The 112,847-nt window shown below is 36.8% G+C and overlaps 5 protein-coding genes and 3 long non-coding RNA genes across 16 annotated transcripts; 1 reads left to right on the top strand and 7 right to left on the bottom strand.

Annotated features, from left to right (window-relative positions):
• The first annotated feature begins 20,163 nt into the window (after positions 1 to 20,163).
• Positions 20,164 to 22,410, top strand: LOC113309363. Its single transcript, XR_003340550.1, has 3 exons — positions 20,164 to 20,374; positions 21,552 to 21,625; positions 22,125 to 22,410. It is a non-coding gene; the product is annotated as an uncharacterized LOC113309363 (long non-coding RNA).
• Positions 22,411 to 29,796: 7,386 nt separating this feature from the next.
• On the bottom strand, positions 29,797 to 30,324 carry LOC113311483. Its single transcript, XM_026560316.1, has one exon. It carries the CDS (start codon positions 30,322 to 30,324, stop codon positions 29,797 to 29,799), a length of 528 nt encoding a protein of 175 aa, XP_026416101.1.
• A 6,066-nt stretch (positions 30,325 to 36,390) lies between these two features.
• LOC113308266 lies at positions 36,391 to 41,431 on the bottom strand. Its single transcript, XM_026556752.1, has 2 exons — positions 40,143 to 41,431; positions 36,391 to 38,192 (listed from the first exon to the last, which is right to left on the bottom strand). The coding sequence occupies exon 1, from the start codon at positions 41,073 to 41,075 to the stop codon at positions 40,173 to 40,175; it is 903 nt and encodes a 300-aa protein (XP_026412537.1). The 5' UTR covers positions 41,076 to 41,431; the 3' UTR covers positions 36,391 to 38,192; positions 40,143 to 40,172.
• On the bottom strand, positions 36,890 to 37,384 carry LOC113311484. The gene has a single exon (XM_026560317.1). It carries the CDS (start codon positions 37,382 to 37,384, stop codon positions 36,890 to 36,892), a length of 495 nt encoding a protein of 164 aa, XP_026416102.1.
• Positions 41,432 to 46,137: 4,706 nt separating the features above from the next.
• On the bottom strand, positions 46,138 to 54,270 carry LOC113309009. Of its 8 annotated transcripts, none has more exons than XR_003340264.1 (4): positions 51,926 to 54,270; positions 51,594 to 51,837; positions 48,645 to 51,159; positions 46,138 to 46,714 (listed from the first exon to the last, which is right to left on the bottom strand). XR_003340264.1 is itself a non-coding variant. In XM_026557444.1 (3 exons), exons 1-2 carry the CDS (start codon positions 53,692 to 53,694, stop codon positions 51,803 to 51,805), a joined length of 738 nt encoding a protein of 245 aa, XP_026413229.1. In that variant the 5' UTR covers positions 53,695 to 54,270; the 3' UTR covers positions 47,612 to 51,159; positions 51,594 to 51,802. The 8 variants fall into 8 exon arrangements, 1 of the variants encoding a protein (XP_026413229.1); XR_003340263.1 differs by having other exon boundaries at positions 48,579 to 51,159; XR_003340261.1 differs by having other exon boundaries at positions 47,036 to 51,159.
• A 2,207-nt stretch (positions 54,271 to 56,477) lies between these two features.
• LOC113308825 lies at positions 56,478 to 57,854 on the bottom strand. The gene is made up of 3 exons (XR_003340110.1): positions 57,778 to 57,854; positions 57,034 to 57,292; positions 56,478 to 56,775 (listed from the first exon to the last, which is right to left on the bottom strand). It is a non-coding gene; the product is annotated as an uncharacterized LOC113308825 (long non-coding RNA).
• A 4,600-nt stretch (positions 57,855 to 62,454) lies between these two features.
• On the bottom strand, positions 62,455 to 63,969 carry LOC113311485. Its single transcript, XM_026560318.1, has 3 exons — positions 63,960 to 63,969; positions 62,943 to 63,823; positions 62,455 to 62,466 (listed from the first exon to the last, which is right to left on the bottom strand). Exons 1-3 carry the CDS (start codon positions 63,967 to 63,969, stop codon positions 62,455 to 62,457), a joined length of 903 nt encoding a protein of 300 aa, XP_026416103.1.
• A 7,421-nt stretch (positions 63,970 to 71,390) lies between these two features.
• On the bottom strand, positions 71,391 to 74,813 carry LOC113308797. 2 transcript variants are annotated; one of them, XR_003340083.1, is made up of 3 exons: positions 73,548 to 74,813; positions 72,351 to 72,606; positions 71,391 to 71,996 (listed from the first exon to the last, which is right to left on the bottom strand). It is a non-coding gene; the product is annotated as an uncharacterized LOC113308797 (long non-coding RNA). The 2 variants fall into 2 exon arrangements; XR_003340084.1 differs by having other exon boundaries at positions 72,351 to 73,197.
• Between the last annotated feature and the right edge of the window lie 38,034 nt (positions 74,814 to 112,847).

Raw genomic sequence — 112,847 nt, forward strand, 5'->3', positions numbered from 1 at the left:
ATTATTGAGGTTATTTCCCTCAACGATGGCATGCTTCTTAGACTCATATCTAGATGGCAGCGATCTGAGAATTTTCATCACAATGTCCTTTTCAGGAATAGTCTTACCCAATGCAAAAGATGCATTAACAATTTCAGACACTTTGTAATTAAACTCATCAAATGTTTATTCATATGCCATACGAAGGTTCTCCCAATCGGGATTATTAAGGTTTTGAATCCTAGCTTCCTTTTCAATGGAGTTTCCTTCAAATACGATTTCTAAGATATCCCAAGCATCTTTAGACCTAGTGCAATTAGACACATGGCATGTATGATAGCATTTAACCCTTCAGAATTCTACTTTGAAGCAAGAATCTCGGCAACATTATATTCACCAATATTCTTGGGAACATTTTCGTCTCCAGATGCAACAACGGGCACGTCATAACCATTCACCACATATACCCATGATTCAAAATCACGCGATTGAAGAAAAGCTCACATAGAAATTTTCCACCATAAGTAATTGGAGCCATCGAAGACTGGTGGTACGTTAATAGAGATAGCACCTCTGTCCATAGAGTCAGATCGCTACAAACACAGACTGATGATGTCTTAAACGTGTTTGCCATCTCTGATACCAATTGAAATAGCGGGAGTCTGACAACACCACCCAATATTTCGCTTTGAAATCTGTATGGACTAACTCCGAAATACTTTGCTAGAGAATCAACTAGACAGTCAGATTCAATCTAGATAAAAGTATCTCAAGGAGTTAATATCTCTCTCTTGATTTGATTTTTACTTAAGCTAAAACAATAGCGAGTCTTTATCAAATACAAGGAATACTTGAAAGGTACCAAAGACCAATGTCCAAGGATCAATCATATCAATCAACAACCAAAGGTTGGATTTCCAATTGATGATCACGAACGCACAACCTGTATTATTTCAATTATACAAAATATAATGCGGAAAAGAAATAACACAGACACCAGAAATTTGTTAACGAGGAAACCGCAAATGCAGAAGAATCCTGGGACCTAGTCCAGATTGAATACACACTGTATTAAGCCGCTAAAGACACTAGCCTACTGCAAACTAACTTCGGACTGGACTATAGTTGAACCCCAATCAGTCTCCCACCGATCCAATGTACAGTTGTACTCCTACTCCTCTGATCCCAGCAGGATACTGCGCACTTGATTCCCTTAGCTGATCTCACCCACAACCAAGAGTTGTTGTAACCCATAATCACAGACCTGATAATAAACAGATCTATCTCACACAAAAAAGTCTATAAAAGGATAAATATGTCTCCCACAGATAAACCCTAGGTTTTGTCCCGTCTTATGATATAAAATCAAGGTGAACAGGAACCAATTGATAATACGGTCTTATATTCCCGAAGAACAACCTAGATTAATCAATCACCTCTCTACAATCCTTCCTGACTACATAGGCGGTTTGTCGAGGAATCACAAACAGTGAGACGAAGATGTTTGTGACTTATTTATCTTTCCTATCGGAGAACTCTCACGATCGCAAGCCAATCAATCGATTGTACTCGTACGATAGAAGACGCAAGATCAGATCACACAACTATGATAAAGTAGTATCGGTCTGGCTTCACAATCCCAATGAAGTCTTTAAGTCGTTAACCTGATTTTAGAGAAGAAAATCAAAGATTAATGGAGATCGACTCTAGCGGGCGCACTAGTAGCACACAGACGTGTGGGGATTAGTTTTGCACAATGCTAGATGTCTCCTTTATATATCCTTCAAATCAGAGTTTTGCCTTAGATGAAAACCTGATTTAGATTCAAGTTAATATTTCTCAACCGTTAGATCGAAAACTTAGCTTGTCACACACACTTGTGTAGACGTTTACCGGGTTAGTGAAAACCATGCCCAAACGTGTACGTGTATGTTGGTTCAACATAGTAACCCAAAAGTTTAACCATATGAGCGTTTCATATTAACCTTGTTCTTCTTCACCATAACTATTTCAATTGACTCAAATGAACTAGTTAAAGAGTTTTTCAATTACTATGAGATCTTATGTAACTACACAAGACACAATTGAAACAAAGATGATTCGATTGAATCGGCTCATGAAAATTATATCCACGGTTTGCATAAAGCAACCCTTAGTAATTTAATGTTTCATGTTCAGAGAACATCTTTAGATCATAACCTCTTAAGTTCACAAACAAGTTCGTGGACTTAAGTTAATCGGTTAAGTTTTCCAAACTCAGCAGAAATTCTCGAAAAGAGAACTTCCACCAGTTCGCGGACTGGGTTCACGGTCTAAGCACACAAACGAGTTTCGGAAAATCCCAACAAAAATTCTCGGTCGAGAACTTCTGACAGTTCGCGGACATGGCAAGCCAATTCCACAATCCTCCCGATTTCTCTTGATCAACAAAGTTCGAAAACTTCGGTTCAAGGAATACATGGTTATGTAACCTAAACTCTTATTTCAATCATTGAGACATTCTCAGGGGACGCTATGTAGATGTTATTCAAAGACCGATTCACGTTAGAGCAATTCTCAAAGTGATTGAAACTTTTCATGACTTTCGTCACTAGGTGAAGATAAACTGGAACAAAGCGAAACGCTTTACCAACACATAATTTCGAGATAAAAGATAAGCAATGAATGCTCATCTCGAAATTTCAAATGTGTATGATCTAGTCTATATAGCATACGACTTTTGTCTCATAAGAAGTAGGAGATAGAAGAGATAGACTTTTGAGTGATAGATAAGTTCAAGTCTCCACATACCTTTTTGTTGATGAAGTTCCACGGTTCCTTGTATAGATCTTCGTCGTTGTATGATGAATCTCCATGAAGTCCTTGAGCTCAACTACACTTTTCTATCCTAGTCTGAGACTTAGCTATGTAGGCTAGAAATCAAGAAATATAGTTTTGATCACTAACATTGACAAACATGCTTGAGATAGCAACGCATGCGAGGTTGACCGAGCTATGCTCTAACAATCTCCCCCTTTGTCAATTTCAGTGACAAAACTATTAATACGTATGGAATACAAAAAAGATAAACTTTAGTGGCTCCTATTCCATAGTCTAATCTTCAACGTTCCTTGAAATCTTCGTCCTTCCAAGTACTCCAATGATCCCAAAGGTTGTAAGTTTAGCACCATCGTTGTTGAAGATCCGTAGCTATAACAATGAGAGAAATCAAGATTCTAGATCATTATTATACAGTGTCATAGTATTATTATATAACATCAAAGTCCAATTGTATCACGACTTTAACAATAATACTACAGTGATATGTATCACTCCCCTTAGTCAATACTCCCCCTTAGGCGCGTTTTACTGATTTCCATTCTACCCAACACCCTTTCGACATAAAAAAACAGAGGGGGAATAAGCGCGTTTTACCCACGCCCACCCCACCCAACACCCTTTCGAAATAAAAAGAGGGGGAGTAGGCGCGTTTTACCCATGCCCACCCCATCCAATACCCTGTTAAAAAAAAGGAGAGTAATCACAAAAGCGCTCCACCAACGCCCACTTCACCTAACTCCCCTCGCAAAAAAAAGGGGGTGAGGGTGGGGGGGAGAAGAGAAGGTAGACGTAGCATAGCTAGTTGTTCAAATAAATACAGTAGAATATCCCAATAAATAAAATCCGATTCATATCATGTTCCAAACGGATAGGGAAAAAAAACAACAAAAACAACAACAGAACCCCTGCTAAAAAGACACAAAGCGTAGTCAGCCATTAATGCTCGACAGCAAGCAATCTCTGCATCCAAGGCTTCCAACATCAAATGCCCGTCATCACACTGCGCGGTGGATAAATGAAGATCCTGATCGGACTCATGTACTAACTTGTGAATATCCCAAATAATTTTTCCTTCGGCCTCCGCTCCCTGAGAGAGTGCAAGAGTATCTTCATGCTCATCGTACTCCTTACACGCCTTGTCCTGATCGATCAACCTGAGCGTCCATAACATGCCCGCTTCTTCTCTCAAAACCAACAGACGCGCCAACTCATCCTAAAGATAGGGATGAATCACAAGCAAAGACGTGGCGGACAAGGTCAGAATATGCCCCAGAAGTGGTGGGACTGCTTGGCCAGAAATCCACAAACGACAGTCGGAAATGATGCGATAAACAGTAGCCATCATTATTGAAGAATTCGCGAACAGGCGCTCAGTCGCGTCACGAGCAGTGACGACTTCATCTAACGCGTGTTGGATCTCCAACGGCACGCGTCCCGATAAGTCAGCTCCCTGAGTGGCCCGATACGCCTCATCTCGCTCTCTGAATTTAGCACGCATAACATTCTTGTTCGCCACCCTTTGCTCTTCAAGCGCTTCAATTTCAGCCTTCACGAGCAACAAATGCTTTAGTTCATCATGGTTAAACATCGCCGATGCCAACATAGGAACAGGCGCTAGGGACAACACATACCCGTGAAGATAACTAGACATGCTTACGGCTTATTGGTCAAAAAAAAAGAAGGGAAAGACGGTGAAGTTGAAAAGAAAATAGTAACCAAGATTAAGAAATGAGAACCATATATAAAGGGGGAATGACGTGGTTTACGATGCAATGCACCCCCTACGTTTTTTTGTGCATGCCATGACACGTGGAAATTCGTAGGAACGCAAGAGGTAATGATTCCCAAGAAGGTTTAGGATACCCCAAAGAAGAAAGCCTCTGATATAAACGTCGGGGACTCGGAGACTAAGACACAAGGCCAGCATAGCGACACCCGTATAAGACAAAAATAAGAAAAGAACTAAGTAAATCTACAACCCAAAAATAAAAAAGACAAACAAAAAACAACATCACACAAAGAAAATAGGTATATAAACCTAACAAGGAGAAATGTCTTTCTTCGCTGGGCGATAAGAAAATGAAGACGTTCTCGAAATCGTACGCAACCTAGTCAGACAACAGCGCACGACAATGGGCAATATCCATATCCACAGCTTCCGCCATGAGCCTACTCTCATCACACTGAACGTTGGCTTGAGATATCCCCCAATGGACATCACTTATCAACTTGTGGATGTCCAGAATGATCTTTCCCTTGGCCTTCGCTCTCTGAGCGAGTGGAAGAGTGCTTTCGTGCTCATCACGATCTTGACGAGCTTTATCCCGACGGACTTTCATGAGATTCCACAATACATCTATCTACTCCCTCAACACCAAGAAACACACAAGTTCGTCTTTAGGGTAGGACGAGATTACAAGCGCGGAAGCGGAAGTCAAAGATAGGGTGTTTCAGAGAAGACGTGGAGATGCATGACCAGAGATATGCGAGTGACAATCAGCGACGACGTATTCAATGGTCGCCCTCATCGTTGAGGATTCGGTGAGTAACGAAATAGCAGCATGTCGAGCTGTAAAAATATCATCCAAAGCATGCTGGATTGCAGACGTTAATCGTACGGCCTCCTCGGAGGCTTGGCGCGCTTCGTAATGCTCTGCAAACTGAGCGCACATATAATCTATATTGTCCAACCTATGTTCGCAAAGCGCCTCAATTTCGGCCTCTACTAGTAGAAAGCGCGCCAGTTCCAGCTTTTTGAACATTGAGACCAACGCGGGGACTGGCGCTACAGTCAATACGTATCCGTGAAGGGAATAAGCCATCTGAGTAAAGTATTCGATAGAGAAGTGAGGGAATGGAAATGAAAACTCGAAACTGATGATCGTATTGGAAGCCGATGTTGCTATATAAGGGAAGGAGCACCATAAATGATGCGGCAGCCGCCCCACTCCCAGCAACACGTGGCGCATAAAGATGTAAAATAATTTGACTATTGGATCATCTGATAATTGACCCAATAGTCAGGGGAATAATGTTGGTACATGAAAAAATATCCCTTAACGGGCTTGGGGTGCCCCTAAGAATGGAGATGAGTTTGGCATAAGGTATGGGGACTTGGGGACTGAACCCAAGCCCAAATGTAAAATACCCATGAAGAAGGAAGTACAGAGAAGGAATTAATAAAAAAGAAGGAGATTAAACTAAGGAATGGCACTAAGAGTAATTAAGAGAGGTTAAGACATGTGTCATGATGTATTAAATAGAAGATCTTTTAGGAAAACCTATATAAGAAGGGACAAGGTACAATAGAAAGACAACTCTCTCCCTTACTATTCTTGGTATTGTGAGATCATTTGGTGTGGCTAGGACGGGTAGAACCTAAACAAGAATTCACCCTTCAACACATAACAAACCAACATGCTGTCGAAAATCAAAGAGTTGCTAATCGTGGCAATGTGCAAAATCGAATTAGGAGGCGATTACCAAAATTTACTATTGAGGAAAATGAATGTATTTGCAGGAATTATGTTTTTTACGCTGAGACTATATTCTGAGAAGCATCCCACCACCAAATATTTTGGGAAAACATATTTAGAACATTTCAAGAACAAACAATAAACCGCTACAATCGTGATGTTTCAGGGTTTACTAAGTATCTTATTTTACTTCAGCAAAAAGGTCCAAACATGAGGGATGGTAAAACCATGATGGAACTTGAACAAAGTTGTCATATGGAATATCGTCGCATCTACGGAAAGACTTCCAATTTGGAAGTTGTTTCAAGATTTTAAGAGGGTTGCCAAAATATAATCCAATATTTATGTTTTAATTTCTTAATTGTCAACTTAAGTTTTAATATTTATCCTACTTTAGTTTAAATTAAAATGTAAGATTGGATTAAAAATAAAATAACTAAGCTTAATTTTCAACAATACGAGTCAAATTTTCAAATTTCATTTAACTTCAAATTATTCATTTTACAAGAAAGTAATAATTTGAAAAATAAAAATAAATAGACTTTAAAAATAAAAATTTGGGACAATGTACTTCATCTTGATTATCTTCTTCATCTCGCATAACTTCCGATTAATGCGCTCGTGAACGGAGTTTCCTTTGTTTATCTTTTTCTTTGTCTTCAAAATTGTTTTGTCTTGGTTTTCCTTTCCTTGAACTTTTCTTTTCCTTTTCTTAATTGCATTTTTTGACTTGATTAATATCCATAACTTGAAGACTTCTTTATTTTGTACCAATTTCTTTATAACTATCACATTTACATATCTTCTTAACAACACCTTCAAGCGTTACTCCAGAAAAATCAAGTTGCGTTCCGAATCAAGTTGGGTTTGAATTATGTCATCTGGGGAAAATTGAAAAAATAAATTAGATTGAGAAAGAGAGAAAAGAAAATTTTTACACAAAAATTTTGGTGTAAGTTTTGAGTTTGAAAATTACCTATTTATAGGCGATAAAGAACTACTCGTTGGCGCTAGACTTAATATCGAGCGATATTCATGGTAACGCTGGAGATAAAGACGTCATCGCTGGCGATATTAACAATATCGTTTGCTCGAATTTTTCTCACTCTGTGGTTTTCCCAAAGTGACGAAGTTCATTTAATTTGCCATGTCACCTGGTATGTCAAACAATTTTTTTTAACCTTGTGCGTAGGAATAGGCCTTAGTGCACTAAATTTTTATCTCACACTGACTCCAAAATATTTAACAAAAAATCAAAATCATTCCATGACAGATTTGCATGTGATGTCATGAGGGCTATATTAGCTGTCATCCACTATCCAGCGAGGTAGTTCTAATTCATAAGAAAAGTGTGAACGTGTTCGAAGTAAATTATGAGTTGTCACCCATTATGTAAATGACTATATAAGAGGCAAGAGAACCATGTAAAGGGGTTGATAAGTTACAATTTAGTCTGAGAGATATCTTGTGTAAGTTGAGTAAATTGTGAATTAAGGTTTGTATACTTACAGTTCCTTAATCATAATACTAGTATCATTATCTTAAGTGAACAAAGTGATACAAAAATCATGGTTTTAGTTATTTATAATATTGATTTTTCATAGTTTTAGCTTACCATTTGTGTGTACTGTAGGATTTCATGCAGTTACATTTTGGCGCTAGAACAGTTTGAAGAGAGTAAGAGGATTCATTCTCACCTGCAGATTTGTTCTTGAAAATCATGGTTTGAATCATAGTTTCCTCTCTTATTCTTTTCGTAGTTATATTTTAAGTTTTCTATCATCTTTTTTACATGAAAGTCTAGATTTATTCATATCTTCACTTCTAAATCTTCTCTCATCTTTTTGATCTTTTATCATTATCAATTTTGGATCTAGAATACATTAAAATTGTCATCAAGTTTTTGAACTTTCTCTCATATCGATTTTTTCATCTAATATTAGTTTTTGAGATATTCGTTATTTGTTAAGTTTTTCAAACCCTTATTAACTTACAAGAACGTGTGATTTCCATTTACAATAAACTATTGTTTGAATCTTCAAGTTTTTATGTGTTTTTGACCATCCTCAAAATCATTGTTCTAAAGTTCTTTTGGACCTATCGAAGCAGTCATTGGTTAACAATTGTTTATTTCTGAGTTTTCTGAAGTTTCTATGTTAACTCAGTAAGCCGTACGATTTAAAGTTGGTAGCATAATTCTTAATAACTTGATAAAGTAACATCTAAAGTTATGAATGGCAAGGGTAGCATCATGAGCTCCACTTCCGATAGCACAACGAAGGAGTGAGAGAGTTGAAGACATGAGGAGAAGGCAACCCTACACGGAGCACCCACCGAGATGACGAGGAAGAGATGAGCAACCAACTGAAGAAAGAGATGACCAGTCAACTCGTAACGACCATGAAGAACCTGTTGATGACGGAAGCATGATTATTGAGGAGTTGAGGGTAGACAAAAACGGGTTGGAAATAGTAAATTCAATAACCCCTTAACCAAATATTTTTGATAATGGAAAATTTACCCTTTTTGTATTAGTGTTAATAATAATGAATAATTTTGATTATTGTTTAATGTGAATGATTAGTGATTAAGATAATTAAACTATAAAAGTTTGTGTTGATGATAATTTTCAGGAAGAAAAAAAAAGTTAGGTTTTTTGGAGAAGAAGGGGAAGTGAGGAAAAACTTGTATTTGTATGAGCCAAATGGAGAAGATGAATACAATGATGAGAAACCCAATGCTAACAATGCATAAGTATATTTCCAGATTTTGTTTAATTTCATTTATGTAGGTTGAAATCATTAAAAAATTGATATTTTTTTCACCCAAGTTCGGCGAACCAGAGATAGGTTCGAATTGAAATTATCAGCCAAACCTAACTTGTATACTACAGAAGATGAACAGTTCGGATTACTCGAAATACAATAGTTATTGGCGAACTTATTATAGTTTGTAACTTCCGACCTACTTACTATTTAAATGTTCGGCTAATAAGAAATTTTCATCACAAGTCGAACCTTATCTTAAGAGTTAGGTGCGGTTTTCACTCTAAATATCGTATCATCTGAACCATATATTTTTCCAAGTTCGGCTCATATTCAAAAAATCATATCAGCTGAACATGTTACTGATTTTCCATAAATCACTTAAATTCATACACATTTAGGGGTTAGGATTTTTATTACGTATGTTTTCTATTGTGCATACTTTTCATAGGATGAATCAAACAAAAAAGGTGGAAATTACTAAAAGTGTTAAAATCAAGGAGATATTATCTTCAACTTCAAGAGAATCAAAAGACAAACACAACGCAAAAATAATGAGATCATTCCGACATCGGACGAAAAAGTTATGGAGAAAATAATATCAAAAGACTTGAGTCTGCAGAGAGAAGGTTCGGCTGATAACTCATCAGCACAAGCTAGCCGAACCTAGAACCTGCAAATTAATATTTTAAAAGTGTTTACAGAGAAATGTTCGGCTTGAAAGTGATCTAATCGAGTCAGCCGAACCTGAAAACCACCTGGTGTAAATTTCACTTCTCAGGTTCAGCCGGGAAAGGTTGGCATGGTATTAGCCGAATCTGACACTGTTTTGGGACATATTTGGACACCAAATTGGCTTTTATCTCAAGGAAATACGATCCCAAAAGGATTATAAATACTAACTTTTATAGATTTATATAAGAAGATATCCAAATCCCTAAGAAGAGATCTTTCAATCTTTATCATCTCACTACACCACATTCTATCATTTATATTATCTTCCACATCATAAAGAAGACATTCAAAGCCTAAAACGACAAACATCAATTTTGAGAAGAAAAATCAAGTTAGAGGTTTGACCTATAAAACAAATAAAGAACTAGCTGAACCATTTTAAATTATAAGTTCGGCTTATAAAAAAACTATTGAATCAGCTGAACCTAACTTATTTGTAAAACCTGGAGAAATAGTGTCAGGTTCGGCTAAAAATTCAACTTTCGAATCAGCCGAACTTTACAACTTCAATGATTTATATATAAATACTAGAAATTCGTCTATCATTTAGAAATGAATTATCACCCGAACTATTCATAAGCACTTTCAGACCGAAGAACATGAACAGTTCAGCTGATAATTCGTCTCTCTAATAAGCCGAACTTCATTCTGTGACCGCAAAAAACTCTAGTTTTTTATGAATTAATCATATTCTATCAATAAAAAAACAGTAAAAATAATAAATGGTTTTTAGAAAATATATTTATATCCAAATTTGAGGAGTTGGTTCTTCATTTGGCTGAATTTTTGCTTCCAATAATTGAACTTCTTCTTGTTCTTCAATTGGAGGATTAGAAGAAGATTTTAGAATGACTACTGGAAAAGCGGGGGTCTAACAACCACACTCAATATTTCGCTTAGCAATCTGTATGGACAAACTCCAATATAATTCCAAGAGAATTAACTAGACAGTCAAACTCAATCAATGGAAATATATCCAAGAGTTGTATCTCAATTTGTCAATTCAATCTGCAATCAAACAAATAGGATTTTGCGAGCCCGATTGAATATAAGAAATAACTTGGACGGTATCAAAAACCAATATCCAAGTGTCAATCAATTTAATCAACAACCAAAGGTTGGATTCACAATTGATTGAACTTACGCACAACCTGTGATATTTCAATTATGTAAACAAATATAATGCGGAAAAGAAATAACATAGACATCAGAAGCTTTGTTAACGAGGAAACCAAAAATGCAGGAAAACCCCGGAACCTAGTCCAGATTTGAACACCACATTGTATTAAGCTGCTACAGACACTAGCCTACTCCAAGTTAACTTCAGACTAGAATGTAGTTGATCTCTAACCAATCTCACACTGATCAAGGTACAGTCGCGTTCCTTACGTTTATGAATCTCAGCAGGACCCTGCGGACTTCATTCCCTTAGATGATGTCACCCACAACTAAGAGTTGCTACGACCCAAAGTCGGAGACTTGATAAACCAATTTGTCTCACACAGAAAAGTCTATTGAATAGATAAATCTGTCACCCACAGAAATACCTAAGAGTTTTTGTTCCGTCTTTTGATAAATCAAGGTGAACATGAACCAATTGATACACTGGTCTTATATTCCCAAAGAACATCCTAGTAATATCAATCACCTCACAATAATCTTAATAGTATGGTAGAGAAACAATATATTGTGGAATCACAAACGATGAGACGAAGATGTTTGTGACTACTTTATATCTTGCCTATCGGAGATTAAATCTCGAGCAAATCTTAGAGAATATAGTACTCAATCACGATAGAAAAAAGCAAGATCAAAACACGCAACTACAGAGAAAATAGTTGGGTCTGGCTTCACAATCCCAATGAAATCTTCAGGTCGTTAACCTACATGGTTTTGGAAAAACCTAAGGTTAAAGGAGAATCGAATCTAGTCGCAACTACTATCATGCATGAGGTGTGGAGATTAGGTTTCCCAGTTACCAGAGTTCTCCCTTATATAGTATTCAAATCATGGTTTGCAATCGATGCTACCTTGGTAACAAAGCATTCAATATTCACCGTTAGATGAAAACTTTATTAGGCTCAAGATAATATCTTTCAACCGTTAGATCGAACTTAGCTTGTTACACACAAATGAAAAGTGACTTTATTTAGATATGATTAACCGTACCTAAATGTGTACACCTTGTTGGCTCCACAATAGTTAATCGAAGTTAGTCATATGAACACTTTCATATCAACCTTATTCATCTTAACCATAACTAGTTAAAATGACTCAAATGAATCTAGTTCTAGAGTTTTTCAATTGTATATATTCTCATAGAAGTATACAAGACACAATTGAAGCAAAATCGATTTTTATTCACTGGAATCAATTCATGAACATCATTTCCACGGTTTTCAAAAGATTGCATTTCTTATTATATAAATGTATTAGTTCATGAACAAAACGATTTTAGAACATATATAACCTACTCAAGTATGCAAAAGGGTACGCATATCTAAGTGGACGAACTAAGTTTGGGTTTGCCAGTATGCGAACGGGTACGCATACCTCCAAACTCAGTTGAATACTGAAACTTGAACCTCACGCCAGTACGCATACCGGTATGCATACTATGTTCCCGGACTTTCTCTAAACCAACCAGTACGCATACGGGTATGCATACCATGGTTTCCGGACTTGGAATAACTAGCAACAGTTAGCATACAAGTACGCATACTGTGTTGTATCCAATCATGGTTATTTGTCCTAAACTCCCATCTCAATTATTGAAACATTCTTAGAATATAAATGTCTCACACAAACTATTAGCTTCGAAGCAATTTTCATGTGATCGAAAGAATAATACGAAACATTCCGAGGCTACATCAAATGACTGTCTCACACATATCATGAAATATGTTACAAGACGATTTTCACATGATCATCTTTTGACTTTCTTCAAGAATATAAGATGAACTTGGTTAAAGCGAAAGCTTACCAACACATATTTCGAGAAATATGTAAGCAAGTTAAACTCAGCTCAAAATATCAAATGTGTGTAATAGAAGTCTATATATCTATACGTTTTTTGTCTCAAATAGGAGATAGAGTAGATAGACTTTTTAGTGATAGATGAGTTCAAGTCTCCACATACCTTTTGTTGATGAAGTTCCACAAGCTTCCCTTATTAGTTCTTCGTCTTCAATTTATGAACGCCGTGAAGTCTAATGCTCAACTACACTTTTTATCCTAATCCGAGACTTAGCTACAAGTAGGATATAAATCAAGACTTATAGTTTTGGAAACTGAACTTGAAAACAAGCTTGAGATAGCAACGCTTGCGAGTTCGACCGAGCAGTGCTCTAACAATCTCCCCCTTTGTCAATTTTAGTGACAAAACTGTCAATACATATGGATTACAAAATAAATAAACTTTGTAGCTTATCATCCAAATGCTTGATTTCCTTGGTTCTTCAATATTACTCGAAATCTTTGTTACTTCCAAGTACTCCAGTGATACTGAACGTGTTCGACTCATCATCATAGTTGTTGAAGATCCGTGGCTATAACAATATATAAAAATAAGATGTTTTCGTATTGTTATACTGTGTCATAGTATTATTGCACAACATCAAAGTCCAATTGTATCACAACTTTGATAATTGCCCCTTAGTCAACACTTCATCTCACATGAAAACCACTCCTCCTTACATAATGATCCGTAAACCATATGTATTTGTAGTGTGAACTACACATAAATTCTCCCTCTTTTTGTCAATATAAATTGGCAAAGGTGCGAAAACTAGTGGGATCATAATGAAATTCTCATAGAGATACTTCATGACTAAAAGAAAACATATCAACTTTGTTTCGATGATTTCACATAGTCGAAACTTAGTGTATTCATCAAGGAGTTTATAAAGATACAAGAAAACTCCTACAATATTCCACAGCCGCACTCATTTGGCAATTAAGCACAATTTCAAATAAGAACTCCCCCCCCCCCCCCCCCCCCATAAAATGTCATTCCCGAAAGAACAACAAGAGCGACCTTACTTTTGCAAGAAAATAAGGATTAATTTATATACTTTGATCCCTAACAGTACTTTTATCTATGTAGAAACAAATGCGAAATTGAAACAACGCTACACTGATGTTCTAAGCCATGATTACCCAATAGATATAAATGAGTCCAGGGGCAAAAAGGATAGAAAACTAATGAACTAAAACAACACCAATAGACTACTGTAAGTGTTGAAACGTAGCAACACCTAAAGGTTTGGTGAGAATATCAGCCAATTGTTGTTTGGAAGGCACAAACTCCATATTGATAATACCATTTTCATAGAGATCTCTAATAAAATGATACCTTATGTTAATGTCCTTAGTTCTTGAGTGCTCAACAGGATTCTCAGTGATGCGAATCGCACTTGAGTTATCACAAAAGATCTTCATTACACCAGTGTCAATTCCATAATCAACAAGCATTTGTTTCATCCATAGAAGTTGAGTACAACATGAACCTGCAGCAATGTATTATGCTTCACATGTAGACAGGGATTGTGATTTTTTTTTCTTGTTATGCCATGCCACAAGATTCAACCCAACATAGTAAAATCTCCCTGAAGTACTCTTTCTGTCTTCTACACATTCTGCCCAATCTGCATCTGAATAAGCAGTAAGATCAGTATTAGTATGAAAAGTATAAGATATACCATACCCGATACTGTGTTGGATATATCGCATGATCTTATTTGAAGCTGCAAGATGAGGTTCCTTTGGATTAGCCTGAAATCTAGCACAACAACCAACACCAAACACAATATCAGGTCTAGTAGTTGTAAGATATAAGAGGCTTTAAATGATAGATCGATAAAGCTTTTGATCCACATTTACTCATTTCTCATCTCTATGTAATTTACCAGTAGTGGGAATAGCAGATAATTTTGGAGTTGACTTATCAAGACCGAACCTTGTCACAAGATCCTTAGCACATTTTTCTTGAGATAAGTAAACTTCATCCTTATGTTGTTGAATTTGTAATCCTAAAAAGAATTTTAATTTACCAACATTGCTCATTTCAAACTCCTTACCAAGAGAGACTTGAAAATATTTTGCAAGTTTCTCAGAAGTCGATCCATAGATGATATCATCTACATAAACTTGAGCAATGACAACATCTTTCCCACTCCACTTGGTAAACAATGCATTATCAGCTCCACCTATCGAAAAACCTTTCCTTAGAAGAGAAGTAGTTAGTTTTTCGAACCAGGAACAAGGTGCTTGTTTCAACCCATACAATGTCTTTTTCATCTTAAGGACATGATATGGGAAATCAGGGTTTTCAAATCCTTTTGGTTGAGCAACATAGACCTCTTCCTTTGAATTTCCGTTTAGAAACGCGGATTTTATGTCCATTTGAACAGACCAACCTTAAGGAAACAAGCATGAGTTAATAGTAACCGAATGGACTCAAGGCGTGCCACAGGAGCAAAGGTTTCGTCAAAGTCGATACCTTCAATTTGTGAATATCCTTGAGTGACAAGTCTGGCTTTGTTTCTGACAATGGTGCCAAATTTATTAGACTTGTTCTTGAATATCCATTTGGTACCAAAAATATTGATATTGGAGGAAAAAGGTACGATATCCCATACAACTTTTTTTTTGAAATTTATTTAACTCTTCATGCATTGCATTCATCCAAAAGGGATCGCTAAGAGTTTATCAATATTTTTAGGTTCTACTTGCTATAGATAGCAACCAAAATTGCAAATATTTTGAAGTTGTCCTCTTGTATTAGTTGTAACATCTTTTCTTCCATTGATAATGTTAGTATCATGATTCCTTTGAACCCAGAGATGTCGCGGAGGAGCACGTTCTTGTTCAACTGGAATAGCCTGATTTGTGCTCTTCTCCTCGTCACTAGAAATATCAGGATCAGCGACTGTTGGAACAACTTCAACTGATTATGGGACTTCCTTGACTTTCTCAATTGTCTCAGTTGGAGGAAATTCAGCAGGAGGGCTATCATGACGAAAATTGCTCAGATCATCAATGATGACATTTGCAGATTCCATCATAACTTGGGTTCTGAGATTAAATACTCGAAAACCACGACTATCCAATGCATAGCCAAGAAAGATACCTTCATCGCTTTTGGAATCAAATTTCCCTTTCTGCTCTCGATCTTTCAGAATGTAGCACTTACTTCCAAACACTCTGAGATAATGTAAGTTGGGCTTCCTACCATACCACAACTCATAAGGAGTATTTTAGGGTTTTTGACCCTAGGTATACACGCTGTGAAAACAGCTTCTCCCCAAACCCTTAATGATAAGTTTTTGTTATGGAGCATTACATTGGCCATTTCCTGAATGTTCCTATTCTTCCTTTATGCAACTCCATTAGCTTGAGGAGTAATGGGTGGTGAGTATTGTTGAATAATCCCCAGTTTGTCACAAAATTCAAACACCTTAGTGTCCTTGAATTCAGTTCCACGGTCGCTTCTAATTTTCTTTAGCTTGCGACCTTGTTCATTCTGGATTTCATTAACACAATAATCTTGAATCCAAGGGTTTCATTCTTATGAGCTAAAAATGCCACCCAAGTGAATCTAGTGCAATCATCTACCATAAATAAAAGATACTTCTTCCCAGCAATCGTAGGTTGTTGAATAGGACCGAAGAGATCCATATGAACTAAATCAAGTGGGGCTTTAGTGAGAATATCTCGAGATGATTTATGTGGAACTTTCATTTGTTTACCCTTTTGACAGGAACCACAGACACCATAAATATCTTTGCATTGATTTTGAGAACGCCTCTAACAAGTTGTTTGTTAATGATCTTAGTTAGAAGGCGATAATTGATGTGACCAAAACGTTCATGCCAAAGATGTGTAGATTCCACCTTAGTTAAGTTGCAACAGTTACTAAACTGAGTATCAAGAAGATAACAGTTATTTTTACCACGAGTTCCCTGAAAAATTACTTTTCCAGTTTTATTTACAATGTCACATCCATTCGCATTGAAGACAACCTTATGGACTTTGTCACAAATTTGACTAACAGAAAGAAGATTTGCAGTCATACCTTTAACGTTTACTACATCATGGATTTCAGGAACACCAGGAAGTTTGATCGTCCCCTTCTTGCTTATATAGCAACAACTCCCATCTCTGAATGTTACAGGACCTCCTTCAAAGTTGCTTGAATTCACAAACCACGAGATATCTCCAGTCATATGTCGGTTACATCCACTATCAAGGAACCATTGAAAGGGTGATGTAGATCTTAGAGAAAAAGCTCACATATTAACACTACTATCTCGTTTGGGATTTCTTTTTAGCTTTGTACACCTTTTTAGAGAAGTAAACAGTTGTTCAACTTTCTTATGAAGATTACTCGCAACCTTTAAACTTTTCTTGAATGATGTACATATATGTTTAAAATGATCATGAGAATCACAGAATATACATGGACCAACATCTTTAGACTCATATGAGTAGTTCTGAGTCACATCAGGTTTCACAGAGCCTAAACCTCGCTTATCTCATGATTTGCGACAATTACTCAGGAAAGAATTATAGAAGTTATTCTAATCCATTGAAGATACTTTGACAAACTTCAAATCCTTATACCTTACAATTTCTACAACTATATCAGAGTTGATCCGGATTTGTTCATCCAACTACTTCTGGATATTAACTAGCTCTTCAGAATGTTCTCTAAGATCATAGTTAAATCCTTGTGAAGCGTTTATCGAGTCTTTACTATCCATAGAGTCAGATTGCTACAAACACAGAATTATAAGGTCTTAAACGTGTTTCCCTTCTCTGATACCAATTGAAAAAGCGGGGGTCTAACAACCACACCCAATATTTCGCTTAGCAATATGTATGGAAAAACTCCAATATAATTCCAAGAGAATCAACAAGACAGACAGACTCAATCAATGGAAATATATCCAAGAGTTGTATCTCAATTCAATCTGCAATCAAACAAATAGGAATTTGCGAGCCCGATTGAATATAAGAAATAACTTGACGGTATCAAAAACCAATATCCAAGTGTCAATAAATTTAATCAACGACCAAAGGTTGGATTCACAATTGATTGACTTACGCACAACCTATGATATTTCAATTATATAAACAAATATAATGCGGAAAACAAATAACACAGAGACCAGAAGTTTTGTTAACGAGGAAACCGCAAATGCAGAAAAACCTCGGGACCTAGCGCAGATTTGAACACCACACCATATTAATCCTCTATAGATTAACTTTAGACTGGAATGTAGTTGAACTCTAACCAATCTCACACCGATCAAGGTACAGTCGTGTTCCTTACGTGTCTGAATCCCAGCAGGACTCTGCGCACTTGATTCCCTTAGTTGATCTCACCCACAACTAAGAGTTGCTACGACCCAAAGTCGAAGACTTGATAAACCAATTTGTCTCACACAGAAAAGTCTATTGAATATATAAATCTGTCTCCACAAAAATGTCTAAGAGTTTATGTTCCGTCTTTTGACAAATCAAGGTGAACATGAACTAATTGATACATCGGTCTTATATTCCCGAAGAACAACCTAGTAATATAAATCACTTCACAATAATCTTAATCGTATGGTAGTGAAACAAGATATTGTGGAATCACAAATGATGAGATGAAGATGTTTGTGACTACTTTTTATCTTGCCTATCAGATATTAAATCTCGAGCAAATCTTAGAGAAGATAGTACTCAATCATGATAGAAAATAGCATGATCAGAACACGCAACTACAGAGAAAATAGTTGATTCTGTCTTAGCAATCACAATGAAGGCTTCAAGTCGTTAACCTACAACGTTTTGGAAAAACCTAAGGTTAAAGGAGAATCGACTCTAGTCGCAACTAGTATCACACAAGAGGTGTGGGGATTAGGTTTCCCAGTTGCCAGAGTTCTCTCTTATATAGTCTTCAACTCAGGGTTTGCAATCAAGCATTCAATATTCATCTTTAGATGAAAACCTGATTAGACTCAAGCTAATATCTTTCAACCGTTAGATCGAACTTAGCTTGTTACACATAAATGAAAAGTGACTTCATTTAGGTATGAGTAACTGTACCTAAACGTGTACACCTTGTTGGCTCAACAATACTCAACCGAAGTTAGCCATATGAACACTTTCATATCAACCTTATTCATATTAACCTCATAAGTATTCAAATGACTCAAATGAAACTAGTTTTACAGTTGTTCAATTGTTTATATTCTCATAGAAGTATACAAGACACAATTGAAGCAAATTCGATTTTGATTCAATCGAATCAATTCATGAACATTATAACCACGGTTTTCAAAATATTGCTTTCTTTATTATATAAATGTATTAGTTCATGAACAAAGCGATTTTAGAACATAAGCAACTTAAGTATGAAAACGCGTAAGCATACCTAAGTGGCCGGACTATGTTTGGGTTCGCCAGTATGCGAACGGGTGTGCTTACCCCCAAACTCAGTTGAATCCAGGAACTTGAACCTCACGCTAGTATGCATACCGGTATGCATACCAAGTTTTCGGACTTTCACTAAACCAACTAGTACGCGTACGGGTATGCATACCATGGTTCCCGGACTTGGAATAACTTGCAACAGTTAGCATAAAATTACGCATACTATGCTATTCCAATCATGATTATTTGTTCTAAACTCCCATCTCAATTATTGAAACATTCTTATAAGACGACAATAGCTGTCTCACACAAACTATTAGCTTCGAAGAAATTTTCAAGTGATCGAATGAATAATACGAAACATTCCGAGGCTACATCAAATGACTGTCTCACACATATCATGAAATATGTTACAAGACGATTTTCACATGATCATCTTTTGACTTTCGTCAAGAATATAAGATTGACTTGGTTAAAGCGAAAGCTTACCAACACATATTTCGAGAAATTTGTAAGCGAGTTAATCTCAGCTCAAAATATCAAATGTGTGTAATCGAAGTCTATATAGCTATACGTTTTTTGTCTCAAATAGGAGATAGAGTAGATAGACTTTTGAGTGATAGATGAGTTCAAGTCTCCACATACTTTTTGTTGATGAAGTTCCACAAGCTCCCCTATAGAAATCCAATAGTTATTTTTTGATTATCGACTAATCAAGGTACTATATAGCGTGTTTGTCTTGTAGATGTTGTTGTGAAATTAGTTTAATATCATGTTAAGTTTGTGCTAGTCATATGGGATACAATTAGAATAGGGTACATATCTTTTTTGACTAGAAATGTGGCGAACTTACACTTCGACACCTTTGGTCCATGTCATGCTTCGGTTTAGTAATTCTTGTTAGGGGTATTTATGGAATGAGTTGTGATAAAACACTTGAGGCTTATCCATCTGAGATTATTGGACATTTGATCACTGTAAGAAAACACGCAGAAAGAAATCCACGGGAGATCCAGGTGAAAAGAAATACAACTAAAAGCCTAGAAAAATTCATACCCAACCCTGATTTCAACTTGAGTGATTGAAAGTGATGAGTTCATGTTCCAATCTACTGTTTCCATGGAGTTGTGGAAGTAATTGAAAAAGGGGTTTCTTGCTCTTGGATTTTGATTGAAGGTACGAATTTCAATCTTATTTTTATTGTATCGACCAATTGAAAACATGTAGTATCTCTCTCAATGATGCAATCACTCTGTTGTTGACAATTTTGTTATCTGAATATGCAGAACCTAGGGCTCATTAGGTTTGGTTCAACTCTGCCTGGTATTGATTCATGATAGAAATTCGAAATAAAGAGGAGATTAGTTGATTTTAAGAATTTGTGAACACCAGAATCATAGGGTTCTCTTTTGAAACCATTTTTGTTGTTGTTTTGTTTATTTTTCGCCTCTTAATCTCTGTCTGCTGGTTCATGTTAGGGGACCAAACTCAGCTAGTGTTTCTGTGGTCTTATAAGTCACCTTAAATGTTGGATTTCATAAGAAAGTCTTTTGAATTGAAACAAACCACTTCATCACAGGAATTTTATACGTTATCCTGTGACATTTCGGCTCGTTTTTAGGGCACTGTAGAAAATGAACTGAAATAAGGCTTCTTTTCATGAAATCTGGTTCTCTGAAGGTTATATCTATTGTGATATCAAGTATTCCTTTATGAACTACGTATTGTGGGTTATATCTAACTCAGTCACTGCCGCCCAACACACCAGCCTGTCCTGGTTCCAGTGAGATTGGTGTTTAGGCAACTTGTTCTAGCCTAGAGCTTCTACTGAAAGTTTTGGGTGTTTGTGAATAACAGTTTCAGCTTGATATTCATTGTTCCTGATAAAATTATATGTTTGATTATGCCAGCTTGTGTGTGTTGCAGTTCACAAACCTGACAGTTCTACTTTTAAGAAAATTTGACACTTGCAACTTGATTTAGCCTTCGTTCTTACTCAGGGATTGTAATATATTGAACTACCAAACTTTAGAGACTTTTGTTGCTTGATTTAGAGTTGAATTGATTAAGTTTTTACAATTTTAAAGTTTATTATGAAATCTGGAATCTGCTGATAGCTGCGGTGAGTAGGCGTCTTTATGGACTTTTATAGGTATGCTAGAAAACGATTTAGTTCACGAGGTCTTAATGAATGTTGTAGAGGAGATTGTCATCTTTCTAGGGAGTTATTGGTTGTTTGAATTGAATCAAAGATGAATGTTTTATGAACCCTGAGATTTAGACCCTCGTGTTGTTTACAAGGGTGTTAGAGGTTGGAAACTGAAGTGAGTTTTAACCACATTACATTGTGCAGGTTGTACTGTTTGAATAGGTGTCTCTGAACTCAGTTGGCGCATTGCGAAGTTTGAGGTTTGAGTAGCGGTTGAGGTGGGAACTTGCATCACTCTTTTGTAACCATTAATGGCTTTGCCAAACTATGTTTATGCACTTTAACAAATTCATGCATTGTTAGTTTTTGTTCTCGAAAACTCTGTAGATTATTTTAGTCTTTCCATCACTTGGAAATGACATGATTTTGTGGTATATAGGACACTGTTCCTTCTTTTTATAACTCCTTACATTCAGCTTTTATTGCTTAGAGTGGGTCATCATGGTCTTGGTGATATCAATAGCTAATGAGTGTGGTTAGCACAAATATTATACATTGTTCGATGAAGGAGTAGTTCCATATACATGACTGTATTTGTGTGCAATGGTTTCTTTTGATGTTTAGAGTACATGCTTGTTTATTCCAGTGAACGGAATTTGTTACTATCGTTTGAAGAAAACTTGCATTCTAAAATTCAACTTTAATGATTGTGTTTGAGTAGTGTAAGTATCCACTGGGCTTGATAGCTCACTCTTTCCACCTCTTTTTTAGTGACAGGTAGCTTTGATGTAAGTGGTGTTGTTTCGGCCGAAGGAGAAATTGACGTTTGGGTCGATTAAGTGGACTTAACTCATGCTCTTGTGAGATCGTTGCTGGTCTCAGTGTTTTTTTTGCTTCTTGCAGTCTTGTAACTTTCTGAAGGTGCTTTCTTTTTTTGAGTATTTTGTATGTAAGCTAGTCTCCAACTCTTGAATGTGTATACTGTGTATGTTGTGTATACTGTATATTACAAACAACACACTGTAAATTAGATGGTTATATATAACATGAAAAGTTTATGTCTTGGTTCGTCTCGGAAATGTTTAGCTCAGTTTAATATAGTACTGGTTTAGAACCCCAATTACTGTCTCAAGGAAAAGGGGCGCTACATCCCCTTATTAGTTCTTCGTCTTCAATCTATGAAAGCCGTAAAGTCTAATGCCCAACTACACTTTTTATCCTAATCCGAGACTTAGCTAAAAGTAGGATATAAATCAATACTTATAGTTTTGGAAACTAAACTTGAAAACAAGCTTGAGATACCAACGCTTGCGAGTTCGACCGAGCAGTGCTCTAACAATTTTCTACCGCAGGCTTCTTTGTGCAAGTCATTTTTATAGTTATGTATCGACGATCAAAATTTCACGAATCGAAGATCAAATTTTCACGATCAACTTTTTTGTCGATGGTTTAAAACTGATTTTGATTTTTGGTTTTCAAATTAAGAAGAAAAGCAATTTAGTAATATAAACCGTTTAAGGATATATTAGTCATTGCACAGCCATTAAACATCCCTTATAAACACATCTTAGTTGGGAAAATAAATCTGTATGCCCTAAAAGTTTTCCGTATACCCTAAAACAGGGTTCTACTTTTATCACCGAATCAAATGACATATCATGCTCTGCTATACAGTTTTACTTTGGATCAATCAGTCGACTCTGATTCCCTAGAAACAACGCAAGAGCAAGACTCTACCTAGCTAGCTAGGCACTCGTTCATTCATTCTTTTTTTTTATAGAAAAAAAGGCAAGAAAGAAACCTCAAACTGCATACAAGTTATGGGGTCTGGTGCTGCTGTGCAGTCTGCCAGAAACCCCTTGGTTTGCATTCAAACCATATAAGTTAGTTACAACTGTCACATTGTCACCATGACGGTGTCTTAAACTAGAAGAAAAAACACTGTCAGAGATGTTTAGGATGATATTGATTACAGAAAGTTGGTCCCAAGACCTATCCAAATTACAGTCAATGCTATATCTAGCTAGGTTTACTGCTAAGTAATTTTCCCTATCGTTTGGTGTGCTCCACGTACCGATTTCAAAGAGTTCCTTTCCATCATAGTCTTGAGAGAAACGAGCTCCTATCTTCTCTGCATGCATACTCCTGATCAGCTTTATTATTTGGCAGGAGTTGGATTCGAAGTCAATTCTGCTTCCTAGGTTCACTGCCCAGTTGTAAGCATCCAGAACCGCTCTTTGTTTAACTTCATCATTAGAGAGTTGCCCAAGCACTGCTCCTCTTGCTCCCCTGCATTTTCCTGTGTGGTCAGAAAGGATTAAACCCATTCCATGTATCCCTGAAGTAAAGTCTAGGGAAGTTGTCACATTGATTTTCAAAGTGAAAAGGATGGGTGACTCAGTGGGTTGTCTTTCAGCTTCCTCTTTGGAGTATAGGACATTCATGAGATTGAGGTGTTTCCTTTCGGTGGCAGCTTTCTGATAATTGATATAACAAATAATGTCTTTAGCAATTTTACCAGCAAATGGTTTTTGCTTTTGGAAAGTCAAGTTAGATCTGGCTTTCCAAATATGCCATAGCCCATTCCATGGAATGAATTTTGTATCTTTTGATGCTTAGAAGGTGAGTTAACCATTCATGAAAATCTTCCATATTATTGTAAATTTCATGTGGATAAAAGTGTATTCTCTTCATACCTGCTGAACTAGAGGGCAATATATGAACAGATGAGAAATGGATTCCCTATGGAAGCTACATATTTTGCAGATTTTTTGTATGTAATTCAAGTGTTTTCCCACTCTTTTTCATGTTGGGAGGATTGAGTAAGCCGCTTTCCAAAGGAATACTTTTATGGATGGGGAGACTTCTAATTTCCAGATGGCAATCCAGTTTTTTGTCTCATTTCTAGTGTGATTTCTTTGTGTTAATTCCTTGTAAAGGGATTTCACAGTGAATTTTCCATCCTTTGTCAGAGGCCATATGACTTTATCTTCCTGGCCTAGATTTATGTTTGTTTGTAATACTTTCCTAGCAATGGGATCATTAAAGATGTTGTGTATTAGGGCTATGTCCCATTGCTGACTTTCAGTAATGAGATCAACAACCTTTTCAATATTTGTAGGGCAGTTGATAGGTTTGCAGATTGGGGAATCCAAATCTTTGTCCCAACTATCCTGCCATATATTAATTTTGTTACTATTTCCCACATACCATTTTTCATATTTTTGTATGTTTGCTATTCCAGTTAAAATTCTCTTCCAAACCCAATAGTCTGTTGGTTTGGGAATATCAGACATATGCATTATGTCACTCTTTTCAAAGTACTTGGCATGCATAACTTGAGCACCCAAAGTATCTGGTTGTTGTAGCATTTCACCAACCCATTTTGGAGATTATGGCACTATTAAATTTTTCTACATTTATGATGCCTAGACCACCTTCTTCTAAAGGAATACAGACTCCTGACCAGGCTTTCTGATATATCCCTTTTGGCTTGCCATCTTCTTTGCCCCAAAAGAAATCCATTTGGATTTTGTTCATCTCTTGTGTGATGGCTTTAGGAACTTTAAAGGTACTCATTTGGTAGTTAGCTGTTACTGGTCGGGCAATGGGCATGTGACATTAGCCATAATGGAAGTAACATGTTTTATCAAGACCATCTTCCCAGCAGGATTAATGTTTTTGTTATTCCATCCCCCCATTTTGTGTTTTATGAGATCAATCACAGGATGGAAAGCTTTCACTTTAGACTTATTGGTAAAAAGTGGAGATCCTAGGTACTACTCCTTTAGGGATATATGACTGACTTGCATTATACCTGTAATGTTCAGTCTCTTGTCAGGAAAGGTGTTATTACTGTAAAAAAAAATACCTGACTTAGCTAGATTGATCATTTGCCCAGAGCAAGAACTGAATCTAGCTAATATGTCAAGGATGTTTTCAGCCTCAGTAATATTTGCTTTGCAGAAAATGATGCAATCATCAGCAAACAATAAATGACTAATGGATGAGGCTCTTTTCACAATCTTTATACCATGTATTTTACCTTCATTCTCAGCCTGCATTAGAGTTCTAGAGAAGACCTCCATGCAGAGAATGAAAAGGTAAGGTGATAGGGAATCCCCTTGCCTTAGCCCCCTGGTGGGTTTGTAGAAATCACAGGGAACTCCATTCAGCAAGATGGCAAGGCTAGTTGTTGAAATGCATTGGTTTATTATGTGGCACCATTTTTTAGAGAACCCCATTTTTTTCTAGTAAGGCCAACAGAAATGGCCATTCCACTCTGTCAAAAGCTTTTGACATATCAATTTTTAGGCCCATCCTTGTTGATCTCTCCTGGTCCTCATGTTATGAATAATCTCATGAGCAACCATTGTGTTATCATTTATCTACCTTCCAGGAATGAATGCAGATTGATAGGGAGAGATAATTTTACTTAGCAAGGGTTTCATTCTTTGGGCTAAGATTTTGGATATAAGTTTGTAAGTGTATTACATAGAGACATGGGTCTAAAATCCCCCGGAGAAAAAGGAAATTGAACCTTAGGAATGAGGGATATGAATGTTGAATCCATTTCTTTGAGCATAAACCGAGTATCAAAGAAATTTTGAACCAACTTAGTTGGATCCTCTCCAATGGTTTCCCAGTTATCTTGAAAGAAATTGGGAGGGAAACCATTAGGTCCAAGAGCTTGGTTTCCTTCCATGGCAAACAAAGTAGCTTTTATTTCAGAAACCTTGGGTTTTTCTAGAACCTGATATTTTACAGCATGCGTTTTACTTTTTAAAAAGTGAGTCTTCAAAAGTTTGAATTTCAACATAACATTTGTGTCAGTAAACACAAAAAAAATCAACTTTCAACAGAACTTTCAACTAATTCTTTAATGATATTGGTAGACATTCTCAAAACTTCTCCTTGCATTTAGTAGCATTTTTATGGTACCCAAGATGTGCCAATTTCTAAGAAAAATACAATTTTGGAGCTAAAATCAGTTCTCACAGTGTCACTGAGCTTAAATATTCAAAAGGTTATACAAAAAAAAAAAAAAAGAGATCCAAAACGAAAAACATAACAAAAGAGAGAATAATCAGACAGACTTCCTCCCTTTCGAGTTGCCATGAAAAAAATTAGAAAGAGTACTGATGAGAAGAGCTTTAATGACACTAACTCGACGAGTCCAGCAACAAGACCTCGAATCGACGAGATTACACATACCGTTTCGCGAAACATTATGACCTCAACTCTTGCAAAAATCTGAGCAGTCTCAATCTAAGTGAGGCAGGACCCACCACACTCTCTCAAAATGCAACAAAGCCAGAACTTTCATTTAGTGCATCAAACAGTATCCTTCTGCAGTAACTCTGAATATCAGACTAGGAAGGTTAACTCAAGATACTCAAACAAACTAAAACAGTAAGTGTAAAATAGACAATATGATCATCAGACTTGTGCTTTGGCTGCCTTGGCAGCTCTAGCAACAGCCTGTCCACAAAGACGCACAGTTCTCCTAGCACCAATGACAATTATGTTGATGCTCCAGGAGGTGGAACTCTGGCTGATTGCAAATAGCTTAGTCGCAGTACGAAAGCTTATTGAGGGAGGCAGTTCAGTGATTGTCCAGATCCTACACTGATAATGAAATAAAAATCATAACAAAGCATACAAAGAATCTTTGTGAAACTTCCATTCATCCCATTTTCTACCCTACCATGTCGCCACCGACGTATGCTTGCTTTATCTCTATCGAGTAACACAAAGCAGTTGGAAAAAGAGCAGAGTGTTCTTGAGACCACATCTGGTGGTGTGTTATACATTTTAGGTACGTACAACCATACCAGATGGATGGACTTGTACATTATCTTAATACAAAGACTGACAATGACGTTTCTGTAATTGCCAATCAACATAAGACATCCCTCTCTTGTAGGTGTTTTCATGTGTTGTAGACTACATAGTACTATAATAGTGTCGATACCTGGAAGCTGGTAGTGCTTCATCTCTGAGTCATGCTTTATTTGTTTTCTATAGTACCAAAATACAGAATTTCCAACCTTTACTGGCAGCAAGAAACCCAACTTTCTCTTCCTAAGTGAGAAAAGACTCACACGCTCACCAGGATTCACTACCCGAAAATCTCTATCCCATGCCTTCTAGATTTGGCAGAAATCTCATATTATGAACAAAAACTGATAATCAATCCACAATGGGTTTTCTGTGATCTACAAGTACTCCCAGGATTTACTAGGAAAGAATGTTATTAGGTATCCTTACATCGGTTTCTTGGTTTAGTATCCAAGTAAAACTTCAAGTATCCTTCTGACAGAAACTCTCGAAATAAAACTAGGAAAGGTTTAACACAAGATACCCAAACAAACTAGAATAGCAAAACAGACAGTATGATAACCAGACTTGTGCATCCGTGCTTTTGACTGCCTTAACAGCTCTTGCAGCAGACTGTCAATCAAGACACCAATGGCCATTATGTTGATGCTGCAGAGGTGTCTAACCGATTACCAATAGCTAGTTGCAGTACTAAAGCTTATTAAACATAACAAACAGGCCATTCAGTGGTTGCCGGGCTTGGACCATTAATGAAATCAATATCAAGACAAAGCATATAAAAAAATCCTTTCGTAAAGCTTTCATTTACCCCATCTTCTATCCTATCATGTGTAAACAATACATAGAACCCATACTTCTCTTCCTAAGTGAGGGAAGACCTCATACTCTCAAAATGCAAAAGTATTAGGGATTTCTCTCTTTAAGTGCGCCGAAACCTCTATCCTACGCCCTCTACATTCGGCAAAACTACAATTTTGTTAACAAAATCTAACAATCAATCCACCATGAGGTTTTCTGTGATCTATGAGTAATCCCAAGATTTACTAAGAAATAATAAATTGTTAACTGTAGGTTCTTATATTCGAGACTTACATTAGTTTATTATCTAAATAAAACTAAACAGCATCCTTCTGACAGTAAGTTTCTACATGAAACTAGGAAATATTAAATTCAAACAAACTAGAACTGTAAAACAGACAATGTGATAATCAGAAGTACGCTTTGATAGCATTAGCAGCAGGAGGTGTCTAACTGATTGCCAATTGCTATTTGCAGTACTACAGCTTATTGAGCAAAACAAACAGGCCATTCTGTGGTTGCCGGACTTGGACTATTAATGAAATATATATCATGACAAAGCATACAAAGAGTCTTTTCTTAAGGCTTTCAGTTACCTATTTACTATCCTACCATGTTGAACCAATACACAGAACCCATATATGCTTCATACCATGCAGCAGCCGTCAATAAACATATGTGGTAATAAAGATTCAAAAAACTACACCATTACATATATTCTTCTAGCTGTTCATACAAAAGAGCTGACACAAAAAACATGCTAAACCAAAAGGTACTACTATGTAAACTGTAAATATTTGAATTCAGATGACCAACGTAACAGTACTGCGCATTCATATCATAAAAATATTTCAGTTCTGAATCAGCTGTGGGTAATTTAACTGACCTTGGAATATCTTCATCAGTTCAGGAACTTTTTGCTCATACTTCAGTACAAACTAGAACAGTAAAACAGCTAACCAGACTTGTGCAGCTATGCTTTGACTGCCTTAGCAGCTCTTGCAGCAGCCTTTCCATGAAGACGCCCAGTTCTGCTAACACCAATGAAACTTATGTTAATGCTGCAGGAGTTAGAACTGTGACTGATTGCCATGAAACTTATGTTAATGCTGCAGGAGGTAGAACTGTGACTGATTGCCAATAGCTAGTCGTAGTATGATAGCTTATAGAGCAAAACAAATAGACCATTCAATGGTCACCGCTCACCAGACTGTAAACTCTTAATGAGATAAGTGTCAAAACAAAGCATACAGCAAATCTTTTCGTAAAACTTTCATTTACGCCAGTTCTATCCTACCATGTTGAAACAATACACAGAATCTGCATGTGCTTGCGTTCTCTCTATCGAGGCATACCCTGCCTGTGGTTTCACACTTGAAATTCATAAATCATATTCAGCAATTGGAGATAAACATGGCAATAATTAAGATTTAACTACACCATAATGACGCATATTTTTCATGTGTTCACACATAAGAGGTGACACAATTTTTACTTCGTAAATAACAAAATATTCATAAACCAAAAGGTACTGCGCATTGATCTCATAAAAATCACTCAGTTCTGAATAAGCTCCTGGTAATTCAACTGATCCTCAAATATTTTCATCAGTTCAGGAACTTCTTCCTCGTAATTTTTCACAAATTTCTCCAAGAAAGACTCATCTACCATTGCACAGAGTGTAGTTAGAGAAATGTTTTCTTTAATCAGACCCCTGGAGACCAAAACCCTGATAACAGAACACATTGGTATAATCCTCTCCTTCAAGCTACAACAAATATCTAATGGGTATTTGGCAATACTCAAAGACTCAGTGACCCATTTCATTCACAGGGAAATTCATAACCGCCATAATCTTCTTCTCAGAAGCCGTCATACAACCGGGAGGCCTCCTAAATGCTGCTTGAATTTGATTCTCGGACCAACCCCATCTCTTGTAAACATCCATCTTATTACTCCAATTGACTTCACTAATTTTTGTAAATACAACTATAGCTTTAAGAAATCTGGTTTGTAAATGATTGAAACCCATATCTTTAACCTTTTCTACAATCTCTTTAAATATATCCGCATCTGCAGCAAATGTTCTTGGGTTTTGGATTAGATACTTAGAAACATTAGTTGCAGGGACGCCTTCCTTTCTCAAAAGCTCTAGGTTGACCATCAATCTTTTAACAAGGTTTGTACCGAGAATCCAATAATTCCGTTTAATCATTTTAATGACGTTTTGGTCAGTCTGGAGAATGCTCTTAAGGATATCAAATGAAGGAATTATTCCTTTATTAAAACTCTGTGTCAAGATCAATGGTTCCTTTGAGATGAAGTTGGCAAGTTCCATTCCATAAAGCCCTTTGGATGTGAAAAAATCAAATCTGGGCTTGAGGGTTTTATCTGGTTTTTTTGAGAGGATAGATGGATAGTTATTGATAAGTTTAGTAATGTGGGATTCAGTAAAATCGTAAGTTCTAAGTAAAGTTAAGACTGAATCAAGTGGTTTTGGAATTGAGTTTTTTGGAAGCAGAAATAGCTTCAGATTCAGATAACCCACATGAATCAATCAGATAAGAAACTACAAATGAAGAATCAGAATCAGAATCAGAACCGGAACAAGTAACATTGCTATTTCCATTACCAGTAGTAGCAGTAGAGAAGGAATAAAAGATGGAAGTAACCCTAGATTTTGAAATTACAAAAACATTTTGATTTTGAAATGTAAAGAGGAAATACTTAGCTGCTAATGATGAAGATTCTCCATTGATGATGGCCATCTTCCTTTTCAGAGTTGCCCCTGATTTAGATAACAATGATCGAAACATTTGAAGAAGAAAGAGAGAGTATAAAATTTTGAGATGGACTGGGTTTCAGTATAAAGAAAGCAAAAAAAAACTATAAGAAAGTATGCTGAAAGAACTTGCTAGTTCTTCAGAAGTTACATATACACTTGGCAAATCCTGCAACAAGGTCTCGTCGTACCAACCAGATTACACATACCGTCCTGCGAAACACTATGACCTTAACACCTGCAAAAATCCCAGCATTCTCAATCTAAGTGAGGGTGAGGCAAGACCCACCACACTTTATCAAAATGCAACAAAACAAGAACCTTCTTTCAGTGCACCGAACAGACTCTTCTGTCTCGCACCAACTCCAACATACTTTATAAAAACTCAACGGCACCATCTCGGATTGCCTTGTCTATAAAGCTCTCAGCGTCGCCGACAGGATTTGGTGAGTCGAACCTCAGTTTGTGAGCAACATCAGCAAGTGAAATGCGAGAGTAAGAGATGCTAATATTATGAAGCCCTGTCCTGATGACATTATCGCAGCCTCACAATCAGATTGGGACTCCTGTATCAGCTGAAAGTACTTGTAAACTTATCCACAACATCCTAATAAACAACTCCAGATCACCTTTAGGAACAACCTGAAAACCATAACAAAACTGGAAGATCTCTTGTCAAAATTCTTAAATAATTAATGTGCAACATTTAGTGTGATGTTTTCCTACTTGACTAGTAAAAGGGCTTACACAGAGCAATAATTAACTCAGCAGTCAGCACCCATCTAATTGAGTCAGGCGACTTAATTTACGAGTTTAATTGTATAACCATAATGCCATATTGGCAGGTCACAGAAAACATACAACATTGTATAACCATAATGCCATATTGGCAGATCACAGAAAACATACAACATAAAAAAGATACAGAGAAAAAACAAGCTGGGGTTTAACCAACGTGATAAGAAGAATAGGCAATAACTCATTTAGTGCAAGTTTGAAGAGTCAGACTCACACTTGTAAGCTCAAAGTTTGGCCTCAACAAAACTGTTATCATGACTTTCTGCATGAGACAGTTCACTCTGATATTTGATGGCCCATTCGTTGCATTGAACTCGGAAGCTGATTATTTTTTCTCGGTAGGTATAGACGTTTCTTCTCATGAGGTAGGTTTCCTTCGTACACTCTAGGAAAATGTTGTTGGAATTAATTCAAACACCAATCCAGTCAATCTAGTTTTTAGGATATTTCTCATGAGGTAGGTTTCCCTCATATACTCTAGGAAAATGTTCGTTGGAATTAATTCAAATACCAATCCGGTCAATCTAGTTTTTAGGATATTTGAAATTTGAAAAATCTAGGATTTTAGTTATTTGAGATATTTTTGATTTTATTTTTTATGTTATCCTAGTCTCCAGGAAGTTTAAAATTTAGTTGATTTGGTTTTGCAATTCTAAAGTTTAGGAGTTATATTTTAAGTACGATTAATTAGATTTGTTTTAGGGTTTTACCTATGTAGCCTATAAAAGGCCGGTCACAAGTCAGTGAATAATATATATATATATATGAAGAATGATTTAAGTATTTTTGTTTCACAAGTTTCCTCCTAAACTTTATGTTCAGTTCTTAAAAATCCTACATTTGGCATCGAGACCCAGACGATCCTGTAGAGATGGCAACTAATGGCACGCTTCCGCAACCACACATTCCTATTTTCAAAGGTGATAATTTCAAATTCTGGTCTATTAAGTTGAGAACAATTTTTATTTCTCATGATTTATGGGAATTAGTAGAAAATGGTTATGATGAAGTGAATCCAAATGAAAGGCTCATTGCAGCACAAAGGAATGAGTATAGAGAAAATGTGAAGAAAGATGCAAAAGCTTTGATCATTCATACAAGAGGGTTTGGATGATTCAATTTTTTCAAATATTTCTAACTGCAAAACATAAAAAGAAGCAAGGAAAATATTGTTAAAAACATAATTTGTGAAAACCCAATAATTAAAGCCCAAATAATCATCTACACTAAGTAAAGCCCTATACTAGAATCTTCTAGGCCTTCTTTACATCAAGTATTATCTAGAGAATTCTTTTCTCTAGAATTTTCTTGTAATATCTAAGTTGAGAGTGTAAAGAAGAGTCTAGATAGAACTATCTAGAGAAGTAAGTAGTTGGTCATGAAGCCTATAAATAGGCATATGATGGATTCATTTGGGATCATCCAACAACAATCAAAAACTCAAGTGAGTAAACAAGAGTTAGAGTGAGAGCTAGAGTTTAGAGTAAGAGCCAAAGTGCCTCTTTGTAAACAACTACTGTAAGCCAAAGTTGCTACACAAGCCTCTTGTAATATTTTCATTTTCATATTAATATAAGCCTCACCTTTCAATTAACCAACCTCTCTTCCTAAATTCATTTCCATAAACCCATCACATTTCCGCATTGCGCCAACAAATTTGGTATCAGAGCAAACCTAACCCAGTAATCCTAAAACTCTACCCATGGCAATTAACCAAAGTATTCAAGATTTCAATTATGCCCAAAGTCTAATTCCAATTTTTGATGGTGAGAGTTATGATTATTGAAGTTTACAAATGAAGACATTATTCATTTCACAAGACCTATGGGATTTTGTAGAAGAAGGTTATAAAGTACCAGAGTCAGCAGAAACTCTGTCATCATGGACGGACGCACAAAAAAAGGAGTATAAGGAAAATAAGAAGAAAGATGCTAAAGCACTACTGTTTCTACAACAGGGCGTAAGCAAAGCTATTTTTCCTCGAATTTCGGTGGCGAAAACTTCAAAGGAGGCCTGGAATATTCTCAAAGTAGCATTCCAAGGATCAGAAAAGGTAATCTCCATTAAACTACAAAATTTATGGCGAGATTTTGATAATTTACTTATGAAAGAAAATGAAACTATCCAGAACTTCTTCTCAAGAGTTACTGGCATAGTAAATCAAATCAGTAGTTATGGAGATACCATTGAAAATAAAAGAGTGGTAGAAAAGATATTAAGAAGCTTACCATTCAAATTTGATCATATCGTCGCTGCCATTGAAGAATCAAAAAATTTATCAACTCTCTCGGTACATGAATTAATGGGTTCACTCGAGGCGCACGAGAAAAGAATAAATAGGTTCACGGAGCAACCATTGGAGCAGGCATTTCAATCAAAAATAAATTTCAGTGAGAAGAAAAATACAGAAGCCAGAAAAGAAAGCTCCAGAGGGGATCGTCATCCAACTCGCAGTACGAGAAAGGGTCGACGTCAACTCAAGGACCCAGAAATTTCTACCGCGGACGTGGAAAAGGAAAAGGAGGTTATAGAAACAACAATCAAAGGTACGGAAAAAATAACTCCTAAAATTTCCGATGCAATGTTTGAAAAAAGTTTGGACATATAACTGAAGATTGCAAGTATAAGTGCACCAAGTGTGATAAATTAAATCACATGGAGAAAGATTGTTGGCTAAATGAAGCAAACTATTCTGAGAAAAAAAATTCTCAAAATCAAGTATTCTATTCCTGCCTCACCTCGCAACAAGAATCGCAAGGTATATGGTACGTCGACAGCGGATGCAGCAGCCATATGACAGGAAACAAAGAATATTTCGTAAATTGGAGGAACAAGAGATTCCGCCAGTCAAACTTGGAGATGGAAAGTTCCAGAATGTTGAAGGAAGAGGAGTCATATCCGTACGTACAAGGTCAGGTAAAACTCGATACATATTTGATGTTCTTTATGTTCCTGGCCTAGCTCAAAATTTATTAAGTGTTGGACAACTTATAAGTAAGGGGTACTCACTACATTTCGAAGACGGAGAATGCACAATTTATGATAAAATTAACAAGATCATATTGATGAATGCAAGTTATGGCATTTGAGGTACGGGCATCTCAACTATAGATCCTTGAAGGTTCTAAAATCAAAGAACATTGTAATTGGTCTTCCAAATATCAGCGGTGGAGATAAAATATGTGAAGATTGTATTCTTGGAAAGTTTCATAGATTTCCATTTACAAATAAATCGTGGAGAGCAAGAAGGCCCACATGAATTAATCAGATAAGACTGAATTGGGCTTAGAAGTGGTTTTGAAATTGAGTTTTTTCAAAGCAGTAATAGCTTCAGACTGTGATAATCCACATGAATTAATCAGATAAGAAACTATAAATTGAGAATCAGAATCAGGAGAAGTAAGCTTACTTTTATCACTAGTAGTAGTAACACTAGAGAAGGAAGAGAAAGTAACCCTAGAATTTGAAATTACATCAACATTTTGATTTTGTATTCTGAAGAGAAAATACTTAGCTGCTAATGTTGAAGAAGAAGAATCTCCTTTGATGACCGCCCTATTCAGTGTTCCACCTAATTTACACCACACCGATCTAAACATTTCGACTTCACCCCAGAATGAGGTATGAAAATTTTAAACATTACTTGTAGGTTCCATGTGATCCAATAGAACCAAAGGACTATATGTTCCATCCCACCTAATTATTTAGGGGAGGCGTTTGATATCGATTAAGCCCGTTGTCTCCGGGTTCCAGCAGAAAATTTTCGTTTCTTAAAGCTCCTGCTATATCCTTGTAGGAGAAAAATGAGGATAAGATCTAAAAGGGCAGATAGAAACTCTCTTTATCTTTGATACAATGAATTTGTCATTTGTGTACGTTCTAATATTATTGTACGTAATGGCATCTAGATCCAATTTCGAAGAATGAACTCGCTTCCTTCCTAGAAAAAAATATTAAATTCGAAGGGAACCGTCTTTCTCCGGAAGAAGAATTTTGCTTCTATGGTTTGGTGTTCGGCTCCGCAACCCAAGGCTCGTCGCATCTATGTTGGTGTTTTGTTAATTAATCTCTCCATGCGCGTGCTATAGAAAATCGTGTGCTTTCTATGAATCTCATGTGACCCTAGCTATTGACACAGTAAAAACTGACAACATCATTTTTACTGTCGGACCAAAGTGATGTTTGTGTTTCTTAAACAGTCCGAACCTAGATCTTCAGTAAGTAAAGGCGTAAATCCATCATCATTCATTGATTCTGTAAGCCTCAGATGGGTGCTAAGTGCTAATTGCTTATCTTAATTTTTCTTGCGAGATTAGCAAAAATGTGTATCTCAAGACTAGTCACGTATTGGTGTGACTTTTGAGATGGTCTATAAAATAAGTTGCCATATATAACTTTGAAAATCATGCAATCTTTTGTTTATAAAATGATGATTGCTTGAAGCCATCAGCCATGAACTTTCCAACAATTTGCGATGTCTATGATTAATTTATACCTGATTAGATGATTGATTGAAAATTTTAATTTCATGCTAACATATTTTATATTTATTTCAGTATTATATTTTATATTTATTTCAGTATTATATTTAATCCTTTACAGGAGAAAAACCACAAGCAATCACGTGCTTACGTGACCACATTTTTTTGCCAGCTACACGCCAATCACGGACAACAAACATGCTTTTCTATTCTTTAGATAAGTGCCTAGCCATTTAGTGTTAACACAGGACCAGACGACTTGACACACCCAACATATCTTAATACACAGAACCCATATATGCTTCTGTTCTCTCTGTCAAGGCATACCATGCCTGTAAGCATACATCCTTTGATTTCGCAATCGGAATTCATGAATCGTATGCAGCACTTATGATAAACATGGCAATAATGAAGATTCAAACAACTATACTATGATGACATATATTCTTCCTGCTGTTCATAAGTAAGAAGGTGACACAGTTTTTGCTTTGTAATTAATAAAAAATGCATAAACAAAATGGGATTATGTACGCTGTAAACATGTGAATTCAGATAATCTACGTACCAGTACTGCGCATTCATCTCATAAAAATCATTCAGTTCTGAAGAAGCTGTTGGTAATTTACTGACCATGGAATATCTTCATGAGTTCAGGAACTTCTTGCTCATACTTTATAACAAATTTCTCCAAAAAAGAATTGTCTACCATACCAGTTATATATATCAACAACTCCTTCAGTTCTGTAGTAGCTCTTGGTAATTCAACTGACCTTGGAATACCTTCATTAGTTGAGGAATTTCTTGGTCAAACTTTTTCACAAACATCTCCAAAAAAGACTCATCTACATTCTTGAAAGTACACCTAGAGAAATGCTTTCTTCAATCAGTCTTGAAAGTAGAATCCTGATAATTGAACGCCTTGGGATAATCCTCTCCTTCAAACTACAAGTAAACACTCTTGGGTTTTCGGCAACACTCAGTGACTCGTGTCCCATTTCATTCACAAGGAAATTCATAACTGCCATAATCTTCTTCTCCGAGACCGTCATACAATTAGGATCTTTCCTAAATGCTGTTTGAATTTGAACCTCAGACCAACCCCATCTCTTGTAAATATCCATTTTTTTCCTCCAACTGGCTTCGCTCATTGATGACAATCCATGTATAGCTTTAAGAAATGTAATTTTGGAAGGATCAAAACCCATTTCTGTAACCTTGTCTACAATCTCTTTAAATCTATCGGCATCTTGCGCATAAGCTCTTGGTTGTTGGATTAGATAGGTAGTTATTCTATTTTGAGGGACACCTTGATTTCTCAAAAGCTCTAGGTTGGCCATCAATCTTTTAACATGTTTCGAACTGAGAATCCAATAACTAAGCATTGTGATGACGTTTTCATCAGAATGAACAATGTTCTTAAGGATATCAAAGGAAGGGATTATTACTCTATCAAAACTGTACATCAGGATCGTTGGGTAAACTGAGATGAAGTTGGCAAGGTCAACTCCAGAAAGCCCTTTAGAATTGAAAAAAATCAAATTTGGGCTTGAGGGTTTTGTGAGGGTCAGATGAGAGGATGAATGGATAGTTATTGATTAGTTTAGAAATGTGAAGTTCGGTGGATCCGTAAGTTCTAAGTAAACTTAAGACGGAATCGGGATTAGAAGTGGTTTTGAAATCGAGTTTTTCAGAAGCAGTAATAGCTTGATTTTCAAATAAGAAACAACAAATGAAGAAGAAGAATTACTATTATCACTAGTAGTAGAGAAGGAAGGGAAGATGGAAGTAACCCTAGATTTATAAATTACAACATTTGGATTTTGAAATGTAAACAGAAAATACTTAGCTGCTAATGACGAAGAAGATTCTCCATTGATGAGCTGCCATTTCAGTGTTGCCCCTGATTTGCACAACGAAGTTCGAAACATTGCGAGGGAAAGTATTGAGATTGGTTTGGAGCAGCAGACAATGGAAGAAGAACGAAGCAAGTGAAGAGGAGATATTTCCACCCCATGGTCGGATCGACAGGGGTACGTCGGAGTTAAATACCCGGCAGATCCAATGGTTATTTATTTTTTTGCCGGCTGGAAACACAAACGATTTCCACTTCAATTTTCACCGAAAGGGAATCCAACGGTCAGAACTCTGCGTTATAGGGAAGGGTAGAAGTGTGAAAATCATGAATCAATGAATTGTCAATTTTTGTGTAATTTAAACAAAATATATTATGGAGATTTTCAATTTTTCATCTTCTTGTTTTCAATCCAAATCTGGAAATAGGTAATATGAATGTACCAGCTGAAACTAAAATGACTAGCATCATCGGCAACAAACATAACCTTACGACTCTCTGATCAAGAAACACTCAGCCAGACTCGACGAGTCCCTCAACGAGATTACACACAGTAGATTACATAGTTCTATAGTAGCGTGGATACCTGGGAGCTGTTAGTGCTTCATCTCCGAGACACGCATTTTTTTCGCTCACTAGTTTCTCCAGAACTCAAACTTCCAATCTTTAGTGGTTCTAGTCGTAAATGAGGAAAGACCCACACTCCCAAATGCAACAGAATCCAGGATTTCACACCCTCCAGATTCGGCAAAACTCCAATATTCTTAACAAAACCTCACAATCAGTCTAGGTTCATATATCCGAGACTTACATTGGTTCAGTAATTTAATAAAACTTCCAAGAATCCTTCTGACAGTAAATTCCCAAATCAAACTAGTAAAGGTTAATTCAAGATACTCAAACAAACTAGAACGGTAAAACAGACAATACGGTAATGACACTTGTGCAGCTGTGCTTGGACTGCCTTAGCAGCACTTGCAGCGGTCTGTCATGAAGACACCCAGTTTTCCTAGCAGCAATGACAATTACGTTGATGCTGCAGGAGGTGTCTAACTGATTGCCAATAGCTAGTTGCAGCAGTATAGCTTCAGTGGTTGCTGGACATGGACTATATTAGTGAAATAAATATCAAGACAAGGCATACAAGAAATGTTTTCGTAAAGCTTTCATTTACCCCATCTTCTATCCTATCATGTGGAACAATACACAGGACAGGACCCGTAATTTCTCTTCCTAAGTGAGGAAAGACCTAACTCACTCAAAATGCAACAGCATTCGTACCAAAACCTCTATTCTATGCCCTCTAGATTCGGCAAACTACAATTTTGTTAACAAAATCTCACAATCAATCCACAATGAGGTCTCTGTGATCGATGAGTACTCTAAAGATTTACTAAGAAAGACTAAATTGTTGATTCTCTGTTCTTATATTCGAGACTTAAATTGGTTTTTTCTATTGGTTTTGATCCATTGAATTCAATATAATACCACCCGGTTCCCGAGAGCATACATACAAATTGGATTCCTTCATTGTGTGATACAAAATGAACTTGACCTTAACAGAGTTGGCGCGCCAGATTTTCTAAATAAAACTAACAAGCATCCTTCTGACCGTAAGTTTCAACACGAACCTAGAAAATATTAACTCAAGATACTCAAACAAACTAGAAAAGTAAAACAGACAATATGATAGTCAGACTTGTGCTTTGTGTGCCTTAGCAGCCATGCAGCAGCCTGCCCATGAAGGCACGCAGTTTTCCTAGCAGCAATGATGATTATGTTGATGCTGCAGGAGGTGGAACTCTGACTGACTGATAATAGCTAGTCGTTGTACCATAGCCTATTGAGCAATGCGATTAGGCCATTCAGTGGTTACCGGACTGTAGAAATAAGTATCAAAACAAAGCATGCAACGAAATCTTTTCGTAAGGCTTTCATTTACCCCATTTTCTATCCTAACATGTTGAAACAATACAGAGAACCCGCATATGATTCCTTTCTCTCTATCGAGGCATACCCTGCCTGAAGTATACATCAAATGGTTTCACACTTGAACAATCATAAATCCTACACAGCAATTGTAGATAAACATGGCAATAATGAAGATTCAAACAACTAAACCATGATGACATATATTCGGCATGCTGTTCATACACAATTTTTACTTTGTAAATAACAGAACATGCATAAACCAAAAGGGACTATGTACACTGTAAAACTATGAAATCAGATAATCTACGTACCGGTACTGCGCATTCATCTCAACCATTCCTTCAGTTCTGTAGTAGCTCTTGGTAATTCAACAGACCTTGGAATACCTTCATTAGTCCAGGAACTTCTTGCTCATACTTCTTCACAAATTTTTCCAGAAAAGACTTGTCTATCATTGTTGAAATTGTGTTTATAGGAATTTTTTCTTTGATCACACCTCTGGAGACTAAAACCTTGATAACAGAACACCTTGGGATAATCCTCGCCTTCAAGCTACAATTAACAATTATTGGGTATTCCGCAATACTCAAAGACTCGTAACCCATTTCATTCACAAGAAAATTCATAACCTCCATAATCTTTTTCTCTGATGCCGTCATACAATAAGGATTTTTCCTAAATGCTGTTTGAATGTGATCCTCAGACCAATCCCATCTCTTGTAAACATCCATCTTATTTTTCCAATTGGCTTCGTTCATCGATGCCAATCCGATTATTCCCCTGAGAAATGCGGTTTGTAAATGATTAAAACCCATGTCTTTAACCTTGTCTACAATCTCTCTAAAACTATTGGCATCTCCAGTAAATTTTCTAGGTTGGTTGATTAGATAGTTAGAAATATTAGTTTGAGGGACACCTTGATTTCTCAAAAGCTCTATGTTGACCATCAATTTTTTAACTTGGTTTGTACAGAGAATCCAAGAATTTCGTTTAATCAATTTAATGACGTTTTGGTCAGACTGAACAATGCTCTTAAGGATATCGAAAGAAGGGCTTATCACTTTACTGAAACTGGACATCAGAATCGCCGGGCCAATTGAGAAGAAGTTAACAAGGTCAGGTGTAAAAAGCCCTTTGGATTTGAAAAAATCTAATTTTGGTTTAAGGGTTTTATGAGGATCAGATGAGAGGATGGATGGATAGTAATTGATTAATTTAGAAATGTCGGGGTTCAGTAAATCCATATGTTTTAAGTAGGGTTAATACTGAATCTGGTTTCGTTTTGGTTTTGAAATTGATTTTTTTAGAAGCAATAATAGCTTCAGATTGTGATAATCCACACGAATTAATGAGATAAGAAACCACAAATGAAGAAGAATCGGAAGTAGTATTACTAGCAGTGGTAGTAGAGAAGGAAGAGAAGAAGATTGAAGTAACCCTAGTTTCTGTAAAGTGAGAATACTTAACCGCTGTTGGTGCTGATAATAATGTTGAAGAAGAAGATTCTCCATTGATGACCCCCCTCTTCAGAGTTGCACCTAATCTATACCACACTGACAGTGATCGAAACATTTGTGCTTCGCCACAGAATGAAAATGAAGAAAAAAAGAGAGTTTTGAGACTGGTGACTCTCCAGTGTAGCTGGCAAAACAGCCAAAACTCGCGGATAAATCCGATCCGGCCCGTGAAAACCCGTATCCGGCTTGGCTGGTTGTCTTAACAAGCCGGGTTAGGGTTGGAGAAATGCCGGTTTGTGTGAGAACGGATAAACCCGTCCCGTAAATCCGCGGATATAACCCGTATACCCGCAGTTCCATTTATGCCGCGTGTCCCTATCAATTTTTATACGTGTCTGAGTCTGAGGCTCTGAGCATAAATAAAACATAAAAGAAAAAGACCTAACAGCGTTATCTTCTCTGAATCTCTGCTTTCTACAGTTCTACTTCTTTCTTCTTCTCCGTCCGCAGCGGCAGTTCACTGATTAGTTGAATGTTGAAATCGATCTTGAAAGACTTGACTTGAATCTTCACAATCACCGAACTCCTGGGTAAGTGTGATTTCTAATTGATTTTAATCTTCAAAAAACGAGTCTTCTTCTCCATCTTAACTTTTGTAGATAGTGATTCGATTAGTTTGAGTTTTTTCAGATTTTGGAATTGGGGTTTTGTTAATAATCTCTGCTAATTCTTCATCTTGTTATGGAAGATTCAGAGTTGAGGACAGGTAATCTTCTAATCCTATCTTCTTTATTTCTTCCGTGTACTGTGTTTATGTAATTCATGTCATGTCTGATAATTTCTCTAGATTGGTTATGTTTCAAACTTTCACTGCTCAATCAATGTCCAAAGTTGATGATTGAGTCATTTTGCAAGTCAATTGTTGATGTTAGTCCATGAACCATGATAGTAGATAGTAGTAACAATCTGATGGCTTTTGTTTTCTTTTCTTGTCCAAGTTATTTTCCCTTATTGGTTTGAATTCTTTGAGTGTTTTTTTATTTAACCATGATAGTAACTAGTAAGTAATGTACTGATTTTTGTGTCTTTGACCTATTCTTTGTGGCTCCATCCAGATTCTAAGATGTCAAGTGTACAAGAACAAACTCATTATAGCGATATTATGAGTAGTGACGGTGAGGATGATGATGTTGAGATGGTAGATCCTTTGGATGGCTCTACAACTATTGATTGTGCACCTGCACCAGTTTCAGGTGAAAAGGAACATAAACTTAGATCTGATGTTTGGGAATATTTTGATCTCATTAAATATAAAGATGGATCAAAGAAGGGAGTGTGCAAGGCTTGTAAAGTGAGATATAAATATGATAGCCAGAAAGGTGGAACCTCATCTATGAAAAGGCATAAGTGTCGTGAGCGTCATTCTCAGGACATAGGGAAAATGATTTTATCTGCAAAGAATGGCCAGTTGTCTTCCCGCGTACGCAAAATTGATCAGATGAAGTTTCGGGTTCTTATTTCAGAATTACTCATTGCAAGAAATGTCTCATTGGCTTTGGTGGAGTGGAAAGAATTTAGGGACATATGTGCTTATCTAAATGAGGATGCTAAACCAATATCAAGGAATACTGGGAAAGCCGATATTGTCAAAAAAACATAATGCACAAAAAGAAGTTATTCGAAACATATTGAAACTTGCTCCAGGTACGATTCAAAATTTCAAATCCTGCTGACCCACACCATATATTTTGTGTTTATACTTTTATGTATGTGTAATTGATTATGATAAGATGTGATGATATGTATGTGTAATCTTTACAGGTAGGATGTGTCTAACATCATACATGTGGACCTCTATTACGACTACAAGGTATATAAGCTTAACTGTCCACTTTCTTGATCAAAATTGGGAATTAAAGAAGTATCTACTGAATTTTTGTGAACTCCCACCACCTCATACAGGTGAAGCACTTACTTGAGTGTTCAGATCTTTTATTTTATGTGCATGTGATATTTTACTTCAGTCTTGAGATCTTCCACCACCTCATACATGTGAACTGAAGTACTTAATTGGGACTGGGAGTTTAACTTTTGTGTTCCACTACCTCATACAGGTGAAAACCTTTCTACCAAGCTATTTGCAATGATAGAAGATTGGGGAATTGAAGAAAAAGTATCCAACATCACCTTGGATAATGCTGCAAATAACGGAGCTTGTGCTAGAATTATGCAGAGTAGACTTGTTGCGAAGAAGATCCTGTTTAACAAGGGAAAATACTTTCATGTGCGTTGTTGTGCTCACATCTTAGATCTTATTATAAAAGATGGACTTGTGAAGATTGATCCAGTTGTGCTTAAGTTAAGAAAGTCAGTGAAGTCGCTTAAAAAGTCCCAAGTAAGAAAACAAAAACTCTTGGACATTGTTGATACTTTAGGAATGTCTGCAGTAAGAAGGGGTGTTCGTCAAGATGTTAAGACAAGGTGGATTTCCACTTTTATTTTGTTATACAGTTAAAGAATGGTATTATTGTTTATAATATACTCATTGAATGTTTGTTACTTTTTTTTATACAGATGGAATTCAACTTATCTTATGTTAGACAGTTGTCTTGTGTATAGAAGTGTTTTCGCTCACTTGAAGGAGGTGGATTCAGACTATAAAGACTGCCCAACTGACGAAGAATGGGATCAAATTGAAGTGGTCACAAAGTTTCTCAAGACTTTTTATGATCTCACAACTTTGTTTTCTGGTAGTAAGTATCCTACCTCCAATCTATATTTTGAAGGAGTTTGTCAACTTCAGGTGTTATTAAAAAAAGAAAGCACAAATGAAATTGAATTCATTAGGGACATGGTGAAAGAGATGCAAGAAAATTTTAACAGTTATTGGGAGAACTTAAGTCCTATATTGGCTATGGCACTTGTGTTAGATCCTAGATTGAAACTGAAGTATCTAAACTTTGCTTATTCCAAGTTGTATCATGATGTAAGACAATTAGAAAGTAAAGTTGCTGATGTGCTTGAAGATATGAAAAAACTTTATAATGAGTATTACACCTTGTCAAGAGCTTCTGGTAGTGGAACTCAGAATTTTGGCATTCAAACTGGTGCAAATTCTGCCCATCAAGGAAGTGAGTGGATCCAGGTAATTTTAAAGCTTACTTATGTCAGTACATGTGGTCTTGTATTATTGTGTGTTTTAACCAAACAAAGTGCGTTTATGAAGTTATATTATATGTCCTCATAGAAGATAACTGGTCCTTGCTCTCACTTATTACTTGTTTCATGCAGGAATATGCTGCAGCACAGGAAAGTGGTGGTGATCTGCAATCTGACTTGTCAGAGTTGGATCAATATCTTAGCGAGAAATATGGATTTGTTAATCAACCGCTCGATATCCTAATGTATTGGAAAGCCCAGGAACAACGATTTCCAGTACTTTCAAGAATGGCAGGGGATATTTTGTCAATTCCTATTTCAACCGTCGCTTCGGAATCTGCATTCAGCATTGGTGGAAGGGCAATTGATCGGTTTCGCAGTTCTTTATTACCTGAAAATGCTGAGGCATTGATAACAACTCGTGATTGGAAACATGGATTTGGTAAGTGTGCCTAAGTGGCGCCGTGTAATTCAGTAATACTTCATTTAGTTGAATGTGTAAATTTCATATATAACTTTGATTGTTTTTATCCATGTAGGAAAAGAAGATATGGATGAAGACAATGGGATTATTGGAGAAGATGTATTAGGATTTGAACTTGGTGCAGTGGAGGATAGGACAGAGGAGAATGGGGAAGTAAGTTCTTATGCGTCTAATTAGTATGCGTACTTCTTCAATATAAAGCGGGGTAATTATGCAAATTCCATGTTTTTTACTTGAATATTTTCTTTTGTTTGATTTATTTTTGCTTGAAATTACAAATTCATATTGAATAGTTGGAGCTACTCAAAGATAGACATGGAAAATGAGAAATTTTTTGGACAGACAATTATCGCAGTGTCTCCAAATTTTGTATAAAAAAGATGTTGGAGATGTTTTTTTGAACAGTTATCACTTTTTTTTATTAACCACAATATACATTTTGTGCAGGAAGTGGTTATTAATATCTTTATTGTTGCACTTGGTGATACAAAGTACAAACAATGGTATTACTACGGTTTCGAAGGTTTTTTTTCTTTTTTGAAGATATCATGAACATGAACTGATGAGTACTAAACTACAATGATTAGTATATTGTGTATCCGTGACTCTGTGAGTCTGTATTCCTCTCATGATGCAAAACTAGTGTCAAATTATTGTTAAGTTTTGCAATTTTCTTAATCCTTTCATTAAGTTTTTAAATTTCGGTGCGACACCGAGTCACTGACTGTTGAATCTGTAATCTGTTGATTGAATTGAATGGAAATGTCAAATAAATTAGATGAATGTTAGGTTGCAGAGAAGGAGTTTTTGATTGCCTGAATGTGGTCGGAAATAATCCAGAAATCAGAGGAAACTCTATCAATTCGTTCGTTGACTAAGCAGAAACCAGCTAACCCGTGAACCCGCAGGTTTAACCCGTTACGGGTGCGAGTTAATGAAATGACCACCCGTGAAGAATATCAACCCACGGGTTTTAACCCGTGTTAACCCAAACCCGTGTAACAAGCCATCCCCGCCCGCCCGTTTGCCGGCTCTACTCCAGTGGAAATGAAATGGGGAAGAAAAGGCATAACTTAATTTGACATTTTTACCCCAGGGTTTTCTAACAATAGATTGAGTTGGTAAATTTACCAAATTTGACATTTTTACCGTGCAACCGAAGGGCCATACCCATATCCATATGCTCGTAAAAGACTCGACTTTCAATTTCCGGCTTGCTATGCTCAACTGATCTCGGATTAAACATTCCGTCTCAACTCAAAAAATAAAAAGCAGTCTTAAAAGTGAGGCGACCAACCAATCTCTCAAAATGCAACAAAATCAGAACCATCTTTTAATGCACCAAACATGTTTGTCGTTATCATTTTTATTGTACAACCTACCAACACCAGCTTTTACAAATACGGGGAATGGTCCTGTCTAATCATCATCCTCCTCGGCAATATGCTTTACAAGCTCCTGCTCCAGTTGGTGCCTCTCCCTCCTATTTTCTGCACTTTGCTTTTTCTTCTTATGTGAATTTGGAGGAACCGCAGTGTGCAGTGTGCACACAGCCTCATTATGCATGTTGAGGCAGAAGGGAATCCTCAAGTTGAAAGCAGCTTGAGGTTCATTTGTGGAGTAAACATCCCCAGTCCCTTTGATACCATCCAGCCATTTGCATGGTCCAAAGTTGCATTCAAATGGCACCATCTCAGATTGGGTTGGCTACAAAGTTCTCAGCATCCGCCACAGGGTTTGGCAAGTCCAACCTCAGCTTGTGAGCAACATTCCTATGAACAGCCTGAAAACCAGAACAAGATTGGAAGATCCTAAAAATAATGTGTAACATTTAATGTGATGTTTTCCTACTTGACTAGTAAAACGGCTAACACGGAAAATAACTCAGCAGTCAGCACCCATCTAATTGAGTCAGGTGACTTAATCTTACAAGTTCAATTGTATAACCATAATACCGTATTGGCAGGTCACAGAAAACATACACAAATACAAAATAAAAAAAAAGATACGGAGAAAAAACAAAAAACAAGCTGGGGTTTAACCAACGTGGTCAGAAGAATAGGCAAACAACCCATTTGGTGCAAGTTTGAAGAGTCAGACTCACATTTGTAAGCTCAATGTATGGCCTCAAAACTGTTACCATGTCTTTCTGCATAAGACAGTTCTCTCTGGTATTTCTCCCAGTAGCAATGGAACTATGATGACCCATCCGTTGCGTTGAACTCGGAAGCTGATTTTTTTTTTTCTCGGTAGGTATATACACCATAGAAGTAGAACCACTCTTTTCATGAGGTAGGTTTCCTTCATACCCTCTAGGAACATGTTATCTCAATGGGTCTTTAAAAAAAGTTATATGGTGGAGATCTGTACAATTTTCAATTTTTCATCTTCTTATTTTCAATCAAATTCTGGAATTAGGTAACATAATACTGGCAGAGACAAAATTAAATGGCTTTATAATTAAAATGACTAGCATCATCGTCAACAAATCAAGAACTCACTAATTCCTTCAAACAGTACATACATAACCTTAGACTCATCCCTCTGATCAAGAACACTCGGCCAGACTCGACCGAACAACGAGGCTACGCACAATAGATTACATAATACTATAGTAGCCTGGATACCTGGGAGCTGCTAGTGCTTCATCTCTGTGACACATGTTTTTTTCTTCTCTCAGTTTCACCAAAATTCAAACTTCCAATCTTTATCGGCAGCAAAAAACCCAACTATCTCTTCATATATGAGGAAAGACCTGTCTCTTCATATATGAGGAAAGACCTGAACTCTCCAAATGCAACAGAATCCAGGATTTTACTCTCTAACTGCAGAAAAACCTCTATCCCACACCCTCTAGATTCGGGAAAACTCTCAAATTCTTAACAGAATGTCACAATCAGTCCACAATGGGGTTTTCTGTGATCTATAAGCACTCCCAGGATTTACTAAGAAAGAATATTTTTAAGTTCTTATATCCGAGACCAGGAAAGTTAAATTCAAGATGCTAAAAAAAACTAGACAGTAAAACAGACAATATGATAATTAGACTTGGGCATCAGTGCTTTGACAGCCTTAGCAGCTCTTGCAGCAGCCTGTCCATCAAGACACCCCGTTCTGCTAGCAGCAATGGCAATTATGTGAATGCTGCAGGAAGTGGAACTCTGACTAATTGATAATAGCTAGTCGCAGTTTGATAGTTTTTTGGGCAAAATGAATAGACCATTCGATGGTTACCGGACTATAGACTGCTAATGAAATAAAATATCAAAATAAAGCACACAACAAATCTTCTCGTAAAACTTTCATATACCCCATTTTCTGTCCTACCATTTTGAAATAGTACATAGATCCCATATGTGCTTCCTCTCTCTCTATCAAGGCACACCATACATCCTTTGGTTTCACAGTTGAAATTCATAAATCTTATGCAGCAATTATAGATAAACATGGCAATAATGCAGATTCAAACACCTACACCAGGATGACATATATTCTTCTTGCTGTTCATACATAAGAGGTGATGCGATTCATGCTATGTAAAGTCAAAAACATGGGGATGCAATTTTTGCTTTGTAAATTCAAAAACATGCATAAACCAAAAGGGACTATATGCACGGTAAAAATGTGAATTCAGATAATAGGCGTACCAGTACTGCGCATTCATCTCATAAAAATCAATCAGTTCTGAAGTAGCTGATGGCAATTCAACTGACCTTTGAATATCTTCATTAGTCCGGGAACTTGTTGTTCATACTTGAATACAAACTTCTCCAGAAATGCCTCGTCTACCATTGTTGAAAGTGCACGTAATGGAATCAGTTCCTTAATCAGACCCTTGGAGACTAGAATCTTGATAACAGAACACCTTGGGATAATCCTCCACTTCAAGCTACAATCAATAACTAATGGGCATTCAGCAGCACTTGATGAATCATAACCCATTTCGTTGACAAGGAAACTCATAACTGCCATAATCTTTTTCTCAGAAGCCATCATACAACGAGGATTCCTCCTAAATGCTAATGATCTTCAGACCAACCCCATCTCTTGTAAACATCCATCTTATTTCTCCAATTGACTTCAGCCATTGATGCCAGTCCATGTATAGCTACAAGAAATGCAGTATTTAATGGATTAAAACCCATTTGTTTAGTCTTTTCTACAATCTTTCTAAATCTATTGGCATCTCCAGCAAAAACTCTAGGTTGCTTGATCAGATAAACAGATATTTTAGTTTGAGGGACACCTTGATTTCTCAAAAGCTCTAGATTGAGCATCAATCTTCTAACATGGCTTGCACTGAGAATCCAATAATTTCGTTTAATAATTTTAATGACGTTTTGGTCAGACTGAACAATGCTCATAAGGATATCAAAAGAAGGTACTATTCCATTATCAAAGCTCTGCTTGAGGATCATTGGGTGTTTTAAGATGAAGTTGGCAAGGTCAAGTTCATAAATCCCTTTGGATTTGAAAAAATAGAATCTGGGTTTGAGTGTTTTATCTGGTTTTGATGAGAGGATGGCTGGGTATCTAGGGATTAGTTTAGAAATGTGGAGTTCAGTGAATCCGTATGCTTTCAGTAATGTTAAGACTGAATCTGGTTTGGTTGTGGTTTTGAAATTGAGTTTTTCAGAGGTAGAAATTGCTTCAGATTCAGACAATCCACATGAATTAATCAGATAAAAACCACAAATGAAGAATCAGAATCAGAAGAAGTAAGATCACTATTATTACTAGTGGTAGAGAAGGAAGAAAAGAAGATTGAAGTAACCCTAGTTTCTGTGAAGTGAGAATACTTAGCTGCTTTTGGTGCTAATAATAATGTTGAAGAAGAAGAAGAATCTCCATTGATGACCGCCCTCTTCAGATTTGCACCTAATTTACACCAAACTGATCGAAACATTTGAGCTTCACCCCGGAATGAAAATGAATGAAAGAAAAGGAGCGTTGAGACTGGTTTTCAGTTTTCACTAGAAATAGATGGGGGAAGAAAAGGGAAATCAATAAATAAATTAAAAAAAAAAAAGAAAAACTAGAAATGGATGGGGGAGGAAAAGAAAAGGGAAAGCCAAAACCTAAAATAAAATATTACTGTACATCTGTGGAATTCCGAGCCTGATATTTTTACCGCATGCTTTTTACCAACAGGTTGTGGTCCCAGTCTGGTGAATTTACCGTGCAACCATAAGACTATATCCACATTTGTATATGGTAAACACTTCAATGGTTAGGATCGTTGTTTATCACTTATATAAATCATTTACCTATATGCATCGTTGTTTATCACTTTAAAATTGCTACAGATTTTTCATTTGGTAAAATTTATGGTTATCAGTTTATGTTTATAGACTTCATAAATTGAAAAATGATTATATACTCCCTCTGTCCCACTATTAAGTAACCTAGTTTAAGTTTACACAATTTTTAAAGCAAGTAAGAGAAAAAGTATTTTTAAGCATTTTTTATAATTATACCATTTATGGATAATTAATAGTGAAATTTTAAAATGATTTATCTATTCGCAAACTTAGTATTATTGAAAAACATTTTAAAACACGTATAAACACGACTATCAAATTATGCATATTTCTTATAATCAATTAAAAGGATAATTTTAGAAATATCTCCTTATTTAGTGATGTAGGTCACTTATTAGTGGGACGGAGGGAGTATCATTTTTATTTTATTTTAAAACCCACCAAGACCTGTTTTTCCGGATATGGTACCGTCTCGGTAACAAGTTGACAAAAGCAGACCGGTGAGAATTAGAACTCATCCCACCCTCCGCGGCAAATATGTTTTGCAAGCCCCTGCAACTGCTCCTGTTGGTGTGTTTCCCTCCTATTTTCTGCACTTTCCGTTTCCCTTTTTATGTCAATTTGGAGGGAATCGCAGTGAGCGCACAGAAGGCATTCCTCGAGTTGAAAGCAGCTTGAGGTTCATTTGTGGAGTAAACATCCCCAGTCCCAGCCAATTGCACGGTCCAAAGTTGCATAAATGGCACCATCTCGGATTGCCTTGGCTACAACGTTCTCAACATCCGCCACAGGATTTGGTGAGATAAAACCTCAGTTCATAAGAAAGAGATGCTTATACTGCGAAGCCCTGTCCTGATGACATTATATCGCAACCTCACAATCAAATTGAGAGTCCTGCTGAGCTGAAAGTACTTGCAAACCTATCTGCAACATTCCTTAACAACTCCAAATCACCTGTACGAACAGCCTGAAAACCAAAAGAAAATTTGAAGATCTCTTGACAAAAGTCTTAACACAATGCATAACATTTAATGTGATTTTTTCCTAGTTGACTAGTTAAAGGGCTCACATGGAACAATAACTCGGCAGTCAGCAGCCATCTAATTGAGTCAAGTGGCTTATTTTTATAAGTTCAAATGTATAACTATATTGGAAGGTCACAGATAGCATACATATATACAAAATAGAAAAGCTACAGAGAAAAAAAAAACGACAAAAAGCAAGCTGGCGTTAGACCAGCAGTCAGCAGCCAAGTGAGTTAATTTTACAAGGTACAAATGTATAACCATTATTGGCAGGTCACGGAAAGCATACATATATACAAAACAGAAAGATACAGAGGAAAAAACGACAAAAAGCAAGCTGGCGTTTAACCGACGTGAGCAGAAGAATAGGCAATACCTCATTTAGTGCAAGTTTGAAGAGTCGGACTCACTTTTGCAAGCTCAAATTATGGCCTCAAAACTGTTTCATGCATTCCTGCATGAAGACAGTTCTCTCTGGAATTTCCCCCAATAGCAATTGAATTTCCCCCAAGGGTTCCAACTGGAGCTTTACAAGAAGCTTTCAGGAGGTTCTCTTTCGCATTAGTGTGCTCCAACTGAACAGTCCTAATCTTTCCCAAGGAAAAAAGGTATCGACCGCACTGCATAAAGAGAGTACAGTTAAATAACCTGACAACAAGTGCCTCACTAAACAAATCATTATTATACAATAACTTACAAGCATATTACCTAAGCTTCCTTTAATCATTCATAACAACACCAACCTCCTCAGAACCGGCATATGCTTTCCACATGTCAGTTACATTGATACACATCGCACATAGGGTAAATAAATAACTTACCTGACTCGATTTATGTTTTATACTACAATACCTAGTACACAAAAACCATGAAATAGATAAAGCCCCTCTTTGGTGCATGTGCATCAAAGTTATCTAAATAATTCAACACCAGATCATTTTTAAATTAAACTACAAACTTTGGCAAACACCAGTTAGTCAAATTCAGAAACACCAGTTAGGCACTTTCACAAAAACATTCATGAATAGAGGAAACACATAAAATCTTCCCAACCCAACTTAGATCCTATTAAAACGAAGCGAATTCAAGTTAACAAAAGAAAAATTACTCAAGATACTCAAACAAACTAAACCAGTAAAACAGACAATATGACGACAAGACTTGTGCTTTGTCTGCTTTGGCAACTCTAGCAACAGCCTGTCCACGAAGACGCGCAGTTCTCCGAGCAGCAATGACAAATATGTTGATGCTGCAGGAGGTGGAGAGGGCTGATTGCAAATAGCTTAGTCGCAGTACAATAGCTTATTAAGCGAAGGCCATTTTGCCAGACCATACACTGATAATGAAATAAAAATCATAACTGAGCATACAGCGGAACTTTGTGAAGCTTTCGTTCATCCCATTTTCTATCCTACCATGTACCCACAAAATACACAGAACCATTATATGCTTCCTTTATCTCTACTGAGAAATACCCAGCCCAAATTTGATACCCTTTAGTTTCACAATCTAAATTGATGAACCCTAGATAGCAGTTGTAGATAAACATGGCAGTAAGTAAGATTCAAACAACTACACCATGATAAGAGATATTCTTCATGCAGACATAAGAGGTCTTGCAATTTTTACTTTGGAAATAACAAAGCACGCATAAAGCAGAAGGGACTATGTATGCTGTAAATATGTCAATTCGGATAGTGTACAATACCGGTACTGCACATTCATCTCGTAAAAATCTTTCAGTTCTGAAGTAGCTGATGGCAATTCAACTGACCTTTAAATAACTTCATCAGTCCGGGAACTTGTTGCTCATACTTTAATACAAACTTCTCCAGAAATGCCTCATCTATCATTGCTGAAACTGCACTTAATGGAATCAGTTCCTTAATCAGACCCTTGGAGACTAGAATCTTAGTAACAGAACACCTTGGGATAATCCTCCCTTTCAAGCTACGATCAAAAATTAATGGGGATTCAGCAGCACTTGATGAATCATAACCCATTTCATTCACAAGGAAACTCATAATTGCCATAATCTTTTTCTCAGAAGCCATCATACAACGAGGATTCCTTCTAAATGCTGCTTGAATTTGAGCCTCAGACCAACCCCATCTCTTGTAAACATCCATCTTATTTTTCCAATTGACTTCAGTCATTGATGCCAGTGCATGGATAGCTACAAGAAATGTCGTATATAAGGGATTAAAACCCATTTCTTTAGTCTTTTCTACAATCTTTCTAAATTTATCGGCATCTTGAGTAAAAACTCTAGAATGCCAGATCAGATAATTAGTTATTTTAGTTTCAGGGACGCCTTGATTTCTCAAAAGCTCTATATTGACCATCACATTTTCGACCCCGCATGTACTGAGAATCCAAGAATTACGCTTAATCATTTTAATGACGTTTTCATCAGAGTCTAAAATGCCCTTAAGGGTATCGAAAGAAGGGATTATTACTTTACTGAAACTGTTCATCAGGATCCTCGGGCCAATTGAGAAGAAATCAGCCAGGTCAGTTCCATAAAGCCCTTTGGATTTGAAAAAATCTAATTTTGGTTTTAGGGTATTATGAGGATCAGATGAGAGAATGGACGGATGCTTAGTGATTATCTTAGAAATGTGGAGTTCAGTGAATCCGTATGCTTTCAGTAATGTTAAGACTGAATCTGGTTTGGTTGTGGTTTTGAAATTGAGTTTTTCAGAGGTAGAAATTGCTTCAGATTCAGACAATCCACATGAATTAATCAGATAAGAAACCACAAATGAAGAATCAGAATCAGAAGAAGTAAGATCACCATTATTACTAGTATCAGTACAGAAGGAAGAGAAGAAGATTGAAGTAATCCTAGTTTATGTAAGGTGAGAATACTTAGCTGCTGTTGGTGCTAATGAAGAAGAAGAAGATTCTCCATAGATGATGGCAGGCGTCCTCTTCAGATTTGCACCTAATTTATACCAAACTGATCGAAACATTTCAGCTTCTCCCCGGTAACAAAAAAAAAAGAGAGAGAGAGAGAGCTTTGAGACTGGTTTTCAGTAGAAATGGATGGGGGAAGAAAAAGTGAAGCAAAAACCTAAAAGATTAGGTCATCTATAAATCCGAGCCCAATATTCTTACCCCGTGGTTTTTTCTACCAATAGGTTGTGGTCATTCTGGTAAATTTACCAAATTTGACTTTTTTACCATGCAATCGAAGGACCGTAATCCACATTTTTATCTTTTGACAGGCTCATGAATTTTCTTTGCAGAAAAATAAAAAACACTTCAATTTCCAGCTTACTATGCATCCACCATGTTTATCACTTTGATTTTCGCTTAAAAGCTATACAGAAGTCGACGAGTCCCTCAACAAGATCTCTTATCAACGAGACCACACATACTCTCTCACGAAACAATATGACCTAAACTTTTGCAAGCTCCTGCTGCTGCTCCTGTTGGTGTGTCCCCCTCCTATTTTCTGCACTTTCCTTTTCCTTCTTATGTGTATTTGGAGGAACCGCAGTGCGCGCATGTTGAGGCAGAAGGAGTTCCTCGAGTTGAAAGCTTCTTGGAGTAAATATCCCCAGTCTGCTTCCATACCATCCACCCATTTGCATGGTCCAAAGTTGCATTGATGACACCATCTCGGATTGCCTTGGTTACAATGTTCCCAGCATCCGCCACAGGTTTCGGCGAGTCCAACCTCAGTTTGTGAGCAACATCAACAAGCGAAATGTGAGAATAAGAAAGACATGCTTATATTGCGGAGCTCTGTCCTGATGACATTATGTTGCAACCTCAAAATCAGATTGGGAATCATGTCTGAAGCTGAAAGTACTTGCAAGCTTATCCGCAACATTCCTAAACAACTCCGAATCACCTGTACGAACAGCATAAAACCAAAAGAAAATTTGAAGATCCCTTTACAAAATCCTTAACCAATGCGTAACATTTAAAGTGATTTTTTCCTACTTGCAATGACTAGTCCAGAGCTCACATGGAGTCAAGTGACTCAATTTTACAAGTTCTAATGAATAACTATATTGGCAAGTCACAGAAAGCATACATATACACAAAATAGAAAAGATACAGAGAAAGAAAAACCGAAAATAAGGAAGCTGGCGTTTAACCAACTTGAGCAGAAGAATAGACAATACCTCATTTAGTTGCAAGCTCAAACTATCGCCTCAAAACTGTTGTGAAAGGCATAAAGACAGCTCTCTCTGGTATTTCCCTCAACAGCAATTGAACTACGACGCCCATTTGTTGCATTGAATTCGGAAGCCAACTGCTCCAACAGGAGCTTTACGAGCAGCTTTGCAGGAGGCTCTCTTCGCATCAGTGTACTCCAACTGAATAGTCCCAATTTTTCACAAGGAAAAAAGGTATCGATAGAACTGCATAAAGAAAGTACAATTAAATAACCTGACAACAAGTGCCTTACTAAACTAAGCAGATAAGCTTCCTCAGAAATGGTTAACGCATTCCAAACTTCCACATATCTAATGCACTACTACAGAAAAAATACCAAGCCCATCCTGGGCGAATGTGGATCAAAGTTATCTGAATAATTCAACACCAGATCATTCTTATATTGAACCACAAACATTCACAACCACCAGTTAAAGCAAATTAACAAACACCTGTTAGGCACTTTCACCAATACATTCCTGAATAGAGGAAACACCAGTTAGGCATTTTCACAAGAACATTCATGAACAGATGAAACACCAGTTAGGCACTTTCACAGAACATTCACGAACAGCTTAGCAACAGCCTGTCCACGAAGACACCAGTTCTCCTAGCAGCAATGACAATTATGTTGATGCTGCAGGGCGTGGAACTCTGGCTGATTGCAAATAGCTTAGTCGCAGTACGAAAGCTTATCGAGCTGGCCATTCAGCGATATCCAGACCATACACTGATAATGAAATAAAAATCATAACGAAGCATGCAACGAATCTTTGTGAAGCTTTCATTCATCCAATTTTCTATCCTATCATGTTGCCACAAAATATGCAGAACCAATATATGCATCCATTATTTCTATTCACTATTGAGAACCACCCTGCGGTCCCTGCCTGAGTTTTACACCCTTTAGTTTCCCAATCGAAATTCATGTATCCTATAAAGCAGTTGTAAATAACATGGTAATAAAAACTACCATGACATATATTCAAACAACTACAACTTGACATATGTTCTTCATGCTGTTCATACATAAGAGGTGACACAATTGTTGTTTCGGGAATAACTAAAACGTTAGATCTTTTCCTTAAACAGACATTTGGAGACTAAAATTCTGATAACAGATCACTTTGGGATACCAGTTTTTACAGATATGGTACTGTCTCGGTAACAACCGCCACAGGGTTCCGTGAGTCCAACCTCAGTTTGTGAGCAACATCAACAGTGAAATGTGAGAATAAGAAAGAGATGCTAATATTGTCAAGCCCTGTCCTCATGACATTAAATCGCAACCTCACAATCAGATTAGGAGTCCTGTCTGAGCTGAAAGTACTTGCAAACTTATCCACGACATTCCTAAACAACTCCAAATCACTTATACGAACAGCCTGAAAACCAAAATGAAATTTGAAGATCTCTTGTCAAAATCCTTAAAACAATGCATAACATTTGTGATTTTTTTCTACGTGACTAGTTAAAGGGATCACATGGAACAATAACTAAGCAATCAGAAGCCATCTAATTGAGTCAAGTGACTTTATTTGACAAGTTCAAATGTATAAACATATTGGAAGGTCACAGAGAAGAAAAAAACGACAAAAACCAAACTGGCGATTAACCAACGTCAGCAGAAAAATAGGAAATACCTTGCAAGTTTGAAGAGTCAGACTCACTTTTGCAAGCTCAATTTATGGCCTCAAAACTGTTTCCATGCCTTTTTGCTTGAAGACAGTTTTCTCTGGTATTTCCCTCAATAACAATCGAACTATGATGGCACATTTGTTGCGTTGAACTTCGAAGCCAAGGGCTCCAACAGGAGCTTTACGAGCAGCTTGCAGGAGGCTCTCTTTCGCATCAGTGTACTCCAGCTGAACAGTCTTTCCCCTAAAAATGGTGTCGACAGAACTGCATAAAGAAATTACAGTTAATATAACCTGACAACAAGTGCCTCACTAAACTAATCATTATTGTACAATAACTTACTAAGCATACTACCTAAGCTTCCTTTAATCATAACAACACAACCTCCTCAGAAACAGCATATGCATTCCACATGTCTGAGACATTGATAAACATCGCAACTAACCTGACTCAATTTATGTTTTATATTACAATACCTAAAAAAATCAAAAACCATGTTTATCTCGATTTATGTACACAAAAACCATGAAATAGATAAAGCCCCTCTTGGGTGCATGTTTTATATGCAACACCAGATCATTTTTTAAATTAGATTACAAACACTGGGAAACACTAGTTAGTCAAATTTACAAACACCAGTTAGGCACTTTCACAAAAACAATCATGAATAGAGGAAACATAAACTCTTCCCAACCCAACTAAGATACCGTTAAAACAAAGCTAATTCAAGTTAACAAAAGAAAACTTACTCAAGATACTCAAACAAACTAAACCAGTAAAACAAACAATATGATGACCAGACTTGTGCTTTGTCTGCCTTGGCAACTCAAGCATCACACGTGATATCTCACACGGTTGTAAGTTCTGCCCTAAAAGATATCGAGAAGATATTTTCTTCTTCCCTTGTTTCATTTAGATCTAACCAGAGACGAGAGAGGTGAAAGAATGAGAAGAATATTAGGTAAGGTGACTGGCACTACACTTTCATCTCGATTGAACTCGAAATTTTTTAACTGTTAATGATTAAGATTCTTCTCTTAATGTTACAGCGATGAAAGATCCTGAAGAACATACTTAGAGACGATGAAAGTATAAGTTTGAAAAATTTGCAGTTTAATTGGTCGATAAACAAGTAAGTTATTGAAACCCAATCGTTGTTTATGCTTGAATCAGATGATATTTTGTGCTAATTTGTAAACGAATTGAAATTATAATTTAAGGGTTTCATGAATTTTTTTTTTCTTTTGTAATTTAGGGTTCAATTTGTGTGAAACTGAAAGTTTTGATTGTTATTTAACATGAGTTGTATGTAATATTTTGACTTGCTGGTGTGGATTTTGACATGCATGTATTGGATTTTGTTTGTATATATATCAGGGTAATATGGATAGGAACATCAGAGTTACTGTGAGCAATGGAAATAATAAGTTTACACCTATGTATTTTCCAAATGTTGTTGCTGGTATTAGTGGTCTTGGGTTTATACAAATGGTGAAGGATAGGATGATCAAAATGGGTATGGAAGAAAAGTTTAACCTTATGTTGTTTGATAAAGAAAATTTTATGTGTGAAAAGGAAAATGACTTTATTAAAATGTGGAACAAAGCTGTCCCAGATGAAGATGGATTTGTTGAGTATAAAGTGTTTATGGTTGATGGTGATGTACCATTTGGTTGTGGCAGTGATAAGGTAAATAGTTCAGTTGGTGGTGCACACAGTGGCAGTGGTAGTGGTTTGTCTAGTCTATATAGTACTCCTCCAAAAAAAGGGTTAGTAAGAAGCTTAATGTTAGGAAGAGTCCAAGACTAGCTGAACTAGCTAAGAAACAGTCTACAAAGCAGCAACAGAAGACAGAGTTCAGACCAACTAGATTGAACTTTGGTAATGAAGATGTGCCTGAAGTTATGACAACACAAGCTAGTGTGGCAAACAATATACATGATCAGCAAGAAACGGAGTTCTGGGATGATGCTGTTACACAATGTTCAATTATTGAAGATGCTAATATTAGTGAAGACCCAGTGAATCTGCAGAATGAAGAGGAAGATCAGTGTCATCCAGATGACAGGCCAGAATTTCAGTATGATCTTAGTGCAGATGATGAGGACGATGAAGACGAAGACGAAGACGAAGATGCTGTTGATAGTGCCTATTATGAAGAATTTTTGTCCAAGTTTTTTAATAATGAAGATGTTAGGGATGGAGTTGGTGATGTGGAATGGAATTTGGATGGGTCTGGTGATGAGATTTTGCCTGATAGTGGTGGGGTTGGTGATGAGAATTTAGCTGGTGGTACTAGTGGGGCTGGTGATGAGAATTTAGCTGGTGGTACTAGTGGGGCTGGTGATGAGAATTTAGCTGGTGGTACTAGTGGGGCTGGTGATGGTCATCAGTATGATATGGATGAAGATGAAGATGAAGAATGGGAAAAAGACTATGGTGGATATATTGGGAAACAAACTCTGACAATGGAGAATGAAGAAGCACCTGACCCTGAACCTGGTGTGTTGTGTACTAAAATGGCATTTCCAGACATAGTTGCTTTCAAGAAACATCTAAGAGAATATGCAGTACTGAAATTTATGCAGTATGAAATTAAGAAGACAGATAAAGAAAGATGTTATGCTGTTTGCAAGTTCAGACACATCAATGACTGTGAATGGAATGTGAGTGCAAGAGCAATTCCTAATTGTAAGACTGTAACTGTCAGGAGATGCAACTTAGAACACAAATGTAATAGGACTGGTGCTGATAAAAACCCAAAATGTAATTCTAGATTTGTAGCAGATTACTTGTTGAAGACAATGACTGCTTCCACTTCTTTGAAGAAGGGTAGAAAAATCATGAAAAAAATCATTTGGCCCCAATTAAAGGTTGACATACCTTATTGGGTTGCAAATGATGCAAGGGTATGACATTTTTTAACATTATTTCTTCTTCAGTTTATTGGTTCTTTGTTTAAGAAATTCACATGGCTAACTTAAGTGAAAATTCAATTTTTTTTGTGTAAACAGAATCTGGTCCTAGGCAAGTTGAATGGCACTTTTGAGGAAAGTTTCACCAAAGTTCCACAACTTTGTACTGCTGCTACAACTTTGAACCCTGGAAGCATTGGCCACTTCACTTATGCCAAAGATGGAGATGTTGATAGATTTGAGAGTTTATTTATATCATACAGCGCACAACTTAAAGGATTCTCAAATGGTTGTAGATTGGTTATAGGGCTTGATGCAATGCACTTGACAGGTAAATTAGGTGGTGTAATGATGGCTGCTACAGGTTTAGATGGTGAAAATAGCATATTCCCAATTGCTATGGGTGTTGGTACGGCAGAGACAGAGGCTAATTGGTACATTTTCTTGAAAGAATTGAAGACAAAAATACCAGATCAGTATGGATTGACATTTATCTCTGACAGACAAAAGGGTCTTACCGAGGCAGTGGCTGAGTTATTTCCACTGGCAAATCATAGGTTTTGCTTTAGGTAATACAACTTATGTTTATTATTTGTACCACAACAATTTTATTTTGGATAACCGTTTGTTACCTTTTTTGCAGACATCTATACCAGAATTTCCAGAACAATGGATACAAAGGGGAAAAACTGACAACCCTTCTATGGCAGGCTGCGAAAGCCTATAAGTATAGTCACTGGAAGGTACGTACTATTTGTAAATTTGTTGTACTTTTTTGTGGTAATTGTCAGTAGTAATTTACTACACCTATTACATATTTTTTAGGTACATATGGATGAAATGCTAGAAGTTAATAGTGATGCACATGAGTATTTGATGGATTTGGACCCAAAACACTGGGCAAGGTCATGGTTCCCACACGATGTTGCTTGTGAACATATAAATAACAATTTTTCAGAAAGCTTTAACAACATGGCTAAAAAACTTAGAAACAAACCTATCATCAAGTTGGTCACCATGTACACAGAGTTGGTTAATGGATTGTATTACAAGAGAAGGAAACTAGCTCAAACATGGCAATCTGGTGATCTGGTACCTGCTGCCAAAGATCTCATTGAGGTGATGGAGTCCCTTAGAGGAAACTTTGATGTTGACCCTGCAGAAGAGATGAAGACATATGAGGTGACTAATAAAATCACAAAGAAGGTCTTTACTGTTGAAATTGAAGAAAAAACTTGCACTTGCAGACAATGGCAACTAAGAAAATTTCCATGTGTGCATGCTACCTGTGTTTTGCATAGATTGAATCCCAATTGGGCAATGTGAGTAATCTTTCACAATAATAATCCCTACAATTTATAGAATATAGAGCTTCAATGAATGAGTGGTGTGTGTTATAGGTTGCAGTAATCAATGAATGGGTTATTTATGTTTGCAGGTACTGTAGTAAGTATTATACTGTGGACATGTATAGGACCACTTACTCTTGGTCAATAACTCCACTAGGAGACATTGATGAGTGGGAAAGTCAGGTGACCTTTATTGCTTGTTTTGAGAATCTTTTTTTAAATAACATTATCTTATTTGTACTTTTTATTTATAATTTTTTTTGTTTTCTTTCTAGATCTAGGTATATAAAGAATACTGAACATAATCCCTTTCTTCATCTTGTGTAGTCTAAGGTGGATCTGGTTGCTCCAATCAGATTAAGAGATCCTGGAAGACCTTGTGTAAGAAGGAAGAAATCTTGGATGGAGAAGAATAAACAAAGCAAACCTAGGCATTGTAGTACATGTGGTGGTGATGATCACAACAGCAGAACATGCAAGGGTGGGCCTGTTGGATCTAATCCAAAGAAGAAAAGAGTGAGAACAGAGATTCTTGTTGATGGAGATACTATTGTTGTAGGAACTATAGACACAAAGAAGATCAGGAAGAAATCTGCATCAGCAACTGCATCTTCAAGCAAAAGTGGAACTGCTGCTGCTGCACGTTCAACCTCTGTCCCTAAAGCTACATCTGTTGCTGGATCGAAAAGGAAGGCAAATGGAACTGCTGCACCTTTGACCTCTGCCGCTAAAGCTACATCTTCTACTGGATCGAAAAGGAAGGAAAATGGAACTGCTGCACCATCAACCTCTACAACACCATCTACATCTGTTTCAAAGAAGGTAACTACTGCACCAACCACCTCTTCCGCAGGTGGTGCTGGTTCTTCTTTAGCTGCTGGTTTGTTTAGTCAAACTTACCATGGCACAGTTAACATACAGAACCAGACAAATAATATTTGTGAACCATCATCAAAAAGGCAAAGAAAGCCTAACTCAAAGTATGTCTAGTCTAGTTTTTCTTTGTTCTAGTGGTCAGTGGTATTATGGTTGTATTAAGACTTACGGTTATGTTATGCTTCCCAAAAACTTTGAAGACTGGCTATGTTATGCTTCCCAAAAACTTTGAAGACCGGTTATGTTATGTTACCTAAAGATAATATGGTTGTAATATATTATGGTATTATGGTATGACCTGTATTATGGTATGATGGTATGGTCTTTATTGTTATAAAATTAGTAGTGCAATTCATATGTTATGCTTACATAAAGCATTTTACTTTCAAATTGTTCACGTAGAGCATTTTCAATCAACGGCTGTAAGCATTTACTCCGGCGACGTGTCCCAATTTGAGACAATGGTCACAGAAGTCAAAATGGGAAAAGGTAATATTGTTTTGGTAATTTCACTGAATATCACGTGCGAGTCACGTGCTTACTTCTTCATCTCAGTCCGTCAGATCTTTCGCATACGTGGCAACATCTTAGCGGTTCGGGGTATTTTTGTCTTTTTTGGCACGTGAGAACTCGCACACGCGGAGTTAACTGAAATTTCTAACAGTGGGGCAGTTTTCCAACTTTTTTTAACGTTGGGGCAGTTTTCCAAGATTGCAGTCCAAATTGGGGCAGTTTCCCAATTTTCCCTTTAATAATTAATGGGCATTCGGCAACCCTTGATGAATCATAACCCATTTCGTTCACAAGGAAATTCATAACTTCCATAATCTTCTTTTCAGAGGCCGTCATACAACGAGGATTCTTCCTAAATGCTAATTGAAGTTGATCCTCAGACCAACCCCATCTCTTGTAAACATCCTTTTTTTCTCTCCAATTGGCTTCCGTCATTGATGTCAGTCCATGTATAGCCACAAGAAAAATAGTATTGAAGGGATTAAAACCCATTTCTTTAGTCTTTTCTACAATCTTTCTAAATTTATCGGCATCTGCAGTAAAAACTCTAGGATGCCTGATCAGATAATCAGATATTTTAGTTTCAGGGACACCTTGATTTCTTAAAAGCTCCAGGTTGACCATCACTCTTTTAACTCTGTTTGCACTGAGAATCCAATGATTCCGCTTAATCATTTTAATGACGGTTTGGTCAGAATGAACAATGCTCTCAAGTATATCGAAAGAAGGGATTATTACTTTATCAAAACTGTACTTGAGGATCGTTGGGTCAATTGAGAAGAAGTTAGCAAGATCAGGTCCAGAAAGCCCTTTGGATTTGAAAAAATCTAATTTTGGTTTTAGGGTTTTATGAGGATCAGATGAGAGGATGGATGGATACTTATTGATCAGTTTAGAAATGTCGGGTTGAGTAAATCCATATGTTTTAAGTAGGGTTAGTACTGAAGCTGGTTTGGTTGTGGTTTTGAAATTGAATTTCTTAGAAGCAGTAATAGCTTCAGATTCAGATAATCCACATGAATTAATCAGATAAGAAACCACAAATGATGAATCGGAATCAGAAGTATTAGCATTATTACTAGCAGTGGTAGTAGATTTTTTTTGTGGTCCCAGTCCGGTGAATTTACCGTGCAACCATAAGACTATATCCACATTTGTATATGTTAAAAACACTTCAATGGTCAGGATCGCCGTCAGGATCGTAAGAATTTTTTTTGTCCTATATGATAATGGTATCAGCCCCTAATAAAGTTGGTATCACCTATATAAATCATTTACCTATATGCATTGTTGTTTATCACTTTAAAATTGCTACGGAATTTTCATTTGGTAAAATTTATGATTATCAGTTTATGTTTATAAATACTAGATAGATCTTCATAAATTGAAAAATGATTGTATACTTCCTCTGTCCCACTATTAAGTGACCTAATTTAAGTTTGCACAATTATTAAGGCTAGCAAGAGAAAAAAAATATTTTTAAACACTTTTTATAATTATACCCTTTAAGGATAATAAATAGTGAAATTTTGAAATGATTTATCTCTCAAACTATACCACGCTCCACGGATGTTCGCAAACTTCGTATCATTGAAAAACATTTTAAAACACCTACGTAACGGATATAAACACGACTATCAAATTATGCATATTTCTTATATTTCTTATAATCAATTAAAATGATAATTTTAGAAATATCTCTTTATTTAGTGATGTAGGTCACTTAATGGTGGGACAAAATCTAAAAATAACTAGGTCACTTATTAGTGGGACGGAGGGAGTATCATTTTTATTTTCTTTCAAACACCAATACCTGTGTTTTTCGGATATGGTACCGTCTCGGTAACAAGTTGACAAAAGCAGACCGGTGAGAATTAGAACTCATCCCACCCTCCGCGGAAAATATGCTTTGCAAGCCCCTGCAACTGCTCCTGTTGGTGTGTTTCCCTCCTATTTTCTGCACTTTCCTTTTCCCTTTTTATGTGAATTTGGAGGGAATCGCAGTGAGCGCACAGAAGGCGTTCCTCGACTTGAAAGCAGCTTGAGATTCATTTGTGGAGTAAACATCCCCAGTCTCAGCCATATGCACGGTCCAAAGTTGCATCCATGGCATCATCTCGGATTGCCTTGGCTACCATGTTCTCAACATCCGCCACAGGATTCGGTGAGTCCAACCTCAGTCCGTGAGCAACATCAAAAGTGAAATGTGAGAATAAGAAAGAAATGCTTATATTGTGAAACCCTGTCCTGATGACATTATTATTGCAGCCTCACAATCAGATTGGGAGTCCTGATGAACTGAAAACCAAAAGAAAATTTGAAGATCCCTTAACAAACTCCTTGTACAATGCGTATCCTTTAATGTGATTTTTTCTATTTGACTTGTTAAAGGGATCACATGGAACAATAACTAAGCAGTCAGCACCAAAAGCAAAATGGCGTTTAACTAACGTAAGCAGAAAAAAGGAAATACCTTGCGAGTTGATACACATTACAACTCTAGCAACAGCTTGTCCACGAAGACGCGCAGTTCAAATGTGGAGATCACAGAGATATTTATATTAATAGAATTCTGCAACGCTGTTACATGAATTTTGTTATTGACTGAACAAACTGAAGACTTAAACAAAAGCTAAGCTATGACTCTAATTGTATGTAAACATAGCAGTAGGAAACTCTTAGACCACTTCATCTGACTGACTCAAACAGATTCTCTTGAGTTCTCAACTGTGTTATCCTTAACATCCCCCCTCAAGTTGTATCGTAGCTGGCGAATGTGCAACTTGGACCTCAGAATGTGAAATATCGGTGCTGAGAGACCCTTTGTGAAGATATCTGCCAGCTGATCTCTCGAGCTGATGAACCTGACACTGAGTTGTTTATTTGCAACACGTTCCCTGAAAAAGTGATAATCAATCTCGATATGCTTAGTCCTTGCATGAAATATTGGATTAGCAGTAAGATATGTACCCCCCAGATTATCGCACCACAGAATTGGTACAATTGATAAAACACCAAGTTCAGATAATAAGGACTGAATCCAAAGTATTTCAGATGTTGCAATAGCTATTCCACGGTATTCAGCTTCAGTGCTCGACTTGGAAACCGTTTTTTGCTTACGTGCACTCCATGAAATCAAATTACCCCCAAAATAAATGCAATATCCACTAGTGGATCGACGATCATCCAAGCCACCTGCCCAATCTGCATCCGAGTATGCATGTAGAGAGAAATCTTTCGAGGCATGCAGATGAAGACCATAATCCACAGTATATTTAAGATATCGCAGTATTCTTTTGACAAGCTCTCAGTGTTCAATGTATGGATCATGCATATATTTGCACACTTTGTTGACTGCTACAGAAATATCTGGCCTGGTTAAGTGCAAGTACTGCAGTGCACCCACCACACTGCGATACAAAGTTGCATCTTCAAATCTCTTTGTTCCTCCTCGTTGAATCTTCACATTTGTAACTAATGGTGTGCACACTGGTTTAACACCATCCATCTTTGTACGTTTCAGAAGATCAGTTACATATTTTCTTTTAAGTCAGAAACAATTCTTTATCACTTCTTAAAACTTCTACACCTAAGAAGAAAGAGAAATCTCCCATGTCTTTAGAAATGTCGGGTTCAGTAAATCCATATGTTTACAAGGTCAGGTGTAAAAAGCCCTTTGGATTCGAAAAAATAGTAATTGATTAATTTAGAAATGTCGGGTTCAGTAAATCCATATGTTTTTAGTAGGGTTAATACTGAATCTGGTTTCGTTTTGGTTTTGAAATTGATTTTTTAGAAGCAATAATAGCTTCAGATTGTGATAATCCACACGAATTAATGAGATAAAAAACCACAAATGAAGAAGAATTGGAAGTATTATTACTAGCAGTAGCAGTAGAGAAGGAAGAAAAGATTGAAGTAACCCTAGTTTATGTAAAGTGAGAATACTTAACTGATGTTGGTGCTGATAATAATGTTGAAGAAGAAGATTCTCCATTGATGACCGCCCTCTTCAGATTTGCACCTAATTTACACCAAACTGATCCAAACATTTCAGCTTCACCAAAGTAAGAAAAAAAAAAGATGGTCTTTGAGACTGGTTTTCAGCAGAAATGGATGGGGAAGAAAAAGTAAAGCAAAAACAATAGTAAAATATTACAGCATCTGAGAATGAATTTTTGAAATCTTACCCCCATGGTTTTTACTAATAGGTTGTGGTAAATTTACAAAACATTTTCACCGTGCAACCGAAAGACCATATGCCATATGGATATCTTTTGACAGGCTCATAAATTTTCTTTGAGGAAAAGTGAAAAACACTTCAATTTCCGGCTTGCTATGCATTTGTGTTTATCACTCTGATTTTCGCCGCGTCACCTAAAAGGCTAGTTTGGTATTGCTGTGAATTTTAGAAAAACGCTTTTTTGTTGTGTTGTGATGTGCGTTGCTGTGTTGTGCTGTGGAAATAAATCGACGTGACGTTTGGTAAATTATAATTTAAAAAGCACTGTGTAATTAACAAACTGTAAATTATGTTTGGTAAACTGGTATTTAAAAGTGCTGGTGATGTAGTTAATGACGAAAATAGACATATTTCAAAAATTAGTTTTAAATACAATTTTATTATAATACATTATATTTCTAATTTTAACATTTTAACATATTTAATAAAATATAAGTAATATTTATTTTATTTTTTATTACTTAATAAAAAATTATGATTATGGTTTGCTTAGAAAATATCATTATTTTAATTTTTATTAAATTTTTATTATTTTAAATAATGATTTTTAATTATTATTGTATTTATTATTTTAAATAAAAAATGAAAAAAATAGAAAAACAAAATAAAAGTTAGAAATATAATGGGGTAAAACTTGTCTTTATAATACATTAACAAAGTTAAAATAGAGAATTAATTAAATCGAATTATGTGGGTCCACAACTTCTGCTTTTCCAGCTTTTAAAAGCTAGTGCTGAGTAGCTTTTAAAAGCAGGCCTAAAATGAATGTGCTTCTCTCCAAAAGCACTTTGAAAAAAATTTACCAAACATAATTTTTGGTAAAAGTTTGTTACATGTTTGTTACAAAGTGCTTTTGGTTGAAAAAAAACAATCCCAAACGGGGTTAAAAGCTATACATGTACTCGGCCGGACTCGACCTTGTCCTCAAAAAGATCGATGCAAAAACTTCTATCTCACACCAACTCCAACAAAAACTCAAAATTGTTCAGTAAAATTTATGTTTATCAGTCTAAATAAAGGGATTTTTGATAAAGTATCCCTAATTTTAACTTTACATTAAAAAATGTCCCCATTTTTTTTAACTTTCTAAAATGCCCTTGGTTTGACCGTTTTATACAATAAACGTTAAAAATCGGTAAACGGCAGTTAACAGCCGTTATTGCTTAGGTGGCAGCGCAATAATAGTCTAAAGAGCCCTTTGAACTAAATAGAGTTGAATCTACTTGAATCGCCGAGTTGAAACGCTGATTCAACTCGAGACAATAAGAAACACGTGGCATCCATCTAACCATCCATGTAAAAGAAAAATCAACGGCCCACAATAAGATCTAATCTCCCAACGGTCTTATTCCCAATTCCATCTTCTTCAACCTGTATATATACATATGATCTTCCATATGTTTCTACAACTCAAAAAAATTCACTATAAGCTAAGAAAACTCAGAAACAGTGAATGGTGGAGGTGCAAAAGACTCTCCAGGTAGTAGTAGTAATAACAACAACAACAACAATCATAAGGTGAGAATGAAAAAAATCATCACTCATTGTGCTATGTGTGAATAAGGTAATCATGACACAAAAGTGTGTCCTTGGTTATATTCTAGGTGCAAGCATGTTCCTTGTAATGGTGTAAGAGCATTGCTTTAATCTACAACAAATGAAAACTATGAGAAAATATTTTTAAAGTGCACAATACCTACCTGCAATTATTTTGAATGGTTTGAAGATGCTTCTAACCATTGTAACTCCAAGTTGGTGTTGTTACCTTCAGATAAAAGCTGCCAAGCTTGTGGAGTAGATGATCACTGCTTTGAAAGTTGTCCGCTGCACCATCAAATTTGCTTCTCTTCAACCTGCAGTTCCAGAATGTACCTGAAGATATGCAACAATCAACACAACAAGGGAATAGCTTACCTTACCTGCCAAAAATGTGATGCATTTAGATGGGCTACAGATGATATCTTCCTTGTTGCAAAGGAGAGAGTTAGAGATTCAACACAACAAATGATTGATTTTATAACAAAATTAGGAAAAGGTCTTAACATGTAAACCTGCTTCATTTCATATGTAATACATGATTTAAAAAGTATTATTTCATACATAAAGTTGTTCCAAAATAACATTGTTTTCCAAAATAAAGATGGTCCAAAATAACGTTGTTTTAAAAAGTCATAACCCTAACTACTGCAAACCACATAGTGTCATTCACTTCTTTGTCTAACTCATGTTCTTCTTCTTTGAAGTTGTAGAAGCTTTAGCAGGAGCTTTCTTAGCTTTAGAAGAAGATGCAGCAAAAGATGGTTGAAGCAAACACAAACCACTCACATTCAACCTTTCCTCTATGGTCAAACCTATTTTCACACCAAACCCTAAGTCTTTTCTTGTCACTCTTTTCAGCCTTAAACTCACATTCATTTTTAACACAGAATAACTTAAGATGTCTTTTGAATGCATCTTTATCAGGAAAGGTAGTACCTACTATCATTTGTGAAGGATCTAGTGGTTTAAGAAAATCTGAGTCATCAAAAAGCTCACCAGGTTCATCCTCAAACTCAGGGTTATCATCTTGAAAATCCTTGTAATACTGTGGGTCTTCTTCACCCTCTTTACCTAAACAAGTACAAAACAAAAAGCTCTAGTTAGTTCTACACCTTCATCACTCGTATAAACAAGCCATAACAAAACAAAAACAATAATGGGAGCCCCAAAATAATATGCTACAACCATAAAAGCAAGAACATTAAAGTGCCATGTCAGTCTTCTACCTTGGTCATTTACTTCTGCACCATCATCATTATCTGCATAAGAATAACTTAAATCAGTTAGTACAACAACAACTAATGCATCAGTAAATATTAAATGCACAAAAGTAAAAAACAGTAACTCAAGTGCTTAGGTTATAAGCACCTTCAACTGCATTTTCACTTTCAGCATCACTTGAATCTTCACTGTCTTCATCACTATTATAAGCAGATGCAGCTTCAGGATCTTCTACAGGATGGCACTCATCCAGTTCTTTGTTCTCAAGTTGAATTACAGCCTCATCTATTTGTTTTTCTTTCATTTTCTTTAACCAATATTCATCATCAAAAAAAGTCATCATCAACTAAAAGTGGTTCCTCATTTACTTGAATTGGTGTACTACTTGATCCTTCTCTCAAATTATCACCAACAACACTTGCTTGAGTAGGTTGTGAACTGCCCTGCCCAAACAACTTCCTAGCAGTGCCACCACCATCACTTTTGTTTTTATCACCTCCAAGTCTTGGGCTTCTTCTCACTTGAGGTGACTTTGATACTGATTTCTTAGGTATGACATCCCATTCTGGATTTTTAATCTTGACTACCAACTGAATGAAACCATTGCCATTTACTACAGCATTGTCCCAAAACCAAAAAAAAAACACTGATCATTCTTTAGAGTCAATGGATGTCCATTGTCTGATATCCACATTAAAATAACTTCATCTATATCTTCCAAACACAACTTCCTCCTGTGAACCATTTGCTGAGACATCCTCAGATTCATCTTATCTCTTTGTAACTTTTTGAAAGCAAATTGAATTTTACTGTCAGTACAATAACAACTTATGTCTCTAAATTTGCTTTTTTCCCTTATCAATGTTGCCACTGAAATATACAGAAATTCAAAACAACATTATTAGGTATTGATACAAATACAAACCAAATCCAGACTCAATACACATACAAATACAAACCCAATACACATACAAATACTAACAGAAACTCTAACAAAATTAAACAATTAAAAAATAAATAAATAAAAGGCTTTCATCAGATTCAACTGCAGATTCTTCACATCATCATTTGTTTTCAATTTTAAGTGACAGACAAAAACAAAACGAAGATTCCCTTTGTTTTTCACAGACAAAACAAAAGAAACAGATAAAAAATGATGAAAAAGTGAGGGTTTCAAAACAATAAGTTATGGGTTTCACTTTATATTGATCGAAAAAGCTTCCAAATCATTTGATTTAATCATGCAAGTACAAATCTAACAAAATCAAAACTTAGGGTTTCAAAATATCTTACCTGGACATCACCTTTTCCTTTCCAGTCGTCGCCATCGATGGAACCATTCAATTTAATCTTCCATAGACTGATGAATCAAACCAAAAACATCTATCGATTTCACTAATCGATTCAATTGAATCGCCAAATTATTTTTTATTCTTCTCTGAGACGAAGAAAGAGAGACAAAAGAGAGGAAGAAAGAGAGGGTCAAGTGAAGATATTTCTCACCCTTTTAGATAAGTGATGGGTTTTTAGATTTGACCCAATTTTTGACTAGGTAAACGCACATTGACTCCATTATGCCGGTCCAAGTGGTGAAAGTAAACGGTGAGGGCATTTTAGAAAGTTTGAAAAAAACGGAGGCATTAATTTTATGGGTTTAAAAAAACGGGGATACTTTATCAAAATTCCCTTAAATAAAATCATAAACTGAAAAGTGATTATATCATTTTTATTTTCTTTTAAAACATATCGAGACCAGTATTACAAACACAAGGAAAGGTATTGTCTAGTTAACAACTTGACAAAAGCAGCTGAGAATTAAAACTCATCTTCATCCTCCCCGTCAATATGCTTTGCAAGCTGCTCCGGTTTGTGTGTCTCCCTCCTGTTTTCTGTGATTTCGTTTTCCTTCTTATGTGAATTTTGAGGGAATCGCAGTGCACGCACAGCCTCGTTATGCATATTGAGACAGAACGCAATTCTCGAGTTGAAAGCAGATTGATGTTCATTTGTGGAGTAAACATCCCCAATCTCCTTCGATGCCATCCACCCATTTGCATGGTGCAAAGTTGCATCAATGCACCATCTTGGATTGTGTTGGCTACAAAGTTCTCAGCATCCGCCACAGGGTCCGCTGAGTTCAACCTCAGTTTGTGAGCAACATCAACAAGCGAAATGTGAGAATAAGAAAGAAATGCTTATATTGCGGAGCCCAGTCCTGATGATGTTGGAGCCTCACAATCAGATTGGGAGTCCTGCTGAGCTGAAAGTACTTGCAAACTTATCCGCAACATTCCTAAACAACTCCAAATCACCTGTACGAACGTCATGAAAACCAAATGAAAATTGTAACATTTAATGTGATTTTTTCCTACAGGACTAGTAAAAGGGCTCACAAGGAACAATAACTCAGCAGTAAGCACCCATCTAACTGAGTCAAGTGACTTTACCATATTCGTAGGTTGCAGAAACCATCCATATATACAAAATCAAAAAGATACAGAGAAAAAAAAAACGTCTAAAAGGAAGCTGGCATTTAACCAACGTCAATCCTATATTGGTAGGTCACAGAAAGCATCCATATATACAAAATAGAAAAGATACAGAGAAAAAAACTCACTAAGAGGAAGCTGGCATTTAACCAACATGGGTTGCAGAATAGGCAATACCTCATTTAGTGCAAGTTTGAAGAGTCAAACTCACATTTGCAAGCTCAAATTATGGCCTCAAAACTGTTGTGAAAGGCATGAAGACAGTTATTTGCCTCAATAGCAATCAAACTACGATGCCCATTTGTTGCATTTAATTCAGAAGCCAAGGGCTCCAACAGGATCTTTACAAGCAGCTTGCAGGAGGCTCTCTTCGCATCAGTGTACTCCAACTAAATATTACCAATTTTTCACAATTAAAAAGGTATCGACAGAACTGCATAAAGAAAGTACAGTTAAATAACCTGACAACAAGGGCCTTACTAAACTAACCATTATTGTACAATAACTTACTAAGCAGACTACCTAAGCTTCTTCTAATCACAACAATACAACCCGCATCAGAAATGGCATATGCATTCCACATAACTAATACATTGATGCACTTCACGCATAAGCTACTAGAAAAAAACCATGAAATGGATAAGCCCATCTAGGGCGAATGTGGATCGAAGTCATCTAAATAATTCAACACCAGATCATTCTTATATTGAACCATAAACATTCACAACCACCAGTTAGGCAAATTTACAAACACCTGTTAGGCACCTTCACAAATACATTCATGAACAGGGGAAACACCAGTTGGGCACTTTCACAAGAACATTTATGAACACCAGTTGGGCACTTTCACAAAACATTCATGAACAGGTTAGCAACAGCCTGTCCACGAAGACACCCAGTTCTCCTATCAGCAATGACAATTATGTTGATGCTGCAGGGTGTGGAACTCTGGCTGATTGCAAATAGCTTAGTCCCAGTACGAAAGCTTATTGAGCTGGCCATTCAGCGATATCCAGACTGTACACTGACAATGAAATAAAAATCATAATAAAGCATACAGCGAATCTTTGTGAAGCTTTCATTCATCCTATTTTCTATCCTATCATGTTGCCGCGAAATTCTCTATTGACTATTGAGAAACACCCTGCCTGAGTTTTACACCCTTTAGTTTCCCAATTGAAATTCATGTATCCTATAAAGCAGTTGTAGATAAACATGCTAATAAAACTTACCATGACATGTATTCAAACAACTACAACGTGGCATATATTCTTCATGCTGTTCATACATAAGAGGTGACACAATTGTTGTTTCGGGAATAACTAAAACGTGCTTTGTATGCTGTAAATATGTGAACTCAGATAATGTACTTACCGGTACTGCGCAGTCATCTCATGAGATCCTTCAGTTCTGAAGTAGCTGTTGCTAATTTAACCGATCTTGGAATACCTCCATTGGTTAAGGAACTTCTTGCTCATACTTTCTTACAAACTTCTCTAAAAATTACTCGTCTACCATAGCTGAAGAGATCTTTTCCTTAAACAGACATTCAGGGTCTAAAATTCTGATAACAGGTCACTTTGGGATAATCTTCTCCTTCAAGCTATAACAATTGATGAATCATAACAGAATTTTCTTCTCAGGGGCCTTCATACATGTAGGATTGTTCCTGAGTGTTGATTTAATTTGATCCTCAGACCAACCCCTCGTAAACATCCTTTTTTTCTCCAACTGGCTTGATAACAATACAACTACCACATCCAAACATTCTCATTTGTTTGAGGGAAACAAACAAGAATGTATTACAAAAGTTACAAAATTAGAGGGAAGCAAAATGTCTGATGCAGGGGCAAAGTTCATCAAGATTACACATCGAAGAAAAATTCATTGTAAAAATCTCATCTTTTAACTTTTAAGAGACAAACTGCACATTTGAACAAAAGAATAAATCAGGTAAGTTAGGACCAAAATCCTGAAGAAATCTAAAGAATCATACCTGACCGGTGCCTCCTTCAGAAGATTTCCTACCCTGTGCTGTAACAATTTAAGATTTTTAGGTAAAGACTTGAATTATTAGGTTAGGAATCAGACTGCTTTATGATAAAATCGATACTCTACATCAATTCAATTAAACTAGTTACTCTACATCAAATCCAATTAAACTACTTAGAGAATAATTATTTTACAAATTAGAAAAATAAACACATTCCGATCCACTAATTCAAACACATTCCGATCGGACAAATTGTCTAAGCTTTAGGGTTCTTCCGCAGCCAGTCGAACTCTCCTCCTCGCGCCGCCATCATGACGTTCTTCCTAGCGCAACTCATACAATCGACACCTCCGGCATCCAACAGAACGAAGGATTGTGTAGAAACAATGCATCCGCAGTGCAGCCGTTTTCCACAAGATTCGCAGTTCCTCCAACCAGCAGCACTACTGTGAAACATATCGCAGAACCTCCCTGAGTCGTAAGCTGAAGCACATGTTTCGCAGAGTTGAGCAGAATCTCCGGTTCTGAGACGCCATCCTTTTCGATACGTTGTTTCGGATTTAGTGTCTCTTTCACAGCTTGGATTAAAGCACATCTTCATTTTCATCATCGGAGGAAGAGAAGACATCTCCAAAAACCCTAGAAAATTCCACTGAAACCCTCATCATACTCTCTTCCCTTTATGGTATGTTTATAGTCAAAGTCAACAGTTTGACCTGACTTTTAATAGTGGGACCCGAGGACCTGCCCTGAATAGTGAAATGGTTAATCTGGGATCTGGGTCTCGTCTCGGTAAGGAGGTCCTTGACAGCGGTATGTTTGGGATGTTCCCTTGACATTTTTTTTTTTTTTTGTGAATTAGGTACTCCAATAGAAAACTAACTTAAGGCGTTAGCAGCCGTGATTACAACAGTGTTATAGCTATGTATTACAGCTAACAAATTAAAGAAATTATTCACAAATACAAGATCAAAAAGAAGATAATTCTTATTATTATAATCTTATCAATTCTGGTTACACAACTCATGAATATATATAGAGCCCAATATATTATGATAAAGCAAAGATCTTATATACTAGGAAACAATATATTATCCTTAAATAAGGATATATATTAGCACTCCCCCTCAAGTTGGTGCATAGATATCACACATGCCCAACTTGTCCAGAAAACTCAAGTATTTTTTGCATGACACTCCATGTGTGAGAATATCTGCAAGTTGTTCTTCAGACCGAACCGGTGGCAGCTCAATAATGTTGTTGTCCAGCTTCTCTTTGATGAAGAACCTGTCGACCTCCACATGTTTAGTACGATCATGTTGAACAGGATTATGAGCAATATCACGCGCAGCTTTGTTATCACAATACAGAGTAATAGGATCCTTGAGAGGAACCCCCAAATCCTTAAGGAGAAGCCTCAACCACAAAGTTTCACAAGTGCCATCTACCATACCTCTGAATTCAGCCTCTGCGCTTGATCGTGTAACAATATTTTGTTTCTTACTTCTCCAAGTAACTAAGTTACCTCCCACAAAGGTAAAGTAGCCTGCAGTATAACGTCTGCCATCTATTTCTCCTTCATAGTCAGAATATGTATATGCCACAACCTTTCTATAATCTTCATTTTTAGAGAATAAAATTCCTTTTCCAGGAGCAGACTTCAAATACCTCAAAATACGTAAAACTGCATCCATGTGTTGTTCACCTGGATTGTGCATGAATTGACTAACAACACTGAGTGCATAAGCAAGATCTGGCTTTGTGTGAGATAGATACATCAATCTCCCCACAAGTCTTTGATATCTCATTTTAAGCAGGAACTTAATCAGGTTCAATACACAAATTTACCTTTTCTTTTAAAGGTGTATGGATTGGCTGACATGCTAACATGCCCACTTCTTTTAGCAGATCAAGAACATATTTCCTTTGTGATAAGAAAATTCCTTCACTGGATCGAGAAACTTCAATCCCAAGGAAGTATTTAAATGAACCAAGATCTTTCATCTGAAATTCCTTTGGTAAGTATCTTTGCAAAGATTTCCTCTCCTATGGATCATTCCCTGTCACCACCATATCATCTACATATATGATAAGAGCAGTAATTTTATCCTTCCTTTTCTTTATGAACAAAGTATGATCAGAATTACTATGACGATATCCAAAGTTCCTCATAGATTTGGTGAATCTGCCAAACCATGCCCTTGGAGATTGTTTTAGTCCATACAATGACTTGTTTAGCTTACATACCTTCTTACCATGATATCCTGGAACTGAAATACCAGGTGGGAGCTCCATGTAAACTTCTTCAGTTAATTCACCATGCAAGAAGGCATTCTTTACATCAAATTGTTGCAAAGGCCAATCCAAGTTTGCAGCAAGCGATAACAATACTCGTACTGTGTTGATTTTCGCTACTGGAGTAAAAGTTTCTGTATAGTCGATACCATAAGTTTGGTTGTACCCTTTAGCAACTAATCTTGCTTTATAACGTTCAATCTCACCATTTGCCTTGTATTTAATGGTGAAAATCCAACGACACCCCACAATCTTTCTTCCTTTTGGACAATCAACATAATCCCAAGTATCATTCTGAAAAAGGGACCTCATTTCTTCTTCTATAGATGCTCTCCATTTTGGATCAGCTAATGCTTCCTACACATTGTTAGGAATAAAAACAGTATATAGTTGATTCACGAATGCCTTATTAGCTTTAGACAAACGATGGTGAGAGACATAATGACTCATAGGGTACTTAACCTTACTAGAGATTTCAGGTTCATATATGGGTTTAGGAATACCACTGTTTACACGTTGTGGAAGTTGTCTCCTAGATTCTTCAAGAACACCCGTAGCAGACGATTGGTTTGGTGTTTCATCTTCTTGAGGTAACGTAGACTCTAGAATCTCTTCTATCATAACCTCATCTTGAATCTCTATATCACGATCTAATACTGTACTTTCTGTTTCTTCTCGTGAAGAACTTTCATCAACAGATTCTCTTACCATATCATCATAGTTGACAATAACATATACATCAATTTCCGATATATCTTCATCATAGTTAAGAGTCTGAATTTCCTTATGGTACCCCCCCTGAAGTTCAGACTCACATGAAAAATACATAGTATCTTGATGAAATACAACATCCAAAGTAGCAAACATTCTTTTGGTTGGAGGATGATAGCAACGGTATCCCTTTTTAGTTGTTGCATATCCCACAAATACACACTTCAGAGCTCTAGGAGCCAACTTATCACGTTGGTTCTTGTGCAGATGAACATAAGCTACACAACCAAACACATGAGGCGGCATATTAGGAACAGTTGGATCCACAACTGCTTCAGCAAGAGCTTGATGGGGTGTTTGAAATACAATGGTACTGGATGGCACTCAATTGATAAGATATGCTGCAGAAGTAAGTGCCTCTCCCCAATACATCAGTGGCATATGTGCTTCTATCAATGAAGCACGGACCACTTCCAGTAAGTGACGATTTTTTCTCTCTGCTACTCCATTCTGCTGAGGTGTATTAGAGCAAGTAGTTTGGTGAATAATCCTGTGTCCCTCAAAATAATGTTGAAGGTCAGAATCCATATATTCACCACCATTATCACTATGAAGTACTTGAATCTGTTTGTTGTACTGAGTGTTAATCATCTTACGGAACTTTTGAAACAAGGCGGTAACTTCACTTTTGTTTTTCATGAGACACACCCACGTCATTCTAGTGCAATCATCAATAAAAGTAACAAACCATCTTGAACCACCCAGGGTAGTAGTCTTAGATGGCCCCCAAACATCAGAGTGTATGATCATAAAAGGAACTGGACTCTTATTGAATGATAATGGAAAAGAAGCACGATGGATTTTTGCAAGTTCACATACTTCAAAATGAAAACTAGAAATATCAAGTTTTGCAAAAAAAAACTAGGAAATAATTTTTTTAAATAACCAAACGACGCATGTCCCAATCGTCGATGCCATAACAAAATTTGAGATTTTTGTCTCTCCCCCTCAGAACCATCAGCAAGAAGAGTTTGACGCAGCTTATCCGAACTACTTGACACCAAATCCAGATAATACAGCTTCCCACACTTAACACCATAACCAATCGTTTGCTTCGTTGTGATGTCCTTAAAAACACAATAGTCATGCCAAAATATCACTACACAATGTAAAGTATTAGTTATTTGGGAAACTGATAGGAGATTACAGTCTAATGTAGGAACTACTAAGACAGAATCTAAGTTTAAAGTTTCAATGAGAGATATTGACCCTTCACCAGTAATTGGATCTTGTGAGCCATTTGCAGTAGAGACTGTTTTTTGTAAGGATGGTTGAAGGGGAGAGATTTGTTTATAATCACATGTCATATGGTCTGTGGCACCGGAATCAACTATCCATCAATTATTCGAAACAAGTGAAGAAACATTTAAAAGCTTACCATCATTACTGATAGGCGCATTTATGTGCCTAAATTGTCCTCAATGTTTCGTATTGTTGGTACTCGTTTTCGTCCTTATTATGGTGTTTTGTGTATTTTTAGGTATTTTTGGAAAATAAATATTGTTGGAAAAATCGGCTCGAAAAATCACTCGGAACACCCCCGGAAGACACTTGCTACACGGAGCCCAGATTTGGTTAAGGGGCACCTCAATTACTAAGGGGCATCCCAAAAAGGCAGCTGCTGTTCACACCCCTACTCTGCTAAGGGGCGTCTCTTCTTCACGTACAAACTGTTTTGGCGGGAAAAATGGTGTATCACCTGCGGAACTTTTGGAGACAATTTTGACGACATTTCTGTTCGATTTCTTCGTGGGTTTGGATTGATATCCACCTGTTTCACCGAAATAGGGTTTGCATATGGGTCAGATACGATAAGGGAGGCAGATTTCTTCATATCTCGGCAAAACAGGGACACGAAATTCTGTTGTGCGTTCCCGGTTTTGTGAGTAATTCGCAGAGGTTGGTGTGTGTCTTCAAGGAGTTTCACTACAACATAGACTTTGTCTCAGCATGTTTAGAGGATGCAGGCACGTGGAACTGATAAGAAAAGGAAGTTTCCTTCGACAAACAGGGCAGTTAGAGCGTCGGATATTCTTTCCTTGTATTTGGGGGATATGCTTTGAAGGGGAGAATATTTTGTCGGAGGATTTCATTCTTTAACAGTGGAGAGAGCATTGACAATTCATTAGATAGCAGAGAAGACTTTCTGTAACTGGCAGTGAAGAGTAAAGGTGATTGATAGTAGATTATTTTCGGAATTTATTATGAGAAGATATGGAGATTGTCGCAGCCTGTTGAGTATAAAAAGAGTTCTGGAGATCATATGAGGGGGGATGAAGAGTTAAGGGTATTTTTAGAGCAACAAAAATCGCTGCAGAGCGATTCTGCAGTAGCAACAGAGAAGAGGAAGAAGAGAGTTGCAGACGACACATCAGAAGTGTCGTTCTCAAGAACCCTAAAGCTGAAGAACATAATACTGCAGAGGAAAGTCGTAGTCAGTGTCTTATATTCAATATGTTCTGTAACGGTCCATTAGTCACGCTTATCTTCAGTTAGTAACACCTCTTGTAACAGTGTATTATGTAACGTCCATTAGGTGTTGCAGATTCGCTGTTTTATACCTTTTCTCCTTGTAAACACCTTTTTGAGCAATGAAAAATTCCTTTGAGTGTGTTTTCACCATGTTGAGCTAGACCCCATCACTGGGACAACGGAGGAAGCAACTTTTCATGATTGTGGTAAATGAATTAATTCTTTTATTGACTTTTTGCATAGATTTAATTGTTTTATGATTTCAACTAATTATTTGTTATTTTGTTAGATGCCGCATGCTTAATTTTAATTACTTTAGATGCGTCATGATTTTAACTTACAAATAATATTTTACGAAATCTATTTTTGGCAAAGAACTAGAGTCACAATTTCTTCTGTTTGAGCTATATTGTTTAGAGTTAATGACTAAACCACAACAATATGAAAAGTAGTGAAATCCCGAGTCCCGGTCTCTCTTCATCCTATGACAAATTTTGTATATATATTTTTCCTTATTTTCTTTATTAAATCTTAAAACAAATTCTCAACAAATCTGAGTGAACGAATCATCTTACTACAACATCATTGAAAATTAACCATCAATTTTTGGCGCCGCCGACGCGGATTTGTTTATAAATTTGTTTTTAGTTTTTTTTTTATTTGTTATTTTTTACGCGTTTTGATACTTTTGTTTTCTTTCATATTTGGAGCAAAGCTCAAGAAAAATAGAAGTGCTGAAAAGAAAGGCGAAGCCCAAAAAAAGGAAAGAAAAGAGAAATCCAAAAGGAGTGAAGAAGAAGATTTTGTAAATAATTTTTATTTTATTTTATTTTTTTAGAAACTGTAATTAAGTTTTTTTTAATATTTTTGTAAAGTTTTATTTTTGGACATTGGACATTTTTATTTATTTATTTTTTTAAAACCCTACGGAAGGGTACTTTTAAATAAACTGTTTGCAGAGAAGGACGACGATTACGATATCGTCTCGGCCCCTCGGGTTCGTACACTGACATTGGATTTGGTGGCCCGAGTCGACTTCAACGGTTCATCCCCCGTCTGGAACGGGAGGTAAGAATTCTAAACACCCGCGAATCCCCTGTCAGCGGGTTTACTGGATGATTTTGTATGCTTATATGTTGAGGACCTGAAATCGGATTTAATTTTCTAGTAAAGGGCAAGGCCTGGCCAAATCAAGATAAGGACTCGGATTTCATCACCGTTTTCTTCTTGCCCGCCTTAGGAACACATAACCTACGCGAACCTAAGCCTTAAAATTTGGACTAGAACGAGACCGATAGGGTAACAATCTTAATAGGAAAGTCATTCGAAAAATATTGGTTACTCTTTTAAGCATACTTCGAAGTTCATGATGGTTTCTGTGAATTGAATGCGTGACTGCGCCGCCTTGTAATGCGGTGAGGCCTTGGGTATCAAAGCTCCACGCAGCTTCCCTCGCCTCTATTCAACTTACTTTGACTCTGATTGATTCCAGAGGGGTTTGCTCAAATTGTAACGAATTCCCTTTCGAAGGATTAGAAGCTGGTCTAGAAACAATCTAAGTGGAGCCATCATGATTTTTGTTTGCTAGATAAAATAGGCTTGTTGTGGTCGAGTCAGCCTTATTTGTGTTTGTTTAGAATTTCCTTGCAGTTAGGATGTCGAACTGGTATTATAATAGCCAATACAATGAGTATCCGACTGAGCAGCTTAGACATTATGCTTTTTATGACCATAGTGTGAATAGTGATTGGGAACACGAAACCTTTGAAGGTTATGGTCCATACCATTTTGAGCCCAATTACTATCCACATACCTGCAGGTCATACGAGCAAAACAATCCTTCTATTTCTCTAGAAGAGTCTCTCAAGAGTTTCAATGAGTCAGCACGGAAGTTATTTATGAAAGATACTTATAATATTCTTCTCCCAGAAGAGTCCGTAGAGCGGTCAACTAAGATATCTCTAGAAGAGACCCTCAAGCAATTTAATGAGAATACAAATAGGATTGTAGAAAAACTTGCTCAGGATAGTCTTAATTTCCAGTGTAGTTATCCCAATACCACCCACGAAAATAAGGATAGTTTTTATTCACATAATCAAGATGACGAGGTTAGAATTGGTAACACTACTTGTTTTGATAAGGTTCGATCATTTTCATGTTATTATAGTGATGATTATGATGAGGATAGTATTGATGAAGAACATGAAATATGTAGGCATAGTGATCAGGAATTTGTTACTCCGATTGAGCTTTATAATGATACTGTTGTTTCTAATACAAATCCAAATAATTTTAATAATTATTCACCTTTCAAAAGGATGTGGATTTGACTAGAGATACCACCGTTTTAGACGGTGTAGTTCATGATCCTTTAGCCTACAGTATGTTGGATAATCCATTATTTGATGTGCCTATCAGTGAATCGGAGGAGGTAACTATGATTAAAACCTTAGTTGATGAGCCTTTATATGAAACTTTCTCTGATAATCCTTTATATGATTGTGATGATGGTTTAGAGGAAAGAGTTTACCCTGAGAATACTGTTTTAGAATCTAGCGATTTAGAAACACTAGTCTTAGAAGATGATAAACTCGTAGAAATGAGTGAGGATGAACCCAACTTAGAAGAATCTATTGACCATTTCCAGGAATCTGATGACCTAGAAATTAGGGAAGTTGTGACTAGTCTTTCTAGAGACATAGAAAACTCTAAGTTTGGGGGTGATTATCATTCTCCGTGTGCTTTAACTCTTAAGTACCCTCCTGTAGGAATTGACATTTTTGCCTCAACCATATTACAAGATTATCTTCATACACGTTTTACCGAACCTAATGATGTCCAGAAAGAAGCTCAATTGTTAGAAACCCATCCTCTGGTTGATGTGGTTAACCCAGGCTATGATACCAAAATTGACTTTGTTTTCCCACCAAAAACTTTTCAACCAATTGTGGGAACTTTTGATTTTAAGATGTGTCGGTTATTAAGTTTTGAGACTAAACCTAATCACTTTAGGATATTAGGGTCGACACATTTTCTTAAGGAAGACCACCTCTTTCATTGTGGTCAGCTGTGTGAGTCAAATATGATTGACTTAGAGGATCCCCAGTTATTCAGGTTGTTGTTATGTGCTTATAAGTTCTTAGTTGAGTTTTTCCAGATTCTAATACCTGAACCGGATCTTAGCTTTGAGGAAATCCAACCGATGAAAACCTGTTATCTAGACCCAGTTATAGAACCTGAACCTGAGCCACAACTAGATGTAGTTGTCTTAAACAAGGGTATGTTCGGCACCTTTTTGGTATGTTGCAGTTTCCTCTTCTTGTGGGTAATACTTTTTGATCCATATGACCCACAGTTATTCCGACTACTTCTATATGATTCTATGAGGTGACTAATTCCTTCCGATGTCTGGCTGAAGACTTTAAACTTAGCACTTCTTGGGAGGTAACCCAATATTCTTGCGACACGGTAATATCTTTCCTTATCTCTTTTGCTTTAAGTGGTAACAGTTTCTCCTTGTTCATCCTTTTAATTTTATCTTTAAAACATTCAGGACAATGTTAGATTTAAGTTTGGGGGTATGGGAGAAACATTTTAGTTGCATTTTTGAAACTTCTAGCGTCACATAGTACCCGGTTAGCTAAGTCTACATACTGTTTCTCACCGAAAAGATAGAAATTGGAATGCTAGAGATAACAACCTATTGAGACATTAGAGAAAAAGACATTGAGATCCTTGAAATTCAGGAGAGAACTTGTTCCTTTCAGAGGGTAACCGTGATGGACCTAACCATCCATGATGGAAAGGCGAGTAGGTCAGGAGGAAATGCCAGAAAGATAAAGCAACCTCACAATGTAGTCTTAGTTACTGGATTATTACGACTCTCTCTCAGTAGAAACTTATCATCATCAACAAGCGGAGCGACATCAAAATATATGAAGAAAGTTGAAGACGTTTAAGGTTTAGAAGTAACAATAGAAAAGAATATTTCAAAAATCAAAGTTGAAGACTTAGTTCCAAAAAGTTATAAGAACAAATGATATAAGTTGTTGAAGTTCATGATACCAAGACATCACAAGTTGCGAAGATCCAAGTTTTGAAAGTCCTTCTCTCATGGCCATGTAAATTTTTGTCTTGTAATTTTTTGTTCATCAAAAAAAAAAATGAAATGAAACATCATTACGTTCTTTTTTTTGAATAAGGCCATAGGGAAGAAGAAATTTATAAGTCAAGTAAGAAATCGAAGAGAAGAGTTAATTGTCAAGGTTCTATGAGGTTCGAGAGTTTATCATCAACAGTTGAAGACCGAAGAAGACGTTATTTCTACTGAGCACTGTGAGAGAGTCGAAGAAAGATGCATTTTGGTTGCTTTGTTAGTCTGCTTTCAATCTGGCACAAGATCATTCTAGCACTGGTTTAACTCATCACACGTAATTAGTCCAGCTGTGTAGCAGATGTCCCTCTCATTTTTATCTCTCTCCTAATCTTATCCAGTTGTAAAGCAGCGGACGCATCTTACAATGTTTATCTAGCTGTGTAGCGGATATCTCTTTATCTAGCAGTGGTGCGGATGTGTCTCCCCTTTTCTTCAGTCATCTTTAGAGCTGACACCTTTAATTTCTCTGGCATTCTAGTTACTTGGAGATAGGTTGAGAATATGTATGTCCTCATAGCTCTTTGGATACTCGTGACCAATTAGAAGTCATGGTTTTTGTGGGTACACCTCTGTTAAACCCACCCGAGACCAACTCGGTTTTATTTTTTAGTTGTGCTCGAGGACTAGCAAATAATAAGTTTGGGGGTATTTGATAGGCGCATTTATGTGCCTAAATTGTCCTCAATGTTTCGTATTGTTGGTACTCGTTTTCGTCCTTATTATGGTGTTTTGTGTATTTTTAGGTATTTTTGGAAAATAAATATTGTTGGAAAAATCGGCTCGAAAAATCACTCGGAACACCCCCGGAGGACACTTGCTATACGGAGCCCAGATTTGGTTAAGGGGCACCTCAATTACTAAGGGGCATCCCAAAAAGGCAGCTGCTATTCACACCCCTACTCTGCTAAGGGGCGTCTCTTCTTCACGTACAAACTGTTTTGGAGGGGAAAATGGTGTTTCACCTGCGGAACTTTTGGAGACAATTTTGACGAGATTTATGTTCGATTTCTTCGTGGGTTTGGATTGATATCCACCTGTTTCACCGTAACAGGGTTGGTATATGGGTCAGATACGATAAGGGAGGCAGATTTCTTCATATCTCGGCAAAACAGGGACACGGAATTCTGTTGTGCGTTCCCGTGTTTTGTGAGTAATTCACAGAGGTTGGTGTGTGTCTTCAAGGAGTTTTACTACAACATAGACTTTGTCTCAGCGTGTTTAGAGGATGCAGGCGCGTGGAACTGATAAGAAAAGGAAGTTTCCTTCGACAAACAGGGCAGTTAGAGCATCGGATATTCTTTCCTTGTATTTGGGGGATATGCTTTGAAGGGGAGAATATTTTGTCGGAGGATTTCATTCTTTAACAGTGGAGAGAGCATTGAAAATTCATTAGATAGCAGAGAAGACTTTCCGTAACTGGCAGTGAAGAGTAAAGGTGATTGATAGTAGATTATTCTCGGAATTTATTATGAGAAGATACGGAGATTGTCGCAGCCTGTTGAGTATAAAAAGAGTTCTGGAGATCATATGAGGGGGATGAAGAGTTAAGGGTAGTTTTAGAACAACAAAAATCGCTGCAGAGCGATTTTGCAGTAGCAGCAGAGAAGAGGAAGAAGAGATGCAGACGACACGTCAGAAGTGTCGTTCTCAAGAACCCTAAAGCTGAAGAACATAATACTGCAGAGGACAGTCGTAGTCAGTGTCCTATATTCAATCTGTTCTGTAACGGTCCATTAGTCACGCTTATCTTCAGTTAGTAACACCTCTTGTAACAGTGTATTCTGTAACGTCCATTAGGTGTTGCAGATTCGTTGTTTTATACCTTTTCTCCTTGTAAACACCTTTTTGAGCAATGAAAAATTCCTTTGAGTGTGTTTTCATCATGCGGAGCTAGACCCCATCACTGGGACAACGGAGGAAGCAACTTTTCATGATTGTGGTAAATGAATTAATTCTTTTATTGACTTTTTGCATAGATTTAATTTTTTTATGATTTCAATTAATTATTTGTTATTTTGTTAGATGCCGCATGCTTAATTTTAATTACTTTAGATGCGTCATGCTTTTAACTTACAAATAATATTTTACGAAATCTATTCTTGGCAAAGAACTAGAGTCACAATTTCTTTTGTTTGAGCTATATTGTTTAGAATTAATGACTAAACCACAACAATATGAAAAGTAGTGAAATCTCGAGTCCCGGTCTCTCTTCATCCTGTGACAAATTTTGTATATATATTTTTCCTTATTTTCTTTATTAAATCTTAAAACAAATTCTCAACAAATCTGAGTGAACGAATCATCTTACTACAACATCATTGAAAAATAACCATCAGTTACCTGTCCTTGCTACTGATGCAGATATTACCATGGAATCATTTCCTTTCTTTGTTGAAGCTATTGGAGCACCGGAATTTTTCTTTGTCTCCTTCTTCCTCTCCTGATGTTGATCCCACCAATCTGGATATCCAACCAACTCAAAACACATGTCAATTGTATGTCCAGATTGATTACAATGTGTACACTTAAGTGATGACTTGTCCACCTTAGTCTTTGAGTATCTCTGAAAAGACCCTTTTTGATTGTACCGGTTTCGAGTTGCCATAGCAGCAGGTTCAGCTTCTTCTGATTCTTTTGCCATCGTTGTACGTCGAACAGATTCACGACGAACGAGTGCATAACATGATTCCAATTCAGAAATAGGATCCTTTCTCAAGATTTCACCACGGATCTGTTCAAAACTTTCATCTAATCCAGCAAGGAATATATGCACCCTTAGGCGCTGAATTGATTTTCGATAGGCTTCAATATCATTAGAATTCTCCATAACCACCTTGTCACGATGATCCAGCTCTCCAAATATTTCAGTTAGTTCTCCATAATAAATTGAGAGTGCTCTGCCATTTTGTTTTGCCGAAAACGCTCGTCGATTTAGAGTAAATACCTGCATCTCATCATCTCCATCATAAAAGTCTTTAGATAATGCATCCCAAATCTCTCTAGAAGTAGGTAACCGAATATATCTCTTCATGATTTCAGGTGACATAGACATCAACAACCATCTCTTGACTTTTTGATTATCTGTGTGCCACTTCTCATATCTTGGATCTTCCTCGGTAGGTTTTCTTGTCCTTCCCATAATAAAGGAGGTTTTTTCTTTTTCAGCAATATGCATCTCCATGATTTGTGACCACAAATCATAGTTTGTTTCATCAAGAACAATCCCAGGCTTGAATACTGCACCTTCAGATTGAACGATAATAGGAGCAAATTTGTTTTCCATCTACCCTTTTTGTTTTGATTTATTTTGGTATAGTTCTAAATCACTACCCATGATTCAAGAACCTTAGCTCATAGATACCATCTTCACAAATATAAGATCAAGAAGAAGATAATTCTTATTATGATAATCTTATCAATTCTGGTTACACAGCTCATGAATATATATAGAGCCCAATATATTATGATAAAGCAAAGATCCTATATACTAGGAAACAATATATTATCCTTAAATAAGGATATACATTAACAGAAATTACATAAAAAGTAAAGCGCAAACAATAGAAGGTAAATGATAAAACCACCGAAAGGTGTTGGACATGCATATGTTGCCTCGTTAAAAACCTTGACAGGGAAAACCCAATCTGAAAGGGATAAAGATCTGTCGAAGGAAAAGAGCACAACGCGATGAGTCCTAAAATAGATTCTAAAACTGAAATTGCAAAGATAACCAAAACTTTTGTAAATCTTCAATAGCTTAGGAAGCATTTGTTCTCCATCGGTACCCAATGAGTAGTCTTCTAATACTGGCAGGATGTATGATTTGAGCATCTTTGCTCGCGATAAAACTATCAAAAAGGATTCCTGAGCCCTTCTATCATGAACAAGTCTGATAAAAGTGTCACGACGGCCTGTATAAGAAAGAGATCTCTTCTTAATGATTGAGGATGACGGTATATCCTTTTCCACAACCGAAGATTTGCTTGATGGGAGTTGCATCTTCGAAAAAATACAACCATAAGGAACACAACCAGTATTGATTTCAGCATCATGTTGTTTCACAGGAGTCTTCATTTTCCTATGCCAAGAAGAATCACAAAGATAGGTTAAATTACACACCAACATTACACAGATACAAAACGAATTAAAAAGGAAAGCTAGTAACTCGAAATTAACTCAAGTTAAATTAACACCAATTGAAAACTAAAGTAATCAAATTAAAAATTACTGAAACTAAAAGATAATAAAGTTGTACAAGATGAGATCAAAAATAAGCCTAGTTTATTGTCCAGTCTCAACTATTCCGGGGAAAAGTTGCAGAAAACCTCAAGGATATAAAAGAAGAGTCAAAATAAATATCACAAAGTATAAAACTAGAGTCAACTTATAATTTAGAGCTTAGAAAAACTAAAGGGTTTAATGGAATCTAAATAATTTCAGAAGCTAGTGAACTTGAATTATATGCATCCTAATAATACGACAGGGGACAAGGTTTTAACAAAACAAAAGGGAAATAAATCAAAAGAGAAGAGTGGAAGAAAAGGCCCCTGTTTAGCCAACCCAAACTGTGCTTCTTGCCTTCCGCTTTTCCTTGTGTTTGCAGATCAAAGATGAGATGAAAAGCAAATGCTTAGCTAAAAGAAAATCCAAACCCGACAACACCAACTAGAAAAAGAAATTAAAAGGTACAGTAATTTGATATCCCAAACCTAGGAAAAAGAGGATAAAAACAAGCTAAAAGTTGAATGAAAGAAAAATGTAGACAAAAATAATTTAAGTGGACTTACCTGGGGTTTGGTTCAGTCAGAGGTTCAGGGGGTTTAAACTGATGTTTTTATTCTTCACATATTACACAGACCAAAGAGTTCGGAAGAATAACTAGCAAATCTAAACTCTCAACAAAACAAGGGAACATGGACAAAAAATCAAAGACAATAAGAGAGAAGACAGATAAACAAAGAACAGTTCCAAATCAGGTATGAAAGAAACCTCCAAGAAACCCAGGAAACTCTATTGAATAAAAACCACAAAATCAATTTTAACTAGGGTCCCAAAAAAAGAAAAGAGGTAGGAGAGAATGGACGAATTAAAAAGATTACCCTTGTTATCTTATTAAGGCCTCTAAGGGAAACTAATAAGGAAGCTTAAATATCCAAATTAAAGGGAGCACAAAGCTAAAAATCCATAGAACCGAGTCAAGGGAAGAAATTACACAACCTTTCATCGAAACAGGACAGGGGAAACAAACCAACAATTACTATTTAGGGGCCACATACTCCAACCCAAGCCAAACAGAGAAAATAAGAAAATCCAGAAAAGGAAAATTTAATCAGAAAGATACCACTCAGACAACCAATTCAATATTAATAAGCAGGGAAGAACAAAAGTAGAACACTAGATTAACCAGAGAAGAAGAGAAGATTGGAGAGTTTAAATCCAGACTAAGACACATTGAGCTGTTGCAATTCATCAAGCATCAGACAAGCCAATAGAGAAAGGGAATATCAAAGATTAGATAGAGAAGCCAAAAGAAGAAATTTCAAAACAAGGGTACCACTCAGACAACCAGTTTAAGATTAAAAATCAGGGATAACAAAAGAAGGACACCAGATTAACCAAAGAAGAGAACAAGACTAGAGAATTCGGATCCAGACTAAGACACATTGAGATGTTACAACTTCTTCAAGCATCAGACAAGCCAAGAGAAGAATAGAAATATCAGAGATTTGATAACTATTAAGATTCACCAGATACAAAAAAGAGACATTACAGAGAATCAAACAGAAAGGGAGAAGAAATCAGAGAAGAAAATAGGCGACACAGATAGAAAATAACAAAACAAGATAGAAAACCCTCCAGTCCTCAAGAACTCTAGATCTAAGAAAATAAGAACAGGAAAGGAAAAGAAAGAAGAGAAGCCCCCTGAAACCAAACAAGAATCAATCATAGAAAAGACCCCTCTTCTAAAACCTAAAGAAATGAAATTAAAACTAGATAAAATATCAGATCTAGGACTCTATTCAAAAAAAACAAATGATAAGTAAAAGAAAATAAATATCCTCAAATCATCTGTGTAGTTCATCAGTTTATCAGTTCGAACACCCCTTACTCATGATCTATCTTCCCCCAAGAGGTCCTAATCTTTACTCGCAATCTATGTAAGCCGCCATTAGAGATTTGAAAAAAAATCTAGGGTTTTTTTTTGGAAAAGAAGGGAGAATAAAGGAGAGAGCATTGAGGATATAGGATGAATGACTATGGCAATTGAAAAATCTTTTCGAAGGTTTTTCGTAGCAAGATTGAAATGGTATAAGCCAGGGTAACGAGGATAATGCCCAAATTTGAACATATGGAAGAGCTGACGGGTTGCACGTAAGCAAAATTCATTTCTGTTCCCTGACATTTCGAAGCCATTTTTTTTTCAATATTTTTTTATACGGAAAATAAAATATGCAGAGTTATAAAAGTATAGATCGGGTGAGAATTACAGGAAATTAGTTGGAAGCCTAGCTACAGGCTGAACACCAACTTCTTTTTTAATAATAATCTTTAACCCGTGAAAAAGAAAATCATCCACTTTATTTTTGAATGTTGGAATTTATTGATTTAAACTGAAATTACATATTTTGGAATACCAAGGGAGACTTATCTCCTAGCTAGAAATATAACAGTGGAAGACTGTAAAAGGAGGATATCCTCTATGAGATTATGAGCCTTTGTCGGTTCTTCTATACGTAGATTAAAACCTTATATAGCAACATATTGGAAAACGTGATTAGGAGCTTCTCTAGCTTGCTGGTGATATAATGTTGCCTACTTATGCAACACAACCAACTTCTTCTTGATTCTATTGTCAGATGCTTGTTGGAGATGCGGTGGGACGCTCTACTTCGAGAGCGGTAGAAGGCGAAGGATAAGGATTATATCTCTTCTTCATTTCCCACAAGAGAAGACCAAATTTTTCTGAGCGCAAAAGTTCACACAAAACCGGTGTTGGGAATGAAATATGAACAGGTTGTTGATAATGTGGTGGTAGCAATCTGATGTAGAATTGTTGCAGTAGTCGAATGAGTCTTAAACATGCAGAGTGACTCGTTGTCTGACCATGTTTGACATCATCATCTAAAACTATATTTTTACAGCAACTAGTCCACATAGTTTCAAACATGTGTATGGACCTAATAACTAAAACAAACACACAACAACTAAAGTAATTAAACTGATATAAAGCAACTAAAGCAGTTAAAGTTCCATAATACTAAACTAAAAAAATTAGAACATTTATTTATTTTACATAAGAGACAATCTAAGAAATAATATTGCTCTGTTTCCGGATAACCTTTGTGTGCATAGTGTCATAATTCCCATTTTTGCTTTATCATGCTCGCAGTACTTTTGTCCTACCCATCGTTACACCATGCGTTTTTACCTTTGTGTCGTTAGATTATGTAAATATAATTACCATTATGCCCCTGATTTTAATCAGCTCGAAGCCCTGACTTGACCTTGTATGGAACTGAGTTGCTGCAGAGAAACTCATGTAACTATTTGTTTTGGAGATTTCATTGTTAATGGCTCTGTCAGGAACTTCAGAGAGATCAAATATGTAGTTATGCGCTAAGAAGGCTATTGTCCGGTCATTTAGGATCATTGCGGCAGAACAATATTGTGTCAATTCCAGTTTACTCACTGAGTCGTCGATGACAGATTCCTCAAGATTTACCTTTGTGCAATTCTCTCTGGATAATTGATTTTGGCTAAATTTGATGAGTTTGGTCTCTAACGTGGGTTTCGATTTTTGAGCTTTATTGAAGTTATTCATGTTTTAAACAAATAGGATGATAGAGATGTTTTTCCCCTCTCCCTGGTTGTTGTTTTTTCTTGAATATCATGGTTCAACTTTCCCGAGAATTCGATTGGTTAATTGATTTTGATTTAGTGATTGAACAAAACAGATTTTGAGGGAGGAGGCGTATCAGATGGTGGAGGAGGACAAACCAAAGGTTGATTTCCCATGAGATAAAAGGTGTTGATTGAACCCTGATATAAGACTTGTTCAATGGATTTCACCTGTAATCCCTCCTACCAGGTGTAGAGAGGCTTTACCAGATGTTGATGCTGAAACAAATTCATGTCAGCACAACTTTACAACAAGGCTTCAATTGGAGAAGCAAAGTCCATGGTGATGATGAACCAAACTTTATTTATATATGAGTAATACCAAACAAAACAATATCAAATCAAGGTTACTGATAGTATATTGAGGATTGGAAGATCCTTTGGTAGATCAGATAAAGAATTGTTAGTGGTAGATCGGTTGGAACTTTTAAACTATCAGATAAACCGAGTTGCATAGAAAAACTCGGAAGGGAGAGAAAAGGTGATTTTTTCCGTTCACTAATGTGTTGTGAAGCCATCGTTTTCAAATGCTATGCATCCTAATAAAACTTTGAATAATAACACCAAAATTCAAACTGAAAATGCGGGGGTCTAACAACCACACAGTCCACACCCAACAATTCGTTTGGCAATCTGAGAGGACTTACTCCAATACACTTTCTAGAGAATCAACTAAACAGTCAGACTCAATCTAGATTAAAGTGTATCAAAGATTTTAATATCTCTAACTCTTAATTCAATCCGCAATCAGCAAATATAAATATGCGAGCTTGATTGAATATAAGAGGAATTACTTGAACGGTACCAAAAACCAATGTTCAAGTGTCAATCAATGTAAATCAACAACCAAAGGTTGGATATTCTAATTGATTGATCTTAACGCACAACCTGTTATATTTCAATTATATAATAAAATATAATGCGGTAAAGAAACACAGACACCAGAATTTTGTTAACGAGGAAACCACAAATGCAGAAAAACCCCGCAAATGAACTTAGTCTAGATTGAACACCATAGTATATTAAGCCGCTACAGACACTAGCCTACTACCAATTAACTTCGGACTGGACTGTAGTTGAACCCTAATCAATCTCACACTGATTCAAGGTACAGTTGCGCTCCTTAGGTCTCTGATCCCAGCAGGATACTACGCACTTGATTCCCTTAGCCGATCCCACCCATAACTAAGAGTTGCTACGACCCAAAGTCGAAGACTTGATAGACAAATCTGTCTCACACAGAAAAGTCTATAGGATTGAATAAATTTGTCTCCCACAAAAATACCCAAGAGTTTTTGTTTCGTCTTTTGATAAATCAAGGTGAACAGGAACCAATTGATAAACCAGACTTATATTCCCGAAGAACAACCTAGTATTATCAATCACCTCACAATAAACTTACTCGACTAGCGAAACAAGTTATTGCGGAATCACAAACGATGATACGAAGTTTGTTTGTGATTACTTTTCTATCTTGCAGAATATAATGTCGAAAAAAAATAACACAGATACCAGAAATTTTGTTAACGAGGAAACCGCAAATGCAGAAAAACCCCGGGACCTAGTCCAGATTTGAACACCACACTATATTAAGCCGCCACAGACTCTAGCATACTACAAGTTAACTTCGGACTGGAATGTAGTTGAGCCCTAACCAATCTCACACTGATTAAGGTACAGTCGCGTTCCTTACGCCTTTGAATCCCAGCAGGACTCTACGCACTTGATTCCCTTAGATGATGTCACCCCACAACTAAGAGCTGCTATAACCCAAAGTCGAAGACTTGATAAACAAATCTGTCTCACACAGAAAAGTCTAATGAATAGATAAATCTGTCTCCCACAGAAATACCTACAAGTTTTTGTTACGTCTTTTGATAAATCACAGTGAACATGAACCAATTGATATACCAGACTTATATTTCCGAAGAACAGCATAGTAATATCAATCACCTCACAATGATCTTAATCGTATGGTAATGAAACAACATATTGTGGAATCACAAATGATGAGACGAAGATGTTTATGACTACTTTTTATCTTACCTATTGGAGATTGAATCTAGAGCAAATCTTAAAGAAGATAATACTCAGTACGACTGAACAAAGTAAGATCAGAACACACAACTATATAGAAAATAGTTGGGTCTGGTTTCAGAATCCCAATGAAGTCTTTAAGTCGTTAACCTATAATGGTTTTAGAAAAACCTAGGTTAAAGGAGAATCGACTCTAGTCGCAACTAGTATCACACGAGGTGTGGGGATTAGGTTTCCCAGTTGCTAGAGTTCTCCCTTATATAGTCTTCAAATCAGGGGTTGCAATCAATTCTACCTTGGTAACAAAGCATTCAATATTCACCGTTAGATGAAAACCTGATTATATTCAAGTTAATATCTTTCAACCGTTAGATTGAACATAACTTGTTATACACCAATGAAATGTTCCTTCATTTAGATATGGATAACCGTACCTAAACGTGTACACTTGGTTGGATCAACAATAGTTAACCGAATTTAGCCATATGAACACTTTCATATCAACCTTGTTCATCTTTATCACAAGTAGTTCAAATGACTCAAATGAAACTAGTTATAGAGTTGTTCAATTGTTTATATTCTCATAGAAGTATACAAGACACAATTGAAGCAAGATCGATTTTGATTCACTCGAATCAATTCATGAACATTATAGCCACGATTTGCAAAAGATTGCATTCCTTATTATATAAATGTATTTGTTCATGAACAAACAGATTTTAAAACTTAACCCACTCAAGTATGCAAACGAGTACGCATACTTAGAGTTCCGGACTTGGTCTGTCTGCCAATATGCGAACGGGTACGCATACTGTCGTTCACGACCAAATCAGTTGAATTAGTATACAAACGGGTACGCATACTAAATCCCCGGACTTGAGCTGTTAAGCCAGTACGCATAAGGGTATGCATACTAAGTTGTCGGACTTGAGTTGTTAAGCCAGTACGCATACGGGTATGCATATTATGGTTCCCTGACTTGGAATAACTTGCAACATTTAACATACAAGTACGCATACTGTGCTATATCCAATCAATGGTTAATTGTTTTAAACTCCAATTTCAATCATTTAAACATTCTTAGAAGATAGGAATAATTGTCTCACACAAACTATTAACTTCAAAGCAATTTTCAAGTGATCAATACGAAACATTTCTAGTCTACATCAAATGACTGTCTCACACAAATCATGTAAAATATTACCAGGCATTTTCACATGATCATCTTTTGACTTTCGTCAAGAATAAAAGATGAACTTGGTTAAAGCGAAAGCTTACCAACACATATTTCGAGAAATATGTAAGCGAGTTAAACTCAACTCGAAATATCAAATGTGTATAAAGTAAAGTCTATATAGCTATACGACTTTTGTCTCAATAAGGGATATAGAATAGAAATAGACTTCTGAGTGATAGATGAGTTCAAGTCTCCACATACCTTTTGTTAATGAAGTTCTACAATCTCCCCTTAGTAGTTCTTCGTCTTCAATCGATGAACGCTGTGAAGTCTAAAGCTCAACTACACATTATATCCTAATCCGAGACATAGCTATAAGTAGACTAGAAATCAAGACTTATAGTTTTGGAAACTAAATTTGACAAACAAGATTGAGATAACAACGCTTGCGAGTTCGACCGAGCAGTGCTCTAAGATTCTCATTTTAGATAATAATAAATTATTTGTACCATGAGTAAAATTACCACATATTGTGCCAGAATTTTGCGTGGGCCACTATTCAACTGTCATCCAAACCCGCTAACCAGTCAACCGAAGTAGCCCACCAGCCTTCCCAGTATTACATAGATTCAATAACCGGTCAAAGTCAACGCTCGGTCAATAGTCAAAGTCAACCGTCGGTCAACTGCCAAAGTCAGGTAGTAAGTCGCACCACTAACCAATTTCCATCCATGTTGCCAGATGCGCTGTCAGCCAGTTTCCATCCATACTGCCAGCTCATTCTGCCAGTCAAACAGTCAATCCAGTCTGCCAGCAGAGGAGATTAATTCAAGGAGGCATGCAAGGACAGTTTCATGCGGATTAATGCCAGGAGGCATGCAAAAGCCAGCAAGTGCAAAATTAAAACAGGAGGGCAGTTTCATGCAGAATTAATGCAAGGCACTTTATGGGAAGGAGGCATGCAGGGCATGGCCAACAGGCATGCAGGGAAATTTAATTCAATTTATGTTATTTCGCAATTAAGAGAGGAGAGAATTTGGAACTGTATATATAGGGGAAATTGTAACCATGGGGGGGGGGGGGTAGCGAAGAGAGAAAAAATCCACTGTAATTTTATTATCAATAAAACATCACTCCCCAAGGGGATTCGTCCGTGGATGTAGGCAAACCATGACGAACCATGTTAAATTCGTTTCCCTTATCTTTATGTTATTTCATGTTTTTAACCCTGTCTTCCTCATCATCAGCAAAATCAACGTGTTTAGTGCCTGGAAATATTTTTGGGTGCAAACATTCGCGCCGACTAAGGGGATTACGAGAAAAAAGATTGTGTTTTCCCGTTGAGAAAAGTAGTTTAGAAAGCTTCAAAATCGTGTCTGTCAAAAAGCAATTTGGACGTCGTTAAAAATTATTGTTGCAGTACAGTTTGATCGCAACAACTGCAGTCCAGCTGATCGCAGCTGCTGCAGACCATATAATCGCAGACACTGTAGTCCAGTTGATCGTAACTGCTGCAATCCAGATTCACAGTTCGGGATCTGCTAAAACTATTATATTCGGAAACCATTGAAATTGGATCACTATTAAGACCGATGAAACCATCCCTAGGACGTTCGGTCCACGGTAAAAGATGACGTAAAAACATCATCAAAATTGTTGCTGGATATTCGATCCGCAACATGACTTGGTCCAGTTTTGATTTCAATCATTGCGGTCCATCTGATCGCAGCAGCTGCAGTCCAGTTAATCACAGTTACTGCAGTCCAGTTGTTCGCAACTGCAGCAGTCCAGCTTTACAAGCGGAAGCCATCAAAGCTGATTCATTGCGAAGATCGCTAAAACTATGGCAGGATGTTAGATCTTCAACATGTTACAATCCAAAATTCGAAAAAATCAGTTCCCCGATAACATAGCAGCAGCGTATTCGAGTTCGTAGTTTGTCGGAATCACCACCACCATGTCCGAGTTCCAAGTCAGTAGCTACATGATATACGCATTTATGTGTCTAATTCGTCCTCATTGTTCCCTATTGTTAGTACTCGATTTGTACTTATTATGGTGTTTTGTGTGCTTGTAGGCATTTTTTTGAGAATAAATATTGTTGGAAAATTCGGCTCGAAAAGTTGCTCGGAGCACTCCGGGAGGACAATTGCTATACGGACCCCAAATTTGTCTAAGGGGCACCCTGGGCTATGTACATCCCAATTTCATTCTCAGCACCCACCTGCTAAGGGCACCCCTACTCTGGATAGGGGTACCCCCTTCTTCTTCCACGTTTAAACAGATTTTGGTGGGAAATTTCATGCAAACTCACAGACAGATTTTGGTTCGAATTTTGGATTTGTTTGAGTAAGACTCAACGGCTGAAATCGTTAGGGTAGTTTTCATAGATCTAAACAGGCGTGGTAGGGTCGTTATTGTTGATCTATTTTGGCTGGATAATCACTTGGAAGCAAAATAGGGAGTGAGGAAAAACTCGGGTTTTTCTTGCAATTAAGCTGTGAAGATTTTTGGAGATATTTTGCGAGAGTTTTGGCTTGAAATGGATTAGCATCGATCCTTGATGACTGGACAGGGGACGCGTAAGCTTTGGGATTGACATAATCAAACTGTATTTGGACACACGATAAAACAGGGGAGTCTATTCTCGGAGAGAAATAATCACGACATTACAGCGAATTTTGACGTGTACTCACGTGTTTGGATAGAGTTGGCTTGCTGAATAAGCGTGAATAAGATGAACAAGGATATTCTGCACGTCATTCACAGCTACATATGAGAAAGAAAATATTTTCTTTATTACTGGGTAAAGGAAGATTATTGGGAGTTAATGAGCGAGATTTGTTGTTGTTGTGGTATATATAAAGGCTGATGGGATGTCAGTGAGGGGTATGGAGAGTTAGGGGTAGAAAGTAGCGAGCACAGAAGGCTGCAGAGAGTTGTAGTCGGATTTCTTGCACTGTCAGGCGTAGAAGAAGAAGACGAAGAATAGATCATTGTTTGTATAGTTCCTGTCATCTTTTCTTTGTAACAACAATTGTAACAGAAGATTCTGTAACGCCCTTTCACCGTTGCAAATCTCTGCTCCATTATGATTCTTCAATAGAAACACATTTTTGAGTAATGAATTATATTTTGAGCGTGTTTTTCACTATGTGGAGCTAGACCCATTACTGGGACAACGGAGGAAGCAACTTTTCATGTTTGTGGTAAATGAATTAATTCTTTTATTGACTTTTTTCATAGATTTAATTGTTTTATGATTTCTATTAATTACTTGTTATTTTGTTTGATGTCGCATGCTTGGTTTAAATTACTTTTGATGCGTCATGCTTACGACTTACAAATAATGTTTTATGAAATCTATTTTTGGCAAAGAATTAGAGTCACAACTTCTTTTGTTTGAGCTATATTGTTTAGAGTTAATGATTGAACCACAAGAATATGAAAAGTAGTGAAATCCTGCGTCTCAGTGCCTCTTCATCTTGTCACCATATTTGTATATATTTTCCTTACTTTCGTATATTAAAACTTAAAATCAATCTAACAAAGTCCGAGTGAACGACAACCTTTACCACTATCTAAAATTCGATCAATTTTTGGCGTCGCCGACGCGGATTTGTTTATAGATTTGTTTTTAGGTTTTATTTTATTTGTTCTTTTTTACGCGTTTTGGTATTTTTGTTTGCTTTCAGATTTGGAGCTAAGCTAAAGAAAAGGGGAGAAAGTGCTGAAAAGAAAGGCAAAGCCCAAAAAGGAAAGAAAAGAGAAATCCAAAAGGAGTGAAGAAGAAGATTTTGTAAATAATTTTTTTTTTTTTTTAGAAACTGTAATTAAGGTTTTTATTTTTGTAATCTTTTATTTTTGGACCTTTTTTTCTTTTTTTCTTTTTGGACTTTATTTTTGGACATTGGACATTAATTTTTTTTAAAACCCTACGGAAGGGTAGTTTCAAATATAAACTGCACAGGGAAGGACGACGATTACGATATCACCTCGGCCCCTCGGGTTCGTACATGACATGGAGTTGTGGCCCGAGTCGACTTCAACGGTTCATCCCCCGTCTGAAACGAGAGGTAAGAATTCTAAACACCCGCGAATCCCCTGTCAGCGGGTTTACTGGATGATTATGTATGCATATATGTTGAGGAATCGAATACGGCTGTTTTAATTTCCTAGTAAAGGGCAAGTCCTGGCCATACAAGATAAGGGTTCGGATTTGATCACCGTTCTCTTCTTGCCCGCCTTAGGAAAAAGAAACCAAACGCGAACCTAAGCCTAAAATTTTGACTAGAACGAGACCGATAGGGTAACGATCTTAATAGGAAAGTCATTCGAAAAAATATTGGTTACTCTTTTAAGCATACTTCGAAGTTCATGATGGTTTATGTGAGTTTAATGCGTGAGTGCGCCGCCTTGTAATGCGGTGAGGCCTTGGGTATCAAAGCTCCACGCAGCTTCCGTCGCCTCTATTCAACTTACTTTGACTCGGATTGATTCCAGAGGGGTTTGCTTAAATTGTAACGAATTCCCTTTCGAAGGATTAGAAGCTGGTCTAGAAACAATCCAAGTGGAGCCATCTGCTTTTTGTTTGCTAGATAAAATAGGCTTGTTGTGGTCGAGTCAGCCTTTTTTGTGCTTGTGTAGAATCCCCTTGCAGTTAGGATGTCGAACTGGTATATCCAATACAATGATTATCCAACCGAGCAACATGGACATTACTCTTTTTATGATCATAATGTGAATAGTGGTTGGGCACGCCAACCCTTTCAAGATTTTGGGTCATACCATGGTGATCCCAATTACTATCCGCATGCGCATCAGTCTTACGAGCAAGAAGATTATAATACTAGTTCTTCGTATTTAGAGGATACAATCAAACTTTTGAAAAGTAGTCCTTTTATGATCCTTCAGTTCTTATTCCTTCTCTAGAAGAGTCTCTCAGGAATTTAGCCGAGTCATCACGTAAGTTAGCTGAATCGACATACAAATTAGAGGAGGTGAACAACGTAGTTATGGATGAAAGAACTACAACAACGACTGAATCTTCTTTGGAAGATCTCCTCCATAGGTTAAGTGAAAACTTAGATCCAACCCTTAGGGACCTTTCTATAGAAGAGACCCTTGAGAGAATAGCTGAGACGACACGTAGACTTGAGTTAGATACGAACGAAAATATTGCTCGAAATGACTTGAATTTCCAATGTAGTGTATCCAATAATACCCTTGAAAATGAGTTTAGTTATTTGCATAATCAAGATATCGAGGTTAGATTTGGTGACACTCCTTGTGTATATGAGGTTCAGCCATTTTCATGTTATTATAATGATGATTATGATGTGGACAATGTTGATGAAGAATCTGAAGTATTTAGGCATGGTGATCAGGAATTTTTTTACTCCTAATGAACTTTATGGTGATAGTGTTATTTCTGGTTCAAATCCCGATAATTTTAATGATTATTCACCTATTCAAAAGGACGAATATTTGATTAGAGATACCACTTCTTTACATGATATAGTATTTCCTTTTGATTGCGAAGTCGATAATGGTATAGAGGAACGAGTTTATTCTGAGAATACCGTTTTAGAGTCTTGCGATTTAGAAACTATGTTCTTAGACGAAGAAAATGAACTCGTAGAGCTATTAAATATGAGTGAGGATGCGTCACTTGAGTATAACCTAGAAGAAGCAATTAACTATTTTCAGGATTCCAACGATCTAGAAATTAGGGAAATTGTAGCTAGTCTATCTAGAAATACCCAAAAATCTAAGTTTGGGGGTGATTATCATTCTCCTTGTGCCATAACTTTAGCTCTTACAAAGATCCCTTACTTGGTACTTGAAATTTGTGCCTCAACCATCTTACAAGATTATCTTCATACACTTTTTCCTGAACCTCGTTGTGTCCAAAACGAAGCTCAGTTGTTAGAAACCCATTCTCTGGTTGATGTGGTTAACCCAGGCTATGATACCAAGATTGACTTTGTTTTCCCACCAAAAACTTTTCTTTCAATTGTGGGAACATATGATTTTCAGATGTGTCGGTTATTAAGTTTTGAGACTGAACCTAATTACTTTAGGACAATAGGGTCGACACATTTTCTTAAGGAAGACCACCTCTTTCATTGTGGTCAGCTGTGTGAGTCAAATCTGATTGACTTAGAGGATCCCCAGTTATTCAGGCTTTTGTTATGCGCTTCTAAGTTCTTACTCGAGTATTTCCAGACTCTTCAGCCTGATCTTCAGAATGCCTTTGAGGAAATCCAACCAATGAAAGATTTTTATTTAGACCCTTTTATAGAGCCTGAACCTGAACCACAACTATATGTAGTTGTCTTAAGCAAGGGTACGTTCGATATCTTCTTGGTCTGTTGCAGTTTCCTCTTCTTGTGGGTAATACTTTTTGATCCAGATGACCCATAATTATTCCATCTACTGCTATATGATTCTACGAGGTGACTAATTCTTTCAATGTCTGGCGACTTTAAACTTAGCACTTCTTGGGAGGTAACCCATTTTCATGCGACACGGTAATATTCTTCCTTATTTCTTTTCCCTCAAGTGGTAATAGTTTCTCCTTGTTAATGTTTTTAATTTTATATTTAGAACATTGAGGACAATGTTAGATTTAAGTTTGGGGGGTAAGGGAGAAACTTCTAGCATCACATAGTTTCCGGTTAGCTAAGTTTACATACTGTTTCTCACCGAAAAGATAGAAATATTGCTAGGGATAACATTCTATTGAGACATTAGAGAAAAAGACACTGAGATATTTGAAATTCAGGAGAGAACTTGTTCCTTTTAGAGGGTAACCGTGATGGACCTAACCATCCATGATGGAAAGGCAAGTAGGTCAGAAGGAAATGCCAGAAAGACAAATCAACCTCACAATGTAGTCTTAGTTACTGGATTACGACTCTCTCTTAGTAGAAACTTATCATCATCAATAAGCAGAGCGACATCAAAATCTATGAAGAAAGTTGAAGACGTTTAAGGTTTAGAATCAACAACAGAAAAGAATAATTCAAAAATCAAAGTTGAAGACTTAGTTACAAGAACTTATAAGAGCAAATGATATAAGTTGTTGAAGTTCATGATACCAAGTTGCGAAGATCCAAGTTCTAAAGTCATTCTCTCATGGCCATTTAAATTTTTGTCTTGTTATTTTTGTGTTGAAATAAAAAAAAAATTTGAAAAATGAAAAAATCATCGTTACGTTTTGTTCAATAAGGCCAGAGGGAAGTAGAAATCTATAAGGAAGTTTTAAGCATGAAATTAAGGAGAAAAGTTAAATTGTCAAGGTTCTACGAGGTTCGAGAGTTTATCATCAACAGTTGAAGACCGAAGAAGACGTTGTTTCTACTGAGCACTATGAGAGGGTCGAAGAAAGATACATTTGGTTGCTTTGTTAGTCCGCTTTCAATCTGGCACAAGATCTTTCTAACACTGGTTTAACTCATCACGCGTAATTAGTCCAGATGTGTAGCAGATGTCCCTCCCATCTTTACCTCTCTCCTAATCTTATCCAGTTGTAAATCAGCGGACGCATCTTACAATGTCTATCTAGTTGTGTATCAGATATCTCTTTATCTAGCAGTGTTGCGGATGTGTCTCCCATTTTCTTGGGTCAGCTTTAGAGATGACACCTTTAATTTCTATGGCAATTCTAGTTACTTGGAGATAGGTTGAGAATATGTATGTCCTCATAGCTCTTTGGATACTTGTGACCAATCAGAAGTCATGGTTTTGAGGGTACACCTCTGGGAAACCCTCTCGAGATTAACTCAGTTTTATTTTTCTAGATTAGATTTGCTCGAGGACAAGCAAATAATAAGTTTGGGGGTATTTGATAGACGCATTTATGTGTCTAATTCGTCCTCATTCTACACTATTGTTAGTACTCGATTTCGTACTTATTATGGTATTTTGTGTGTTTGTAGGCATTCTTTTGGAAATAAATATTGTTAGAAAATTCGGCTCGAAAATTTGCTCGGAGCACTCCGGGAGGACAATTGCTATCCAGACCCAACATTTGGCTAAGGGGCACCCTGAACTATGTACAACCCAATTTCATTCTCAACACCCACCTGCTAAGGGCACCCCTACTCTGGATAGGGGCACCCCCTTCTTCTTCCACGTTTAAACAGAATTTGGTGGGAAATTTCATGCAAACTCACAGGCAGATTTTGGTTCGAATTTTGGATGTGTTTGAGTAAGACTCAACGGCTGAAATCGTTTGGGTAGTTTTCATAGATCTAAACAGGCATGGTAGGGTCGTTATTGTTGATCCATTTTGGATGGATAATCACTTTGAAGCAAAACAGGGAGTGAGGAAAAACTCGGGTTTTTCCTGCAATTAAGCTGTGAAGATTTTTGGAGATATTTGGCGAGAGTTTTGGCTTGAAATGGATTAGCATCGATCCTTGATGACTAGACATGGGACGCGTAAGCTTTGGGATTGACATAATCAAACTGTATTTGGACACACGATAAAACAGGGGAGTCTATTCTCGGAGAGAAATAATCACGACATTACAGCGAATTTTGACGTGTACTCACGTGTTTGGATAGAGTTGGCTTGCTGAATAAGCGTGAATAAGATGAACAAGGATATTCTGCACCTCATTCACAGTTGCATATGAGAAAGAAAATATTTTCTTTATTACCGGGTAAAGGAAGATTATTGGGAGTTAATGAGCGAGATTTGTTGTTGCTGTGGTATATATAAAGGCTGATGGGATGTCAGTGAGGGCTATGGAGAGTTAGGGGTAGAAAGTAGCAAGCACAGAAGGCTGCAGAGAGTTGTAGTCGGAGTTCTTGCACTGTCAGGCGTAGAAGAAGAAGACGAAGAATAGATCACTGTTTGTATAGTTCCTGTCATCTTTTCTTTGTAACAGCAATTGTAACAGAAGATTCTGTAACGCCCTTTCACCGTTGCAAATCTCTGCTCCATTATGATTCTTCAATAGAAACACATTTTTGAGTAATGAATTATATTTTGAGCGTGTTTTTCACTATGTGGAGCTAGACCCATCACTGGGACAACGGAGGAAGCAACTTTTCATGATTGTGGTAAATGAATTAATTCTTTTATTGACTTTTTGCATAGATTTAATTGCTTTATGATTTCTATTAATTACTTGTTATTTTGTCTGATGTCGCATGCTTGGTTTAAATTACTTTTGATGCGTCATGCTTACGACTTACAAATAATGTTTTATGAAATCTATTTTTGGCAAAGAATTAGAGTCACAACTTCTTTTGTTTGAGCTACATTGTTTAGAGTTAATGATTGAACCACAAGAATATGAAAAGTAGTGAAATCCTGCATCTCAGTGCCTCTTCATCTTGTCACCATATTTGTATATATTTTCCTTATTTTCGTTTATTAAAACTTAAAATCAATCCAACAAAGTCCGAGTGAACGACAACCTTTACCACTATCTAAAATTCGATCAATTTTTGGCGCCGCCGACGCGGATTTGTTTTTAGATTTTATTTTATTTGTTCTTTTTTACGCGTTTTGATATTTTTGTTTGCTTTCAGATTTGGAGCTAAGCTAAAGAAAAGGGGAGAAAGTGCTGAAAAGAAAGGCAAAGCCCAAAAAGGAAAGAAAAGAGAAATCCAAAAGGAGTGAAGAAGAAGATTTTGTAAATAATTTTATTTTATTTTTTTAGAAACTGTAATTAAGGTTTTTATTTTTGGACTTTTTTTTTTCTTTTTGGACTTTATTTTTGGACATTGGACATTAATTTTTTTTTAAACCCTACGGAAGGGTAGTTTCAAATATAAACTGCACAGGGAAGGACGACGATTACGATATCGCCTCGGCCCCTCGGGTTCGTACATAACATAGGAGTTGTGGTCCGAGTCGACGTCAACGGTTCATCCCCCGTCTGGAATGGGAGGTAAGAATTCTAAACACCCGCGAATCCCCTGTCAGCGGATTTACTGTTTGATTTTGTATGCATGTATGTTGAGTCAACTCCACTTCAATGGATTGCGGCGCATGTTAATATCGTGGTCCTGATTCCATGCGTCTCGGAGCAAGTTAAGATCGTGGCCCCTGGATGTTTCCGCCCCACTCCTTTACCCTGATGGATATTTACGCCCAGCTAGCCGAGTTGAGCCGGCTCACTGAGTTCTTTGACGAGTCGAGTTGATGGCTCTGGATGTTTCAGCCCTTCCTGAATTGGCTTGCGGATTTCTCCACCCCACTTCGTGGGCTTAGTCAACTAGACTCATTTTTGAGCTAGGTCATCGATTTTGTTTCTTTGATAACTTCTTCATCGTACGTTTGAATTGAGCGATTTTCGGCTCGTTGCGATCGCATGTCAATTTTCGACAACATGAGGGAGGAATTTCAACATTTAAAGAAAAATTATTTTTTAATATTGGAGCGGCGACATCGAAGAGGGGTCCATTTTAAATCACCATATGAAGCCATAACGAAATCCTCAAAGATTAATGTTGTGTCGATTTAAGTTCACAACATGAAAGGTTCGTGCTTGTTGTGAAGATTTTCAAATATCAAGACACATATGTTCGATGATGATCATAACTGCTACAGTCCAGTTGATCGAGCTGCTGTGGTCCAGTTCCGCAGCAAATACTGCAGTCCAGTTGATCGAACTGTTGCAGTCCTTTTTCGCATAATTACTACAGTCCAGTTGATCGAGCTGTTGTGGTCCAGTTCATCAGCAAATACTGCAGTCCAGGTGATCGAACTGCCGCAGTCCTTTTTTATATAATTACTACAGTCCAGTTGATCGAACTGCTGTAGTCCGGGTTTTCCTTAAAACTGTTTCAATACAGTTTTCCTCACAACTGCTTCAGTCCAATACGATCGAACTATTGTAGTTCAGTTTCTCAGCAACTACTTCAGTCCAGTTTTACTTATAACTATTACAGTTCAACTGATCGCAACTGCTGAAATACAGTTCCATGACAACTGTCTTCAATCCAGTCTTGATTCAACTGGTGAATTCCGGTCCCGCAGACAAATCTAGTTGCTAAGTCAAGCCGAGACGCTAAGGAAACTACACTAGTCATCGCCGCTGGAAAACATCAACATAGCCAGCGGACATCCAAATCACCTCATAAACGAAGTCGTAATACCACATCTCATAAGGTACGAATACAATTAAATATTTTTGCATCATTTCATATAATCTTGCATACTTTTGTTCAATAAGACACCTACAATGTGGCGAGCATTTTCTCATGAGGAGATGCACACATTTCAATTCTGCACGCATCTGGAATAGTAGGATGGGCCCCCTGCGCGAATTCCAGATAACAGATACAGTCAACTTCGTTCCATGCGCGAGCAAGATGCAACAAGGAAGTGCACCCTTGTGCGAGCATTAAGCAGCATGATGACCACTATCTTTTGGGGATGAGTTGCATATCACTTCAACTTGGATGACCATCACTTGGGGGCGAGATATGTAACACCTCATGGTCTAAAATAACTCTTTTGGGGCGAGCTGCGTAACACTCTGTACGCTTGGGGCGAGTTACATAGCACCTAAATGCAATGTGAAATTCAGCCTCTGAAAATTGAAACAAAAGGAAACCCAAACTTCTTAATCCTCCAACGAGTTACAGGATTAAGAGGGGGCGAGCATACACCCTAATATTTTGACGCAATTATTACAATCAGTAATGTTAAACTGCTACAATTAAGTTGATCGAACTGCTGTAATCCAGTTCCTAAGCAACTGCTGCACTCAGTTGGACTCAATAGATGTAGTCCAGTTTTGCTCATCAATTCTGTACTCAGTTGGACGCAACTGGTGAAGTCTTGTTTCATTTCTAATTGTTAGACTCAGGTTTATCGAACTATTTAAGTTTAGTCCCTCAGCAGCTGCTGCAGTACAGCTCTGCTTGTTGCTGCTGCAGTCCAGCATTGCTCGTCGCTGCTGCAGTCCAGCTATGTTCGCATCTCCTGCAGTCCAGCTAATCGCAGCTGCTGCAGTGCATTTATGCTCGTTGCTGTTGTAGTCTAGCTGATCGAAGCAGTTGCAGTCCAGCATAGCTCGTCGCTCCTGCAGTCCAGCTGACCGCAGCTGCTGCAGTACAACTTTGCTCGTCGCTGCTGCATTTCAGCTGGCCGCAGTTGCTGCAGTCCAGCTATGTTTGTAGCTCCTGCAGTCCAGATAATCGCAGCTACTGCAGTACAACTTTGCTCGTCGCTGCTGCAGTTCAAATGATCAAAGATACTGCAGTCCAGCTATGTTCACAGCTCCCGCAGTCCAGCTGATCGCAGCTACTGCAGTACAACTTTGCTCGTCGCTGCTACATTCCGGCTGATCGCAACTGCTGTAGTCCAGCTATGTTCGCAGCTCCTGCAATCCAAGTTGTTCGCAGCTGTTGCAGTGCATTTTTGCTCGTTTCTGTTGCAGCCCAGCTGATCGAAGCTGCTGCAGTTCAGCTCTTTTCGCAGCTCCTGCAATCCAGCTGATCGCAGATGCTGCAGACCAGCTTTGCTCAAAGCTTTTACTACCCAGCTTTTCTTATTACAGCAGAGGACAGTTTCTTGTGACCTTCGCATTCCAGTTTACCGCAATCATTGCAATCCAACTCCGCGACAACTATTGCTATCTAGTCTATATCGCTGCTGTTATCCTGATTCATATAACTATTGACGACATATAAAGATCGATATCATATCCAGTAGCACAACCAAGACCATTGGAGGTCTAACAACACGCAAAGTTTGTTACCACCTCAACTACTAAAGGGTCACACCCATTCGCTTGCAACTACCGCGGCTCAGTCCGTAATTAACAGCAGCTTAATACAAACAACTACTACTACCTAGTTTGGTCGGAAATTACTGACAGTCTATAAGTTCAAGTTTCGTTTACAACAACAGCTCACACAGATTCCAGCTGAGTGACTTCAAATATAGATCATCTTTTCCAAACAACGGTTACTAGTTTAGTTCTACGCAACTACTACAGTTCAGTTTTACATCAACAAATACAGCTCACCTTCAATACTACTCCGCTCCAGTATCGCACTTTCGTTACAGGCTAGTTCATCCTTCAGTCTAATTTTTGCATACAATGATGGTTCATACTTAACTGTTACCCACCGATCTTACAGTCACAGTAGACTCACCTGGGGGCGACCTGGTTATGATTTCCACAATAAACGAAGGAAACTTGCTTTATGCTCCAGTAATAGTGATTTACTCCTGGGGGCGTCTTGATTTCTGCGAATGACCAAGGAAGGTTTTTGTTTACTTCAAACAACAATAATCCACACTTGAAGGCGAATTTTATCATAGTCAATCGATACAAAATGGAAAACTAACTTCTTAACCCCGCAACAAGTTGGAGGTTAAGAGGGGACGATGTTTGTACCATGAGTAAAATTGCCACATATTGGGCCAGAATGTTGCCTGGGCCACTATTCAGCTATCATCCAAACCCGCTAACCAGTCAACCGAAGTAGCCCACCAGCCTTCCCAGTATTACGTAGATTCAATGACCGGTCATCGGTCAAAGTCAACGCCCGATCAATAGTCAAAGTCAACCGTCGGTCAACTGTCAAAGTCAGGTTGCAAGTCGCACCACCAACCAGTTTCCATCCATGTTGCCAGATGCGTTGTCAGCCAGTTTCCATCCATACTGCCAGCTCATTCTGCCAGTCAATCCAGTCTTCCAGCAGAGCAGATTAATTCAAGGAGGCATGCAAGGACAATTTCATGCGGATTAATGCCAGGAGGCATGCAAAAGCCAGCAAGTGCAGAATTAAAACAGGAAGGCAGTTTCATGCAGAATTAATGCAAGGCAGTTTATGGGCAGGAGGCATGCAGGGAAATTTAATTAAATTTATGTTATTTCGCAATTAAAAGAGGAGAGAATTCGCAACTGTATATATAGGGGAAATTGTAACCCTGGGGGGTAGCGAAGAGAGAAAAAATTCACTGTAATTCTATTATCAATTCTATTATCTTCAGCAGAAGCTTTTATTTTCCAAAACATCACAAGGTTCAAATGCTAAAAACATAATGATTATTATACATGCATCATAATCATCTAGATTTTTGAGATTATCTGGAATTTTTTTAATGTAACATTTTCTGGCTCTGTCACTGAGAAACATATATACATGTCCAACTAATTTGACTTTCTGGGATCCCGATTTTCCTTCTTATAAATCTTAGTTTTATATGCAACATAGATAACATAGGCCTTGCTCTTATAGAGCTTCAAAAGATGACATGGAAAAAAAAAAGATTAACCAATACCCATCTTTTAGAATGTGATTCTCTGCTTTGCTTGAATCAAAACTTAAATCTGTTTCCAAACGTATAATCACTAAGCGTTTGAAAATAAAGAAAACACATAATAATTAAGCGTTTTTGAGGAAAAAAACACATAATGATTATGCATTTCTATTTTTAATTACATATTGATAGGTATTATAAATATGGTCACATTTCATTACTTTATTGCAATTATTTGCTATAAGTTTTCAAACACATAATCATCATGTGTTCACAAAAAAATGTGGAATCTCCACAAGACGCAACTGAATGTTTTTACCTATGTGGATGGAAATTGTGGAAGACATATAAGTTTCTATAAGAGCCAGTCTTAGAAGATTCTTTTAGGAGGATGGGAATGATTATTCGAGAGAATCTTTAACTAGTTAATGTTAATTTATTTCACTTTTTTTGTTTGACGTTATAACACAAGGATGTCTTTACGATAACATTTAATAATTTACATCAACCATAATTAAAATGCGTCGACCATCCATCACCATCTGCTACTAGAATTAGCTAAAGAGAGAAACTTAAAACTGCAATCTAAGTTGTCATATCTGCAAAGCAAAAACTCACAACTCAATGTCGTGCCCGGGGTCGATGAAGCTTGTCCCTAAGTTACTTCTTCTTTTCCTTGATTTTGGCCCTAAGGCTTCGAGATCTCTCTTAATATGATGAGCTCCCATGACATCTCCTATTTGGTTTTCAAGAGTGTGAAATATCTTGAATGTGAAAGAATTAGAGGAAAAAGTTGAATGAGAAAAAACTAGAGACAAAAAAATAAATAAATTAACTTTTACTTATTTCAACGTATTCTCTCATTGTTCATTTTAAATTTTAATGCATATAGTATTTTCTCACTTATTTTACAATATGTGAAGCGTCACTTTCTCATTTTAGATAATTTTATACAGAAGATCTAAATCTTAACACATAAAGTTTGGCAAAATCATTTTTACCCTTTTATTTCAATGATCTAGCAGCTTTATGCATAGCATAATTTTAATATAATGGTATAAATAAACATATATGTGTGTGTGTGTTTTTGTGGATATAACGATTGTATTTACAATTGGAATTTCTTTAGCATAAGATTTTAACTTCCAACACATTACAAAGGTGAAAACGCTGAAAGGGTAGAGATATAGATTTATATATAATAAAACTAATGAAGTAAATTAATAATTAAGCAGAAAATCCTAGAGTTCCATATTCATCACTATTTACCATGCATGAACATTTTCTATACTCTCCATAATATTGCTCAAGACGATTTAGGATCGGTATTTACGTCTCGCAAGATAAAATTTTATAATCAATTAAATTTTTAAGGGTTCTGATCTCTAAACTAAAAACATAAAAATCATTTCTTCAAATACAAGCGCACATGAAAAAAATTATTATCATAACTAAACAACAAAAATGATCGTTATAGAAAATTAAAAGGCTTACATACATCATATGGCTTCCTCACTAGTTTAATTATAGTGAAAGTCAACTATGTACTTGTCCCTTCACTTAGCCTAGATGTGGAAAATTTGCTTGGCTTCGCTAGTGAGAGGAACAAATTTATTCCTCATTATAAATAAGCGATTCACGGAAACTTAGTTCTCGTCATTTGGTTAATACGGAAACTAAGTGTCTGTCATAATATTGGCGTAAATTGAGTATACGTTTCATTGTTAACTTGTTTGATCTTTTTTTTTTTGGGTTACACTCCTCTCACATCCGATCGTAACCATTCATTATTCTTAACGTGTCAATTTTCTCCGTCGTCAGATCCCAACAAATATGTTTTCAAAAAATCAAGATTTTTTCTTTATATAAGAAAACTTCAAACACACCTTGTCCCAATCAGTTGAGTTTCATTTATTTTCTTATCTTCCTACTATATTCTAGTTCTTTGATTTTCTTATCCTTCCACTACTCAAATTTTGTTCTTTTAATTCAATTCAATATGGTTTTTAATTTTGTTCAACAAGAAGAAATTGATCTTACTGCTGCATCCAGGAAATCCTCGTTTAGCAACCTCTGAGATAGGTTGGTACAAGTATCTTTCTCTAAAAGTCATGCAAATTATGTGGCAAAATCTTTTGATAATAGTATGTTGTGTGGCACCCATACTAGTGTATCCATCGACACTATCAACAACTGTACTTTTGCACAAGTATTCTATCAAATAATTTCATATGTGGAGAATTCCCTATAACACCAATTGCATCCGGACATTGTTGCCATTCTCCATCTACTTCAAGTAACTTTCCTAACAAGTTAGTTTTGGAAGAAATCTTCATTCATTCCTAGATATTGATTGAATTGTCTTGAAGTATAATAAGTTTCATGTGTGAAATAATCATTCATTATTTTCGCATCATGCCACGCCCGATTTCGACTAAGTATCCTCCGCATCTGCACTTCCTTAGGCACCGGTTGCAGAATAATACTCATACGTTCATCCAAACACAATTATGTAAATAATAACAGGGCTTTTTCATCTTCATCACGTGAAGTATCCAATTTGATTCCGTATGCAAGTCTTCCATAAGCAAGCATTAGACTCATAAAGTACCTTTGCAAACAACAATTTTAGTTTAATTTTTTTTACACCATACATGAAATATAATTCAACCAACATTCGTCACTAATATAATAGTAGTTCATAAGCATTTATTCAACATTAATCAAAAGATACATCCACAAGTCAAGTAATAATCATAGATTTTTAACTACATAAATATTTATGCAACATCAAGAATTTCATGATTATCAAAATAATATCACTATAAACCCTGAAAGTAGAATGTCTTACCTTTGCTGACTTTGTTGATGGAATTCGAAACTGAAAGATGTAATAGAACCACCCATATTTATGTAACAAACCCTTTTAATTCGGCGCAACAATTAGAACTAAACCACCTTCAAAATCAAAAGCAGGAAGACAATGGTGTGGAGCCAGAGAAAAGTGGGAGTGAATAAGGAGAAGTGTCAAAGTTGTTCTTCTCCTGAGAGTTTATACCCACAATACGAAAATTGAGTTATCGTTTGGTCAACACTAGTCCAGATTGCAGATTTTAGAACGGTTGGAATCTGTCGAAAAATGGGTTTTAAGACAAATACAGCCCGTCCTAAAGTCTGTCGCATTTTTGGTGTACTATTTCTTATAGGACGGACTGTTATTGACATAAATTAACAACGGATATCTTTTGTCTTAGTTTAACTACTGACTCTATTTGTCGAAAATTGGTTGATTGAAGATTCAGCCCAGGCTAGTTCAGCCGAGTCAGTTTCAGGTGAGTCTGATTCAAGCGAGTCTGTTTCAGCCGAATCTGTTTGATCAGCTGAGTCGATATGAGTTATATTTTTTTGTCCATTTTTGTAGATTAATAATTGAGACAAACCATCATATGAAATTTTGTACACAAATGCAACTCATTCTATAAAATTAACTTTGTATTCAGTTAACTTGACAACCCAAACATCTCTAAGTTCAACAACAAAATCTACTTCATGTTCAAAACAACAAAGAGAAGAAGAAAAAGAAACAGTAACAATATCACTTCTAGGTGGAAGAGTGACGTGTTGTTGTG

This window comes from Papaver somniferum, chromosome 9 (genome assembly GCF_003573695.1).
Source record: "Papaver somniferum cultivar HN1 chromosome 9, ASM357369v1, whole genome shotgun sequence".
Taxonomy (NCBI): Eukaryota; Viridiplantae; Streptophyta; class Magnoliopsida; order Ranunculales; family Papaveraceae; genus Papaver; species Papaver somniferum.

Bases quoted from the DNA above. Each gene is read 5' to 3' on its own strand.
- LOC113309009 (XM_026557444.1), bottom strand. From the start codon at position 53,694: ATGAACAGTTTCAGTAAAGTAATAATCCCTTCTTTCGATACCCTTAAG. The intron at 51,838-52,991 runs GTCAGTTGAATT...CTCTTTATGCAG, and splicing joins ACTGATGAAGTTATTTAAAG to TGCGGTCGATACCTTTTTTC.
- LOC113311484 (XM_026560317.1), bottom strand. From the start codon at position 37,384: ATGGCCAACCTAGAGCTTTTGAGAAATCAAGGTGTCCCTCAAAATAGA.
- LOC113311483 (XM_026560316.1), bottom strand. From the start codon at position 30,324: ATGGAACTTGCCAACTTCATCTCAAAGGAACCATTGATCTTGACACAG.
- LOC113308266 (XM_026556752.1), bottom strand. From the start codon at position 41,075: ATGGATTTACTGAACCCCGACATTTCTAAATTAATCAATTACTATCCA.